Source organism: Myxocyprinus asiaticus, chromosome 46, assembly GCF_019703515.2.
Source record: "Myxocyprinus asiaticus isolate MX2 ecotype Aquarium Trade chromosome 46, UBuf_Myxa_2, whole genome shotgun sequence".
NCBI classification, from domain to species: domain Eukaryota; kingdom Metazoa; phylum Chordata; class Actinopteri; order Cypriniformes; family Catostomidae; genus Myxocyprinus; species Myxocyprinus asiaticus.
The window spans coordinates 22,547,539-22,682,934 of record NC_059389.1 but is presented as its reverse complement, the minus strand read 5'-3'; the positions used below and the strand labels follow the sequence as shown (position 1 = coordinate 22,682,934).

Genomic DNA, 135,396 nt, shown 5'->3' with positions numbered 1-135,396 from the left:
CAGCAGACTGAGTACAGTTGAAACACTTTTTTCTTTTTCCATACTGCACAAATAATGACCAGAAAAATATGGAATTTATCACATGCCTTTATCTGTCTACAACAAAATAAATATAAAAAACTCTGGGTTGTTGCAGTCTATATGGATTTCATATAATATCTTCAAAATTTTGAAGATCCAAAAAGCATATAAAAGCAGTGTAAAAATAATCCATAAGACTCCCTTTCACTTTCACTTTCTTCTTCTTTTGTTTTTGACAATTCACATTCTTTGTGCATATCGCCACCTACTGGGTAGGCAGGAGAGTTTATAGTAAAAAAGGACTTAAATAATGATCTGTTCTGAATCGTTTCAGAAGACATGTATTAAACCACTGAAGTTTTAATGATTACTTTTATGCTGCCTTTATATGCTTTCTGGAGCTTCAAAAATTTGGTACCCATTCACTTGCATTGTAAGGACCTACAGAGCTTAAATATTCTTCTAAAAATCTTCATTTGTGTTCTGCTGAAGATAGAAAATCATAATCATCTGGGATGGCATGAAGGTGAGTAAATGATAAAAGAATATTCATTTTTGGGTGAACTACACCCTAAGTGAAGTATATCTATCTATCTATCTATCTATCTGTCTATCTGTCTGTCTGTCTGTCTGTCTGTCTGTATCTGTCTGTCTGGGGCGGTTCTACCAGGGTGGCATGGGGTGGCAACTGCCACTCTAAGAAAAAGCATTGCCACCCCAGCATTTGGTATTGCAGTGTGTAAAATATAAATGTAAATATATTATAGTTGATGTTGGTATTATGTACAGGGTTATTCATGTCGAACTGCCTCAACTCTAACTGAATGCATAAATGACTACAGCAGACCAAACATGTGATTGATTACAACAGTGGCCTTGCTACTGCAGTGCATGCACAGTGTTTGGGTACTCGCAGGTTGCGGATTTTGAGCTTATTTCCTCAACCACAACTACAGTATGATGACAACACAGACAGATACTTGGAAAAATAAGGTAAAAGGTGAATTTTTCAGTGGTTTCCAAGTCACTGAATGATTATTAGATAGATATATGAGTCAGTGATGGGTGGAGACGGGTGGGACATATCCTCAGCACTTTTTGAAATAGCTTTCGTCAAATGCGTGTCTAATACAGATGAAACATCTCCAGTTCCACTAATTCATCTGTGTGTGTTTTGAGTGGCGATCTGGTGCTGGAATGTGTTATTTTGAATGTTATGTGTTCGCGTCACAGCTATTAATATTAGTGGCGTTGAACTTGAGAGGCAGCAGGCAGCAATGTTCTTTCATGCACACAGACGCTTGCTCTACTCCTCTCATTCCGCTTTTCCTCAGCTTGTGCTACTTTCCAGTGGAATTGCAAAGCAAAATTATCCCGACTCATGATATACATCCACTGACGTACAGATGCAATTGCAGTAGGTTTATTCAAATAAAAAGCTATATTAGGGTGAATTAGAACCCGGAACCTCTAAAAACTAGAGGCAAAAAAAGTTACCACTAGACCAACCAGTCATGTTCTGAATTAGTGTGGTGATCTACAGTATGTATTTATTTCATGACTAACAAAATCCCAAAACCGATTGTGGCAGATCTATAGAGAAGTTACTATATTATGTGAAATATTTATTTGAGTGCTTGAATTGGTCATCAAGAATGACTATTTATCAAAACATAAATAAATACTGTGCAGAGCATATTTAATATTCATGAGTTTCACCACTTCACACTGTAATATATTCTGTATGGTTTATTTTCAATTCAGGCCTAACTTTGTGTTAATGTTTGCTTTCAAATGGCTTATTGCAGCTGTTACAATGTTGATAAGCCTACGGGACTTTGTTTATTTAGATATTTTTTATCTAAAACAAAAGGATTTGTGGAAGTTAAAGCAGGCCTTCTAATGCACCGTAAAAAAAAAAACATTCACACCCACAGACCAAAATTATGCAATGTGCCTGGCACTTAATAAAATGTCCTCCCTCAAAGGAAACAAAAGTCAACTGTGGAAAATCGAGTCACTTTATCAGCTCAACCAAAATTCCATTTTCATTTTCCTCGGGTAATGTAATTGTGATTAAAACCTGTGAGTTGTTTTCTGTCCTCTACCTGAGCATCAAGTGTTCCCTCCAGCTGTGAACAGTTTGATGTATAAATCGATTACAGTAAAGGATTAAAAGGATTAAACAGCAGTCTTGGCCTCAGTCGTGGCAACAGCTGGAAAACTGGATGGACAGAAAGGGTTGTGTCTCCAGTAGGTTGGATGGAAATGCTAAAGAGTACTTGTATAGCCTCAGGGCTGTGTGCAGAAAGAGTGTCCTTTACTGGGAGGGACAGAGGATGGGAAAAGATAACCCATACTGACATTAAAACAAAGCACACAGATTTTCTGCATCATTTACCATCAGGTAGGGCATAAAATACAGATGAACTTGTGTTTCCGAGAGCTTCCAAAAGTAAAAATCCCATACAGTTTCTCCATAGGGTAACTGATTATTAACAATAACTTATAAAACCTTTAAGGACAGAGCTCCATGGTTGTTAATCGATGGTGTGTGTTTCTGTTAAAGCCATCAGTCTGCATTATTTCAGCTTACTTTAATATAGTTTTTAATCATATAATTCCTGTGAATAATTACACTACTCAAGAACCTGAAGGGAAAAATCCACCAATAAGAGAATCAAAAAAAGCGCATAAAGCACACCAAAAGAGCTCTGCAGCAATAGCCCACACCCATGAAGCATTGCAAATGATGTAATCAAGTTGGTCTCTTTAATAAAACTAAAATATATTGATTCTATACTTAGAATCAACAAATTTAAAACATTAGATTTATATTTTCCATCTTTATTAATTAGATTACATAATTTGCAATGCTTCATTCTTGCATTTAAGATGTTAGTTAAGTACACAGTCTTGTACCTTGGCTTTGACTTTTTGTCCAGTCGTCAAATAATTTTTTGCTTTAAATCAAAGTCTGCAATGTTGTGATTCACCTCAGAGTTGGTTGGTTTGGTTCATGGCTGATGAAGGATTTTATGAATTCCCTGTGGAAAAAATGAATGGGAAAAATACTTCCAGAACCAAGATGGCCGAAAAAGTGGGCGAGCACTGTTGCGTTCTATAGGAAGGAATTGAATTGGTACTGGATTGGGCTAGCTCTCAAAGGCATTTCCATCAATCCTTCAATGAGTCATTTATTTGGTAATGAACAATACTTTGTGGTATAGTGAAAAAAGATGTACCGTTAACACAAAACAAAAATATTTTACCATTTTACCAAAAATATATATACCATTTTACTTGAAACAGGATATCTGAGAAGGAAACTAAGAAAAAAAAAACTTGGTATTTAGGGTATCTATTGGGAACTGATTGGATCATGAATAGTGAGTGTTTCGTATCCAAGTTCACAGTCATTTGTCGCCGACACTCATTGGTTGAAATTTAAATGGCCCTGCTGACGTCAGCTGAAAAGGAAAGTTGTTTTAGAGGCAAAGCAAGTTATAACATTATTTTGTTGCAAGACTGAAGGCAAATTTGTTTCTTTGGAACGATGTGTACTGATAAATCATTCACAAAAAGACCACAAACAAAAATGTTCATAAATAATATTGCATCTTATGATGAATATATATATATATATATATATATATATATATATATATATATATATATATATATATATATATATATATATATATATTTATTTATTTTTGTCCTAAATTTCTAAGCATGTAATTATGTTTCTGTTCACTCCATCTCCCTCAGAAAAGTCTTATTTTATTCCACTATATGGCAGCAAGTACTAGAATTTTTTTTTTTTTTCCTCTATCACCTTCCATCACAAAATGCTGATCTGAAATGTAGGTGGCACTCTAAGACATTTTAGCCCTCATAGATGTGCTCGTCCATAGACATTCAGTCTAATTTTCAGTTCATGCACCACCCCCATTTTTTCATCGAATATCTCAGCCTCTAAGTGGACTAGAAGCTCAATCTGAGTGTCATTAGAAAGCTGAGATCCCATTTTCAATGATGTACAAAATTTTATCATCAATAGTCAATAGCATATATTTCCGTTGATTTGTTTTGCATGTTTTCCTGCTGGATGCATATTTTGTTCTGGACATCTAAGATATAACATTGGATTATTCACACAAGAAAACTCACAGACAAGTAAAAAATTTGATACATGATTTGTCTATTTAAGTGCTATTTGAAAGACTTTTATAGTCATACTAATATTTCTACCACTGATTTGCGATGTGAATGTTTTCAGGCAGTATTGTGATATTTTATGTATAATAAATGCAGAAGTGATGGCTATCTATGAAAAGTTCAGATTCTAGCTTTCAAACGGTACCCCATTTGCCTGATTTATGTATTCAGAGACTTAAACATTAAAGAGCAAACTGTTTTCATGACATAGCGCACAGAGTTGAAGAGGTAAATTTAGAATTAACAGTTGTAAATAAACATTGTTTTATAAACAGCTTTTTCGAACACTCCCCCAATCTGCCATTGGTCAAACAACCAATAGACCTGCCCCAAACTCATGACACTGGTCGAGCCAATGTTGCTGTGTCAGCTGGTTGGGTCACTCAAACCAAACAAAGCAATTTTTATAGCACCAGAGACACAACAGTGTTTACAGTTTTCGCAGAAATTAACCTACAAGTGCCTTACTTGTAGTTGTTGCTGCATAATAAACTGGAACAGGAGAAAGCGTTTTAACAGCGACAAAGTTAAACACTTCAGTCCTACAGACAAGGGGGGCCCATCCATAATAATTTCGTCCCAGGTCCTATGAATTCAAGTGACATCCTCAAAACAAACACAATAAAAGCATAAAAACAAAAACAAATTCTGAAAATCTGAAGTCATTTTTGACTTGTTTTCAAAGACAAAATAATGAACAAGGATTCAATCTGCAACATCAGTGCTGCTGTCCAGGGCTATTTAATCATGTATACTCTCCAAACCTGGCTTTCCTTCTCAAGAACCTATTTGCTCTATACAGCACAGATATTACCAGACAGATGTGGGCACAATGGCTACCTATGAACTCACCATCGCTCATGGCCAGTTTCTCCACGCCACAAACTGAGCGTCTTTGTTCCAAATGCCGTTCCGCACTAGGTGACATGGTTTTGCTATTCATCGCTCGCTGTTTATTCATTTTTTCTCCCTTTTCTGTAAATTACAGGAACCCACACTGGCACAACGGCAACAATTATCACAATTATGTATTGATTGGATGGGTGCCTCCTCCTCTAGGGGCCTGCGACATAATTGTTAGACTTCAGACAAGAGTAATTGCAATACGCTCACAGCTGGACGATTATTCTTCGTCCCCCACAATTCTTTATTCTTTCCTTCATTCGTTCTTTCCCTCATTCTTTTCTTCATTGAATGTTACTTTTCATCTCAATGGGGGTCATTAGATGCACAAACTGAGAGCAGCAACAAATAAATATTCTATTAAATGCAATCAAGTATATTACTTAATAACCATAACAATGAATATTTTAATCAAATGCTGTGACAATAATGCATGAAGGTGATTTAGGTGTAGGGTAGTGCGTCAAGTCTGTAATCCCTTAGGGCGACATATAGTTTGTGGTGGGTTTATTTTGTTTACTATGAAAGTTACAAGTGATAGTTTACCTAAAATGTAAATCTCTGTCATTATTTGGCATTTACTCACTCTCATGTCATTCCAAATCCACATTACTTTCTTTCTTATGAGGAGCACAAAAGTAGAATTTTAGCAGAATGTGGACAGTAATTTTTAATGCCAAGTGCCAAAAAGGAAAATACCATAAAAGCATACAATCAAAGTAGTCAATATGATTTATGTGCTATATAGTCTTCTGGAGCCACACAATAACCTTGTGTGAAGAACAGACTGAAATTTAAATCATTAATTGCTTAAAAAAAATAAAAATAATAATAATCCTGAAAATTTTTGAAACAATCTCAGATCTTCGGTGTGGTCTCAGACTTTTGGACCCCACTGTATGTACAGGAGCATGACTAAAATACTCTTCTATTTCATTTGCTTTGTGTCTGACACTTTTTGAACGCTCCCTTGTTTTCCCGTCAAATCACGAAAGCCATATCTGTACTTTGTGTTTTGCTGATCTCTTTCACTGCGTATTGTGTAGATGTAATTACCCGTTGGTATAATTGCGCTTCAATGTGTCAAAATACAGCTGCCAAGCAAAATGTCTAATCACGTAGAGTGCACCTCCATCACTTATTGCACATGTAATTTGTCAGAGGTTGTTTGAGCTTTGACTGTGATTGTGTCGTGACGGTCTGCAGAAGGACATTGTGATCCATATGGTGCTGTTCCTATTTACACCTGATACAGTGATACACAGAGATACACTGTTTTAAAAGTAGTGTTGAATAGTTCACCTCAATGAAATTAACAAATCTGTCACCCTTTAATGGTATAGTGTCTTCAAAAAGTGAAAATCGCACCTACTGAGGACATTTTAAAAAAGTGTTATATATAAAAGTGATTGGTGATCAAGTTTAATCAGCAAATCTTTATAGAAACAACACAGTCTTCTTGGAATCATTACAACGGAGTAATGTGTATTGTGTAATTACTTCCCTGAAACTTTCTATTTTGATTTGAATTAGTAGATTCTATTTTGAGATTGAATTATCACCCATTTTGTGTACAGCCAAAGTGAAAGATTACATTTAAGGGGAATGAGAGAGAAAGCGAGAGAGAGAGAGAGAGAGAGAGAGAGAAATATGATAGGTGTAGGTGAGAAACAGATTAAAATTTAAGTCACTTTTACATCTGAAAGTGAAAGTGGAGGTTTATAGTAAAAAAAAAAAAAAAAAAAAAGACAACTTCTCACCCACACCTAACATATTGCTTCTGAAGGCATAGATTTAACCACTGGAGTCATGTTTCCTTTATGTGTCATGTCATGTTAACCACTATGTTTCCTTTATGTGGTTTTTGGAGCTGCAAAGTTCTGGTCACCATTCACTTGCATTGTATGGACCAACAGAGCTGAAATATTCTTCTAAAAATCTTTGTTTGTTTTCTGCAGTAAAAAGTCATTTACATCTGGTATGGCATGAGGGTATATAAATCCTATAAAATCTATAATACTATAAATCACTATTAAAGGTTGTGTATAAACACATCATAACAGTAGTCCATATGTTAAGTGCACTATATTCCAAGCTTTCTGGGGCTATACAACAGCTATGTGTTGTATGGACAACTTTTATGGTATTTTAATAAAAAAAAATTCTCTTTGGACCTTGACAGCAGTGGTCAATATGAACTGCTTTTCTATGTAAAAGAGCAGCGTTAGGATTCTGGAAGAAAAGATTGTGTTAAGATTCTGTGGGGGAAAAAACACAATGAGGGACAACTTGAGGGCAGTACAAAATTTTGTGTATTTTCTTTTTGCTAGCCAGCTGACACAGTCATGTCATTTTACAGACACATCAGTGATGAGAAGAAATTCAAATTATATTCGACTTTTTCTTTGCAGACAGCACAAAAAAAAAAAAAAGAAAAGGTGACTAAAACAAGCAAATTGCTAGCAATGCAGACAGTGGTAGTCTTGTACTGTGTGAACTTAAAACAAACACACAAAAAGACGTATGTTTTAAAACCAAAAATTATTTTTAATCATTTAAGGCCTTTATTCAGAAAATTATTGCATTCAGAGACTTTATTATTTTAAAGGGCCAAAGAGGACAACATGATCAACCCCCCATCCAATATTCAAGACATGGTTACGGCATTGATTTGTTATACAATATAACAATACAGCTGTTTATTCCCTTACAAAAATATTCTGTGGTGGTAGGTAAATAACTCAAATCATGCAAGTTGTTGAGGAGATTACCTTTTAAGCAGTTGGACTCGGGTGGACGATTTGTGGACAATAAGGTGGTCAAAAAAATAATGTAGAATCCACTGATAAATTTAGTTTAGTAATTGATTCATTCCTCAAAAAAAAAAAAAATAAATAAATAAAATAAACTAGATTAGTTTAATTTAAAAAATCATAAGTAATTCATATTAATGGACCAAGTCAGACCGTAGCCTACTGGGGGGAAAAAAAACACCATCACAGTGATTAAGTAAAATTAACCTGTGGCTTGTCTAGACCCATTCAGCATCGGGACCTCATTTTGCTCTAGGCTGTAGTCCAGTACATTTATGTTGTCACTTAAACCCATAAGACGTATCATATGTGTCACAACAGCTCTCATCTGAGGGTGTATTTTGGTTCAACAGCACTGCCTCCCACTCCCGTTAGTCCAGAACCTTCTCCGAAAGGCAGCGTGTTATTGAATTTACCTTTCGTAATGGCACCATGTGTAGCCCCTGCCGCAGGCTAAAATGGAACTGGATGTGATAATTACGAACGCTCTAACCTCACAGACGCAGCTCCTAATTAAACTCTGACATTTTCTTGCCACTAAACAGACACACACAAACCGGTGTCCTCACTCTTATCTCCTTCCACATGTTCCTTGTACTCAAAATCGGTTCTAATGATAACGAGAAAACAAAACAACAAAAATGGTTATATCAGTAATATCTCTCTTAAATCTTTCATGAGGCGTATAAATGTTGAACATTATTCACTCAGACAAATGTATGGTTCTTTGTCTTAAGAACCACAGGAATTGGTTTAACTGTTGAATTTCACCCTCAGGTGATGAATTGACAGGGACATTAAACATTAATTACCAAAATTAAACATTTTCACTCTAAAAACAATTTAGCTTACCTTTGTTATTCCAACTAAAGATTGAGGGATTGTGAAATAGGAAAACCACCAAGTCGTTTAGATTTTCGGAATGTAAGTGGTGCAGAAATCGTGTCATGATGCTACAGGGTGTTTTTAGCATGTTGCATGTTTAGCATGTGTAGCGCAAAGAGCATTGTGTTTAGCATGTTGCATTTAGTGCATAGCATTGCTATGTTGTTGTAACAGTGTTCTAGGTTGTTGCAAGGACATAGCCCTGTGGTTTATGGAGTGTTCTTGGTTGTCAATAGGTTGTTTTAGCATGTTACATGTTTAGTATGTTTAGCCCACAGAGCTTTGCGTTTAGCGTTTTGCATTTAGTGCATAGCATTGCAATGTTGCTGTTAGAGATTTCTGGGATGTTGTTAGAGAATTGCTAGGTGGTTGCTATGGTGTTCTGGGTAGTTGCTAAGGGGTTACTTAGTGCTCTAATTCAAAAGAGCACACCCCTAAGTTTTTATGATATTTTTGTCCCTAGATTTGGCTCAGGATGCAAACATATTGATAGCGCTACAGTATTTACACTTTTTGAGATAATCAACCTACGAAAAACGTATAGTTGTATCTACATATTAATTCGTAATAGAAGAAGTCATTTGAACAAAAAATGACACATCTTACCTTGAAGACAATTCATTTAAGGCTATACATTTGAATGAAATGTTGTTTTTTGCATAGTTAAGGACTCTATCCTATTGTCTATTCATGGATTTGAAGTGTAGTTCTGAAAAGGACACAAGGTCTTCTTGGTTATATGCTCTGCCCTTTGTAGCATTCGTACAGTTTTGAGTGACTAAAAAATTGTGAGAAATTACAAGGTAAGACAAATCAATTCCACAGCAGAGGGCAGAATGGTGTTTGCATGGTGATAAAAGACTTTCTGTCATGGAATGTGTGAGACCAAACAACACAAATAAGATGTTATGTCTGAAATTGCTTATCGGAGCAGATACGAGTAAATTGACTGAAACATGGCGTGACCGGAAAGCTGACGCTGTAATAAGGCCGGATCGATGGCATTTTGGTAAAAATGGCAGGCTGGGGCTGTGACGTGGAAGTAATGCATGTCGTTGCGCTCATTGAAGACGTCCACTTCCTCTTGATAATGGCTGCAGCTGTGACATGGGTCCTCGCCAGCTCCCTAAACTCACACAAGTGTCTCAGGGGCTCATCAAGTCTCCCAGGCAAGCCATTACTGCCGAGTTAGGCTGAAGAGGACCTAATGAGACCAGTGGATGTGTGGACAGGTAATCCGTATACTACAGTCTGGGTGTATCAATAATGTGATGTCTCATGTTTGCTCATTTCAGTCAAACTCAATTCCACCATTAGATGTAAAAATAGTGAATATACAGGCAAGGGGACATTTGCCAGACTGTTTCGATTTCCACATTCGTCAACAATTTCAGTTGGGTAAACATAAATTGGACTGACATTCATTGCCCCAATCCATTTGTATATCCATGGAGAATTGTAGATGATGGGTGTATAAGGAAACACATGTGACTGGCACAATCTTTGTCTCATCTCTGACCAATGGAGTCAAGGGTCACACAGACATCATCGCCTTTGGGCATTTGCAGCCTTTATCACATCAGGGAGTCAACGGAGCCAAATGTATTTATGGGATCTGAGACCCAGTCTTACTGTGTTCCTACTGCCTGACCTGACCCTTGAACAAATGAACCTCCCCCTATGTATATTAAAAGTACACCCTTACCGAACTGATTCACTTGTGAGAATTGTTACTAACAGTGTTAGAATTTTCATAAGTAAAAATCTACCAGCAATGATGAATTCATAGTTAGAGTTATGTTGTTATAATTTTCATAATTAAGAATCTAACTGACATTGATGTATTCACTGTTGGTATTACCGCCATTTAAAATCCAACCAATAGTGATTAATTCATTGTTTGAATTACTTGCATTTTAAGAATTTCCATCATTAAAAATCCAACTGACAGCAATGTATTCATTGTTGGAGTTTTTTTTTTTTTATATTTAGAATTTTTGTCATTAAAGGTCTAAGTGACAGCATTGAATTCATTGTTAGAATTAATTACGTTGTTAGAATTTTCATCATTAAAAATCTATTGACAGTAATGCGTTGTTAGAATTTTCTGTCATGGTTATCAGCAGAAGCATGACCCAAACACAGAGTGAAAAAAACAAAATGTTTTATTTATCCAAAAAAATAAACACAGGCAAAAACTCGATCTACACAGAAGGGGAAAAAATGAGGTTCAGGATGGTAAACACAAGGATGGGCTGGGTTGGATAAAGAAGGAAAATACAGGACCGACAGATGGGAACAAGACCAAAGAGCAAGACGAACTCACTAGACCAAAGAATAAGACGACAGCACACACGAGGAGACTAAAATAGGGAGAGAAATCAAACAGGTTAATAGCAAGGCAGGTGGGGCAAATTAACTAATAATGGGCAAACAAGGAGGTGGGTTATGACGGAGGACTGAGAGACATGAGGCAAAATTGAAACAAAACAAAACCACGTGCTTTCACGAGAAACAAACACCCGAATGGCACGAGCAAACATTGCTAAGACAATAAGGCAATATGCGTCCATGCCAACCGATGATAGAATGTATGGCAACGCCAACAAAGCAATGCCATGCATTCTCTCACTAGACAAAGCCTGAGTGTACATCACGAGGCAAACACCATGTGATGCACACAACAGGCGACAACACAAGACAAGACACCTGTGCGAGAGTTCGGCCACAAATAAACCCAACAGCTCAGACCGAAGTGACCAAACCTCAGCACAACATGAAGACAGATCGCGACTCGGGTGCGCAGCACAAAGCGAGCGCAATGCGAAGCACGTCTGCGGTCACGAGAGACAGACACATACGACTGACGTGAGTGCATGTTGCCAAGATGACATACACGCCAATAAAAGACAAGACAAGGAGCATGAGTGTCTGGACCCCGACACCAAAAACCAAACAGAACCAGACAGGGAAGTCAGGATCCAGACACCATGCTCCAGACATGAAACACAAGACCGACCGAACCATAGTGTCACGACCCTGTCACACAAAACCCAGCCTGACAGAGTGACAGGATCGTGACATAACAAACACAGAAAATGAAACACAAGACAGACAGAACAAGGATGTCATGATCTTGTCAAACAAAAACCCAGACTGACAGAGTGACAGGATTGTGATATTACCCCCTCAAAGGGAAACTTCCTGGCATCCCAAAACAAAGGAAACATCAAACAGACACAACAAACAGAACAGGAACTAACACAGAACAGAAAAAACTAAAGAAAGGAAGAGAAGGGAGGTAAACCAGGGAGGAAGATTAAGGAAAGGGGAACGGCCTCCATAGCCGTGAGTGATGACAGGGGCAGGGGAACAGCCTCCGTGGCCGTGAATGCTGGCAGCGACTGGGCAACAGCCTCCATGGCTGTGAGCGCTGGCAGCGACTGGGGAATAGCCTCCGAGCCCGAGGACACTGGCAGCGACTGAGGAATGGCCTCCGTGGCCGTGAGTGCTGACAGCGACTGGAGAGCAGGGGCCCTTCTCCTCCTCCTCCTCCTCTTCCGGTAGGTCAGAAGCACTGCTGCGGGAAGGGCCGCCACCTCCTGGCAGTCAGCTGTGGGCTCCTCCACCTCCTGGCAGTCAGCAGCGGGCTACTCCACCTCCTGGCGGTCAGAAGTGGGCTCGATTATCAAAAGAGATTATAATTTACCTTGTTTTATACACCTGTTTCTGCAGGCATTTGTTAAACAAGCTTTAATATCATGTAATGTGGAAACAAACTCATTTATCGATATTACTTAATAAAGTGAATGTTTATCATTTACTTTGTATATCTCCCTGAGTGTCGACATGTTTGTGCGACATCATGCACCTGCATCTCGGCAAAATCAGAGTTGAGAATTTCTTCACGAGCTTACAAGTTGTAATTCTGATTAAAGATGCATTCCATTGCACTTTTCCTAGTAGGAAGTTGGAAAATCCGACTTTCTGAGTTGAATGGAATGCAGCACTACTTTTTAAAACTTGATCTGACACTGAATGCTCAAGCAGCCTAATTTACACTTAAACTCCTGATGTTGCTATAACAATGCAAAAAGCACTCACCAATTTGCTTGAAGTGAAAATCAGCCCTCTTTTCCCGTTTAATAAATTAAACAATCGCACGGTCATGCAGAACATCTCGTGTTAGTAAATCCATAAGGATCTCTTTCTCAACGGCAATACCAACAGTGATGACAGCCATCGCGTCAGCAAGATCTCGCGCTCTTCGCTTTCAAATTACATCACTTAAAGTGTGATTGCGTCACTCAAGGCCAGCTAGAAGGCCTCGACCGGGACATAGCCTAAAAGATCACACCCACCAAGAAAAAATAAATCAATCTGATTGGCTGATGAATCTGACAATCTGACTTTAGATGCCTATTCACTTGCACTGTTGAGGGATTCTGTGGAAATTCTGAAGGCCTGACGGGGTGGAGCTCAGACTCATGCACTGCTTCGGGCATGCGATTTGTGAAACAGTTGTCACACTTTGCTTGTAAGCATCAAGGAATAAATTCTGACTGGATGAACTTTTAGTTTTTCTCTATTTGTTTGTAGATTAAGAGTGGAAAGTGTTTAAAAATACATAGGATAAAGGTGACTGAGAAAGAAAGGATGAAAAATGTTTATTTATTTGGCATGTTAGGCCAGCAGAGAAGGCTTTGCTGGCCCTGAGAAATCGCCACTGGTGAAATTACATATGTACATGAGGATTTCTCCTGAAGTCCACTATCACCTCCACTGTTCTGAACATGTTCAGCTCAAGATTGTTGTAACCACACCAGACAGCCAGCTGATCAACTTCCCATCTGTATGCAGACTCGTCACCGTTGCGAATGAGGCCGATGACCGTGGTGTCGTCTGCAAACTTCAGGAGCTTGACAGTGGGGTCTATTGCAGTGCAGTCATTCATGAACAGGGAGAAGAGCAGTGGAGAGAGAACACATCCCTGAGGAACACCAGTGCTAATAGTGATGGTCCCGGATGTGAGTTTCCCCAGTCTCGCTAGCTGCAACCTATCTGTCAGAAAGCTGGTGATCCATCAACAGATTGGGGTGGGCACGGAGAGCTGGGTCAGTTTGGTTGAGAGAAGATCAGGCATGATGGTATTGAAGGTTGAACTGAAGTCCACAAATAGGATCCTTGCATAAGTCCCAGGTCTGTTGAGGTGTTGCAGGATATAATGCAGTCCCATATTGACAGCATTATCCACAGACCTTGCTCGGTAAGCAAACTGAAGTGGGTCCAGAAAGGGTCCAGTGGTGTCCTTCAGGTAGGCCAAAACCAGTCTCTCAAACGACTTCATGACCACAGACATGAGAGTGACAGGTCTGTAGTCATTAAGTCCTGTGATTTTGGGTTTTTTGGGATCGGAATGATGGTGGAGTATTTGAAGCAGCAGGGAACTTCACACTGTCCCAGTGAGCTATTGAAGATCTGTGTGAAGATGGGGGCCAGTTGGTAGCACAGACTTTCAGACAGGCAGGCGAAACACTGTCTGGGCCTGAAACTTTCCTAGTCTTTTGTTTTCGAAAGACCTGGCATATATCCTCCTCACAGATCATAAGTGCAGATTGAGTAGCAGGAGTAATCTCACTCATGATATCCCATTGGACAGGAGCTGCGATGACAGAGAGAGGTAGAATGGTTTGTGCTAGTTCAGAGGTACTAGGCGCATACATGCGGGACAGAGTATCAGCCTTAGTGTTCTTGGACCCAGGACGGTAGGTAACTGCAAAGTTGAACCTGGCAAAGAACAAGGACCACCGAGCTTGATGTGGGGACAGGTGTTTTGCTGTTTGGAGGTACTCAAGATTGCGGTGATCAGTTAATACCGTGAATGGATGTTGAGCCCCCTCAAGCCAATGGCGCCACTCCTCAAAAGCTGCTTTCATAGCCAGTAATTAATGATTCCCACATTGTACATTTGTTCAGCAGTATTAAGCTTTCAAGGAAAGAAAGCACAAGGATGCATCTTGGACGATTCCCATATCATTGAGGCAGGACCGCACCAACACCGGTATCCAAAGAGTCTACCTCCACGATGAACGGAGAGTTAGGATCAGGGTAACGAAGGACTGGATCCTGGACAAAGCACTGCTTGAGGTTCTGGAAGGCCAAAGAAGCTTCAGAAGTCCAAGTCAACATCCTTGTCTTGCCTTTGAGAAGAGATGTGAGGGGAGCAGCAATGGTGCTAAAGTTACGGATGAAGCGTCAATAGAAGTTGGAAAATCACAGAAATTGTTGTAACTCCTTGACAGTAGTGGGGTGAGACCAATCCATGACTGCCTTTACCTTAGCAGTGTCCATATCAGCTCCTTCAGGGCTCAGGATATATGCCAGAAAGGAAGTTGTGGAAAAATTAAACTCACATTTTTCAGATTTGACGAAGAGATTGTTATCCAGTAGACGTTGCAGGACTTGACGAACATGGTGCTTATGGATCTCGCTACAGGAACCAATGGGAGTGGATAGGGGAATTTAATAGTTATGGCATTTAAGCCTCTGTAATCAATGCATGGGTGTAGGCCCCCATCCTTATTTTTGATGAAGAAGAAGCCCACAGCAGCAGGTGAGGAAGAAGGCTGAATGAAACCCAGGTGTAGCGCCTCCTCCACATACTCCTCCATTGCTTTCGTCTCTGTACAGGAAAGTGGGTAGATACGACTCCTGGGTGGTTGTGTGTCTGGGAGGAGGTCAACAGCACAGTCCCCTGGACGGTGTGGAGGTAGAGTTGTTGCCTGGGATTTATTAAAAACACTAGCAAAGTCATGGTAACAAAGAGGCACAGAGGATAGCATTTGAGATTCAGCGGTGGTGACCATATTAACAGTCAAAGGTACCAGGTTAACTGATTTTATGTTAGATGCAGAGCATGTGAGTCCCCATTTTATAATCTCACCATCAGTCCAAGAGATACTGGGGTTGTGCTTGACCAGCCATGAATAACCAAGAACCACCGGGGTGTTGGGTGCTTGTGTGATCAGAAAGTGGAGATTTTCATGGTGAAGTACTCCCACATGTAAAGTGAGTTCTTGTGTGACTTGTTGTATGGGTCCAGAGTACAATGGGCTCCCATCTAGAGCTGTAACAGAAAGAGAGGGCACACAGGGGGCTGTCCAGAGGGACAACTTATCCACAAGGACAGCATCAATAAACTTTCCAGCTGCTTCAGAGTCAATGAGAGCCACAACAGTGATATTACAAGCATCTGAGCTAAGAGTCACAGGCACAACCATATAGCAGTTTTCAATAGGATGAACAGGAAAATCACTCATTGAATCACATTGGGGCGCTCCATGTGGCCGAGTAGGGCAGGAAGGCAGAAAGTTGCCATTCTCTCCACAGTACTGGCAAAGCCGGCTGGTAATGTATCGTTGATGTTCTTCTCTCGTCAGTCTAGCATAACCAAGTTGCATAGGTTCAGAAAGAGTATTGGATACATGAGGAACTGGAGAGCGAGGGCACCTCAAATTATCCAACTTAATGGAAAGGGAGATGAACTGTTCTAATGAGAGGTTCTCATCACGACTAGCCATCTCTACTTGTAGTTGGTGACTCAGTTCTTTGTGGTAAATAGTCTTTAACGGTGCATCAGTCCATCCAGTTTGTGCTGCCAAAGTGCGAAAAGTGAGTGCATAGTCTGCTGCCGTAGACTTTCCCTGAACAATATGAATAATGAGGTCTTCCACATCTTTGCCGTCAACTGGATGCTGAAAAACACTCGTAAAGTGGGAGATAAACAGTTCAACTGAGTTACGAATCTCCTCATTATGATTCCAAATGGCAGTGGCCCACTCTAAAGCTCTGCTAGGTAATAATGAGGTATTAAATGCTACTTTAGCCTCCTCAGTGGGATAAATGTGAGGTAACTGCGCCATGTAGATCTTTGTGATAGGGAACAGGTGTGGAGTGAGAGTCAATATTCGGGTGAGGAGGACCTCTGATGGTGGAGAGCAGAACTGGATGCAGATGTGACATATTTGATGTCACAGTATCTGTGAGCTCATCCAGGTCTGTGGCTGCAGCTTCAAAAACACTCCAATCAGTGCATTCAAAGCAGGCTCCATCTCTTTACAGTCCTTACCTTAGTTTCTGCTTGTAGGTTGGGAGAAGATAAACCAGACAGTGATCAGAGAGTATTAAAGCTGCACGTGGGACAGAGCGATTTGCATCCTTTACAGTTAAGTAGCAGTGATTCAGCATATTTCTGTCTCTGGTGGGGCATGTGATGTTTGTATTTTGGCAGTTCATGGGTGAGGTTAGCTTCATTAAAATCTCCCAGAATAATAATAAGTGAGTTCAGGTGTTGTTGCTCCGTGTCTGTGATGCGATCAGCCAGCTGTTGCAACTCTGCGTTCATGCACGCTTGTGAGGGATATAAACACTCACCAGAATGAACGAGGAAAACTCCTGCAGTGAGTAGAAAGGCTTACAGTTGATGGAGAGCGCTTCTAAATTAGGACAGCACAACTTCTTCAATGCTGTTACATCTGTACACCAACATTCGTTGATATAAAAGCATGTTCCACCGCCTCTCGTTTTCCCAGAAGGTTCCGCAACACGATCCGCTCTGAACAGCTGGAAGTTGATCAGCAGTTCATTCCTGGTGACACTGATCGGGAAAGAGTGACAAAAAACATGGCAAACAAACAAAAGTAACAAAAACGCTAGAGAGCTCCACACCGAAGCAACCATCTGCGAAACATAATTTACTTACATTGTTAGTATTGTCTTCATTAAAAATCTAACCGACCGCGATTCATTCATTTTTAGAATTTTTTACATTGTCAGAATTTTCATCTTAACAAATCTAACTGACAGCAATGATCTCATTGTTAGAATTACTTATGTGTAAGAATTCCTTTTATTAAAAATCATACAGACAGTAATGTATTTATTGTTGGAAATAATTATGTTGTTACTATTTTCATCAATAAAAATCTTACAGACAGCAATGAATTCATTGTTGGAATTACTAATGTGTTTAAATTTCCTTTATTAAAACTCATACAGACAGCGGTGTATTTATTGTTGAAATTACTTATGTTGTTAGAATTTTCATCATTAAAAATATAACCAACAGCGATGAATTTATTGTTAAAATTACTTACGGTCTTAGAATATTCGCCATTCAAAATTTAACCGACTGCGATGAACTTATTGTTACAATTACTTACGTTGTTAATAATTTCATCTTTAAAAATCTTATCAACAGCAATTAAGTCATTGTTGGAATAACTTGCATTTTTAGAATTTTCACCTTTCAAAATCTAACCGACAGCTATGAATTCACTGTTAGAATTACGTACGTTGTTAAAATTTTCATCTTTAAAAATCTAACCAACAGCGATGAACTCATTGTTAAAATTACTTACGGTCTTAGAATTTTCGCTATTCAAAATGTAACCAACAGCGATGAACTCATTGTTAGAATTAATTACGTGTTAATATTTCAGTCATTAAAATTCTAACCGACAGTGATTAACTCATTGTTAGAATTATTTACTTTGTTAGAATTTTCATTTTTAAAAATCTTACGAAGAGCAATGAAGTTTCAATTACTTGCATTTCTAGAATTTTCACCATTCAAAATCTAACCAACAGCGATGACATCATTGTTAAAATTACTTACGTTGTTAGAATTTTCATAATTAAAAATCTTACAGACAGCGATAAATTCATTGTTTTGTTTTTCTTGTTTTGTTTGTTTTCTCCCCAATTTGGAATGCCCAGTTCCCAATGCACTCTATGTCCTTGTGGTGGCATAGTGACTCACCTCAATCCAGGTGGCGGAGGATGAATCCCAGTTGCCTCCGTAAATCACATCTTATCATGTGGCTTGTTAAGCACATTATTGCGGAGACATAGCGCATGTGGAGGCTTCATGCTATTCTCTGCAGCATCCACGCACAACTCACCACGCGCCCCAGCGAGAGCGAACCACATTATAGCGACCACAAGGAGGTTACCCCATGTGACTCTACCCTCCCTAGCAACTGGGTCAATTTGGTTGCTTAGGAGACCTGGCTGGAGTCACTCAGCACGCCCTGAATTTGAACTTGCGACTCCAGGGGTGGTAGTCAACGTCTTTTACTCGCTGAGCTACCCAGGCCCCTGTGATGAATTCATTGTTAAGATTTACTTAGTGTTTAGAATTTTCATTGTTAAACATTCTAACCGATTGCGAGGAATTCATTTTTAGAATTTATGTTGTTCGAATTTTCATCATTAAAATTCTAACCAACAGCGATGAACTCATTGTTAGAATTACTTACATTGTTGGAATTTTCATCATTAAAAATCTACTGACAGCGATGAATTCATTGTTAAGATTATTTTGTTAGAATTTCCTTTATTACAAATCTTACAGACAGTGATGTATTTATTGTTGGAATTACTTATGTTGTTAGAATTTTCAGCATTAAAAATCTTACTGACAGTGATGAATTCATTGATAGAATTACTTATGTTGTTAGAATTTTAATAATTAAAATTCTAACCAACAGCTATGAACTCATTGTTAGAATTACTTACGTTGTTAGAATTTTCATCATTAAAAATCTAACTGACCGCGATGAATTTATTTTTAGAATTTCTTAAGTTGTTAGAATTTTAGCTATACAAAAACTAAGCAACAGTCATGCTGTCATTGTAATATTTGCATGCTAAATTGGGAGTGGTCTTATTGCATTTATGTTCTGCACTGCTAGCACCATAACTAGTCAGAAGCAAAGAATGTAAAGAGAAGGGACTAGCTACCTCCTGCTAGGGGCTGTTATCAATCATCACCTCATGTTTAGAGCAAACACCAAACACCCCCGCTCCCACTGACTCAATCAAGAGAGAAGGAAATAAAGAGAGACACTTCACCCCTCAATTACTTCAAAATGTGTCCCTAAAGGTTCCCCATATGTTTTCACACAATTGATGCACTTTGCTAATATCTGATCATGCAGATGTTTATGACGCAACATGCTTGGCCATATTGGGATCTAGGGGGCAAAGCAAAGACAGAGCAAGTGGTGTAGGCAATGCGACAGGCAATGGTGTGTTAAAGGGCCCATTGCCTGTCGCAGGTGTCTTCTATTTTATGTCTGCCAAAATGCCACGCACATCATGCCATCTTGTTTAGAAATTGCACCCTTCACAGCAAACAGGCTTCTTTCTAGTGGGAATGGATACACTGTCAGCGCTGGTTTGCATGGATGACATGTAAAGCTGGCAGTTTTATAGATTGTCCTGTCAAATAGAGATAAAAAATGTGGCATTATCATTTGAATCATCTCTGTTTTAATGCAATTGCTCTTGATGTAAATGGTAGCTATTTCATTGTGACATTGATGAGGCAATAATGAGCAAATAGATAGTGCAATGGGTGCCATTGTGTGTGTATTGATTTGGGAAACACAGTTTATCACTGCAGACACGCACAAACACGCAAATGCACATGGTCAGAAGGGAAAAACAATAGAATGTTGTGTCACGTAAAATAAAAGGAATATTTAGAAGCTATTAGCTTTTAGTGTTCATCTATAAAAATAGTTATTAATATTTATATGTTTAACTTTTTGTGAAATGAACTTTTCAACACTGATATAGTCCTAGTTATACATTTTATCGCATATTTGATGTTGATTTTCATTTTTGGGTGAACTATCCCTTTAAGGAAAAAAGCTGAGACAAAGTACTTAATTGAAACAATGCAGAATTCCATTATGTCTCCTGAGACATGAAAGAGCAACCAGTGTGAACCAAAATGTTGCTCTGTGTTGTATAAGCATTACCATCATCTGTCTGATTGTGTGTGTAAGTGCAGAGCAACCGGTTAATGTCACTGTGGGCATGGGACCAAACCGTGTCACTTGCTTTCCAGGGCAGAGCAGAGCCACAGCCTGACAAGCACCAGAGAGAGGGCAGCCACAGCTTATGACTTTCACTCAGTCCCTGAACCCGAACAGCTTAAGGAAAGCTTGGGTACTGGTGATGTCACTGTCATAATGAAGCACAATATTAGGAAGGTTTTGGTGGGTGTCATACCTGGCACAGTCAGATCCAAAAGTCTGGAACCACACTGAAAATATGTTATTCAAAATCCTTCTTAATATTGGAAATAAACAGAAAGTTTTAGGATTTTAGGACAAAAAAAAAAAAGAGTATAACATAAAATGAACAAGAAATATTTAAGATTCTGCACTATTTCATTGGGGCCGGTTGCACCAGCTATATGTAAGTTACAGCTTAGCCTAGTTGTGGCGTAAATTGGCTCTAAGTCACAATTTACGCAATTCTAAATATGTGAGCGTTGCACCATTAATCTTAGTTAGAACGTAACCCTACTTATAAACAAAATATTTACGGAAGCCTCTGACCAGGTATAATGGTTGGAATAAAAAGCGGACTCATTTAAAGACATCAGTGAGCTCATGTTTTGGTTGACAGGCTTCAGTCCTTTCGACATATATAATAATGTTGCCATTTACACTCGTTTACATTTACAGGAGAAAACATTATGTAAAAAACGTACTTCTTCAGCATGATTCAACCAATCTAATGGTGCACTTTCCTGTGTTTCCGGTGTCAAGTTTCAACATACAAAATAGATATTAAAATGAATAAATGTCTATTTTTCCAGCCTGTTCTATTAGTACTTGTTTATTTATTGTCCCTTATTCATTTTAGATAGTTATTGAATATTGTTATTTACAAAAGTTGTTTTATCACGTATCGTATTTTAATGGGGATATAATTTATTACAACTGAGAGTTACGTGAGCAAACAAGGTTTGAACATAAACCTTAACCAGATCAAATTCATAGCTTTTTAACAGTTCTGTGTACAAATTTGAAGGCTGTTTATTGGATCAATACAGGTAACCGTCATATTATGCGACTACGCATTACTTTACGGAGAGCTTACTACTAGCTTAAAAAACAAAAACAATGAATTTATCGCTGTCTGTAAGTCTAGCCTTAAAAACAGGTGGTGTTACTAAGCCCTTAGTGTGAACTTTAAGTTTAAAAGGTCAGATTTCCTTGCTTCCTTTGATGCACACAAAATGCTCTTTAGAACATTACCCAATCATGCTAACATAAAGTTTTGCATAAACACGGAGTCCATACACAGTTTCCCTGACAATCCACTGGGTGGCGCTATGATGATTGCTTCTGAACTTCTTCTTCTTCTTCTACTTTTATTTTAATGGCGGACTGGTATCATGAGCACATGCCGCCACCTACTGTTCAGTTTAATGCATCGTATTCCATGCCTTTCTCTTAATCCCTTAAAATAAAAAAATAAAAAACAAAATAAAATAAAATAATTTAAACTCGTTTACCTCAAGTCTAGATCCATCAGGACCCAGGTGTCAGCTGGCGCTGCGTGTTCAGCTCCTCCAGCTTCCACACTGAGTCCCTCTGGATCCAGACTGACACATTACAACACAAATCTGTTCTTTGATATATTTAAATTCTATCACTCAAACCTGTACTGTACACGTATTGTATTAAAACCCTGTATCCTAATCTATCTCTATTAACCTCTATGCCTTATAGATACTCCAACTCCCTATCTTTATGTCCATTATTGTTTAAATATTGCATTAATTCCCTTCTCTCCTGTATATACCTTCTACAATCAAATATGACATAATTTCCTTGGATTCCTATTGAAGCCAATGAAGAGTTCAATCCTGTACGACCAAGCCTTAATCTAGTTATTATAACCTCTTACTTCCTGTTTCTGCCACATATATTTTTTGATTCTGAACTGTTTTCTGGTTCCTGTGTCAACTGGAAGTGATGTAAAAACTATCAAAACAAGCAATCAAGATGGAGAACAGCAAACATTTTAAGTGTTAGTTGGCATAAAAGAGAGTCCAGGCTTAACTTATGCAATTGTTGACTGTCAGAACAACTTAAAGTAGTTAATAATGTCAATTTACTTCAGGCCATAACATGTTTTCTACCTACACCTTAACCTCCTGAGACCCGAGTGTGACTGCTGTGTGCATTTTCCATTTCCCTTTTTTATTTTTAACTAGTAGCACCTAATAAAGAAGAAGAAGAAAAAAAAAACATTTCTAGAGCATATCGTTTTCCTAAAAAATTATGTCCACATATGTGGACAGTGAAAAAAAAAAAAAAAAAAAAAAAAAAAAAAATATATATATATATATATATTATCAAATTGTTTATTATGATTTCAGGAGTGTTGGTTTTTCATGTTTTGGAGACGTAACCAGGGGCCGGTTGCACCAGATACACGTACATTAAAACTTAGCCTAGTTGTGGCGTAAATGGGCACTAAGTCACAATTTACGCACTAATAAATATTTGAGTGTTGCATCATTAAACTTAGGTAGGACGTAACCCTACGTATAAACTAAATATTTACAGAAGACTCTGACCAGGAATAACGGTTGGGGAAAAAAAGCAGAATGACATTTAATGACATCAGTGAGCTCATGTTTTGGTTGACAGGCTTCAGTCCTTTCAACATATATGATGGTGTTGGCATTTACACTTGTTTACAATTACGAGAGAGAGAAAAAAAATTACTTTTAAGCAGCTCTTCAGTATGAAACCGATCTAACGGTGCAGTTTTCAAGGTGCGTCGCCCGGTGTCAAGTTTCAACACATTCAAAATATATATATAGGACATTCAAATGAATAAATGCCTATTTTCCAGCCTGTTGTATTAGTATTTATTTATCACCCCTTATTTATATTAGATACAGTTCCTATATATTGTTATTTACAAAGGGCAAATATATACTGTAAAAAATGTCTGTCATTTTAACAGTAAAAGACTGTAAAAATGCTACAGAAATAAAACGTTAATTGATTGACGAGTATTAACTGTAAAATATACAGTAAAAAATGTAATATATTTTAAAAGAAAATACAGTAGTTTTACAATAAAATGTTGTAAAAATGTAATTTTTAGATGTAAAAAGTATGATTTTCCTGTTTAATGGTAAAAAAAAATTACATTATATTTAACAAGAGAGTACAATAAATTATTGTTAAATTTACAGTAAAAAACAGTAATCGGGTGTTCCCATAATTCCCTGCGTGACCCATCATATTTCATTATATTATATGGGAATAGTTATGTTTCTTCTTATTTTTAATATCAGTTACATACATTGGGGTGTTCTGTTTTATATTTGATGTAGTTTAGTTCATGTTTACTGCATGATTTAAATTTCACATGTGTTACCCTGATGGTGTTTAGTGTTTGTGTGTGACACTGAGCACTGTCTCTACATGTTTATTGGTCATTGGTCTTGGAAGAGCCTCTCTTGGAGAACTTCAGGTCATCATGTGCTCTTTTGTAGTTACTATGGTGATTAACAAAAACTTTATAAAGTAAAAAGTAGATTTTTACAGTTTCAGAAGGCTAATATTAAGTTTACAAGTTTAAAGTTGTTTACATTTTTACTGTATTTTTACATAATTATTCTGGTAACCACCGCTGCCAGTTTTTTTTTTTTTTTTTTTTTAAACAGCAGGATTTTTTATTTTTTTTACAGTGTACTATTTATTAAATCTACTTTTATTACGTATCATATTTTAATGGGGATATAATTTATTACAGCTGACAGTTACATGAGCAGGCAAGGTTTGAACATCAACCGTAGCGAGATAAACTGAAATACATGGCTTTTTAACACTTCTGTGTACAAATCTGAAGGCTGCTTATTGGATAAATACGGGTAAACATCATAATATGCGACTACGCATTACTTTACGGAGAGCTTACGACCTACTAGTTAAGTCTTGCCTTAAGAACAGGTGGTGCAACTGAATTAAGCACTGACTTAGTTACAAACTAACTAGTAGTTACTATGCCCTTAGTGTGAACTTTACATCCTAACTTACATGAGAACATACTGGTGCAACCCTACCCAGATGCGTTGTTAGGCTCAAGCCCCGAACGTTTCTGGTCCAGCCTCAAATGTTTTTGTTCAGAATTGCAGGTGTTTGAGTGGAACTTAAGTGGAAGTTAAGTAAGTGTTGGTTATCGCAGTGGTTTCCTGCCAATTTAATGATATTCATCTGCCGTATGGCGCTTTATACGCGCATCGCGTCAATGAAAAAACATTTTCACTAGCATAGTCCCAACTCAGTGAAGTGGTCTACTCATGGGTATAGTAAGAAAATTATTTTAGTCTCCTTCCTAATCTCATAGAAAGGTGTTAATTAAATGTTATTTTTATTTTAAAAAGCACCTTAAAGTTTAAAAAAAAAAAAAAATGGTCAAATTCAAAATGTTACAGATGCCTAGATGGAAAATAACTAAAATACTTAAGATATCTTAGAGTATCATTTAAATAACATGGTTTAAATCAAAATACCATGGTACTGTCACAGCAAGCTACTTTTTTTTTATAGGTTATTGTGAGAAACTTCAGCTTGTGAGGTCATGTAAAAACTTTAAGTCTAGAGATGCATTGTATCCCATACTTGCATTCAAGCTACACAAGAAAATGTAGAAATGCTGCTCCCAAACTCACTAAAATCACATGTTTTGGTGCTGGTCTGGGAGAGCATACCCCCCAGACAGCCCTACAAAATAAGGGAACACTATTTTACTTCATAGGTGAATCATAGAAGGCCAGTAGACAAAAAACGCTCCTCCTATGGGGAAAACAAAATCTAAAATTTTGTTGTTTTTAGTCCATATCCATTAACTTTAAGGTCTCTATATCCTAGTGTACTTCTTAACGTTGACAACAAGTGTATTCAGAAGATATAAGCTTTTAAAATCTGGAGACTCTCTCTTCTGGTTTAAAAGACTCAGGAACATCCATGGCATCACATAGAGGTTGAGAATCCTTGTCCAATCAAATGCTTTCTAAAATGAGAATGCCCCCTCCCCCTACAACTGATCAACGCTTCTGGGTGTGTTCTAACTGTAGCTAAACATGCTTTTGCAGGGTACTTCAAAGGGAGCACAATCCCTGCTGTTGTTACATACAGAATTCTGACTGACCGTTATCACGTTTCAGCCATCTGAAGCTCTCACGGTGGAGGGTAATTGTCTTCAGAGAAAATAGGGCATAGGGATCATTTCTTTTGAATGGGAAGAGATGCCAATGCGGGAGCTAGACACGAGGAAAGTTGCTGGAGTTTATTTATATTATTTTGGGCAGCTCGAGGTTTGAGCAGAGGTTTGTACAGTTCGAGTAAGTGTTCTGGTTATGGATTAATGTTGTAAGTTAGATCATCCTTCAGTTCTCAAGTGTTTGGAAAAGCTGGCTGGTATTGAGATCACTTCTCAAGTTTTCCCGGCAAGCGTCTCTGACATGAGCAGCACTATGGAAAGGGGTATATGAGTGTGTGTATGTGTGTGTGGCTGTAAATGAAAGCCTATTGGCTATTTTTAAAAATAGGACGAGTTGTTTTACATGTCCCGCCGCCACTTCCTGTTTCAGTAGGAAAAAAGTCAAGACACCAAATGGAACTGCGTTCGTCAAGGCACTTCACAGGGACTTTAAACTTTGATGGATGAGGCACTGTCAAAAGACGCTCATCGCAATTTTGTAAAGTATTGGCACTATGAAGCCACGCATTTTTTATTTGGAAATTTTTACAAATTAAATATGGTAAATATCACATTATCCACTAAAAGAGGAGACCGGAAAACAAAAACAGACATTATGAACTGCAGAACACTCCCATATTCAGAAAAAAGGTGGTTAATTTGTTTTATCGGAGTGACTATTTGCATTAGTTGTAAATAGCACCTGCCACACAGCACGGCTATTTGCACTTTAATAGTCTGGAGGAAACACAGAAATGTAGGACAAACTCCACCTCTAAGTGTTGCTGCAATAGCATTGTGTTTATAGACAGTGCCGATGTGCTTTTTTAATGCAGACGACCTGGGTTCGATTCCTCCTTTTGTCCCACTTTACCCATCTTGTTTCCTGTCTTCACTTTTATATTTCCTTTAATACTACTTCTAATAATTAATAAAAATGAATACAAAGGTTGTTTTTCTTGCAGTGATTTGGTCAAGGTGAAGGTCGAGAGTTGAGAGAAAGGTTTTATCTGGATAAAATTAACCATGGTTTTACTATAGTAATATTGTAGTTACCATATTTTTTTTGGCAGAAGCCACAGATTTAATGGAATTAACCATGATGTTACTACAGTAATATGATGTGAATGTAGTAACTATGTTTAATTTTGTGGGTACTATGATTTTACTACAAAATACCATGGTGATACTATGGTTACTGTAGTAAAACAATGGTACATTTTTGTAAGGGAAGGTTAGGGTTAGGTTTAGGGGTAGGGGCACACTGCAGTGATACTGTATTTTAGTATTTAATAAGGGGGGTAAATAGTATCTAACACTATTTCAAAGAAGAAGCTTTTTGTTGCTATTTACACTTACATTTAGTCATTTACAGACACCTTTGTTCAAGTGATTGCACTTAGCAAATAGCCTCTGCCTTTTTAAAAATAATATGTTAAAATGCAAAATAGAAGCATTTTCTCTAGGGACTTTTTAGACACTGTCTACATTATTATGATAATTTCCACTAGGATTTGTGAATTCAGTTGTCTACTGTACATATTGAAGTATTGGTAGTGAAAGAGTTTTACGACCAAAATGTACATGAACAAATTGCAAATTTAACATTTTAGTGTAAAGCTATGGCAAAAAAATAGAAATAAAAAATAAATAATAATAATAATAATAATAATATACACACATACAAATCTATGTTTCTAATTACTGTATTAATGCATTTTATGTAAATCAAATTGCTTGCACGGTTTATTACTTTTGCAGTATTTGTGTTGTGTTCAAATTACTGCATGCAATCACGGTATCTATAAATAACTGCAGGTTGTTTCTGCGAGGTATGAAAAGGCTACTGTCGAAGAAACAATTTCCGTGTAAAATAATTAAAAATGGCATTTCTTCAGGCAGCAAATTAGTCAACATACTCCACAAAAAGTCATCTTGCCTGGAGACATTCAGCACAGTTGTGTAAAGCGATTACTATTGCAGCATTCAATGGAATGGATTCCATCTGACAGGATAATTTCTGTAAAAATTATTTGAATAAATATTGAAAGGCAGATTGTTTTTGTAAGAAAATACACACAAATAAACAAATACAAAAACATTAAGCTGATGTTACATCATTAGAATCATTAAAGGGATTGTTAACCCCAAAATGAAATGATCTCATCATTTACTCACCGTCATGCCATCTCAAATGTGTATGACTGTCTTTCTTCTGCAGAACACAAATGACAATTTTTAGAAGAATATTTCAGCTCACAATGCAAGTGAATGGTGACCAGAACTTTGAAGGTCTGAAAAGCTCATGAAAGTAATCAATAAGTCTTCAGAGTTTAAATCCATATTTTCAGAAATGATATAAGTGTGGGTGAGATATAACAGATCAATATTTAAGTTCTTTTTTAACTATAAATCTCCACTTTCACTTTTACTTCCACGTTCTTCTTCTGTTTTTGGCGATTCACATTTTTCGTGCATATCGCCACCCACTGGGCAGAGAGGAGAATTTATAGTAAAAAAGGACTTAAATATTAATCTGTTTCTCACCTACACCTATCAGATTTAACCACTGGAGTCATGTGGACTACTTTTGCGCTGCCTTTATGTGCTTTTTGGACCTTCAAAGTTATGGTTACCATTCACTTGCACTGGATGGACCTGCAGAGCTAAAATATTCTTCTAAAAATCTTTGTTTGTTTTCAGCAGACGATATAAAGTCATACACATCTGGGATGGCATGAGGGTGAGTAAATGATGTACTGGCAGAGTTTTTATAGTCAAAACAAGTGAATAAATCTACCAGTGCTGAAGAAGTAATCCAAAGTATTTAGAATACGTTACTGACCTTTAGTAATCTAATGGAATATGTTACAAATTACATTTTACAGCATGTATTCTGTAATCTGTAGTGGAATTTCAAAAGTAACCCTCCCAACCCTGACTATATATATAGAGAGAGAGAGAGAGAGAGAGAGAGAGAGAGAGAGAGAGAGAGAGAGAGAGTGTGTACGCATCGTTTTTCTTAAATTAAGAAAATATAAATTAAACGTTCTTAAACGTTGCAGCCACATTTTAACATGAATACGCTCACGCGCACGCACCCACCCACGCATACATGCACTCAAGAACGCGCGCGTGTTCTCATACTCAGATCGGTTAGTTAGTAGGAGTCTCGTCTGTTCTCTATGATCGATGAAAGTATGAACAACACATAGATTATTAACAGCCCATGCTGCGCAGAGCGTCTCCTTTGAAGGGTAAGAGATTTCGTCAGAGTTTAGTACTGTTTTTTATTGTAATTTTGTCGGATGAGAATGTGTTTTGGCGGTCAGTGCTGTACTGTCGCGTCTGCGCGTGAAAACAACTCGCAGTTCTCAGTGTTGAATATTGTAATGAAGTAAAGCCAGACAAATGCATGCTTTAAATTCCACTACTTTGCATGAAACAGCTGGAACAACTGTCTTGCTTTTTATGTAGCCAGATATCTTACAACTTAAAGTTACCAGTAAAGAAACTTCATGTTAATCACGTTGTAAGGCGTGTGTTTACACTAAAATCCACAAGTCAATATTAGTTTCTTGGGTTTGATTGCAATACATCCTTATTTTAACATCAGTTTTAATGTGTTCTTGTGTGTTCATGCTATATTGATGTTATTATACTTTAGAGACTTTCTGCAGTAGTCTTTGATAGACTTTGACATTGACAATATTATTGCATATTATGTTTTTATGCATTAGTCATTGATGTTTTAGTGTTTTATTCACCTTTGCATGATGGATTTACAATAACTAGTCTAGTCTGGGTCAAGTTCAGCCTTCTAATCGAACAGTTTAAACATGATGTCCACAATATTTAAGGAATATTAGTATTTAATCTAACCAATGTGGCCTAATATCAGCACGGTTAAATGCTTTTGTTCAAAAACACTGAGCCAGCCTCAAGATTTTACCTTTTAAATGCGATAAACTACTGAATGTTCTCATGAGACAGGGTTCCGTCTTGAAACCTTGAACTTTCGGAAGGACAGGATGCATTATGGTCACCAGCCTACTTCCTTACCTTGTTTCAGAGTGGGGTGTGACCTATGCGCTTTCCACTTCAGATGATGTCACTTCATCGTGTGTGTGTGTGTGTGTGTGTGTGTGTGTGTGTGTGTGTGTGTGTGTGTGTGTAATATCAAACTCTTTCTCAAATACTCATATTTAATGAGAGCTGTTGCTAGAAGTCAGTAAATAAGATTTTCTTCTACAGTATTGTTTTAAAGTACATGTATCTGGGGAATTGGGCCAATGGAGAGCATGTGTTTCTGTTTGAAACCCTTCAGTGAGAACTAATGAACCATAATCACACCAACATTCGTGTCCCCAGAAAGAGGCCATGGTGCATATCAGAGACACTTTTTGGGCTTACATCACACTTCTGTTGTTTCGATGCTGGTTTAATTGAAGTGTAATGGCTGCCAACTGACATTTGAACACTGATGTTTGCAACACTGCTGATTTGTATTATGTATGTATGTATACTCTGTTAGATCAACTAGGAAGGCACGAACATGTTGTAGCGTGTCACCTAATAATAGCTTCACAGTTTCAAGTGCGCTTTTTGTTGCTTCTAAAGCAGTGTGGTTAGGGTGTGATGTGAGTCACTCTCTCTCTCTCTCTCTCTCTCTCTCTCTCTATATATATATATATACACTGGCAGCCAAAAGTTTGGAACAATGTACAGATTTTTGCTCTTATGGAAAGAAATGGTACTTTTATTCACCAAAGTGGCATTCAACTGATCACAATGTATAGTCAGGACATTAATAATGTGAAAAATTACTATTACAATTTGAAAAAAGATATCTGTTGTCCAATGTCTTTTTTTTTTTTTTTTGGTGCCCACTCTAACCTTTTCTTTTTGTTTTTTTGTTTCAAAAGTGGCTTTATCTTTGCAATTCTTCCCATAAGGCCTGCACCCCTGAATCTTCTCTTTACTGTTGTACATGAAACTGGTGTTGAGCGGGTAGAATTCAATGAAGCCGTCAGCTGAGGAAATGTGAGGCGTCTATTTCTCAAACTAGAGACTCTGATGTACTTATCCTCTTGTTTAGTTGTACATCTGGCCTTCCACATCTTTCTGTCCTTGTTAGAGCCAGTTGTCCTTTGTCTTTGAAGACTGTAGTGTACACCTTTGTATGAAATCTTCAGTTTTTTGGCAATTTTAAACATTGTATAGCCTTCATTCCTCAAAACAATGATTGACTGACGAGTTTCTAGAGAAAGCCATTTCTGAGCTAATATTGACCTTAGGACATGCCACTATATTGCATACTGGGGCAACTCAAGAAACAAACACAAAGACAATGTTAAGCTTCATTTAACGAACCAAATATCTTTCAGCTGTGTTTGATATAATGACAAGTGATTTTCTAGTACCAAATGAGCAATTTATCATGATTACTCAAGGATAAGGTGTTGGAGTGATGGCTGCTGGAAATGGGGCCTGTCTAGATTTGATCAACAATTACTTTTTTTCAAATAGTGATGGTGCTGTTTTTTACATCAGTAATGTCCTGACTATGCTTTGTGATCAGTTGAATGCCACTTTGGTAAATTTAAGTACCAATGTCCTTCCAAACTTTTGGCCGCCTGTGTGTGTGTGTGTGTGTGTGTGTGTGTGTGTGTGTGTGTGTGTGTGTGTATATATATACACACACACACACACACACACACACTACCGGTCAAAAGTTTTGAAACACTTGACTGAAATGTTTCTCATGATCTTAAAAATCTTTTGATCTGAAGGCGTATGCTTAAATGTTTGAAATTAGTTTTGTAGACAAAAATATAATTGTGCCACCATATTAATTTATTTCATTACAAAACTAATATTTATTATAAAAAAAAGTTTTGAAATTGATGACTTGGACCAAATAATAATTAAAAGCAGCCATTAAGTGCCCAACATAGATGGGAACTCCTTCAATACTGTTTAAAAAGCATCCCAGGGTGATACCTCAAGAAATTGGTTGAGAAAATGTCAAGAGTACATGTCTGCAAATTCTAGGCAAAGGGTGACTACTTTGAAGATGCTAAAATATAACAGTTTTGATTTATTTTGGATTTTGTTTAGTCACAACATAATTCCCATAGTCCCATTTATGTTATTCCACAGTTTTGATGACTTTACTATTATTCTAAAATGTGAAGAAAAAAAAAAAAAGTAAGAATGAGTAAGTGTTTCAAAACTTTTGACCGGTAGTGTATATCTTTCTTTTATAATGATTGTTTATAATGATTGAGGCATCTGTCATTGCCTAACCGGCTCAAATGTGACCACTTTGTCATTTTGAAGTTGCTAAGATATTTGTAGCTGTCAGAGTTGAAACGTTTTTGTCACATCTGAGCAAGTTTGATTGAAAACAAAACAAAAAAATTTGACATTTTTCTTGGCTGTACAACCAGCCAATTGGTTTTGTAGATGTTTGGTGATCTCCCTTTTTTGTTTCTTTTTTTTTTTTTAAATCAAAGTGGAGATGATGATAAGACTGTGGAAAGGTTGTGACATTAAGATTCCGAACATTCCAGTATCCTTTAAATTCTTGAAAAATACCTCACACCTTTCCTTTAGTATCCAGAGAAGGCCGCTTGAGTTTGGGGACATTGGGTTCATAGGAAATGGGTAGAGTTAGTTTAATAGTTGAATTAGGCTTTTTTTTTTTTTACTTGTGCAAGAAACAATGGGCAGGTTTTGCTTTGTTTTTAGTGCCCAGCTGATATACAGGCTACTTCAATCCATTTGACTGACGATTAATTGTCAAACAGTTAGTTGTGATTATGAAAATATATTGTCTGTTTTAGGGCTCTCATGATTATGAAGATTATTACAATTAAATGTCTGTTTTATGGCTTTCACGTTTATGATGGTTATTTGTCATACAAATTGGCATGCTTTTATCATGGGTGTATGTGTGCTTCATAAACCTTAAGAAGTCATTTATTCATATTGAACTTTTACATGATTTCCTTTAAGGCTTTAAAAACTTTTGAATGACGTTAAAAATAATATTTTAAATATCAAAATATTTTATGCAGCTCCTCCGTGTCAATGCGTGTCATTAACACTACCTGTATGATCCCACAACGACAAATAACATTTGCCATTACACAGTCATTAAATTAAAGTGAAACCGGAGTGCTTTGCATTCACCAAAATCCTTGTTAATGTTTTAGTGGGAGTTTGGCGCAAACATCTGCACACTTGCTTTGCGTTATGAATTGCAGTCTGAAAATTTTTTGAATGCAACTATGCACAAAATCGAGCTTGCGTATGTTTGCACTTCTGTGCATATGCTCAGCTGTGTTTATTGACCTTGCCAGATGCTGCCATTCTGGTTATGGCTCCTGCCAGTAAAAACAGCTGAACTGACCGCAGATAAGTGTTTAAGGCCTCTTTTTGTCAGCACCTTTTCATTACCCTGCCGCTGCTGAACTGTGATACATTTTATTCACAGAGGAAGTGCTCCTGCTGTTCAAATAACGTCCTTTTGTGAGAAGCACACCTGTACTCTTCTGGCTGAAGATCACAGGACATTTACAGAAGATTTTAACTGTGGATTTAGATTTGCAGTTTGTTTTAAAAAGGCAGATGCACATTTTTAAGTCTATTCTTTACTAAATCTGCAATTATTTCATGGAGTATTTGATGCCATGCCGTGACGTCAAAAGCAGGTAAAAACTGTACCCAAAAAGTTACAATTGCAAATATTTAGTAAACTAAAGAGACATGAAATACTTAGAAATAGTTTTACATTTGGTCTCCAAGTCTAGGTGCTGTGATTGTTACAATTTAATTCAATTTAAAATATTTTCAATTGGGAATGTCAATCGATTTTTAAAATTGTATTAATTACATAAGATACTGATTTAATTAATCAAATTAATTGCAATTATTCACATTTATCAATATTTGTTGTTGATATTGATGTTGTATATTGTTGAATAAAGATTATTCAATATATAATAACCAAAATAATTATAATTATTCACATAGTTCACATAATTCAAAGACATTAAGTGATTGTGGCAGATGAGTAAAGCATTGATTAGTCACAAAAAGTGGCTTTAGAAGTCAGTATATTGTTGCCTTTATTTCCATATCCATAACAGCCCATGCATTAACTCTGAATTTTTGGGACGCTGTGTCAAGTTAATTGCAGTTTGAAACTTTGAAAAACACATCTCAAGACCCCTGTATTCGGAGTTGTGCTTCATCCAGCTGTTTTTACAATTGAAAAGCGTCCTAATAGGGGTTGCACAGACTAGTCGACTATAACTAGAGATGGGTATCTGTGATGAGGACCAGGCGACGGCGTGTCTGGGGAACTGGCTGAAGAGTAGGGCTGCACCTAACGATTTTTTTTTTATCCGATTAGTCGATTAATCTAATGACTAATTTGCATGATTATTCTAAAGATTCTTTCCGCATTTATCCCTCTCCTCGGCTGATTAGCCCAATTGGGGGCCGGGCATGTGCAGTCACGGCCCGGCCCCGCTCTCCTCCTCCTCACAGTGCCATTAAGATTTTAACGGTATTACTACTCTTACCGATAGTGCTTATCTATCTGGTACTTTAACGGTATTCTTATTGGTTCTTTCTTTTATTTTTTCGTAAATTTAAAAAAAAAAACGAATTAACAGAATTAACATTGCTTGAAATGATATTTTCTGAAATGTAAAATAAACCATTATTTACAGCAAAAGAAAATACAGTGGTATAGAGCAACATGGGTGGGGCATGCAGGAAGGCTGCAAAAGGACTAACAGTTCTTAGCAGTTCTTCTGGAGAAAGATCAACATATTTGCCTTCTCTGGAAGAATTCGGGACCTCTCCTGGCTTATTGTGTTCCCTGCAGTCGAAAATACTCTCTCGCTATAAGGTTCATTAACATTAGATAATGCATTGTTTATCATGAACTAACAATGAACAATATTTTACAGCATTTATCAATCTTAGTTAATGTTAATTACTAAAAAAAAAAAAAAAAAAAAAAACAGTTGTTCATTGTTAGTTCAAAGTGCATGAACTAACGTTAACATATACAACTTTTTATTTTAATGTATGAAAATGTATTAATATACTGTATGTTGGAATTAACATTAACCAAGATTATATAAAAGTGGTGTTTATTGTTAGTTCATGTTAACTGATGTAGTTAACTATCATTAACAAATGGAACCTTTTTGTAAAGTGTTACCCAATTTTCATTTTTGGGTAAATCATCTCTTTGAGAGTACAAATCAATTCTCACCATTAAAAACGGCTGTTTAATATTGACAGAATGCATTGAAAATATTAACAGATGTTGCTAAATCAGTTATGTTGTATATTCAAAACAGATATGCATATTAAAGATAGACAATGTTTTAATTGTGTAATTTATTAATGTTATATTATTAATATTATTATAATGCATATTGTTATATACTGATTAAAATTGACTGCTTCACATGGCAGAGAAAATACCTTGGATATTAGATGGAGATGTAGAAAGATGAAAGATGTAACGGCTACATAAGTCTATTTTAAGCGTTTGTCTTCACTTCACAGATGGTATTATTACACAAAGCGTTTTTGCTATTTTTGCTATTTTATGCCTTTCTTGCTGTTTTATGAGGGAGGGCCACGATGTGACGAGACAATTAGATTTCTCCAACATTGCGTGCTTGCGATGAAGACAGCTTTGTTGACTATAAACGGGAGCAATAGTTTTATCGCATCGCTCGCTTATAAAAACGTGGTACAACACCATTTGCATGTCCAATTAACAGGTTTATACCCTTTTATATATGTAAAATCTAAATTTCAGTAGATACGCTCTTCCCCACTGCTCGCACTCAAAAGCTGCTGAACATTGCACCACAAGTGAAGGCGAGAGGGTGACGCGAAAGGGGGAATTTCCTGCATTTTGAAAGTGAAACGTGGGAATTATTAAAATTGTGCGCTATTTAGCTAACATTCGTTATTGAGATTTGAATCAGGCTACTTGTCCGTTCGGGCAAGTAAAATTCTCTTTTACTTGCCTGTTCAAAATTTCCACTTGTCCCGGACAAGCATTAATGTCGAGCCCTGGTAATTGAATTTATGAACGCATCCATAGCTAAACAATCAGCTGGCTAATGGTTACTTTTGATCATGAATCCATGTTTGCATAATTTAGTTAACTCCGTGTGTGGGCTCTAGGCTACTAGCATACATACCTAACGTAGATTGGGCAATGAGAGATGAACTACGAGCTAGGCAGTCGAATTTCTCTGCCTGTACATGATGCACTTTCGATAGATGTTTAGACAGATTGCTTGTGTTTCTGCCCTTACAAGCAAAAGTCTTGTTGCACTTGTGGCGACTCTTCTTATTGATACTATTATCTTTCATAATTTAGCCCCGGGGCCCGTTTAATACCGGGTTTCGGTACCCATCCCTAACTATAACTATGTAGTCGACACTGTAAGCCTGAAGAGGACTAGTCGCTTTCCTCATGATTTATAAAACGCGTCTGTAGTAAATACAACGAGGGTCAGATTTTTGAAAGGTAGGATGGCAAGTGAAGACTCATTCATATTGAGGAAATGAGGAAAAGCTCTACCTGATTTGTTAGGATTAGGTTTAGAGATGCACCGATCCGATACCTGGATCGGTATCGGCTCCGATACTGAAGCTTTTAGATGGATCGGGTATCGGTCCGACGAGCCCGATCCAAATCCGATATTGTGTGTTAGTCATGTTCCTTACTGTCAAGCTCCAAAAATGACATTAAAGAACCATTAAAACACCATTAAAGCAGTTCATATGAGTCGTGCATTTTATTCAAAGCCAATTGAAGACGTGCGATAGCTCTGTGAATCACAAAAGGCTGTGTTTAATAAGTAAATATATAGTATGCGCAGCGCCAGCGTGTTAGTGAATGGTGCCGCTCTGATGACACACACACACACTCGCGGCTATTTTTAGCCTTCACACATTGCGCAACATTTGAGCGCTACTCACGAACAACATTTCAGATGTACATGCTCAGTAGTTCGGTTCACTTATAATATGCATTTAGAATGGCACTGGAAGAGCATTTTACCAGAATTTGAATAAGAAGCGAATTAAACTACTGTGAACTTGCCCACAAACACACATACAAGAATTCCTGGAGAGTTTAGAATGTCAAAATAAAAGCATGAGGGTTTAAAAAGTGCGTGATTTAAATATATTACTGTCGTATTTAAAATAAATATTAAAAGTCAATAATAATAATATTAATAACAATTTATTATTATTATTATTATTATTGTCATCATTAGTATTTGTTTACAATTTATAACAATATTTAAGTTGAATGGGTTCCAAAAAATAACTGTGTGAATGAAAAGTGGACTGATGTCTTACAACTAAATTGAACAAAAAAGAGATCTGAATCCTTTAAAGTCCAGATGCAAGTTGAAACAATTTTGGGGAAAAAAAAGAGAGAGAGAAAAAAGGCAAAAATAAAACACTGGTTTCTTTTCTACTGAAGACTTGAAGACTGGAATTACTGTTAATTTTGCTGCTACATTATCCAGTATACTAGTTAAAAATAAAGTGTTTCTTAATAAGCTATACATTTATATTGAAATAATGTGTAGTTAGAGGTTTGTGTTTCTTTACATATTAAAGAGTACACCCAATTAGTTCCACACAATAATGTAAAGATATTCTAAACCTATTATGTAAAAAAACAACACTAGTATCAGATCCGGATTGGTATTGGCTGATACTGAGATTTCCGGTATCGGAATCAGATCGGAGGAGAAAAAGTGGTATCGGTGCATCCCTAGTTAGGTTTAGGGGTTGGTTTATAGTGACATCACGACTAGTCGAATTCGACTTGTCTAATGGAATCGACTAGTCAACTATTAAACATAAGTTGTCGTGCCATCCTTAGTCCTAAGTGAAAAGCTTTTTTCAATCCTTTACTGATCCTTTACTGATTTTGTGCTGCCTTCTCTTAGTAAGTGTGGTTTGTTGTGAGTACAGCTGGAGTTACGCTTAATGCCCCCCTGCTGACTGAAACGTGCAAAAACATGAAGGTGCTAGACTAGTTCAAGCTTAAATTGCTCCAGGAAAATTCTTTCTTTCTTTTTTTTTTTTTTTTTTTACAGAATTTGCAATTTACGTATGATTTGTGGGCATGATTAATTGTGTTAATTAGAAGTCGACTGATAGTAGATTTTGCAGAGACCGATAACTTGGGTGGTGGAAAATCCAATAGTTTTTAAAATAATTCATAGAATGTTACAGCATTTTCTTAGTTGGCACAGACATAGAGGCCAGAGTCTAAAATGAATAAAATCCCAGATTTAGTTTTTTATTATTATTATTATTATTATTATTATTTACAAAAAACCCAATAATAATCAGAAAAAAAGAAGATTGTGTGCATAACATGGGACTATTAACACTAAACAAACCTGAAACACACCAGGGACTCTGATTTTTAAAAGAATGACATAGACTTGGCTCTGTTATAATGCTCTATATTTAATATTTACCAAACTGAGCCTATACATATTTTAAAGCCTATACATTCAGGGTTGGGAGGGTTACTTTTGAAATGTATTCTACTACAGATTACAGAATACATGCTGTAAAATATAATTTGTAACATATTCCGTTAGATTACTCAAGATCAGTAACGTATTCTAAATACTTTGGATTACTTCTTCAGCACTGGTAGATTTTTTCACTTGTTTTGACTATAAAATCTCTGCCAGTACAGTAAGACAAAATACACATGTTAAAAATACATTCTCTGAAAAACATAAATATCTTACGCAGTGTTGTTTCTAAAACAAGATAAATCAAATTGATCCAGGGTATCCGCGGGTCCTTAAAGTCTTAAAAAGTCTTAAATTTACTTTTTAAAATTTAAGGCCATAAAAGGTCTTAAATAAATTACAAGAAGTCTTAAATTTCATTTGCTGAGGTCTTAAATTATGGGGCGTGAATAGAGGAGACGCTTAAAACAGCAGAATCTGCGCAAGTCAAAATCAAATCTCTCTCTCTCTCTCTCTCTCTCTCTCTCTCTCTCTCTCTCTCTCTCATGGATCCGTCATTTAGCAGCTGACGCTTGAGTTTAGTGTGAGCACGTGCAGGGAAGCACATTTTTACTGAACTTACGATGTTACACATGTATAAACCTTAATAAACCTGTTAATCCGAAATGCAAATGCCGTTATTTTGCGTCTCTAACTGTCGCTCCTGCTTATAATCGACAAAGTGATCAACGTTACAATTTTCAAGCATGCGAGGTTGGAGCGGTCTTTTGATGCCTTTCAAATCATTGCACTTCCTTATTTCACACTATACCTTTGACAATAATTGTAAAGCTAACAGAACTACTCAGCTGCAGATTTACACCTGTTATATCTCTCATCTCCATCTCTCTAGATCTAGGGCTGCCAATGCAATTGACACTGTTCTCACGCTCTCACGCCACACGTCCCTTTTCTCACGCAGTGATAACATCGCGGAGCAAAGAGGACACTGACAGTGCACGGACAGACAAGACAGAGCAGCCTGCATGATGCTGCGAGTTATTCAGACCAATCAGGGGGAAAACAACAGCAAAGCGTCTTTCCCTCTTCTTCTCTTTCATAATTTAATCTGTTAACATTTTCAATACATCTTGTCAACTTTAAACGGCCAATTTCAAGGTAACTGATGAGTTTTTATTTGAGATATTTCACTCAAAAATGAAAATTGTCATCACTTACCTTCATGCTGTTGCAAACCTGCATGACTTTATTTCAGTGGATGTCAAAAGGAGTTATTAGGGAGTTTCAGTCACCATTCACTTTCATTGAATGAAAAACAAGATGCAGTGACAGTGAATTGAGACTGAGACTAAACGTTTTTCTTAACATCTCCTTTTTTGTTCCATGGCAGAGAAAAATTCATACAGACTCAGGGGTGAGCAGTGATGACAGTGAAAAATTTCATTTTTAAATGAGCTGCCCTTTAACTACCTGTTAAAGTATTTGATAAAGGTATCTACCAAGAAAAAAATATAAATGTTATTCAGCACATGCTAGACCTTATTCACAGCAGCAGTATCTTTGATTTTTAATGGGAATGACAAAAAGGCTGTGCAGGATAGACGTACAGTCTCTTTGATGAGATGTACTGCAGTTTAAAGTGTTTTTGGATCGTTCCATGTACAAAACATTGAAAAAATATCTTTTCAAGGACACTCAGTAGACAAAAAACTCCAGACAGCATGAGTTGTGGAAAATCAGATGGGATATTGGAGCTTTTTACAGATTTACACTGTGCATGCCATTGAAGAAATGGCAAGTCTATCCCTCACAGCCTCATTTCCATTCCCATTAAAAATCAAACATGGCGCTACTGTGAATAAGGTCTATAGACCAATCCTCTTGTTTACAAAAATGTCAGCGCATGCGCAGTAAGTGGTGGCAGAAAGCCCGCTGATTGTTGTTAGATTTGACCGATTAGAGGGTTAAACGAAAGTATGACAAAAAAACATCATAAATACAAACATATTCTTAATGATACAATTACTATAATGATGAGTTAATAACAAACATGTAATCATTTTCGCTATTAATTTATGCTGCAAAGTTGTGAGTTGAAATGATCTCCTCAGTCCAGTCAGCTCTGATGATGATCTTGAAGCCACAGCAGTCAACGAGAGCCCTCAGAATAATTTTTCAACAACGTAATCCAATAAAAGTTTATTTTTTGCGAGTGGTTTTTGCCACCACTTTCATGTTTGACATAAACTGTGACATTGCCAAAGCATTGGTCTAATGCGTCATGTCTTGCTAGAAAGCAAGTGACTAAAGAGAAGGGTCACAATATAGGCTGCATTCTTTAGGCTACATGCATTCTTAATGATTTCATTTAGAGTTTTAATGTTGTATTAACTTATTAACACACAAATGCACAATAATATATATATATATATATATATATATATATATATATATATATATATATATATATATATATATAAATATAAAAACATGTCCAGATACATTCAAGTAGCCTCAATGGTTTTTTATTTACCAGCTAATGAATTAATGTTTTTGTTTTTATTGCGAAAGTGGTCTTAAATTTTTCTTTTATTTGACCTTAAAAAGTCTTACATTTCATTCCTTTGAACCTGCAGATACCCTGTGATCTTGTTTTAAGGATTTTTAGATATTTTTACAGGAAAACAATACAACAGTTATTATCAAAAATAAAATTTTTGCCCTAATCAAAGGTCTTACTAGAAAAAATTAATTATGATCTAACGTGAATTTTCTTCATAAAAAAAATATGATCGTGCCTGGTAACGTGCATGTAAAATGGCTAGAAATAGCATTTTAGCTTAGTGTAAAGCTGACAATTTATACAAGGTTTATTTCTATTTCATCTGCTCCAAATTTACTTCAAACTTCTCTGTCTGCTCGTATGAATGTAACACATCATAAGAAAGTGTTTCACCGCTGTTCAAATGCACTTTGGATCACATCATTTATATGTATAAATGTTCTCCATCTGAAAGGACTAAATATTAAATGAATCAAATGACAATAAAATGCAAAGTAAGCTACATTTTAAGTGTCATAGCAAAGGGTCTTAGTGTGATATTTCAGTTTTTTCTTTTTAATAAATTTGCAAAAAAGTTTTCAAAAATCTGGTTTTTGTTTTTCATTATTGGGTATGGAGTGTAGCTTGATGTAAAGAAATAAAATAATTTAAAGCATTTTAGCATAAGGCTGCAACATAACAAAATGTGAAAGAAAATGAAGGGGTCTGAACACTTTCTAAAAGGACTGTATATTATTATTGTTATTCACAATTTGAAGTTGGAGACACGATTTAAGTGCTGATGAGGGACGTTTCTATGGTCGCATTTTTCTTTACATTTTCTATGCCCTCACTTCAATTTAAAAAAAATGTAATATTCAGAGGATCACAGAGGAATAAAAAAAGACTATCGGCAACTAACAGATTTGATTTGCCGATAGCTGATAGTTCCAAAGAGCAACTATCGGCACCGATTAATCGTAAAACCGATATATATCGGTCTACCTCTAGTGTTAATCTTTTTTTTAACACATTATATTTTTATATAATTAATTGCAATTAATTAATGTGTTAAAACATTTATTATTTGTTTAGAGATTTTTTCACAATTCATAAAGCAGCTTTAACATTCCAAAACGGCATTTACAAAGAATGGTGTCTTACAAACCTCCCAGTGAGCAAGCTAAAGGCAACAGAGTCTATGCCAAATAATTGGCTGATATTTTGAGATTATGGGCAGTGGCCAATGACTTACTGAATTGGCCATTTTGACTTGTGTCAGTTCCATAATCTACTGACAGACTTGTCAATGCATAACAAACGCTTTCTAATTTTCTAACTAGTTTTCAATATGTTTTTGGGTGAATTTTGAGTAAATATTGTGTAAAAAAAAGAAAAGAAATCCGCTTTTTTATCTTATTTGTGACATATGCATTGCAATGGCCATCGGCAACTCTGCTCACAAGAAACATTTATCTGTTTAAAGCAATTTCTGTGTAAAAACATTTAATTAACCAATAAAACTAATTAACCAATGTAAAATTAATGTACATTTTTGGAATGTAACAATGTGAAGCATAATGAAATAGTTCACTTAAATCATGAATAACTCTCAGACAGTTGCACTGAGAATTGTGCCACAGGTCTTGTGTAAAACCTCAAAGAAAAATTACAGAATACCAACGCAATTATATTTGAAGGCATGTGGTTATTTGTACAGATCTGCGGGTGACCTCAGTGTATTTCGCTTCGTGAGAACCTTTAAGCACAGCTCTGCAAAGACTTTCTTTGGTGGACCTTCACTTTGACCGGGAGGAAACATGGTCACAATACATTATCATGATAAACCCATTTGATGAGCCTTGACAAAGCTGTTTTTTAACCAGGCTGAAAAACAGTGCAGATAGATTTCATAGCATTAGCCTTTTATTGCTATTGTCCACATGTAGATTAACAAGGATGGAAGTTTAAGGCATTGCTCAGTAACAAGCTGACTTGTAGTGGCCCACATTTTATTCCCGTTATTTCCATCAAGCCATTAACTCCCCAGACTCCCGGATGAGACTGCAGTAAATAAATTATGCTAATATTGCTTGCAAACTTTGACCTGTTTTCACTGGTCACCTTATAGCAGACTAACTATTTCTCAAAGAAGTATTTTCTCAAGGCAGTGAACGAATTGCACTTGATTTTCGAACAAGATTTTACAAGCTTTAAAACAGATGTGACCTGGTATGACATCTTTAGCTTCTCAAGAGGATGATGGTTGCATGCAGAAAGCATCAGGATAATGTCAATTCTTTATTACCACAAAAATTTTATTTAATAAAAAGTCTGAAAGGGAAATTTGAAAGGGAATCTTGGGTTGCCATTTATAGGATCCAATGTTCTAAGAAGAACAGGTGGTAAAACAGTGAAAAGTGACCATGTTTCTCAGGAGAGCAGTTGTCCGGTGAACTGAAGGCTCTTTTGTATGTTCTAAATTGCACCTGTCAACAGTGAATGTAAACCAACATACCTCGACAGTTTAACACATGGTGGCCAGTATCAACTGCAACAGTCTTGCTTTGTCTACTTCTGATACTACCCCACACGTTATGGCCACAAATAAATTAACAGAGCTTGTAATGCACAGTTCATTAAAATCCTCAAACAAGCTTCTTTTGTCTTTCCCAGTTGAATAGAGCAAGTTTTGAATACTCTTTCCAAATCACCCCTAGTGGGGTTTGAGCCTAGAGCTTTTCAAAATGTTTCCTTTCAGTTTCCAGCCCAAATCTTTGACTGCAATGGCCAACATGAAGAGTCAAAATTTTACCTGTGGAATAATTTGTTCTTGCATGGTTTGGTGCACCTTCAAAGCTTATGTGTTCCTGTGTGAATCTGACCAGAGGACCATGCATTGGGTCCTCTGCATGGAAGTACCAAGGCTTACGTGTTTTCCTGCACAGCATAGCCTTAACAGTTAAATAGTTTTATGGGTTTACTCCTGTGACTTAATTATTGGTGGTCTTGCATGTGGATTTTTTTCTAGGGCTTTTCCCAAGCCAAGGATATTTGTCTAAAAAAAAATGGTGCCAGAAGAATTAGCTGACATTACAACACATGGCTGTGTTTCCTCGAGATGATTGCAGTGTTTACCATTAATTACCTAGACTGTTTAATTTGTCCTGCCACAGTTTCTTAATGATCGGAAAATATTTTTACACTTCCCGTATTAATATGAAATATCTCTAACATTGTGTTTTGCGCCATTGCTTCGGCAAATGATCTGTCACTCCCAGTCAGTCAGCCCCAGTCAGTCAGTATAAGGACCATCCATCGATGCATATATGCTGTGTGCACAGCTATTAAAGAAAAATTGATGCAGTGTAATATTAGGGTTTACATATGATACATTCCTGATATTCAATAGGCTATTTTGAACAATCATCTAATATAAAGCATCGCCATCAAAACTGCATTATGTCCCGCATAATTGTCCAGCAACTTTTAACGACCAACTGAACTTGATTATCATCTAAAATTAATTTTAGTGTCATAATGCAATTGACATTTTCTGAAAAAGCTCAGCAAATACGATCCAAGGTAAAGAAGGTTACATTTAAAATATTTAAAATATTCTAAAGCTCGTTTTCTGAAAGTGAACTCTGCATTGGAAAAATAGTCCTGATAGTTCATAGTCTTTTCTGAGAATGTCATTCAGCCGACTTTTTTCGTCTACAATACAGGGTAAGGCTAATTTAAGTTTGTGTAAAGAAAAGGCAGTTAGATAGGCCTAACAATATAATTTTTTTCGTTTGGTAATTATTGCTTTTTTTTTTATTTAATGCTTTATTCGTTTGGTCATTTATTTTATTTAATACAGGGGATTTTGCCGGCATGTTTTTCAAAAGAAAGCAAAACAATAATTTTATAGAATTGGGCTATGGTAGTGTTCCAAAAAAGCACACTGATGCTTTTCTCCAAGTATTGTGTATTTATTTTTTAATTTAAAACCTCTTTGTGCACAGAAATATGTTTTATGTATTGTGGGCTAATTCCATGACTGCCATCTATTATTTTGAATGGTGTGGAAAAGCAACTTTAATAAATAAACGGATGACTATCGCAGTTAAATTAATCACAAAGAGTGGCTATTAATTTGTTCTCTGTGCACTTGTTGATATTGATGGGTGCATGATACGAGATATTTGTGTTGGCACTCCTGGAAATGTCATGACGCAGATGTGTTTGTAGCATTGGATCTGTGCAGATATGCCATTAAGACCAATCCATAACAGTGCGAGTAATGCTTCACGTACAATAAATTGGCTTTTACGTCCTTTTTTTTTTTTTTCAGTAAAGGATGTATGCCTTGTCGTCATGATTAACACAGGCTAACAATTGGGGTAAATTCTGTCATGTGACACTACATTAATTTTCTCGACAAAAAGTGTTTCCAAACCAGTTTTTCACGACATTTGAAGTATCGACATAGAGGTTATGTGCTAGAGGTAAACTGAAAAATATTATGTCGTCAGTTGTGAAATTTTAGCGATTAATTTGCGTTTCCATCAGCTATATTGGTAAACTTTTTGATGCGCTACACCTTTTGTCGCAAAAAAAAAAAACCTTGGATGGAAACATAGCTATTGATAATTAATGTTAATCTAACATTAGCTAACGACATTAGCTGTCAGTCTCCTCGCTTATGTCGACTGACAGTGTTGCCAAATTAGTGACTTTGTCGCAAGATTTAGTGACTTTTCAGACCCCTTTAGCGACTTTTTTTCCAAAAAGCACCTAGCGACAAATGTAGCGATTTTTTTGGACTCTTTCCGTAGAAGAGAGTCGCCAGTATTGCCCCGCGAGCATGAGGTCTTGCTTTCCCGCCGCAGGCACACCTCTCTCTGCGTCTACACTGTTCAGTGAGTGGCAGAGAGGAGCAGCACATTCAGTTGACCGCATGGCAGCTGACATAGACATGAATGAGCTGCGCATGTGTAAACAGTGTTGCTAAGGACTAATCTGTATTGTTTTCTCCTCCTTTGTTTTAATTTTAACAATTTAATTTGACTGTTTAATTTGATTTTTATTCTTCTCATGCACTTATTACTGTCTTATCACTCACTATCACAGGGGTTTAGTTCATTTCTGTTTCTGAACTCTCTGTATTCAGATCATTTATTTAGACAAGTCTGTACATTTGTACTTTATTCAAACACATAATAATAAACTTTAAACTTTATTAAACTTATATACACACAATACAAATAAAAATATAAATACAAATACACAGTCTTGGACATTACACACACATTAAAAAAATAGCTAACATGTCACTCTCTAAAATATACTCCCAAAAGTATAGAAAAGAATGGGGGTTAATCCATGTTTTCAAGGGGTGGCTGAAGCCCTATGTGGGCAATGACACAAGGGCTTACTGTCTTTACAGTCCCTGACTGAAAACAGAACATATTTCTTGTGGTTTGTTACCGTCTTGATTAAATTACTACTAGAGCACAAAATTGTTTACAAGAGCACAAAGGTCTTCATAGATCTAGCCTCTTAATTTTGCTCTCAAAGTGCACCAGATTGATGCATTTAACTTTAAAATGTACATAGCCTCACAAAATCCTGTGGAAAACACTGGATTGTGCAGTCTGACATCATAGGCTGAATGTCTAAAGCAATCATCAAGCAGAACGGAAGTGGATGAATGTTGTAATATTGATGGAATGTAGATCCTACAGATTATTTTCACATGTTTTATCTGAAGAGATGGGAGATTGAGTTGACAGAGTTTTTGTAATACTTATTGTTCTGCGACCTATAAGAAAATTGTTTTGTTAATTTTGCTCAGTCACACTTTTTGTGTTCTTTTTTCAGATTTTGAGATGAAGAAAGACATTGATACACTTATAGCTGAAGAACGGGCTGAGATCATTGCAAAATATGAGAAGGCAAGTCACATAAATTGTCCTGCACTTCAAGCACCATCTATCTTTCTACAGCTAGCAACCTAAATTTTGGACTTTGAGCAGTTCAATCAATGCTCAGACAAGGGCAAACTGGATCATGAAAAGATTGATAACCCATGACTCTTTGCTACAGTGGACAGCTGTGCACATTAACTTATAAATTATAAAAATAATTTATTACACTGCTTTCTGGAATACTTTATTCTGATTGGTCAATCATGGAATTCTGGCATTGAATATTTTGGTATAATGACCGCTACACTGTATAATTGACCATTGTCCCAGGCAACTGATTTCCTACCTTGCTCTGTTAGATTTGTGTCATTCGCACCATTCCTTGGTTGCTTTCTTCTCACTTAGTAATTTTAAATCAATATTTCATATAAATTTATATGGTAAGTAGCTAAGTAATAAGTGATATCCACTTAACACTGTGGTCTTGATCACCCTTGTGAAGTTCTAACCAGGGTTAGGAGGATTACTTTTCAAATGTATTCCACTACAGATTACAAAATACTTGCTTTAAAATGTAATTTGTATCATGTTCCATTAGATTACTCAAGGTCAGTAACTTAATCTAAATACTTTGGATTACTTCTTCAGTACTGGCAGAATTTTTTACTTGTTCGACTATAAACAAGTTAATAACAAGTGAAAAAAAATATCTGCCAGTACAGTAAGACAGAATACACTCATATAAAAAAAATATCTGAAAAACCTTATGCAGTTTTGCTTATAAAACACTAGCTGTGTTCGAAATGCAAGGAACACACTGAACAAGGAAATCAGAGTGGCTAAAAGAAGATACTTTGAGAAGCTGAAAAACAGGTTTTCAGCTAACGAACCTGCATCAGTGTGGAGTGGCATGAAACAACTTACAAATTACAGGACTCCTACCCCCAAACCTGTGGTGGACCAACAGCTGGCTGACGACCTGAATGTGCTCTACTGCAGATTTGAAAGGCCCAGTCTCACACCCCACACCCACTATGGCCTTCACGTCACACAAACACCAACGCCTCCTGCAACCCCCCTCCTCCCCCCTCCTGCTACTCAACCTGCACTTAAGATCTGTGAAGATGATGTGAGCCGCGTCTTTCTGAAACAAATGACGAGGAAAGCTTCAGGCCAAGATGGCGTCTCACCAGCGTGTCTCGATCCTGTGCTAACCAGCTGGGCCTCATCTTCACACAGATCTTCAATAGATCACTGGAGCAGTGTGAATTCCCATGCTGCTTCAAATGTTCAATCATTATTCCTGTCCCAAAGAAACCAAAAATCACAGGACTTAATGACTACAGACCTGTCGCCCTGACGTCTGTGGTCATGAAATCATTTGAGAGTCTGGTGTTGGCCCACCTGAAGAACATCACTGATCCCTTTCTAGATCCCCTTCAATTTGCTTATTGAGCAAACAGGTCCATGGATGATGCAGTCAACATGGGATTGCATCATATCCTCCAACATCTGGACAGACCAGGGTCATATGCAAGGATCCTTTTTGTGGACTTCAGTTTGGCTTTCAACACCATCATCTCAGCTATTCTCCAGAATAAATTACACCAACTCTCTGTTCCCATGTCTATCTGTCAGTGGATTACCAGCTTTCTGATGGACAGGCAGTAGCTTGTGAGTCAGTGGAAACTCACTTCCAGCACCTGTACAATCAGTACTGGTGCCCACCAGGGATGTGTGCTCTCCCCACCACTCTTCTCTCTGTACACAAATGACTGCACCGCCAAGGACCCCTCTGTCAAGCTCCCGAAGTTTGCAGACGACACCACTGTCATCGGCCTCATCCGAGATGATGATGAAGCTGCATACAGAAGGGAGGTTGAACAGCTGGCTGTCTGGTGCAGTCAAAACAACCTTGAGCTGAACAGGCTCAAAATGGTGGAGATGATAGGAGGAACACCCCAACACTGACCCCCCCCTCACCATTCTAAACAGCACTGTGGCAGCAGTGGAGTCATTCAGGTTCCTGGGCACTACCATCTCACAGGACCTGAAGTCGGAGACCCACATTGACTTCATTGCGAAAAAGGCCCAGCAGAGGTTGTATTTCCTTCGCCAGCTGAGGAAGTTCAACCTGCCACAGGCGCTGCTGATACAGTTCTACTCGGCGGTCGTTGAGTCTGTCCTCTGCACTTCAATAACTGTCTGGTTTGGTTTAGCTACGAAATCAGACATCAGAAGACTACAAAGGACCATTCAGACTGCTGAGAGAATTATTAGTTGCCCCCTGACCCCCCCCCCCCTTCAAGAAACAAAACACTTCCAGAGTGATGAAAAAGGCTGGAAAAATCACTCTGGACCCCACTCACCCTGCCCATTACCTTTTTGAACTGTTGCCTTCTGGCCGACGCTTCAGAGCTCTGAGCACAAGAACCGTCAGGCACAGGAACAGTTTTTTCCCTCAGGCTATCCATCTCATGAACAGTTAAATTGCCACATTGAGCAATAACTATGTGCAACACACAGTTTAGTCTTTTTATATTTATCCAACACATCCAACCTCTTCTGCCATTTCATTCCTCTGAAAAATAAATAAATAAATAAAACATTTGCACTGTACATAACAGATTTGTATTTGCACTGTACATAACAGATAACAGATTTGTATTAGATTGCACTACGTATGTGTGTATGTATGTGTGTCTGTACGTATGTGTATAACAATTTTTTTATTTTTTATTATTATCTATGTCTTGCTGCTGTTTTTGTATTGTTGCACACTGGAAGCTCCTGTCACCAAGACAAATTCCTTGTATGTGTAAGCATACTTGGCAATGAAGCTGATTCTGATTCACTCTGTTACTTTTTCCCATATAATGGATGTCTGTCAGTGCACTTTATCAACTTTAGCATCTTTTTTTTTTTTTTTTTGGATTTTTCCCCTTTTTCTCCCAATTTGGAATGCCCAATTCCCAATGTGCTTTTAAGTCCTCGTGGTCGCATAGTGATTCGCCTCAGTCCGGGTGGCGGAGGATGAATCCCAGTTGCCTCCGCGCCTGAGATCGTCAACCCGCGCATCTTATCACGTGGCTTGTTGAGCGCGTTGCCACGGAGACATAGCGCATGTGGAGGCTTCACGCCATCCACCGCGGCAACCACGCTCAACTCACCACGCGCCCCACCGAGAACGAACCACATTATAGCGACCACGAGGAGGTTACCCCATGTGACTCTACCCTCCTTAGCAACTGGGACAATTTGGTTGCTTAGGAGACCTGGCTGGAGTCACTCAGCACGCCCTGGGATTCGAACTAGTGAACTCCAGGGGTGGTAGCCAGCATATTTTACCACTGAGCTACCCAGGCCCCCTATTTTAGCATCTTGACACTCTCCCATCCAAACTGGGCAGCATTCCTGAGCACCGAGAGAGATGACGTGCACATAGCGCCCTCATGCAACTGTAATACAGCACCAAAGTTATTAATAACATACATTTGATTATTAGACAAATACATACATGTGATAGCTGAATATTTGAATTATTTTCATTGTGTGCAGTCACCTCAGTGAGTTAGTGAAGAAAGAAATCACTTGGCATTAATGGCAAAATAAAAAAATAAATATATAAAATATATTTTAATCTGTATAAATTAATCAAATTGTTCAATTTGTCTGTATGAATTTAGATTTTTTTTAATCAAGTATTGATATGTCGAAAAGTAAAACAATACAGCCAGTGTGAAATAAAACATTGCAGGAATAAAGGAAGCTGTAAACTGGTGTCTCTCGTGCTCCCTCTCTCTCTCTGCACGTCAGTCCTCCCCACGTTGGATTATGGGCAAGATAGCGTCATTGAACGTATATTGGCTGTACACTTGAAATCAGAGTGCACTGTGGGTAAGAATGAGCAAACAAATGTAGGGAACGAGATGTAGGGAATTAATTTGGACACCACTACAAAATGGCCGACACCCAAAATAGTGCACTATATAGTGGATAGGGGCGATTTCGGACACAACTAATGTTAAAGGTGCACTCAGTAACTTTTGTCTGTGTCATCTTGGACTTGCACTGACACCTAGTGGCTTGGATGCAGCATCATTTAAAATCAATATTTTTCAGTTTCAGATGCCATTGTTGAAATTTAGTATTCACAGTCAGCCATTATTAATTTAATCAATTAACTGCGTCAAGTGTCATATAGCAGGACGGTTACTGAGATTTTATAAAAAGTCAATGGAAGAAATTAATGGGGAAAATACTTCCGGAACCCTGACGGCTGAAAGATGGGCGGTCACTGTTGCGCTCTATAATAGACCAGTGTACAACTACGTCTCATTTAAACTATCCTATGTGTCGGATGTTCTCGAGCTCATGTTTCTCTCTCTTCTCAACAGTTCCCTGTAATGTTTAATTGTCTTGTCTAATAATATCAAGGCAAATATTAATAAAACTAATGTAATATACCATCTGCAAATATGTGGATACCTAGTTTAAAAAGATGTAATTTACAAACCTCACCAAACTTGCACTCATATATATACAGGTGCATCTCAATAAATTAGAATGTCGTGGAAAAGTTCATTTATTTCAGTAATTCAACTCAAATTGTGAAACTCGTGTATTAAATAAATTCAGTGCACACAGACTGAAGTAGTTTAAGTCTTTGGTTCTTTAAATTGTGATGATTTTGGCTCACATTTAACAAAAACCCACCAATTCACCATCTCAAAAAATTTGAATACATCATAAGACCAATAAAAAAAACATTTTTAGTGAATTGTTGGCCTTCTGGAAAGTGTTCATTTACTGTATATGTATTCATAGATTCTCTATGGGGTTCAGGTCTGGTGAGTTTGCTGGCCAGTCAAGCACACCAACACCATGGTCATTTAACCAACTTTTGGTGCTTTTGGCAGTGTGGGCAGGTGCCAAATCCTGCTGGAAAATGAAATCAGCATCTTTAAAAAGCTGGTCAGCAGAAGGAAGCATGAAGTGCTCCAAAATTTCTTGTTAAACAGGTGCAGTGACTTTGGTTTTCAAAAAACACAATGGACCAACACCAGCAGATGACATTGCACCCCAAATCATCACAGACTGTGGAAACTTAACACTGGACTTCAAGCAACTTGGGCTATGAGCTTCTCCACCCTTCCTCCAGACTCTAGGACCTTGGTTTCCAAATGAAATACAAAACTTGCTCTCATCTGAAAAGAGGACTTTGGACCACTGGGCAACAGTCCAGTTCTTCTTCTCCTTAGCCCAGGTAAGACACCTCTGACATTGTCTGTGGTTCAGGAGTGGCTTAACAAGAGGAATACGACAACTGTAGCCAAATTCCTTGACACGTCTGTGTGTGGTGGCTCTTGATGCCTTGACACCAGCCTCAGTCCATTCCTTGTGAAGTTCACCCAAATTCTTAAATTGATTTTGCTTGACAATCTTCATAAGGCTGCGGTTCTCTCGGTTGGTTGTGCATCTTTTTCTTCCACACTTTTTCCTTCCACTCAACTTTCTGTTAACATGCTTGGATACAGCACTCTGTGAACAGCCAGCTTCTTTGGCAATGAATGTTTGTGGCTTACCCTCCTTGTGAAGGGTGTCAATTATTGTCTTCTGGACAACTGTCAGATCAGCAGTCTTCCCCATGATTGTGTAGCCTAGTGAACCAAACTGAGAGACCATTTTGAAGGCTCAGGAAACCTTTGCAGGTGTTTTGAGTTGATTAGCTGATTGGCATGTCACCATATTCTAATTTTTTGAGATAGTGAATTGGTGGGTTTTTGTTAAATGTGAGCCAAAATCATCACAATTAAAAGAACCAAAGACTTAAACTACTTCAGTCTGTGTGCATTGAATTTATTTAATACACGAGTTTCACAATTTGAGTTGAATTACTGAAATAAATTAACTTTTCCACGACATTCTAATTTATTGAGATGCACCTGTGTGTGTATATATATATATATATATATATATATATATATATATATATATATATATATATATATAAAACCTCTTAACCACGTTTTATATTAGCCTTAAAAACCCTGTCCCTCTGCCTCACAGATGTTGCATGATGGTCAGTCCATGACACCCCATGAAGGCGATCAGGGCAGAGTAAAATGAAAGCTGTCAAGTGATTGTTGCTCGCTGGATCAGCACTAGCGCGTGAGAGCAACTTCAAAGTAAAAGTGCTTCACATGCGCTATAAGTATCTGTCATATTCACTGTGCATTGTATGTACAATTAGTTTGTTTCAGTATTTTGTGAGAAAATATGATTGCTAATGCGCACATGCCATCTGTGGTTGCTGGACTACTGTGTGCATTGTTGGGTTTTCCTTTTTAATACGTTAACAGTTTCTTTGTACAAATTAATTACTAGAGTTGGATGACTGAAACCTACCGTTTAAAACACACATTAAACATCTTATTATGTAATATGTTTTTTCTTAATATTTTTACAAAGTTAAAGTTATGTCTGAAATTTTGAGAAAATACATCGATCAGCCACAACATTAAAACCACCTGCCTGATATTGTGTAGGTCCCCCTTGTGTTGCCAAATCAGTGCCAACCCGCATCTCAGAATAGCGTTCTGAGATGCTATTCTCATCACAATTGTACAGAGCGGTTATCTGAGTTACTGTAGACTTTCAGTTCAAACCAGTCTGGCCATTCTCTGTTGACCTCTCTCATCAACAAGGCATTTCGTCCACAGAACTGGCGCTCACTAGATGTTTTTGGCACCATTCGGAGTAAATTCTAGAGACTGTTGTGCATGAAAATCCCAGGAGATCAGCAGTTACAGAAATACTTAAACCAGCCCATCTGGCATCAACAATCATGCCACTGTCCAAATCACTGAGATAATTTTTTTCCCCCCATTCTGATGCTTGATGTGAACATTAACTGAAGCTCCTGACCCGTACATGCATGATTTTATGCACTGAACTGCTGCCACACGTTTGGCTGATTAGATAATCGCATGGATGATTGTTGGTGCCAGACGGGCTGTTTTGAGTATTTCTGTAACTGCTGATCTCCTGGGATTTTCATGCACAACAGTCTCTAAAATTTACTCCGAATGGTGCCAAAAACAAAAAACAGCCAGTGAGCAGCAGTTCTGTGAACGGATATGCCTTGTTGATGAGAGAGGTCAATAGAGAATCGTCAGACTGGTTCGAACTGACAAAGTCTACGGTAACTCAGATAACCGCTCTGTACAATTGTGGTGAGAAAAACAGTGCCGGGTTGGCGTTGTTTTGGCGGCATGAGGGGGACCTACACAATATTAGGCATGTGGTTTTAATGTTGTGGCTGATCGGTGTATAGTACCAAAAAGTTAATTCCTTTTATTAGCAATTTTATGTATAATTTATTTACTATATTAAATTGCGTGTTTTATATGAATTATATCGGCCTATCGGCAACCCTGCTCCCTGGATATTGGCATCGGCCTTTAAAAAACCTATATTGGTCGACCACTATTAAACACTTTGTGTATCGTGCACACAACAGGTTAGAACGCTGGTAAAGGGGTTTATATGCAACGCAAAATCTGGGTAAAAAAATCTAAAATCGTACCTATCGTTTTTTGCTGAAACCATAAGAGAACACTCCTTAAAGTGTTTAAATGACCTTACACGTTGGCCATAATCGGTTAAAGAGCATGTGTGTAAATGCGCTCATTGACTGCACTCGTCAAGGAACTTCTTAGTGTTACACCTTTACATTGGTTTATTGAGCGATAGAGAGAAGTTGTTCAGAATAAATGGAAATATCTATCAGTCATTCTTAAAACACCATGGGGGTTTTGGGGGTTTCTTATGTCACCTTCACTTGTCCAACCCTTACTCGCAAAATGAGCTCTTTTTCACTTTATTTGGTGTTTTAATTTAAAGTGATATTTGAGTCCAAATCATCTCTCTGTTTGCCTTTTATTCCAGTTGCTAATTTTTTTTTTGTTTGGGCCGTTTGCAGGGCAGGCAGGAGGGTGTTCACATTAACTCCTGGGAGGATGCAGACTACAGCATCTTCAAGTTCACAGATCGCTTTGGTTTCCTGCAGTAAGTCATGCAGTGCTCTCTCTTGTCCTTTAACCCTCTTTAAAACTACCATAGCTAGGTGATGACTTCTGTTCTCAGTTGAGGAAGTTTGCTTAAGCTCAACGGTGTCGTCAAAGCCCTGAGCTATATACATTTTTATGTTTGTTTTGGACAATAGCTACAGTAGTTAATGATTGCGATTAAAAATTTTGTGAAGATTGTGTTTTAAAGTCCACATACCTGTATCTTTAATGTTAACTGAATTAAAATGAGATATTTTTGTACTTTTTTTTTTTTTAGTAAAGAGGAACTGCCGATACCAACTGCAGTGGAGGAGAAGGTAACATTAGGATATCAGCTTTCCTTGCACATGCTATCGCTTTCAAATATTTTATGATATCCTCAATTAAACCTTTGGTAAAAGGTTTGGTCAACAGTTGAAATCATACACTTAGGTTGAAGTCATTAAAACAAAAAACATTTTAACCACTCCACAGATTTTATATTAGCAAACTATAGTTTTGGCGAGTCATTTAGGACATCTACTTTGCGCATGACACGAGTAATTTTTCCAACAGTTGCTTACAGACAGATTGTTTCACTTTTAATTAACTATATCACAATTCCAGTAGGTCAGAAGTGTACATACACTAAGTTAATTGTGCCTTTAAGCAGCTTGGAAAATTCCAGAAAATTGTCAAGCATTTAGGCAATTAGCCAATTAGCTTCTGATAGGCTAATTGGCTAATTGGAGTCAATTGGTGTACCTGTGGATGTATTTTAAGGCCTACCTTCAAACTCAGTGCCTCTTTGCTTGACATCATGGGAAAATCAAAAGAAATTAGCCAAGACCTCAGAAAAAATATTGTGGACCTCCACAAGTCTGGTTCATCCTTGGGAGCAATTTCCGAATGCCTGAAGGTACCACGTTCACATATAGTTCGCAGGTATAAACACCATGGGACCACGCAACCATCATACCACTCAGGAAGGAGACTCATTCTGTCTCCTAGAGATAAACATAAAAAGTGCAAAAATCAATCCCAGAACACCAGCAAAGAACCTTGTTAAGATGCTGGAAGAAACAGGTAGACAGGTATCTATATCCACAGTTAAATGAGTCCTATATTGACATAACATGAAAGGCATTTCAGCAAGGATGAAGCACTGCTCCAAAACCACCATAAAAAAGCCAGACTTCAGTTTGCAGGTGCACATGGGTATTATGATCTTACTTTTTTGAGAAATTTCCTTTGGTCTAATGAAACAAATATTGAACTGTTTATCATAATGACCATCGTTATGTTAGGAGGAAAAAGGGTGAGGCTTGCAAGCCGAAGAACACCATCCCAACCGTGAAGCATGGGGGTGGCAGCATCATGTTGTGGGTGTGCTTTTCTGCAGGAGGGACTGGTGCACTTTACAAAATAGATGGCATCATGAGGAAGGAAAATTATGTGGATATATTGAAGCAACATCTCTAGACATCAGGCAGGAAGTTAAAGCTCGGTCGCAAATGGGTCTTCCAAATGGACAATGACCTCAAGCATACCTCCAAAGTTGTGGCAAAATAACTTAAGGACATCAAAGTCAAGGTAGTGGAGTGGCCATCACAAAGCCCTGACCTCAATCTGATGGGCAGAACTGAAAAAGTGTGCGAGCAAGTAGGTCTACAAACCCGACTCAGTTACGCCAGTTCTGTATGGAGGAATGGGCCAAAATTCCAGCAACTTATTATGAGAATCTTGTGGAAGGCTTTGCAAAATGTTTGACCCAAGTTAAACAATTTAAAGGCAATGCTACCAAATACTAACAAAGTGTAGGTAAACTTCTGACCCACTGGGAATGTGATGAAAGAAATAAAAGCTGAAATAAATCATTCTCACTACTATTATTCTGACATTTCACTTTCTTAAAATATAAGTAGTGATCCTAACTGACCTAAGACATGGAATGTTTTCTACGCATAAATGTCAGGAATTGTGAAAAACCAGTTTAAATGTATTTGGCTAAGGTGTATGTAAACTTCTGACTTCAACTGTACCAGTGCTTGCAAGGTTGTAAATGAATAGTGTTAAAGTTTTAAGACTATAAGGCTAAAGATTCTTTCTGTTCTTCCCTCAGTACAAGCTCCTGGAGATTGAAAGAGTTGAGAAATGGCTTAAAATGGTGAAGAAGTGGGAAAAGTACCACAACAGCGAAAAGGTAACCTAAACCATACCCGTCAAACATCACAATATTGGAAACCCAAAAATAAATCCCATCATCCATTTGTTTCCTGTTCTTCTGTGCATTGTGCAGATGGTAAAGCGGGTGTACAAGGGGATTCCCGTGCAGCTGCGTGGGCAGGCCTGGGCTCTGCTGCTAGACGTGGATAATGTGAAGCAGGCCAACTTCAGGAAGTATGAGGTAGGAGCTGCGGCGGGATCGTCTGTGTGAGATGTGTTTGGGTTCTAGCAGGTCCTTTGAATAAACAGTAACTGTTTGATGTTTATAGATTCAAAGGCCTATTTGTTTGGGTTTTGGTTTGTCCTGTGTGATTGTTTGGGATTTAATTAGCCAGACATGTTTTGTCTCTGATCTGCCCTTTTAGATGCAACAATGATTTATTTCATAACAAATGTTTTCTCTTATTTGGAAGCAGCAATTAGCATGTTTGATACAGCCTAACAATCCTTTGCAAAAAGTACCATGGTAATACCATGGTTTCGTACACTAGCATGATGATGATACCATGGTTTTCTTTGAAGTACCTTTTAGCACCATTTAAATACCATGGAAACACTTTACAATTAGGTTAACACAATAGGTAACATGGACTAACAATAAACAATACTTTTACAGCATTTATTAATCTTGGTTTACGTTCATTTCTACATATACTAATAAATAATTTTTAACATTAAAAGGTGTGAATGTTAACATCTGTAAATGCTTTATAAATTGACTCACTTTCTTGAACTTTCGTCTTCACTGTACCTCTGTGGAGGAACAACCTTCCCAACTCAATCCGTGAATCAATTGGAGATGTACCTGTGTAAGTATTTTAAGGCTTACCTGCAAACTCAGTGCCTCTTTGCTTGACATCTTGGGAAAATCAAAAGAAATCAGCCAAGACCTCAAAGAAAATTGTGGACCTCCACAAGTCTGGTTCATCCTTGGGAGCAATTTTCAAACACCTGAAGGTGCCATGTTCATCTGTACAAACAATTGTATGCAAGTATAAACACCATGCCATCATACCACTCAGGAAGGAGACGCATTCTGTCTCCTAGAGATTAATGTAGTTTGGTGCAAAAAGTGCAAATCAATCCCAGAACAACATCAAAGGAGCTTGTGAAGATGCTGGAGGAAACCAGTAGAAAAGTATCTATATCCACAGTAAAATGAGTCCTATAACGACATAACATGAAAGGTTGCACAGCAAGTCCAGCAAACTCAGCAAACCAGCCCGTCTGGCATTAACAATCATCCATGCGATTATCTGATCAGCCAATCGTGTGGCAGCAGTGCATAAAACCATGCAGATATGGGTCAGGAGCTTCAGTTAATGTTCACATCAACCATCAGAATGGGGAAAAAATTTGATCTCAGTGATTTTGGACCGTGGCATGATTGTTGGTGCCAGATGGGCTGGTTTGAGTATTTCTGTAACTGCTGATCTCCTGGGATTTTCACACACAACAGTCTCTAGAATTTACTCCGAATGGTGCCAAAAACAAAAAACATCCAGTGAGCAGCAGTTCTGTGGATGGAAATGCCTTGTTGATGAGCGAGGTCAACAGAGAATGGCCAGACTGGTTTGAACTGACAAAGTCTACGGTGACTCAGATAACTGCTCTGTATAATTGTGGTGAGAAGAATATCATCTCAGAATGCTATTCTGAGATGCGGGTTGGTGCTGTTTTGGCGGCACGAGGGGGACCTACTCAGTGTTAGACAGGTGGTTTTAATGTTGTGGCTGATTGGTGTATATTTATGTGCAGGCGTAACATTACTAACTTTATATTTTCTGCTCCATGATGAATGCACATAGCAGAAGTGTCTCTCTTCAAATGAAACCAAGAGTTATCAAGCTTCCTGTATTCAAATTTAGACATTTCAACAGCAGCACTTGTGATAGTTTTTACTGCAGTGAAAATCAATCACCTGCTAATTTGATTTTCAGTATTTCAATCTCATCAAGATATATAAAAACGAAGTGAGTGCCAACTGTAAGATGATGATGATTATGTATTTTAAGCATCCCGACATGTCAACTTCTGGCTCAACTAACTGCGTTAGGTTGGGGCAGGACTACCTGTTTGTCCAACCATTGGAAAATGAGAGAGTGTTTGGGAAACCTGTTTAGAAATTATTATCATTTCTGCAATTCCATTTGGTACCACTAGTGCCACAGAAATTACACACTTCGCTTTTAACTTTTGTTTAGTTTCATTTAGGTTTAAGAAAGCATCTTGTTTACACATTCATTTGAACGGCAGTGTATAGGATATTTGAGGCTCTAAATTGCTCATAACATTACCACATTATTGGCATAACAATTCTTTAACCTTTTTATTTGCTTGTTTTTTTTTGTTTTTCAGAAAATGAAGGAACAAGCCAAAAAGTACTCAACTGAAATTAAGCAGATAGATCTTGATGTCAACAGGACCTTTAGAAACCATATCATGTTCATGGACCGCTTTGGGGTCAAGTAAGATATTGCACAACTGCACACATGAAAGTGTGCTTAGGATTTTGTCTGTTCTTTCTCTTTTATGTTTTTCATATTTAAGTCTAGGTCTTTTTGGCATTGTGGGTTTTTTCTGTGTTACACAGCTTACATGTTCAGGTGGATCTGGAATGAGCTGCTCAGACCTTGTAAGCCCTCAACCAAAATAAGAGTTACTTCCTTTTTGACACTGCGTTTTTGTTCAGCTTCCTGTTTCTGTTCGTGGCCTCTCAGGAAATGACAGAACCAGTGACTTGTTACCATTATGCCCAGAATAAATAGTACTTTGATGTTATCCACAACAACTAAAGTTCTGCCACAGTGTCACACAAAAAAAAAAAAATAGTTTCCTTTTGTGCCAGACAGTCGTTAAGACCCACTTGGGATTAAATATCCTCTTTATGAAAGGACAGCTGTCTAAAACAGTTTTGTTTTAACAGTCAATTTGCAGCCAGTAATCTATCGTGCTATTTTAAAGAAGCGCTGACCAGATGAATATAACCAATCAATAACAATCAATAACCTTCAAATAATGTTTCGTATTCAGAAGTAATGGTTCTCCTCCTTTTTCGATTAAACTGAAAAAAGTCTTCTAAGCTCACCTTTTGTAAAGCAAACCAAAGTGCACGGTGGGGTTTTATGTGGTTTGCATGGATGGCACTCCCACAGTTGATGTAGAAACCACCTACATTACCTCTCTGCTGTGGGTACCCTGTGGATGGAAGATCTGAGCAATAACTTCTACATTTTTATTAGTGCTGCAAGGCCAATATGTAGAGCGCAAGCTTTTTTTAACACATCTGCTGTTTGTTTGCGTTACTCATGAGTGTTTCTCATACACAGTGTTGCTTTCCATTGGTCAGTCACCAGCAGTGTTACTCTGCATTGCTAAATCATTCCAAATCTGCAGACATTATGAAATATTAACATACATCTCCTTTGGAAGTGATGGCTTGTGCATGAATAGGCTCTTTTAGTTACCATGGGCAGGTTTATTTCTACTCTTGGAGCTGAATTGAACCATCAATGATTTTTGTATGATCTCAAAATATAGTTAGATCAATGATAAATAAAAATGCTAAAAAGAAAATAAATCTAAAATCTCATTTAAAATGCACACATCACATTCTTAAACATGTAATCTTTGAATTTATGTTGGTTTGATGCGTTTTTGAAAAACTTCAAATTATTTTCAACAGGAAGTTTAATTACTCTAAAAATGTCAAGTTGTGTAAACATCAAGTAAAAAGTAAAACATTTTCTAACATTTCAAGTTGAATAGTTTTACAAATATCAGACTATTTAAAAAAAAAAAAAAAATACATTTTGACATTCTGTTTTGTTTCGATTTTTTTGTCACATGACAAAACGGCTTCCTGTGTTAGTTATACCACACTGACTTTTTTGGACAAAAGTTGATCAGATATGAATAAGTATTTCTCTACTACTTTTGAAAGAAATAATGTTATTATTTTTTATAATAAAAACATGCAAAACTGTGTAATATATTTTAAGAATTTCAGCCTTGTTATGATACCTTTTTACTTCTCAGGACAGTTACACCACCTTGATGTTTCTGACTTTATGCCCCACAAAAAATATCAAAATGAATTCTATTCAGATATTTAATGAATATATTAGTATAGACACAAAGTTTCCCTTCATTGACTAAGTAATACATCGAAACAAAGGCTTGAAATTGGGTCGTTGACAAAAAAAAAAAAACACCTGAGGTAAAAATAAAAATAGGAAGTCTTTTAAAAATCTAGTTTAAACCCCATCAGAATCAGCTTTATTGCCAGATATGCTTACATGTACAAGAAATTTGTCTTGGTGACAGGAGCTTCCAGTGCACAACAATACAATACAGCAACAAGACAGAGACAATAATAAGGAAAAATACATAAAATAAGTAGAATAAAAATTCAAATTGGATAGAAAATAAAGTATATATAGAATACACAATGACAAAAAAAAAACAAAAAAAAAACTAAAGAGACCTTTCTACTGACTCTGAAAAACACCAAAAGTAAGATCCCCAGGGTCCCTGCTCATCTGCATGAACGTGCTTTAGGCATGCTGCATGGAGGCATGAGGACTGCAGATGTGGCCAGGGCAATAAATTGCAATGTCCGTACTGTAAGACTGCGCTACAGGGAGACAGGAAGGACAGCTGATCATCCTCGCAGTGGCAGACCACGTGTAACAACACCTGCACAGGATCGGTACATCCGAATATCACACCTGCGGGACAGGTACAGGATGGCAACAACAATTGCCCGAGTTACACCAGGAACGCACAATCCCTCCATCAGTGCTCAGACTGTCCGCAATAGGCTGAGAGAGGCTGGACTGAGGGCTTGTAGGCCTGTTGTAAGGCAGGTCCTTACCAGACATCACCGGCAACAGTGTCGCCTATGGGCACAAACCCACCTTCGCTGGACCAGACAGGACTGGCAAAAAGTGCTCTTCATGGATGAGTCAGGGTTTTGTCTCACCAGGGGTGATGGTTGGACTCGCGTTTATCATCGAAGGAATGAGCATTACACTGAGGCCTGTACTCTGGAGCGGGATCGATTTGGAGGTGGAGGGTCCGTCATGGTCTGGGGCGGTGTGTCACAGCATCATCGGACTGAACTTGTTGTCACTGCAGGCAATCTCAACACTGTGCGTTACAGGGAAGACATCCTCCTCCCTCTTGTGGTACCCTTCCTGCAGGCTCATCCTGACATGACCCTCCAGCATGACAATGCCACTAGCCATACTGCTCGTTCTGTGCGTGATTTCCTGCAAGACAGGAATGTCAGTGTTCTGCCATGGCCAGCGAAGAGCCTGAATCTCAATCCCATTGAGCACGTCTGGGACCTGTTTGATCGGAGGGTGAGGGCTATTCCCCCCAGAAATGTCCAGGAACTTACAAGTGCCTTGGTGGAAGAGTGGGGTAACATCTCACAGCAAGAACGGGCAAATCTGGTGCAGTCCATGAGGAGGAGATGCACTGCAGTACTTAATGCAGCTGGTGGCCACACCAGATACTGACTGTTACTTTTCTGTTAGTCACAATATTAACACGTTAAGTTTGCTGAAAATAAAAGCAGTTGAAAGTGACAGGACGTTTCTTTTTTGCTGAGTTATTTATTTATTTATTTATTTATTTTATTTTCAGTTGAAAGTTATTCAAAATAACTAACAAGTTTTTTCTACTTTTGAGGAAAAACTGTACGAGTGTCCACATATGTAGACATCATGTTTATCAGCAGCGGAATATTAAATGAAACTAGAGACGCTACTCTTTACAACCAAAAAGGTTTAAATGAAAAACTTTGGGAGATCTTATCAGAGGCACTTTTGTTGGCGCTGCATCTGTAGAAGCGCTTCAAGGAAATCGACGGCATGGTGTTGTCACGTGACTCAATGTGGCAGAAGTTTAATCCTTTAAAAGACAGTCTAGAGTCTTGTGAACAGTATTCAGTCGGTTTTTATTCATTTAAATTATTCGTTGCGTATAGCGAAGCCAAAATACAACGTCCACGTATGTGGACTCGGGGTCGCACAAGGTTAAAATACTTTCAAAAATGTAATTTCAGAAAACTTTTTAAACATTTTTTTCAAGGTAAACTTTTTTTTTTTGTATGTTACAAATATCATGAATTTTAGAGTTAAGAATATCAAGAAGTTTTCTTGGTTACTCCATCCAAAATGTAATATAAAAAAGGCTGTTTTTTTTTTTGTTTCCACACACAGTCATGAGGGTCTAAAGGGGTCTTTTCAGTTTTATGGTTTTCTTGTCGCATGACAACAAAATGGCTACCTGCATGTTGGTTACAAAGTTTTTCAAATATAAATTATATTTTAAAACAAAATTGTTTCACTGGTTATTTTTTTAAGAAAAAATACCAAAATAATTATTCCAAACTACTGTTTATTTATTCAGGAATTACAGCTTTTAATGAGACTAATTTGATAATATAAAGATATAGAAATATTTTGTTGTTTATTTATTTTAACAGTTTTTGGACGGTTACGTCACCTAGACATATTTTTTCTTTAACCCCCAGAAAAAATATCAAAATTACTTTAAACCTCAGACTCAGAAATATAAAACATGTTCAGATGTTTTATATTTTAATTAAATTCAAGTAATTGTTTTTTGTGCACTGCATTTTTTTATATATTGTATTGAATACGTAGATCTGCAAAGAATTATTAAACTCTCTTTTAGGGACGTCTGGATGACGGCTTTAAAAAAAACCTCTGTTTTTGTCCTCTACAGACAGCAATCCCTGTTCCATGTGCTGGCAGCTTATTCCGTCTACAACACGGTGAGCGACTGACAGACTTTGGATGTTTATGTGTAAATGTTTTGTAACTCAGGACAGCATGTGCTGAATGACACAGTACAGAAGGGAAGAAGTCCCAGTCTGTGTCCAACCCTGTCAACAAGTCCAGCATGCACACATAATTACCTGGCTAACTACAGTAAATGAGGATTTCCCATCAACTTGTATTGTTCTTAAGTTAAGCTAAATATAATTACTGTAGAAGAACCCCAAATCCTAAAATAAAACTTGGCATTTGTAAAAATAAGCAAAGACATGGCTGAATGCCAATTCACACACTATCACCACTAGACAGTATGCAAGATTAGGATTAGTGCATCCCAAATCATAGCATGTTGTAATAGTATAAGAGCGGTGCTATGCCACTTGAAGTGTCCACCTGTGCATGCTTTTTGGCCCAATATTACCATGGAAGCACTCCCTCGTTTAGAATAAGCAAAATTTGTCAACAAAAGGTAAGGGTAAGAACAATTATATTTGCGTACCAACCTGTAGTTTGAATTTTTCTGTGCACATAAGTATGCAACTATTAGTGAATGAAACCCACTATCTGTCTTTTTTTCGTGTAAACTGATTGATTTGCTCGACAAAAATGTGAACGCATGCATTGAATACAGACTGATCCAGAGACAGTGACTCTACAATGCTGACCACTGGCGGTGGGTGACCAGGGTCTTAAGACTTTTAACAGAGGCCGTTTGTCTGATACTAATTAGATTTTATACTCCATTTATTTATAGAGTACTTTCCCAAATTTCTGTTCTCAGCCCTAAATGTTGTTTGAAAAGATATAGAGGATGGACAGCCAGGAAACAATTGGAAACAATGTTTTTATGAGGATAGTTTGGCAGGATGTTTGGCACAGTACACTACTGACTACAACCCCAATTCTGAAAAAGTTGGGACAGTATGACAAATGCTAACAAAAACAAAAAGGAGTGATTTGTAAATTATATTCACTCTTTGCTATATTGAAAGCACTACAACTACACATAATATGAAGTTTTACCTTGTGAATTTCATTGTTTTTTTGTTTTTTTATGTACAGTAATTTCAAATCAGATGATTGCAACACACTCCAAAAAAGTTGGGACTGTTGAGTGTTTACCACTGTGAAACATCACCATTTCTTCTAATAACACTTATTAAGCATTTAGGCACTGAAGACACAAGTTTGTTTAGTTTCAAGACTAAATTTGGAATTTTCCCCCATTCATCCATTATGCAGGTCTTCAGCTGTAGTTGTACGGGGTCTTCGTTGCCGTATTGTGCGCTTCATAATGCACCACACATTCTCAATTGGAGATGGTCAGGACTACAGGAAGGCCAATCTAGCACCCACACTCTCTGCTCACACAGCCATGCACTTGTAATCTGGGCAGTATGTGGTTTGAAGTTGTCCTGCTGGAAATTCTGGGACATCCCTGGAAAAAATGGTGCTGGATCGCAGTATATGGTGCTCCAAAATTTTTGCATATCTGTCTGTATTAATGGTGTTCTCACAGATGTGCGAGTTACTCATGCCATCGGCACTGACACACCCCTGGTCCATACAGACACTGGCTTTTGGACCTGACGCTAATAAGCGCTTGGATGGTCCTTTTCCTCTTTGGCCCAGATAACACGACGGCTGTATTTTTAAAAAACTTTTTGAACTGTGGACTCTTCAGACCAAAAAACACTGTTCCACTGTTCTACCTTCCATCTTAGATGAGACCGAGCCCAGAGAAGTCGGCAGCGTTTCTGGACAGCGTTGATGTATGGCTTCTGCTTTTCATAGTAAAGTCTTAACTTGCATCTGTGGATGCAGCGGCGAATGGTGTTGACAAACAAAGGTTTACTAAAGTAATTCCAAGCCCATGTTCATGATATCCATTACAGATGAATGACGTTTTTTTAAGACAGTGATGTCTGAGGGATGAGAGATCACGTGCATTCAGAAGTTGTTTTCGTCTTGCCCTTTACGCACCGAGATTTGACCAGATTCCTTGAAACTTTTAACTATATTGTGCATTGTAGAGGGTGAAATGGCCAAAATGAGAACGTTGTTCTCAAAGTGCTGGATTATTTGCTGAAGCATCTGTTGGCAAATTGACAAATCTCAAACAGTGTTGGGTGTAATGCATTACTAAGTAATTAATTACTGTAAATTACTTTTTCATTGAAAAAAGTAAAGGTACTCTTAATTTCAGTAATTTAATTACAGTTACTTCTGATGTAATTGCATTAAATACTGTATAGACTCTAGAACAATTATATAAAACTATAGTGAATTTAAAATCGAAATTTAATGTCTAATGTTAAAATGTATGTTTTCTAATTTAACACAGCCCCCTTAAATTCTTTTGCCAGTTCATTAATTATTTATTTGATTTTATATGATTTATTTGAAAGAATTAAAAGAACAGTTTCATGTCTATCCTTGTATTTTTCATCAGGTCAAGGTTGATCAGGGTTTTAGAAAGTAATTAGTAATAAGTAATGCAATTACTTTTCAGAAAGAGTGATTAGTACAGTAATCTAATTACACTGTAGAAGATGTAATTAGTGGTTAGTAATTAATTACTTTTTTAGAGTAACTTACCCAACATTGCTCTTGGAGGACTAGGCTGTTTTTGTAGTCTCCTTATATACTATGACACGATTGCTTATTTAACATCTCCTGTTTCACATCGTCTTGTTATTTTAACTTGTCAGATTGTTATTAGTCTTAAATTGCCCCTGTCTCAACTTTTTTAGAGCGTGTTGCAATCATCTGATTTGAAATTACTGTACATAAACAAATAAAAAAAAAAAAAATGAAATTCACAAGGTAAATCATCATATGTGTAGTTGTAGTGCTTTCAATATCGCAAAGGGTGAATATAATTTACAAATCACTCCTTTTTGTTATTAGCATTTTTCAAACGGTCTAAATTTTTTCGGAATTGGGGTTGTACTTGAACATAAATGAACATAAATGTAATTGTTTGTCATAATGAGGAGAGTGTCAGTTTCAAAGAGATAGGAAATGGTGCCATATTCCTTTTCCTTTACGCTGTGCCCAGTAGAAAGTGGGTCAAATGGGCGAGAGGAGGTTGAGAGGAAGATAAAAAAAGAGCAAGAGTACAAGCTATTTTCTTGCTCTGTTTCATTTCACCTCACTAACCTGTCATCTGATATTAATAACAGTAGTTGTAGGGATTGGTGACTATTGGCAACGTCTTTTTAGCAAGTTAGTCCACTCGGCAGCCATCTTTGGAATGCTCTCGTGCAGGCTGGGCAGCTATTTTTCTATGTAAACAAGCGGCATACAAGTGTGGCTCTTATCTGCAAGAATGGGGAAAGACCGAAATCTACAAAATGGTTGGTCAAGATTACGATCAAAGAACATATTTCAAATCAGCAGAAAAATCTGACAACGATGGTATCAAAAATTGTGCTTCTTACCACAGATTATGCTAAAAAACGAAATTTTCCCAGCTTTTGTAGCTAATGCACATGCGCGTTCTCAAGTTGATTGGGAACAGCCTAAGGTTGTACTTATGTTCAAGTACAACCCCAATTCCGAAAAAATTTAGACCGTTTGAAAAATGATAATAACAAAAAGGAGTGATTTGTAAATTATATTCACCCTTTGCGATATTGAAAGCACTACAACTACACATATGATGTTTTACCTTGTGAATTTCATTTTTTTTGTAAAAATTTGTTTATGTACAGTAATTTCAAATCAGATGATTGCAACACGCTCTAAAAAAGTTGAGACAGGGGCAATTTAAGGGGCGTTCTCAGTTATCATCCATAACATAAGAATAATGTTTGGCTATCGATACAATTTATATATCAGTGTGTCCCCAAATAGTTTCTCATAATTTCAGTTGTTATAATTTACTAGTCAAATATTTATAGTGGTGTATTACTTGAACATTTTTAATCTGTATGATATATTTGTATTTTTTATAACTACAAATGAAGACAAGTCACTTTTGTACAAGTGCATCACTACCAGTGGCGATTGCTTTAAGACTACAGGTGAAGCATGGCTCCCCCTAAAATTTCACAAGAATGTGGTATTTTTTTATTTTATTTACATATCATTTATCACTGTGAATTTAAATATTTGAGGGAATTAGTGTCAAATACAGTGCATCCAGAAAGTATTCACAGCGCTTCACTTTTGCCACATTTTGTTATGTTACAGCCTTATTCCAAAATTGATTAAATTCATTATTTTCCTCAAAATTCTACAAACAGTACCCCATAATGACATGAAAGAAGTTTGTTTGAAATCTTTGCAAATTTATTAAAAATAAAAAATGAAAAAAAAAATCACATGTACATAAGTATTCACAGCCTTTGCTCAATACTTTGTTGAAGCACCTTTCGCACCAATTACAGCCTCAAGTCTTTTTGAGTATGATGCTACAAGCTTGGCACACCTATTTTTGGGCAGTTTCTCCCATTCTTTTTTGCAGGACCTCTCAAGCTCCATCAGGTTGGATGGGGAGCGTCAGTGCACAGCCATTTTCAGATCTCTCCAGAGATGTTCAATCGGGTTCAAGTTTGGGCTCTGGCTGGGCCACTCAAGGACATTCACAGAGTTGTCCCGTAGCCATTCCTTTGTTATCTTGGCTGTGTGCTTAGGGTCGTTGTCCTGTTGGAAGATGAACCTTCGTCCCAGTCTGAGGTACAGAGCACTCTGGAGCAGGTTTTCATCAAGGATGTCTCTGTACATTGCTGCATTCATCTTTCCCTCGATCCTGACTAGTCTCCCAGTTCCTGCCGCTGAAAAACATCCCCACAGCATGATGCTGCCACCACCATGCTTCGCTGTAGGGATGGTATTGGCCAGGTGTTGAGCGGTGCCTGGTTTCCTCCAGACATGACGCTTGCCATTCAGGCCAAAGAGTTCAATCTTTGTTTCTCATGGTCTGAGAGTCCTTCAGGTGCCTTTTGGCAAACTCCAGGCGGGCTGTCATGTGCCTTTTACTGAGGAGTGGCTTCCGTCTGGCCACTCTACCATACAGGCCTGATTGGTGGAGTGCTGCAGAGATGGTTGTTCTTCTGGAAGGTTCTCCTCCCTCCACAGAGAAATGCTGGAGCTCTGTTAGAGTGACCATCGGGTTCTTGGTCACCTCCCTGACTAAGGCCCTTCTCCCCCGATCGCTCAGTTTGGCCAGGCGGCCAGCTCTAGGAAGAGTCCTGGTGGTTCCAAACTTCTTCCATTTACGGATGATGGAGGCCACTGTGCTCATTGGGACCTTCAATGCTGCAGACATTTTTCTGTACCCTTCCCCAGATCTGTGCCTCGATACAATCCTGTCTCGGAGGTCTACAGACAATTCCTTGGACTTCATGGCTTGGTTTGTGCTCTGACATGCACTGTTAACTGTGGGACCTTATATAGACAGGTGTGTGCCTTTCCAAATCATGTCCAATCAACTGAATTTACCACAGGTGGACTCCAATCAAGTTGAAGAAACATCTCAAGGATGATCAGTGGAAACAGGATGCACCTGAGCTCAATTTTGAGTGTCATGGCAAAGGCTGTGAATACTTATGTACATGTGATTTTTTTTTTTTTTTTCGGTTTTTATTTTTAATACATTTGCAAAGATTTCAAACAAACTTCTTTCACGTTGTCATTATGGGGTATTGTTTGTAGAATTTTGAGGAAAATAATGAATTTAATCCATTTTGGAATAAGGCTGTAACATAACAAAATGTGGAAAAAGTGAAGCGCTGTGAATACTTTCTGGATGCACTGTATCACCAAGTAAAGTAATCCCTTTTTTTTTTTTTTTCAACACAAATTCTTTGACGCACGGCCCATAGAGCCCCTTTGCTCTTTAATAGGAGTCTATGGCAGATACGTTACCATATAAATCAAGGTACAAAAGATCGATGTTGATTAGACGATAGGCTCTCATAAAATTTTTTTGGGACATGCTCTGAAGCCGTGCTTCTCTGGGAGTGTATGGGAGCTTCATGAGCACTGTTTCCATTGAATCTGCATCTGATTGCCTGTTGTAGTTTTGTCCTGCCTAAAAGCCGTCTTCTCTATATGATGATTAGTTGAGATCTCAGATGGGCGGGGCTTCGCAACAACTAATAATAGAAATGGTGATGTGCATGATTGACAGCGTATGAATTGTGAAAGCACTGTTGTCGAGCAAAGAGTGTGTTTGTTGGCTCGGAGGTACATGGCAGTTATTTGCAGTCTGATGTAACATATTTATTTCAGCTTTGATAATCAGATATTTTGCCTAATTTGTTGTAAAAAAATAAACCAGAATTACAATCAGGGTTCGTACAAGGTGCTTGAAAAGCATGAAGTACTTGAATTTGGCTTGCAATCCACCATTAATTCTAACCTCCAATAATTTTTGCTGAAATATTAATGACCAACAGATATAGATATAGACATTTCACGTTCACTTCTACCCCATGACCCACCCAATTATAACTTCACAATTACTGGGCGGTATTCTTTATTGATGACCTCAGACTGCTGTGCGTGGTGTTGGAATGGGGCGTGTGTGTTCTGACTGTGGTTGCATGAGCGGTGGGCTATGGCCTGTCTCTGGATGGGATATTGGGGCCCTCACTCTGCGTGGTGGGCCTCTGCGGCGAATTACGCCCGAGCTTTAAATTTCATATCTATTTTCACTTAATGACCTAAATCTGCCAGAAGTAGATGGCCTGCCCACTGATATATATACTATAGAACAGTGGACCTGTCTTATGTTCCCATCCCATGTGCCCTGGATCGCTGCCACGCACTGTAGCCTGGAGCTAGTAGCAAATATAGAATTGTCCAAAATTCCCTTCACACTCCACATCACATACATATACACACCCCCTGTTTACTGCAAAGCCAATATATAGATCGTTTTTTCACCTTATTGCATCTCTATATATATTATTGTTAGTGTGTGTATGTGTGTATGTGTGTGTGTGTGTGTGTGTGTGTGTGTGTGTATATATATATATATATATACAAAAATTAATTTGCTAAAGTTGTACCATATACCGACCTTTTATTTGTTCAACAGGTTTCTAAAAGTAATATATACATACATATATTTATTGATCTTTATTCACTGTTACTCTTACCTCCCCACCCCCCCTTATCTTTTGAAACTATATCTATATATTTGCTGTTCTTTATTTGTACTTATCATTTTGTATTTATCAATCTCTTGTGTTTATCGTCCTTTTCTCTTTACTTATTTATTTTTATGTATTTCTCTTTTTTTTTTCCTCAGTATGTTTGCAATTTTCTTCACTGTAGTACATTTTTGTTTGTCTTTCTGTATGTGTATAAATGCAATAAAACTAAATAGATAAAAAAATAGAATTTGGCTTTTTCAAATTTTTGTCCTGGAAAACCCTTGAAAATAGCAATTTTTACCAAGTGGTGCTTAAAAAGTGCTTAAAGAAAATCGTTAAATACATTGCTTAAATCATTTAACAAAATGTATTTATTTTTGGAAAAACGAATAAATACAATATTTTTATTTATAATTAACAAATAAAGATTTGTTTTAATAACATCTCAAGTAAAATGTGCTTAAAGTCCTTGAAAGTCTTTGAATTTAACTTTGAAGCATCTGTATGAACCCTGTACAATTACTCTTCTGTCTGCATAGTGAGTAATCTGTTTATCAAACAGATGTTCTATGTCTCGGGTTATGTGGTTGTGTTTAGGAAGTGAGCTACTGTCAGGGGATGAGCCAGATTGCCGCAATTTTACTCATGTACATGAATGAGGAAGATGCATTCTGGGCCTTATCACAGCTTCTGACCAATGGGAAACATGCCATGCACGGTGAGTGTTGTTGTGATTTCTTTCTTTTCAAAAATAATGCTATTTTAATGACCTCTGTCTTTTTTGTGGTTTTTCACAGGGTTCTTCATTCCAGGGTTTCCCAAACTCCAGCGTTTTCAGGCTCATCATGACCAAATACTGTCAAAACTCCTCCCCAAACTGAAGAAACACTTGGTGAGATTTCTTTTAACCTCAGTTGTTTGGCTTAACATTGATGTAAGCAAATTCTTTCTCAGTTCTTCAAATATCATCTTCACCGCAGGATAAGGAACAGATGTCCACTGGTTTCTACTCGACTAAATGGTTCCTCCAGTGTTTCATTGACAGGGTGAGAGGTCATTTACATTAGAAACTTTACACCAAGTATGAATAGTAAGTCTCTCACTTACAGAATGGTAAGGCACCATTTGTACGAGTTACATACCAAACACTTTGTGTTAACTTTAAATTTCTTCAAATCCCTAATCCAAAGTAGATATTCTTTTGTCACAGTATTGAATCAATACACTGAACCCAATATTTTAATTGATATTTAGTTGATGATTTTACAATTATAAGTATACATTATATAACACAGGTTCTAAAGTTTATTGCATAGTTTGATTCCAACATCTGTAGATATTCTACCTAGACCACATGCAACTATATGCTGAGTATGCAGGGCAGAGAATGACATCACTCACTCGCAGCAAAGTTTTCTTGTGGGAAAAGGCTGAAAACATTATCCCCTGAAATTTTTATATGGCTGGGTTAAAACTCATAGAGAACGTTATGGCTTGTATTATTCATTCTGGTGCACTTCAGCTGCTGTTTTATTTTTAGGTCTTATAGGTGACTTAAATGTGTTATTTTAACTACACAGACACCCTTTACACTCACCCTGCGTCTATGGGACATCTACATATTAGAGGGAGAGAGAGTCCTCACCGCCATGGCCTATACTGTACTCAAACTGCACAAAAGTAAGTGTGTCAACTACATTCTGATGAATCTTTGGGGTGATGTAGCCTATTGGTTGGAAATCTTGGCTGGTAACTAAAAGGTTGAACCCACAAGGGTTGATCCAGGAGTTTCACCATTGTACCTTACTTAACCTCAGGTTTTTCCAGAGAGACTGTCCCTATATCAAGTGTATTGTCTGTTTCTTTTGGTAAAAGTGTCAGATGAATTACAAATTAACATTTGTCTTTCATATTGGCCAGTGTAACAAACTTATTGATGTTAGTGACTGAATGCACTGTTGAAATCAGTTGTTTTTGTGTGGTCTGGGCTGGATAGCTCAAAAGCACACAACAGAGGAGGTTTTACTGGAGTTCTAGATGAGCTTTCTAGATAAACCGTCAGCCATTAGTCTTTTAATGTCGCTATTTTGAGAATCTTTGCTTGGTTAGTTTTGTCCATTCACATTTAAAGCTCCCTTCTACCCCTATCAGAACACCTTCAGAAGATGTCTCTAGAGGACCTCAGGGAGTTTCTGCAGGAGCGCATTGCTTCCTCCTTCACCGTGAGTGATGATGTTGTCATTGATCAACTGCAGTCATCTATGTCCGAGCTGCGCAGGATGAAACTCGATCTCCCTTCTCCAGGTAAATGTCAAAATATCAGAGTACAATTAAAGAAATGGTTCACCTAAAAAAATATTCCGCCATAATTTACTAACCTTCATGTCATTCCAGACCTGTATGACTTACTTTCTTACGTAGAACACACATGAATATTACAGGCCCTCTTTTCAATACAATGGCAGTGGATAGTGCCTCACTGTAGAGCTTAAATAACCCAAAAGTATCCTACAAGTAGTCTCCTGCATCATATTTTAAGTCTTCTGAAGGATACGATTTTTGGTGAGAGACAACCTGAAATTTAAATAATTTTTCAGCAAACATCTTGAAGTCCATTGCTTTTAGCGCATTTATGAGGGCTGTAAGAAAAGCTCGTTTACAGTGCAGAGTAAAATTTGCATAAAAAAACAACAACAATAATTATTGAGTCCTAAAATAATAATTAAAGTAAGGCACTAACCACAGTAATAGCGCAGTATTCATTAAATTATTTTCCTTTGTGTTCCACGGAAGAAAGTAAGTTAAATGGGTTTGGAACAATTCAAGGGTGAGTACATGATGAAAAACCTTTATTTTAAGGAACCTATGTTAATCCTTTGGTTGTTTCTGATGCTAGACTGTTGTGTGACTTCTGTGTAATACTTACATATTGTCTTGTCTGGGATTAATTTTAAGCCAAGGGAGATGAGATCCCAAAGATACCTCTGGGCCAGGAGCGTCCAATAGTGCTGGCTCCAGTTATCCAAACCAAGTGTGTGTCCATACCACCACCAGCAACGCACAACAATCCAACCTCAACCAAACCACACACCGAGGACATCACCACCCACTACCAGAGCAGCGATAAACTTACCCCTTCCATTAACTGTCCACCCTCCCCTCTACCAAAGCACACCCAATCTTCAAACCCTTCATTGTCACAGGTTACGCCTAAAGACACAGCTACCACATTGAAGATTCAAGACAGTGCCCCTGAACAAGGACCAAATCTTCTTCACCTCCCAGAACCTGCACCAGGGGATAAGCTCTCTTTAAAAAAGGGACATGTCAGTAGACCTCTATCAGCGGTGTCTGATGAGTGGCCTCCACCCTACCAGCCACCCATAACTGATTCTTCCAGTATACACTCCTTTAATCTCCCAGAGTTGCCACCTCCACCTCTTCCCTGCATCGAACAAGCAGTTGAGGTTTTACCACTAGAGGAGGACGTCCTGTTCTATCTTCCTCCTCCACCACCGCCAATTACCGAACCTCTAGATCTAATCTTAGAAGATCCATCTTCATCGCCCTCCTCATATCGAGCCCATCGGCAGCTAAGCAAGTTTCCAGTCAACTTATATGTTCCTCCATCCTCAAATGACCGCCGGCCTTTTAACACCTCCCATTACGACAACATCTGGGAGGCAGAAGGCCAGTCTGTGGAGAGACTGTTGGACATGGCCACCATATTGCCGCAAAACTCAGACTTGGGTGTCCAGAAACCCACCCTTCCCCTTCATTCAGAGGACACCTTGTCTCTTACTGTACCGCCCCCATCCATGTTCTTCTATTCCCCGGACTCTTCGCCCCTACCTCCTCCTCCAACCCAATGCATCGAGGAGCCCAACAGTCACGCAACTCCAGACTGTGTTTTTCCCCAGCCACCAGGCAGCTTCGTAGACAGACCTTTCCTTGTACCTTCAGTCCCATCCAATCGCATGCTTCTAAACCAGACTGTACAAGACATGGATCAATCATGGCCCCCAAGACTTCCGCCCAAAAAATTACAACCCGCAAGCCTTTCTTCTGTACACTCGGATTCAGACTTCTCCCGAATGCATGTTCCAAGTCATTAGTTGCTGTAATGGACAATTATTTCCTTCAAAAGCAAGACTTTTTATTCCATTGTTACAGTGAACTAAAGGTGGGTTTCTTCTTTTTGGCTTTTGTAAAATTCTGTTTGTCATTACTTAAGTTCATTCTGTACATTTGCACATATGAGAATGACCTTTAATATGTAATGGGCTTCCACATAACTCCCGTCAGAATGCGTTATAACATGCTGCTCAAAGTTCAAACAATTTCAGCTTTGGCCCTCTTGCTGCTGACCTTTCGAAGCGACAGCCAGTGATTACCAGACAAATCAGAAGATGTATTGATGCCAGTGCTGAAATCAAAACAAGACTTCCTCTGCAGCAATTTTCATGTGGCTTTCAAGCAGCACTTGATGCTGCTGTTGAGCAGTGTGTTGACGCCCCAGCACTAGTCATGTGGAAGCTCTTTGAGCTTTGTACAACTTGTAGATCTTATGTTGCAATAAGTGTTATGGGGCAATGCACCGCTCAATACCAATGTGAACCACTGCTTTGACCACCAGATTAAATGTGCTGCAGAGAATGTCTAGTTTTGATTTTAGCACTAGTACAGTCAACAATACATATTCTGAATTGTCTGGTAATCATTGGCTGCTGCTTTAAAAGGTCAGTGGCAACGGGGTCAAAGTTGAAATTGTTTGAACTTGAGCTTTACGTTACAACGCTTGACAGAATTGCAACACGGCACCACTGTAGATTCACTCCGCAGAGCTCAATGTATTCGGCAATGCTGATGCAAGTCATGTGGAAGTCGCTTTATACCACAGATCAAAATGGGATGCTTGTATGTTATGTTTGTGTTTTTATGAGTGTCTCAGGCAGATTTTTGCATTGGAAACCCCTTTTCCGAAATGAAGCATCTAGTTGTAGCAGTTATTATCAGTGTCACACTTTGAGAAGATGAGTAACCAGTACTAATCTTAGATTGAATTGCAACTTGAGGGAAAGCAGCTTGATTTGACCTCATGTCCATGTTTTTAATCAGTCAGCATGCCACCATCATCTCATTTTTTGAGTGGATTGGTTTTTCATCTTGGAGGAATTTTAAGTGTTTTGATTCTTTTGAAACTTGGTTACATTTGGAAAATACACCGAAGCATGTACATCATATATGTAAAAAAACAAATCGTATCAACATATTTTGGAAATGCAAATAAGAAATCGCCAAACACCAAACTGTCAAGACAAGTAAATATAGCTGTAAAAGGCCATAGTATTGCTCAACAGGGAATTTTAGAGGAAATTCCCTCCTCAGCTTGAAGTCCTGTAATATAATGCCTGGTAGCGACACCTTGTGTTTGATGATGATAGACATCTTGGTCAAAGTATATACAGGGAAATTGTAAAGCCACCCAAGTGAAGATTTAACAATCAATGTACATTTTTATAGGATTATTTTATTGTTTAAAGAACATTATTGTTTTGCACTTTGTCATTGGGGTTAAGAGCTTATATTTAATTGCTTTTTATATTTAGCTTCTCAGGTCAAATGGTTTCATTGTTTTATCTTCATGGGGGAGACAGGTTGAAAGTTTTGAATGTTCTTGGTTGTGATGCTCATTTGAGATTGGTTTTATTAAGTGCCTAAAGAAAATGTGTTTGTTTTTGTGCAACAATGAGACAGTGCAAGGTAAAGTGGAGTTTTGATTTTAATATTTGCATTATTGCTGTGATACTTTCATTTTCACATTCAATGGTAAATATGTTAAAATATCATTGCAGGATCAGGTACTTCTTCAGAAATGAAAATGCATTCAGTTGCAAAAAGGCACATTAGGAACACATGCCTTTTAAGCGCAAAACCACATGACGAATTCACCTCATTGGTAATAGCATTTAACAAGGACTTAAAGTGATATATTTGATTAACCATAATTCAATTGTTTAACCTCCCAAAGAAGTATCATTGTATTTGCACAGATGAACAATAAGTTACATAGAAGTACTGCATAGTAAGGTAAAGCTCCAAACCAATATTATGCAAAATGCTTACAGTACCGTAGAACAGCTAGTTCTTAATATACAGACAGGATTGATAGGATACATACTTTCAAAGTATATATCTTCAGAAAGTGCTATTGCTGTCAGATTGAATTCCACTTCACAGTGGCTGCTCTGAGAACATTGGCTTTGTACATATTGCAAGAAGGACACATGTTCTGTATATCATGTAAAGAACATAGGCCATGGCGTCATATCCAGTCAGGAGTTACAGTCGGAGTTGCATAAAGAGAGTGATCTGAGAGGCCGTACTCTTCCGCAGCTTGGCATCGTCTTCTGAACCTAAAGCCACTCCTGGTAATCGTGTTGAGCCATTTTCTCCAAGGATGCATGGCAAGCTGAGGAACACCTTGGAACCGATTCCACCCCATCCCTGAATCAAGAAAACACAGAGGGTCACAATTTTAACCATCCAAAATGTTTATACCTGCATATTACCCTAGGATAGAAGCATTTTAAAACTGAAAATGTTACTTCAGCTTTAAGAGTAAGTTGCACATATATGCTCTAGATATCTATATTTAAGTTACAGTAGAGTAGATATTCTACAGGGCAAGTAACGTACCTCAGCCAGTGTAGTGACAGAGTGTATTTTCTTTTGGTCTGTAATGATACTGTGAGTGATGTCAGCAATTGACAACCCAACTGACCATGACCTCTGACCTCTACCCTTCAGCATCTCTAATGCCCTGTGAACATATCGCAAACAACAAAGCTCACACTTCATTACACAATCACAATATTTGTCCTTTAATTAAAGTACATGCACTGACCTAAAAGATTTGTAGGTAACAAATAACTGCACCTCATTCAAATATGTCATCAACACAAAGTACTTGAAAAATAGCTGGTCTGTGATTATTGTAATCCATACCTGTCCATTAAGGCTTTGGTGGAGTTGGACACTGGGGTTAAAGCTTGTAGCTGGTCCGTTCCTGGCCCCAGATTACCCCACAACGCCACTAATACACCATGAGAGAGATCAGTCATATCATTTAAAATCATAACTTTTTCTCCAAATGCACAAGACATAAAGCAACAATTGTATGGGTGACCTTTTGGTTACAGAATGCAATTAACAACTATAAATATCGACTTCTGGCCAACAGGATGTAATAAAACGTGAAGCTAAGTGGCCATTACTTTTCAATAGTGATAAGAAGTCCACAAACCTGAAACTACTTTGGGTCCAAGCAGATACAGAAAATGACAAGTCTATTTACACTAAGTGCAAATAGCCCATCTTGTTGACAGGCTATTCACACTAACTCCAGCCACCTTTGCTGAGACCAAGCTGAAAACAGCCATGACAAATTTCTTAGGGGTCAACTGCTGGTCAAATTTGAATTTTTCACGATGGGGCAGAGACGTTGAACAGGTTAACGTGTTAGACGTTTAGTGGGTTAGGAGAACAAAGTGATTGTTTTCACTCCAATGGTCTTGTAGAAACATACAATTGTATGACAAATTGCGACCCCACGTGTTGATGTAGTAGCTCAATGTGTTAAGTAATGCTGGTGATACAGGTTCGAATCCCACCTTGTCATACTATTTCCCATGTCTCCACTCTTAATATTTCCTATAATTCTACTTATGATAACAAATAAAGTGATTCCTCGCAGTGATTTGGTCACAGTGAAGATCAGGGAGCTGAGATAAGGATTTGATATGGATAAAAGTAACCATGGTTTTACAGTAGGTATTTAAACAGGAGTGCAAATAGCCTCTGCCATAAATAATTGTTAGCAATTTAATTATTGATAAAAGCATGTCCAAAGGGGCCAAACCTAACAATAACCCTACCCCTATACCTAACCCTAACCACAAAAATTAAAACTGAACAGTTTGTCAAATTATTAAATATACAGCAACTTATCACTAGATGGCAACAATGAGGAGAAACGTGATGAAAATGATAAAAAAAAACTATGCTAAGCTAATATGCTAACGGAATAGCTTGTGAACTAACTGGAGAAACGGAACAGAAATTTTTCATTTAACCTTTTATATCCCCAATTTAATAATATGATATGTGACAAACAATTTAAAAGTTATTCTTTGTCATGTTTATATAGAATCATCCAGCAATTGCATAGGAGTTTAAAAGTGCTTTCAGCCAACAGAATCGCTTTGTGATCCAAAGGGGGCTTTACTGGGAGTGGGCGTGTCCTTGTCCTCATGTGAGACACAGACAGATACACTTGCATGTTTTAGATGCAATGTCATGATAAAAAGAACTGCATTCGGTCTGAATGGTGCCTTAAAATTACACGTATCAAGACCAGCATTGTTTTGTTTTTTTGTTCCTTTCGTTGTGCTGCATTTAGCTTTTTTTCCGCAAGAACAGGTTCAGTCCGCAGAATCCTGTCAGGTAATCCACTCACCCTTGTTCTCTGAGAGTTCTCCTATTACCCATGCCTGTTTGCCTACGTTATTGGCCACCAGTGAAATATTGATGATGTGAGACAGCCTCTCTGAGTCCAGATTACAGCCCACACCGATCACTTGAGTGGGCAGCAGATGGCTCTGTCTCCAGGCAACATGTGTCATAATGTCCACTGTGAATGGAAAGGTCAGCGGTCACACACATGGTCTGCCAACAAAAAATGCAAGACATTGCTGACTGATAAATGCTTTGGTTATCTCCTTAGAACTAGATTGGTAACCTCATTGCATCTCGTGACCAAACACCATGACGTCATGTTGAAAGCACCAATGACGCTTGGTTTTATTGACCTAGACGCCATATTTGATTTCAGCGATGTGATAATGACTGTGAATAACTTAAATTTCCCTCTGTTGACCACACAAATTGATTTGAATGGCATTAGAAGACTTGGAATGTAGTGCATGAGTAGCATTGACTACTTTTACTGTGGTTTTATGTTTATTTTTTGTTTTTTTCTTGTCCTTTTTGGAATAATTTTGGCTACACAAGACTTTGGTCTAGATTCAAATGATCACTAAGCATTTATATCATGGCAAGTTAAGTAATACTAATCAATCTGCAAGCCATAAGTAACCTCAATTAACACCACTCAGCTGTTTTTGGGACAACAAATGGACAAAATGAAAGTTAGGGTTGATTTACTAACCCGGTTGAGAGGCGATGAGCAGCACAGCTTTTGGACTCAGCTGGGCGAGATGAGGGATGATCCCTCGGTACATGTCCACATTAGTCTGCACTACACTCACATACGACTGCTCATCACTCCAGGCGTTTGCTGTGATGACCACCACCTTAGACGCCGCAGAGGCTGACAGGTCTAGAAAAACAAAAGGAAAACCACAAGCTTGTAAGAGATTTTTGTGCGAGAAAGTAACTTTCCTGGCAAAGATGACTATGAACTACAGGCATGTGAAGGCATTGCGGTAATGTCCATTATCTGATGTTAATAAATGTACTGGATTTGTTCAAATCCCTAACCCCCAGTATAAATAATGGCTATAGTGTTGAGTAGATTACTTCTGAAATGTAATCAGGTACAGATTACAAATTACACTTCTGAAATTGTAATCAGTAATGTAATATTTTAGATTACACTTTGTAGATAATCTAATCTGATTACTTTTTTACAAGTTTTAATGAAAATGTAATTTTAGGTGTATTAAGTAACAAGCAAACAAGAAATCAAACAATTAGCTATCTGTCATTACCTGAGTAAATATAATCGATATGTAATCCTGTAATTCATAAAAACGAAATGTAATCTTAACTCCCACATTTAAAAATGCAATATCATCTAATTGCAAGTCCTTGCTTTTTGAAATCTGATTACATAATACAAATTACATGTAGTCCATTACTACCCAAAACTGGTAACAGTGCCCATCCACTTTTTCTAGCCATCTGGGTTTCAGAAGAGATTTTCCCATTCATCTTTTTCACTAGCGATTTCATAAAATCCTTCAGAAAAGCGTTAGAAGTCATGAACCTAACCAACCAGCTCTGAGGTTGTTCAAACTTTAATTGGAAGCAAAAATTTATTTGAAAATCAGACAAAAAGGCAAAGGTACTTAACGTCTTTCATGAGGGGATGAACTACAATCCCGAGAAGCACTACTGATTTAAATCCCGATAAGAACTATTGATTTAAAGTTTTTGATAATAAATATACAAACAATGTATTGCAATTTTATTGCAAAATATTTAGATATTTACAAATATATACACTGGTGGCCAAAAGTTTGGAATAATGTTCAGATTTTGCTGTTTCAGAAGGAAATTTTATTTTTATTTTTTTACCAAAATATTTAAAGCATCTTTATTTTAACTGCTCTGGCAGCTTGGACTTTGTAAATGTCAGTTTAGTTTGTCCCTTTGTGATGAGGTATGAGTGCCGCCTTAAACCAGAGGTTCCTATCTTGTGGCTGCTGAAAGGGACAACTTTTATCTAGACATTTATCACATCGCGCAAAGGGTAATTTTTTTTCCACAGATACACTTCTGAACATGTGACGTGTGAAAATGACTCCCATGCAGCAGACTTGCTTGATGTGGGCTTCTTAGCACTAAACTGACCATTTTCCAGTCCAAGTTGTACATCCTTCAACAACAGCTTATACACACTTTGCTCCGTCATCCTTAGTTTGCTCCGTCACTCACCAACCACCTGCCTGCTCTAAGGACTGTATTATGCATGTGCTGTGCGCACGGACGAGTGCAAATGTAACGTATGAAGCAGAAAGCACTCGTTCGTGCATGCAGCACGTGCATAATACAGTCCTCAGAGCAGGCTATTGTCGGACTGCCCACTCCCGTCCAAAGTACACCAATGTTACCGACTGTATCTTTAATTCTGAAATTGAATCCCGCACCGCAAGAAATCTGAACGGTTCCAGTGGGAATGCAGACATCTACTTCAAAGACAAAGGACAACTGGCTCTAACAAGGACAGAAAGAGATGCTGAAGGCCAGATTTACAACTAAACAAGAGGATAAGTACATCAGAGTCTCTAGTTTGAGAAATAGACGCCTCACATGCCCTCAGCTGACAGCTTCATTGAATTCTACCCGCTCAACACCAGTTTCATGTACAACAGTAAAGAGAAGACTCAGGGGTGCAGGCCTTATGGGAAGAATTGCAAAGAAACACAGACATTGGACAACAGATAATTGGAAAAGAGTGTTATGGATCTTAACCCCATTGAGCTTTTGTGGGATCAGCTAGACTGTAAGGTGCGTGAGAAGTGCCTGACAAGACAGCCACATCTATGGCAAGTGCTACAGGAAGTGTGGGGTGAAATGTCACCAGAGTATTTGGACAAACTGACAGCTAGAATGCCAAGGATCTGCAAAGCTGTCATTGCTGCATGTGGAGGATTTTTTGATGAGAACTCTTTTAAGTAGTTTAAGAAGTTCTGAAAAAAAAAATCAAATTGTAATAGAAATTTTTCACGTTATTAATGTCCTGACTATACATTGTGATCAGTTGAATGACACTTTGGTGAATAAAAGTTCCAATTTCTTTCCATAAGAGCAAATTATGTACATTATTCCAAACTTTTGGCCACCAGTGTAAGTAGTTTGAGAGTGTAGGGAGACCAACTCAGTTGCGTCATTCAAAGAGCATCATGGAAGTGGGCTGTCGCTACAGAGCTCTTCTGCAGCACTTTGTTAGCCGCGATTCTCCGATTGGTGTATTGTTTCCCTTCAGGATTCACGGGTAGTGTAGTTTTTCACCAGAAATTCAGCTACTAAACACAATTAAAAAAATTAAAATAAAGCTTGTACCATCAAATAATAACCTCTGAGCTCACGGTAGGTCTGTCTTTAAAGGTTTTTACAGTAAGCCATTGTTAAAAAATGATTCACCTACGGAGAAATTGAATGGATGAATTGGATTTTTACTCAGAGAACCAGACTGTTGCGCTCTATAGGGTCTTAGGAAACACTACAAATTATGAAAATTATGAAATTATGAATACACATCTTTTTATGGATACTGATCATTTATAATAAAAAAAGCACCTTTGGAAACCTCAACCTTTGGCAAATTGAAAATCTCCATATCCATTGTGCAGCCTTTGGTTGAACTCTCTGGGATGTCAATAAAAACCAGTTTGTCAACACAGCCCTATGAGAGGAAAGTATGACAATGTGTCATTAAAGCATGGTTAAGTACTCACAAGCTATTTGTTATTCTGCAAACAAATCAATGATAAAGTAGTTACTTTCGCCATAATACTCAACACGGCAGCAATTCCCAAATCTCCCCCTCCAATCACAGAGACTTTAACCACTTGATCAGGCCGATTTACACCTATAGAGCAATTTGCAAATATATAGTGATTTTGAATTCACAAAAGGGGTAATGAACTTGAATTTAATAAGGAAAGTCACAACAGGCATGTCAAACCTTCATTCACTTTGAGATTAGATACATATGCCAGTAGATCATTGGGGTTCTCGCCATGTCCAGATGATTTAGTAGACAGTGGAGGTTCCTTTTCAAATTTATCGATCATCTCCGCTAGAAGACTGCTGACTGTTGACTTGGGCTGTAGCAGAGACGTTACAACATTTGCAGTGTGCAAGACTTTTAGTTCCTGAAGTATTTTTTCCATTCATTTTTTCCATAGGGATTTCATAAAATCCTTCATAAAAGCGTTCTAAGCCATGAACCAAACCAAACAGCTCTAAAGTAAATCACAACATTACAAACTTTTATTTGAAGCAAAAAATAAATATTCAAAAAGCGGACATAAAGACAAAGGTAGATGACTGTGTACTTAACGTCTTTCATGAGGGGATGAACTACAATCCCAAGAAGCATTGTGAATTATGTAATCAAATTAAAAAACTATTGATTTAAAGTTATTGATTATAAGTATAGAAAAAATCTATTGTAATTGTATTGCAAATGATTCAGATATATACAAATACATGAGTAGTTTGAGTGTAGGGAGACCGAGTCCATAGCGTCATTCACAGAGCATCATAGGACTGGGCAGTCGCTTCAGAGTATTTATCGGTCGGCTGATATTATTGGCCAACATTAGCCTTTCACAGATATATCGTATTGGCGTATATGTTTTGCGATATGCGCAGATATGAAAACTTTTTTTTCAGAACATATAATGCAGAAAACAATGCTTGGGGTGATTTAGAGTTAGTGTCATAACATAGTTTGTCCAGCAGAGCGTGCTCCGACTCCATTGTTTACAGAGCTGAGCTGACGGTGGTTCTGCAGACAGTGCGGAGTTAAGCGGTGTCTTCTCGGTAAGTTGCTAACTAGTTTATGAAATACATACTGGAAAGTTATTAAACAATGACCCCATCATTTTCCCTTTTCAAAATAACTAATATAACGTTAACCCTATCCATGACAACCATGTCACTCATGTTTATCACATCTGTTTGCTATGTTAGCCAGCTATAGTTTGTCAGTGCAGTCAGTAACGTGGCAGATTGAAAGGTAAACAGAGCAACTTTTTGCAGCTCAGCAGACAACAGTGCGGTGGTGGATTGTGTCTGCTGAGTGTTGATTTCACTCTATGCTGTTACCTAGTTGGTGAGACACAATGCTGGAAAGTAAATAAAGTCCATATTTTACTCTTTGTGGCAACAAGCTTATAGCTAACTAGCTAATCACGTAGCTACTTTCATACATTGTCAGCTGAGTGGAAGCTAATTTGTAAACATGTATTCACCAAACTGTTTTGTTCAGGATTCACAGTTTGGTACCCGCTTCAACTGAACAATTCCAGTCGTTACATTTATAAAATGTAATATTTAGAAGTCTGGTTTTCCACCGTTGATAGTTTCCCCTGAACTTGTAAAGCAGAATACAGTGTAACACCGCTGCTGCCGTTTATCTCTTGACTCGGCAGATGTAAATGCTTCTTGTTTTACAACCTGCCCCAATTTACTGGCAGTATTAAAATAGTCAGCATTTGACTGATACTAAACAGTACTGATGTTTATTTAGCTATTTATTGTATTTTTATTTATTCTTTATTTAAATGGTCAGCAACTGACTGATACTGAACATACAGTACTGATGTTTATTTAGCTATTTATTGTATTTTTATTTATTTATTATCAAAATCAGTGCACAATCCACATAGAAAAGGTCTGTTTTCATTCCAGCTCAAAAATTAACTGTCTCTTTAAGAGTTTATAAGTTATCCTTAAAAATCAATTTGCCTATAGGGAAAATGAATGGGAGTTTTACTTCGGGCACCAGACTGTTGTGCTCTATTATAAAACAGTTCAGGTACTGGATGCTGATTGGTCAAAGTTCGGATACTGTTTTACTTATTACTTTAAAAACACATGCATCAAAATGAAACAAATCCATTAGTTGAATCTAAACAATTTTGAATATGAATAACATCATTCCTGAGTGATATAAAGTTCTCTTACATGATCCCAGTTGTGCAGGCTCGGCAGGTGTATTCTACCCTTAGAGTCGACATGTTTACCCTCCCGTATGACCATGCTGGAAGTGGGTCGCAGGAAACAGATAGGCGGTGTGAAGGGAAAGGAATCCAAGAGCCACAGAAGAATGGGCAGGTTATATGAGCGCTCTGTGAATACATTATCATCCATTTAAACACACTATAGCTGAAAACATAAAGAGAGGCCTGTTCAGCTACTTTATGATTTGCATATTCCTTCATTTTCAGTCTCACCTTGGTATCTGACTGGGATGTTTCCAACCAGTTTGAGCAAATCTTTCTGTGAACTGTCACTAAAAGCTGTAAAAGGTGTATGAGTAATGAAATTAATTAACTGATCACAAATAACATGTACAGTGACAGACAGATAGGATTCAAAATACAATATTAGGATAATATATTTTCATTTTGTCTCACAAACGACTCACTGTATGTTTCAGCTTTTATTATTATATCAGGATGAGTGCGAGACACCTTCTGCAGCTCTTCAATGGCAACATCACGAAATTTATACTAGTAAAGAAATCAAGAAACATGTTAAAATAAATGAATGAACACATATATAAAGGTTGTGTAGTATACATACGATTTCTGACACAATGACTGGATTCTTCAAACAGGTTCAACCAGTGGCATCACCATTATTATCAAACTCATTATTATTCATTCATTATTTAAGAGTTACTTGCGCATGTGATTAAACGTCAGATAACAACCTTAGAGAGGACCCTCTTGATCGATTCCGCATTCAAGTCCATGCTATGTGTTTAATAAAAGTCTGTCAGCGGTAAGGAACTTGAATCTCAACCAGACAATAATGTGAAACTTCCGCAAATACATTCCAGCTGATGTCTTCTCTCAGGTACGGCAAGCCGAGAGGAATTTTCCCAAAGTTGACCACATAGAGATATGGGCGGGGATTGTCTGCACAATTATTATTATTTTTTATTTTTTTTTAATTAGTCAGATACAATGAAAGTAAATAATATTGTCAATTCGATGTCTATTAAAATTTATTTAATTATTGTTCAGTGTAGACCGCTGCTGAAGTAGCACATGGGCACTTCAGGTAGGGGACGCCACGCGAAGGATAGTTCCAAACAAAAGTAAGAAATTATTTATTTATTTTTCCACAAAGGGCCCTTTCACAAGACTTTTAGTGAAGGCTACATTCACAGTGTAATGCCATGCTCCCTTCAGACTATCCACATCAAGAGCTCTGTCTTTCGTAGTGAGTAGGACACGTGTTACTTTCCACAGCGCTGATAGGATTGACCAATTACATTCGTTTACGATTAAACAATTAGGTATTTACAAAAAATAATAATTTATATAGATAGCCGGGGTGAATTTAAATTCGGAATTGACATATTTATAGATTTAAAAGAATATACATTTAGTTTAAAAATGTCTACAGAAAGCATAACAATTTGTCTGAAATTTGAATGAGATTTCGGCCTTTTGAGCCGCTATGCGCCATCTAGAGGAAGGTAACAGGAAATTATTATATATTTTCTTATTTGGAGCTTAAAGAACTGCATTTCATTGCCTGCGATTACTGCAGCATTCGATGCTGTTGTGCATTTAGTACATTCACTTTGACTTTAATATTAAGAGCGAGGAACATTTGTCGTCTTAACAATGACTTAAACTAAGTCGTTTTCCGAGAAGCCCCGCCTCCTGAGGCAGGATTAGCTATTAGCAACTAACCAGCAGTGTGTGAATGGACAGTTGAGATGTTATTCATACAGCGGCTCCAATCCTACCAACTGTGATTAGATCATGGGCGGGTCTTGATGGATCGAAGATGTACGGTATAACTTTGGACATTCCTTTAGAAGTAAAGCAACTGTCCACAAACTTTTTGTAGCACACAAAATGTAGCACAAAAGCCTTACTTATCAACCATAGGCCTCAGAGCACATTAACTATGTTATTTTAAAGGAATATTCCAGGTTCAATACAAGTAAAGCTCAATCGACAGAATTTGTGGCATAATCTTGGTTACCACAAAAATAATTTCAACTCGTTCCTCTATTTCTTTTAAAAAAGGCGAAAATGGAGGTTACAGTGAGACACATACAATGGAAGTGAATGGAGCCAAATATTTGAGGGTTTAAAAGGCGGAAATGTGAAGCTTATTATTTAATTAAAGCGCTTACAATCTGTTAAAGCTCACGTATTATTTGAGCTGTAAAGTTGTCTAAATTGTCATTTAAAAAAAAAAAAAAAAAAAATTAAGAGATTGTTGACATTACATCATCATGTTAATGGAGTAGTAAAATTGGCTATAACTTTACACAGAAAAGGTTAGTAAGCGATTTCACCACCCTAAAATCATGTTTACACTTCTATGTCTTGAAGCTATACTTCTGAAACAATATTTCAATGTTTACGGATTGGCCCCATTCACTTCCATTGTAAATGCCTCACTGTAACCCAGATTTGTGCTTTTTTTTTTTTTTTGAGGGGCGAGTCAGATTTTTGTGGTAATCAACATACTACAAATGCTGTCGCTTGAGCTCAACTTGTATGAAGACTAGTGAAGACTAATAGTGTATTTATAAGTTAAAGTATTGTGATGGCAGCAGGTATTGATTTTCTTCAAAAGCCACAATTGTACTACTATTATACATCCACAACAAGCCATTACCAGGATAACATCCCAAACAAATAGCATTACTATGCAACGGTGGTACTTTTTTGTAAGTGGACTAATAGTTGTCTACCTAGATGAAGCAAGATACAAATTTCAAGTTTACGATGTCATTTACCTTACAAGAACAATTTGTGCAATGTCACTGGTTTACTGAACAAAACAAATATTTGAATTCCATTCGAGCTAAAAGCAACTAAATTTTGCTTTCAAAATGCTACATCAAATGACAATAAAGACATAAGGAAATAAATGACAGGACAACAATATTTGTCAAATCGCTTTAACAAAAAGAAAGAAAATATATCAGAAGAAATGGCAGTTTGTCTTCTCACCAGTTAAATAGTACAAATAATAAAATAAGTCTCCCTATTTCTGAAACAATGTCTAAGCAGTTGGTTCTTGAGACGTAAGGCATCCACATTAATAGACTGCCATTATTTCTACTGATACAAAAATTGGCGTTGTGATTCTCAGATATTATTTTCATAAACATTTTTCTCAGCTACGACAGATGGGCTCTTGATAGTGCAAACCTGCTCCCATGGCTTGGGCATTCAAATAAATAAGTGTAACAAATGTCAGCGGCACAAGGTAGGTAAGACATTTCCTTTCCACTCCAACCCCATCCACTACAATGAGACTAGATCAAAGTCAATTCAATTCAATTCAATTAAATCTTTTTCCGCTTTGCTTTCATTGCTAGTTTTCTTTTCATCTCCTCCTCCTCCATGAGCATGTCTTCTTCATCCTCTTTGATACCCAGGCGTAAACTGAGGCAAAGAAAGAACAAAAGATGCAATTAGGTATGGAATGGTCACGGGTCTTTTGCGCAAAAGGAGAGAGAAGCAATCAAAACACAATCATGTCAGTTTTCTCTTCTTGACATTCTTCCGTTGCATCTCCTCAAGTTCTCGTCTTTCCTCCTCCTGGTCTTCAAGCACTGCCATTCGCAGGCTAGTCAGACAATTAGGGGCAAAAGGCAAAACAGAAGAAACAGACAGAAAAAAGGCAGACAGTGTGATGATTTGGTGAAAGGAATGATGAACCAAATCCGTTTGTCAGCACTTTTATTTTTACTGCAGTAGTTTGAAGCTAAATGTGCTGGCTTACCTCCTAGCTTCTTCTTTTTGCTGTTCTTTCCAACTGCTCTCCATAAATTTCAGTGCATAGTCGCTTTCATCTTTATATCTGTAGAATGAAGGGCACTTTTACCACCATGTACAGGAACACAATACAACCCTTTGTGTAGTTCATCACATTAAGTTTCCAAATAAATTTCATCTTCATTTTAAACATTTATTGTTTTATCATTTTAAAACCTACTTTTTGTAAAACGTTGTACAAGTGTGCTTGTGCAGTCTTTAAAATGGACTGATATTTTGTTATTGACCACAATTACATTCATATGTTAAGTGTGACTTAAGTGTCTAAATGTGTTTTGGGGCCACTGTATAACCTTATACCGGACATGAACTCACTTGGACCGGTCATAGCCAAAGATTTCCCTGATATGTTTTGAAATTTCATCTTGATCATCTTCTTCATCGTCGATGAAGTCATCCATTTCCGAATCATACTCTTCCTCCTCCTCATACTTTCGTTTATAGCTGGATGTTATTGGGGGGAGTGCTGGACCTTCAAAAATAGCAGGAAAAGAGGGGTTGCAATTTCAATAACATGAGAAAACAGACATGTCGCCAAACAAGTGAATGCAACAATCTATTATAAGGAAGAATCTGAAAAATGTACACATCACATTCTTATTCTTTACTATCAACTAAGAGTAAAATTAAGACTAGGGGATCATTCATGAAAAACAAGCATTGTTTGTACATTCATTTAAAAAAAAATTGTTTTTTAATTGTTGCATTCAAATGGTGTTATTCGTTTTGCTCATGTTTCACGAATAACGGCAAAAGAGTAATAAGAACCAGGATTGCCTTTTTTGCAGATGATTCGCCAAATCAGCTGTTGAAAAACCAATCAACTAGCTTGCCCAACTCTCATAAATGGATTTGGTACTATTAAAGGATTGTTCTGACATGCTTTAAATTACCACACCAAAATTTTAACTCATCCCTCCCTTTGTAAAAACAAAGCTGACTAAAAAGAACTGGCTCGTAAGAGTAATTTGTTCAGGTTCCAGACTACACTGAAAGCCTTTGATGTTTTGCGCTGTACTCTAAAGAACCGGCTCATAAGTTGTTCATTCGGGAATGTAAACAGTACATGGAGTAAATAGTTACACCATGACCCTTTCTGGTATGCTTGCAAAAAAAAAAAAAACTTTCTCGACTGTGCGCAAGCGCGGATAAACAAATTATACCCTAGCCTTTAAATGGTTAAGAGAGGTGTTGAAAGACTGAATTATAACTTAAGTACAGTAGTGTAAATATGATTCGTATTTGAGGGACGAGTCAAAATAATTTTCTGTGGTAATCAATATTAGCAAACTAGTAGACACTTGGCCACTCAAATGTTCTTCTTATCTTACCAGGAGGTCTAACCAAAATTCTATGGCCTGTGGGACTAATCACTGTTCTAGGGCCTTGAGGTGCTGTGGGCCTTGGGGCCATTCCAGGTCTTGATGCAAAGTTCTTTGATAAAATGGTTTCTGAAACAACAGTGCACTGAGGTCTTCCAGGGCCTGAACCTATGCTGTTTACTGGCCTCCCAGAAACACCACCTCCCATCTTGCTTGGTGCATTTATAGACGCCCTGGAGCCTCCAGGAAGTTGCTGAGCCTGCAAACTACCAGCTGGTCTTGGTTGCCTTGAAGGATCACCAGAAGAGTGTCGTAAAAGTGCATTGCTACCAGGCCGAGGTGGAGCACCACTTCCAGATCGTGCCACATTTCCTGGTTTTCCTGGTTTCTGAGGATGGCCTCCCCTAACAGAGTTATTCTGGCCAGGTCTAACCTGCCCAGAGCTTTTGTGTGGCCCTTGACCTGATGATCTAGCCATATCAGCAGCAGCTCCAGGACGACTTCCAGAAATACTTGACTTCCCTTGTGGTATTGAGGTATTCCCCTTCTTTAGGGTAAGGTCACTTGATGTTGTAAGCCTTTGGCCCTGTGAGGGTCTGGGTGGTGCTTTTTTAGCCTGAAACAAAGCACTGTTTTTAATGGCACATTTACCATTTAAGGCACCTGATGAGCCCGAGCGGTCTCTGTCTCCATGCAGTTTGACAGAACCATGAGTTCTTTCACTGGGTGTTTGGGGCTTTGGTTTTTTGTTGGTATTGCTAGAGGAATGCTTATCTAATGATGTCTTTGGCAACTTTTCATTTCTGTTGTCTCGGTCGACATTTTTCTTTTGGGAGTTTGAGCTGGATTGTGATCTGCTGTCTTTCGGTCCTGAATTCTTGTCTGGTTTCGCGTCCCGCCCTCTATCCTGTTTCTTAACTTTGCGCTCAATTTCGAGTTCTCGAATCTCCTCTGCTGTTCTAAGCCTATCCTCAGTCGTCTTCTTCACTGGTTTCAGTTCAACAGGTTCAAACTGCTTTTTTTGTGCAAGTTTCAAGAGGTCCGCAAAGTTCATTGGAGGTGGGGCGGGTCTAGCTGGGGCACTGGGTTTTTTCTGTTTGCTGTCGACTTTGATTGGGGCATCAGGTCTAGAAGGAGCCTTAACCGGCCTGCTTTGTTCATCAGATTCAGAATCTGAACCCTCATAGTCATAATTGTCCTCATCATCCTCATCATATGTAACAGCTGTCTGCTGCTCCTCGCCTCTATCTGCCTTCGACTGCCTCTTTTTGGGCTGATCTACGATAGGGATGCCATTGTAACCTCTGAAATTGTCCTTGGTTCGAGAAGCCATTGCCCTTGCCTTCCTATCCGATTTAAGCTCAACTCTTTTGGCCAGTAGCTCTTCTTTTGCCTTCTTATTCTGTAGTTCTAAGACAAAAGAGAAGAAATACATCATGAGCACACTAAAAAGTCAACATGAAACTGCATTCATAACCTATTTTACTTCCATAAGGTGACAATATTTACAAGTAGGGTTGTGTGGTATACCAGTACTAACGAAACATCACGATACAAAAAAAATGTAAACGGTACGATATCATCATATTGTTCATTTCGGTACCATATTAAAGTAAGCTGCCATTAGCAAAATGTAATGTGAATGTTTTGAGATGAAATCAAAGAATATTTGAAAATAATAATAAAAAAGTCTTGATATGACAAATGTGATCATTAAACAGCAGAAGGATGCAATTTAATTAAATAATATAGTCACATGCGCACCACAGAATGAATGAGAGGTGCTGTCCTGCTCCATCTTCACCCACACACAAGCAGGTGCGCACACAAATGCAACACACACTACTAATGCTTGATTTTCATGCAGTGTGTCCAATAGTATCCATCTGCAGAGCAGTGTGTTTAGTGTATAACCAGCTGTGAACTCTTAAATGACCGTTTTCACCATTGCAGCTTGGAGATTTCAGCTCGCAAGTCACAGGAAGCCTGAAATAACGAACCCTTCAAAAACAGGAAGAACTTCAAAAAGGTCTTTCAAAATAAAATCCCACTAAAATAAGAGCTTGATTCAACCGGATGCATGAAATTGAAGACATTACGACAGAAAAATATTAGTACTGTTTAAAAGTGTAATATTCAAAGTAGTCACAATAATACTCATAATAATATCATATTAAATGTTTATATGTAACAGGGTAAAATAGAAAGGAGGCGGTGAGAACCGTATGAACCATCAAAGTAATATTTAATTAAACAAAAACACACACCTACAGGGCAGCTGCCTGTAGCTCTCTCTTTCCTGAACTGCTGCCTCTGGCAGCCTTTATCCCTCTTGTCGGCTTGATTAGCCCGATTAGGGCCCAGACCCACCCTCCTCCTTGCCACATTATATTATTAGTATTATTATCTGTAAGCAATATAACAAACGCAAGTGTACTGAATATCAGCATGTTGTGATTCAGCCATGGTAGCCTTTTGCCTCAGGTAATCAGATTGTTTTCATTTAATGTTTTCATTAATACTGTAAAGCTCAGTTGTGCATCTTTAGTTTTTTTACCAAAAATACCACACACACACACACACACACACACAATATTGTGTAGGTCCCCCTCGTGCTGCCAAAACAGCACCAACCCGCATCTCAGAATAGCATTCTGAGATTATATTCTTCTCACCACAATTGTAAAGAGCAGTTATCTGAGTTACCATAGACTTTGTCAGTTTGAACCAGTCTGGCTATTCTCCGTTGACTTCTCTCAACAACAAGGCATTTCCATCCACAGAACTGCCGCTCACTGTATGTTTTTTTGATTTTGGCACCATTCTGAGTAAATTTTAGAGACTGTTGTGTGTGAAAATCCCAGTAGATCAGCAGTTACAGAAATACTCAAACCAGCCCATCTGGCACCAACAGTCATCCATGCCAATTGTGTGGCAGCAGTGTAGTGCATAAAATCACGCCGGTACGGGTCAGGAGCTTCAGTTAATGTTCACATCAACCATCAGAATGGGGAAAAAATTTGATCTCAGTGATTTGGACCATGGCATGATTGTTGGTGCCAGACGGGCTGGTTTGAGTATTTCTGTAACTGCTGATCTCCTGGGATTTTCACACACAGTCTCTAGAATTTACTCAGAATGGCCAAAAACAAAAAACATCCGGTGAGCAGCAGTTATGTGGATGGAAATGCCTTGTTGATGAGAGAGGTCAACAGAGAATTGCCAGACTGGTTCGAACTGACAAAGTCTATGGTAACTCAGATAACTACTCTGTACAATTGTGGTGAGAAGAATAACATCTCAGAATGCTATTCTGAGATGCGGGTTGGTGCTGTTTGGTGGCACGAGGGGGACCTACAAAATATTAGGCAGGTGGTTTAAATGTTGTGGCTGATCGGTGTATATAGTTGAAAATTATTATATTTTCTTTTGATTAAAGCTGTGCAGTACGTATTTGATTAAACACAATTTTATCATAACTTTTAATTAAAACTTTTAACATGGAATCCATAAAAATTAAAAAAAGAAAGCATAATTTGTATCTTTAACACTTTATGCAGTTCTTTTAGCAAAGTAATTTTCTGTGTAATTTCATCAAAAATCTGAGTTTTTTTATTTGTTGCCCAAGTATCTAGTTAGTATTGATAGCGAGGTACCAGGACTGGTATCGTACCAAAGCCAAAATGTTGGTATCGGAGCAACCCTATTTACAAGTAAAACAAAAATGGGAATTGAGATATACATGTTCAGTGGGGGGCTTTGTGGGGGCAATGCAATCTCTTGCAGAGCACCCTGTTCTTCTATTCTAATCTTTTCTATTTGCAAAAGGAATGTTTGGGAGTCTAAAATATATTTCCTATTGACACACTAAAGCTGAAGATATAAATAACCATCTTAAGAAGTTTTTGTGAAATGTCTTAAGTGCCTAAAACTTTTGCACAGTAATGTATATACACTGCATGCACAATTATTAGGCATACAGGATTAATTTTATTGTTGAACAAACACAATGCTCTCAGTCAATCCAAAATGTCATTGAACCTCAAACCTGCATGTTTAACAAAGAAAAAGTGAGTTTTGTCTTTCTCAGGGGAAATATATAAGTGTGCACAATTATTAGGCAACTAAATTACAAAAATAATTTCTCCCAGTTCAATTGTTTATTCTCAGTTTATAGAGTACGTGCAACAAATAAGTAACACAAAATGACAATTAACATTTTTGGCCTTTCAAAAATATTCAGTGACCAATATAGCCACCCTTCTTTTCATTAACTGCCAAGAGCCTTCCATCCATGGAGTCTGTCAGTTTCTTGATCTGTTCACGGTCAACTTTTGCTGAAGCAGCAACCACAGCCTCCCAAATGCTGTTCAAAGAGGTGTATTGTCTTCCCTCACTGTAAATCTCATGTTTGAGAAGGGCCCACAAATTCTCAGTAGGATTTAAGTCAGGTGAGGAAGGGTGCCAAGTCATTATTTGGGCATCTTTAAAGCCCTTGCTGGCTAGCCAAGCAGTGGAGTACTTGGATGCATGTGATGGAGCATTGTCCTGCATAAAGATCACGGCCTTCTTGAATGCTGAGGACTTCTTCCTGTACCACTGCTTGAAGAAAGTACTTTCCACAAACTGGCAGTAGGTTTGAGAGTTGAGTTTCAATCCATCTTCAAATTGAAAAGGTCGCTTGACGCTTCAACTTATGAATCTTATTCAGTGGTGGTCTTGTTTCAGCCTTCTTGACCTTGGCCATGTCTCTGAGCACTTGACACCTTGTACTTCTGGACACTCCAGGTAGGTTGCAGTTCTGGAATATGGTAGCATTGGAGGATAATGGGTTCCTGGTAGCTTCATGTTTAATTCTTCTCAAGTCTTTTACAGTTAATTTGCGACCTTTTCTTCTTCATGCATTTTTTTGCGCCCCAGTTGACTATTTGCATCAAAACGTTTGATTGTCCGGTGGTCACGCCTCAATAGTTTAGCTATTTCAAGAGTGTTGCATCTGTCTGAAAGGCATTTTACAATATTTGACTTTTCAGTGTCAGTTAAATCTCTTTTTTTGGCCCATTTTACCTGAGGTAATGAAGCTGCCTAATAATTATGCACACCTTGATATAAGGTGTTAGTCACTTTCACCACACCCTCCCTCATTACACAAATACATATCACCTGAAAATGATTGAATCCAATAAGCATTCAAGTTTATATGGTTTGGAGTTGGAAACTGTGCATGGAAATAATAAGATCAGAATACTCACTAGCCTAATAATTGCATATGCAGTATATTATATTATATATATGTATGCATGTATGTATGTATATATGTATGTGTATATATATATATACACACACACACACACACACACACACACACACACACACTTCGAATTGACTGGATTGTGAAAGAGGGTGATCCATACCAGAGTGAAGCCAGACCTGAGAGTTTGTTGTGGATTGTGGAGAACTACTCCTCTCCTAAAAAACCTCACAGACACATTTTTTTGACCAAGATGGAGGCTGAAGGTCACGTTCACACTCTAAAGCATTTAGACGTACCCCAAAGGTAACGCTTTGTTTTCAAAGCAATCGTTTTATGCTATTATTGCACTATACTTTACTACTTAAACATTCACCAGCATTAAATTACTGCATTAACTATTGGCAAGATTTTACAAAGGCAGCATAAAAAAAAAAAAACCTCTTCAATAGCTATTGCTAAATATTATTTTCCCGGTTCGCACAGCCAGTGTGATTTCAGCCGAAAAGGAAAAGTCATTACAAGTGGGTCAAGTGATCACATTTTAATTAGTGCGGTCAGTCTAATAAAATATTTAATTGCGATTAATCACATGACTTTTTCTAAGTTAATTGTAATTAATCAGATTTTGAAAGTGCTTAAATTTGACTGTAATTTTTTTACTCTTAAAATGCATTTCATTTTTTTCTTTAAAAAAAACAACAAAATTTAACAATGTTTTATTAACATTTTCCAAGCAAAGTATTCTACAGTATAAAGACAAATGCACTAAAATTGCGGCAATTCAAGTAACATTAAACATTTCCCAAATTCCAAGTGGGAGGTTGACTAAATGAAAGAATTAGTCCCCATAGGATAAGTATTCATTGCAATGGGTATTAAATCTCTTAAATTCTCATCCTCCACAATATTAATCATGGCTATCCCCATTTGCTACAGCAATCATGAAACTGCATTTACATGATGCGCACCGCTTTGAACTCACATGAGAAGCACTTCCAGAGAATGTCTTGTTCTGCTCTGAGCACTGGCACTGCCCACATAATGATACCAGAACCCCTCTATGAAGAAGGGGGGGGGGTCATCAAGGTTAGCAAAACATAACGTAACACAGCGGTACACTGGCAAGACCAGAGGCCATTCTTTCTGAATGGATGTTAATGGAGGAGATGCTTCAGTATGCCGATTAAACTGCTTTGGTGAGGAAACTACTCATCAAGTAATTAATTGACTGCCTGTCTGCTAATCTTCAACTTGTTTTACTCTAAACAATCATTTTGGAGTGAACTACGTGTGGAGTTTATTACGATATAATTGCTGTTTTATTAGAGAAGGCACATATAATTTTGCGACAGGTAGGTGTCAGTTTTGGGCTCTTCCTATTCATTTGAATGTCATCCGCAAATGGTGATGGTAAATGCGTTAATCATGTTAGAGCTAAAATTAACACATTAATTTTAATCGCATACACTGACACATGAATTGTGCAAAAGATTAAGACAATGAAACACTGGGGGCCTGGGTATCTCAGCGAGTATTGACGCTGACTACCACCCCTGGAGTCGTGAGTTTGAATCCAGTGCGTGGTGAGTGACTCCAGCTCTCCTAAGCAACCAAATTGGCCCGGTTGCTAGGGAGGGTAGAGTCACATGGGGTAACCTCCTCGTGGTCACGATTAGGGGTTCTCGCTCTCGTTGTGCGTGGATCGTGGAGAGTAGCATGAGCCTCCACATGCTGCGAGTCTCCGCGGTGTCATGCACAATGAGCCACGTGATAAGATGCGGAGGCAACTGAGACATGTCCTCCGCCACCCGGATTGAGGTGAGTAACCACGCCACCATGAGGACCTACTAAGTAGTTGGAATTGGGCATTCCAAATTGGGAGAAAAAAAAAAAAAAAAAAATATATATATATTTTTTTTTTTTTTAAGACAACAAAACATTGTTTTATCTAGAATAATGTGCAATAACGAATCGTTCACAATAAAACTAAAAATGTGTTTTAATAAAGTAAACAAAGTTTTTTTATTTATTTTTACTTTATGTTGACTTTAAGGTAGAAACAATGAATCAATACATTTCAAAAAAAGTTTTCAAACATATTTTTTTACATGAAAATGTTCGAGTCAAGGATATCAACAAGTCAGGGTTACTCCTTTGAATCTGAACAACATGTGTCATTTAGTAAAAAATTAAATTTACCTTTTTTCTTTTGCTCTATGGCCTGCTTTTTCAAGTAGGCCTGCACAGCAGATGAATTAACCCCTTTCACTCGGACATCTTTCTTCGGAGGACCAGTTTTCAAGCTATACCGTTTCTATATAAGAAAAACAAATGATTAAGTTAAAACAAGGCAAGTTATGTATATCACATTGATTTCAATAAACTTTGTAAGTAACCTAACTGATAACACAAGACAGACTTAGCCTAATTATATCTGAAGATGTGAGAATACTATTTTAATATCAAAACATGTCAAATTGACATGTTACAACACTAGAACATTTGAATCATTACATGCAATTTGACCAATTTAAGGCCTTCATTGCCTATTACGACTTTATTTTGCAGGCTACATGAGGTTATATTATTTTTGCACGCATATTTTCTTCTTTACTCACCGGTACGTTGCTGAGCCCTTGATTTTGGGAGGCGATGGACAGCACATTGTCGAAATCCATGATCACTCACGCTGTCCAAAGCTCACTTTTATAGCTAACAGCAATAGCTACCACTTTCCAATCAAACCCACTTATCCCAAACAGCCTTTATGCCCTTAAAACCAGCCAAATCAACTCGAATGAATCAGTTGTTTAAATCAAACTAGAACTGTCAGAGTTCGAAGCAGGAAAAACCCTCGATTAGATCAACTGCCTTCAGCTTCGGTTCTTTGGATCAGCTGTTGTACATTTAAACCATTAAACAACTTAGGGATTTGCCCGATAAATGAAATAATTCAGTTCCGTTTTTGATCAATGACACCAGATGAGTTACCTCAAAGTGTCATTAAACGATATTAAACAAACAAAAAAGCTGTTAAAACACAACGCTAATGTCAAAATCCTCATGAGAAATGTGTGCGTCCTAGATCTAATAACCAAACCCACGTCATCCGGTTCACGTTTACGCGTCACTTCCGGTGAGTTGTGGCATGTTTTTCTTTACTATTTTATACTTTTTTTTTCTTCTTCTTTTTTTTTGTATGAATACAAATATTAAACATTATATTGGAAGATGTGTATACAACTTCTTATAAGACACACAAAAAAGAAGAAAATTATTAAAAGTACAGGTAATAAAATACACAACTATACTAAAGGTACAAAAGGTACATATATTATTCCAATAAATGCACTTTATAAAGCTCAGAAATATGTAAATACTTTTTTTTTTTTTTTTAATGTATTATTTAGAGAGTCTATACTATTGTCAACGTTTATGAGTTTGAAATTTGTTCAGAATTATAGCAAGATTAATTAAATAAAAATATTTGTAATCTTCTTTTGGACAATCGGTGAGGCCAAAAAGTAAAATTTTACACACACACACACACACACACACACACACACACACACACACACACACACACACACACACACACACACACACAACATGTCTTAAACTGAATGTTTTCATTAATTAATTTCTGTTCATTACACCACAATGAAACTGAAATAATGCAAGGCCAAAATAAATGTAAAGTAGTTTTATGGTAGTCATTGCAAAAAACAGAGGTTTCTAATGTATATTTTTTTATTCGTCAAAACTTACTTAAGCCCAGAAATATTAGACAGACAGCAAATTACAAATGACAAAATTACAAGAATAAAATATATAAAATATATTTTATATAGTAAAATAAATAATGACGTTTGTTAAACAAACTCATAAGTTAACTGGGGGAAAATATTAAAAAGGTAAAAATTAAAAAATACACACAAATAAAAATTCTTATTATTATTATTATTATTTAATCATGACTATTTAATATAGACCAAACTTGCAATATACACATTAAGCTACATTGTAATTATTTTTAATTTTTTTTATTGTGGAGGCGCAATATTTTCCTTCTCGCCAAATGGTGGCGATACAGATCCAGTAAACAGTTCGGCGATGTGTTCGTTTATTCATAAAAATATTTTTTTCATAAAACTCCTGGATTTTTACCAAAATTATATTATGTATCGAAATTCCATCTCGACATATAAGGATAACAAAGTACATCATAAACACGATAAAAAGATAATAAGATAAATGTGCTTCGTGTAAATCTGGCAGGTAAATCCCTCCCACAGTCCACATTAGCAAAGGCTCGCTGTAACGTCAACACTGTCCCGCGTTCTGATAGGACGGGCCGTGTAGCTACGTCACAATCTGTTTCCAACCATTGGCTCCACCCACGTCACCGCTGATTTCTCTCCTCCTCCGATGATGGACTGTACCAAACACAAGACAAAAACAAATCTCACATACAAAGACACGTAAATACTGCCGTGTGCTCATCTAACTACGGCTCATCAGGTAATTTTTCCGCTGACAAAGAAAAATCAGAGGACGAGATGGTTTCTCCTGTCACTGTGGTAAGACTTTTGCCTTTCAGTTAAATGTTTACATCAAAACATCCAAATGAATGTAATCGAAATGACCACTTTATACACTCGATATGTGATATTAGCTAAACTGTGATATGCATTGCGTACGGGTTCTTAAGTTTATGAAGTGATCATCTCGATTACATATTTATGTGTCGTATCAATCAACTAACCATTTATTCTTATTTTGTGTATGATAAATATATGTTAAATGTTGCCTATACACGATCTATACCATGTTTTGCTGTTAAAAGCAGCAATTTAGACAGCTGAATTCACAATTTATGTTAAATGTATCCATTTTGAGCATGCATAGTTCGGTCTGTTATCTTGGGAATAACAATGAGCACGTGACCATTGACAGCATGTTCATGTTTACTTTACCTTTACTAACCATGTGCTCTATGATCATGAATTGTGCTGTTTTTTTAATACAGGGATTTCATTGATTTATAATTCTTATCAGCTCTGTACATGTGGGCAATCCAGTGTGCGATGTTAGTATTCTTAGTATTTCTCCATTTTTCTCTGCTTTCATCTGCTTTCAAAGGGCTTTTATGCAGTGGAAACACTCGTGACAAACCTTTATTCCTCTTTCATGCAGCCTCATGCATTATGGCGTTAAGAGTTCATGCAGCTTCTCGACATCACTTTTCATTTTGCTGACATGATCTGGTTGTGCTGTTTCAGCAAAACTGCCCAAAATGTCCTCAGATTTTCATAATGGTGAATTGTAACACATTAGCAATGGTGAGGACTGATACGGCATCTCATACACAATTACTGTAGCACATACCTCTCTTATGAATGTTTAATTTGGTTTTAAATACATAATGTCCAACCTGTCACAAGTGGAAGTTGTCTCAAATGCTTGTTTTCTCTAGCAATATGCTTTTGGATGATTTACAAGTTGTTTATTGGTGATTCGTTTTTTTTAAATTTTTTTTATTTTTTATATTGTTTGATTATTTTTATATAATTGTGTACTCTCTTACACTTTTATATCTAATCGTACAACACTTTGGTTAAACTTTTGTTGTTTTTTTAATGTGCTTTATAAATAAAGTTGACTTGACTTGGATGTTAGTTTCAAATTCCTAGTTCTGATTTTTATTTTTATTACCATAGTTTTGGTTTTTCTGTATAATTACTATGGTTTACTATTAATTTTCTGGTTAATATGTGTTTACCATAGTAAAATTGTGGTACATTTGGTGGTTACTATGTATGGTTTTACTACAACCAAATAGTTAAACTGTCGCTACTTTCATAAAACCATAATTAACTTTCGTAAGGGATAGTGAAAGTTATTGCGAGTGAACCCAAAATAATTCTGAGGGAAAGAAAACCTTTTTCTCCCTGTCCTCTAAGAGATTCAGTAGTTTTGTGATTCATAATTGTTTTACTGTTTAAATTGTGCTTAAAAGCCATTAAATAGCCTATAATAGCAGGTAAGGTTCCCAATGTGACAACTTAACCCAAAAAGTGTATCTGTATCTTTTTTCTTGGGAAATAACAGTGAAAATGCTCAATAGTTCAGTTTGTAGCCAAGGATTTAAATGGTTAGTTCACCCAAAAATGAAAATCCTCTCATGATTTACTTACCTTTAAGCCATCCCAGATGTGGATGACTTTCCTTCTTCAGCAGAACCGAAATTAAGATTTTTATAAGCACATTTCAGCACAGTTTGTCCATATAATGCAAGATAATGGGTGCCATTAGACTACTGTCTATTTGACGGTCCAAAAGGCATATTTAGGCAGCATAAAAGTAATCCACACAACTTCAGTCGATCAGTTAATGTCTTCAGAAGCAACTTTATTAAAATCACTTCCTACCAGCAGTCGACCCATCACGGAGCTGTTGTGTGACGTAAGCACAATGGCACGTTCACGTGAGAAGTTGGAAGTGTTTACTTTGTATACAACAGAGGTCATTTCAAACATCAATACAGGGCTGGGCGGAAGCAACAATTTAAAGTTAAAAACGTTATAATAATCGATTTGTTTCTTACACCAACCTATCGGTTTGCTTCTGAAGACATTAATTGATTGACTGGAGTCATGTGGATTACTTTTATGCTGCCTAAATATACCTTTTGGACCATCAAATAGACAGCAGTCTAATGGCACCCATTATCTTGCATTGTATGGACAGACAGAAACCAACCAGAACATCCTAGTAACCACATGGCTAGGGATGTGCGAGACTAGTCGACTAAATGGTTCTGATGCTGCTAGTTGACACTGGAATTACTAGTCGGTTAATATTTCCCCCCATTAAACTGATCATCGTTTTTACACATTATGCTTGGCTTTATATTTTTACAGAGGCTGCACGTAAATTACTGTCATATTAGTGTTACATATTTTAAATAGAATTCATAATACAAATATTATTTAAAAAAGAGGATATCTGGAGCAGATACAAAGTTTCATTTCACCTCAGGCTGCACATGCTTCTTCTCTCTCTCACTCGTGGTGCACACAGGAAAATGTCCTCTGGCTAGACAAGCAAACTCAGCAAAGTAGTTATGAAATCACTTCAGTGGTGGTGCAGGAATCGGATTTCCAAACGTTTGAAAATCCCTATGGATGTTTTCACATTTGAGTCTTCTTTAAATCTGTGCATGCTTGTAGGTTATTTTTCCGCTAGGATAGCCGCCTCAGCTGAGTCAAGTCCCGTCTTTCACCGGACCATGTCGACGTGTTAATTTTGCTCATCAAAAAATGTATGTTTTCGAGTAAGTAGCCTAGAAAATGACTGTTTATTTTCAACGAGGTGCCAACTGCTTAACGGGTTAAACTATCTTTTATTCTGTGTGCACATCATATTTAGAATACATTAGGTTTATTGTAGGCTACATCACAGGCCTATTTTTTTCTATCCTATGGCTACTTTTTTATTTTTATTTTTTTACATCGTAACTGTTATTGGTTAACGTTCTTTAGCTTTACTACGTTTCATAAATGTTTTTAACGTTCTTTAACGTTAGCTGTCATATTAGATCAATGGTTAATGCACGACTGCATGTCGTGAAATACGCGTAACTTTTCAGCAAATTTTTTCTCTCTCTCGTAGATTTGGCTTAGCCTGTCTGTTAATTATTTTCAACAATGTCCTGACTGTTTGTTTTTTTGTTGTTGTTGTTGTTTTTTGTTTTCTCCCCTGTTCTCCCCAATTTTGGCATGCCCAATTCCCAGTGCGATCTAGGTCCTCGTGGTGGCGTAGTAACTCGCCTCAATCTGGGTGGTGGATAACGAATCTCAGTTGCCTCTGCATCTGAGACCGTCAATCCATGCATCTTATCATGTGGCTTGTTAAGCGCATTACCACAGAGACCTAGCATGTGTGGAGGCTTCACACAACTCACCACGCACCCCACTGAGAGCAAGAACCACATTATAGTGACTACGAGGAGGTTAACCCAACGTGACTCTACCTACCCTAGCAACTGTGCCAATTGGTTGCTTAGGAAGCCTGACTGGAGTCACTCAGCACGCCCTGGATTCGAAGTTACGACTCCAGGTGTGGTAGTCAGCGTCTTTACTTGCTGAGCTACCCAGGCCCCCATGTGTCCTGACTGTTTTTATATGTTAAGTAACTTTTACATGGTGAATTCCATTTAGAACAGGCTGGGTTGCTCTATTGGTCCTGCACTATTCATTCAATTGTTTTCAATAAATATGCCTGTTAAATATTCGCTAATGTTGATTCAGTGAATGTGTGTCATGTTCTATATTTAATGTACAATGAAATGCAAGGCATGCACATCACAGACAAATGCCCCATTTCAGTGGAATGTAGCTTCGGATTTGGAATAGATTAAGTATTTTAAATGGGGTTGCATAAACAATTATTATTATTATTTTTTTTTACTGTTTTCTGAAGGTTAGTTTCTAATTAGACTAGTCGACTTCAAAATTTCTGTTTAAACGTCAGTGAAATTAGTCATTCAGCACACCCCTAGCTCTGGCTACTACCCACAACACCCTAACATCGTGGTTATGATGTTTGCACAGGCAAGCACCACTCATTTTCTTAAAATATTAAAAAATCTAGTTCTAAATATAGTAGTTACACAGAAATTTGTTTAGAAGAATTAAGAAATTTGACTCCTCTTTGACAAATTTCTTACATGATTACACATTTTGTACAACATGGGGTCAAACTTGGGTATTTTTAGTACATTAGGGTGTAAGTCAGTAATGCAGGTTTTTCTTGTTTTGGTGGTCCTCATCTCTTGATGACTGACTCTCTCAATCCCTTTCTTGGGTTTCTTGGGTTTGGTAAGTTTTAGAGGTCTAGCAGCTTTCATAGTTTTTTATTTATGTGTGATACACTACATGGCCAAATATGTGGACACCCCAACACCACACCCATATGTGCTTGTTAAGCATTTAATTTTAAAACCATTGGTATTAATATCGAGTTGGTCCTCCCTAACAGCTTCTGTGAAGATTTTCCACCAAATGTTGGAACACGGCTGTGGATTTGCTCCCATTCAGGCACAAGAGTGAGGTCGGTCTAAGGGTGTGTTCACACTTGTAGTTCGGTTCTCTTGGTCCTCTTGGTCCGGACCAAAAAAGAAAATTATACATTTAGTCCTGGTTCGCTTGGCATTAACACTGGCATTTTTAACACCGAACCTAAAGATACGAACAAAAGGCATCAGGAAAAAGTCACAACCTGATTGGACAGCTTTTATGACGTATATTTTGTGACGGAACTTGCCGAACATCCAAAACAATGCTGGGCAAATGCGCTCGTTAGATTTATTTATGTATATATGGTGGTATTTTTACCAGCTGAGAACAAACGAAGAGCTAATAAAATGTGTAAAGGAGTCAAAACAGTGCCAGGATTGCCTCCGTTGCACACACAAACGAAGATATGCTGCAAGGACAGCTGACGGCGGTTCCGACGCCTGCACCGAACTGTAATGGGCAACATAGCTCCTATGTTGAGAAGAACCAGGTATGCTTGAGGTCAGTATTAGGCAAATTACTTGCTGTTTTTGGTCTGTTTAGACATCTTTGGTCCATGTTGCGGTCATATATCAATCGAACCGCACCAGAGTTCGTTTGGAAGCGGACCGAGACCCACTATTCAGATGTCTCGGTCCGCTTGTTTGGTTGATTCGGATGGCAGCGTTCACACTTGTTCAAATGAACCGCACTTACAGAACAATCCCACCAGAGTTCGTTTTAATCGAACCAAACCTGCCAAGTGTGAACACACCCTCAGTTGTTGGGTGATGGGGTCTGACTTGCAATCTGCATTCCAATTAATCTCAAAGGTGTTCAATAAGGGCCAGACCTATTAATTAGAATGGGGTGTCCTCATACATTTTACTATATAGTGTATCTCACACTCATCTCACTAAAAACATGGATCACATTTCAACTACTTAGACACTTAAGAGTTTTATAAGTGTTTCTATCACTTCTGTTGTTAAATACAAGAGAAGCTTTGTGTCTGTCTTTCTGACTGAAATGACGGCGTGTTCCTTCCTGAAAATAAAACTTAAATCCCTCTTTTGATCAACAGGTCAAGAGCGAGGGTCCAAAGCTTGTGCCATTCTTCAAAGCAACTTGCGTCTACTTTGTTCTGTGGCTGCCAACCTCGAGCCCATCCTGGTTCAGTGCCCTCATCAAATGCCTGCCCATCTTCTGTCTCTGGGTTTTTCTGCTAGCGCATGGCATCAGCTTTTTAGGTGCCCATTCCAGTGCCAGGAAAATCCTGGCAGGACTTATTTTTTCAGCTTTGGGTGATGCATTTCTCATCTGGCAAGAGCAAGGCTACTTTTGTCATGGTGAGTTTATTCATTTGTGTTGCTCTGATTTGATTTGATTAGAATAGAAGTAAGAACATAATTTATTGATTAACAAGTTATTTGCTAGGTAGATTGAAAGGCAAACTATGGAACTTAAATAATACATTTTAACATCCTTTAGTCTGACTTTAATTGCACTTGCAAATGCTGATTTTAGAAGTTCCTACACATTATTTGAAAGCTGTCTGTGTGATTTCTCAGTTAAAGGAATAATTCACCCAAAATTAACCAAATATTCACCCTCTCTCTTTTCCATATAACAAAAGCAACAATTGCGCCAGATTTGATGGCAAAATTGGGGAAGGGAAGATTTTCAGTGAAAACCAACTTAAATTTCGGTCCATTCCTCGCACAAAGCTATCATATGACTTCAGAGGACTTTGAATAAAGCACACAAGTCGAATGCACTATTTTTATTATGCTTTTATGTACATTTTGTGACAAGGAGGAGGGCATTGCCGGGCTGTGAGGGTGCACACCTGCCGCTGATTGGGCTACTTAGCGCAAGGCGTGCACCCTCACGGCCCAGCCACGCCCTACTCCTTGTCACATTTCTTATCCTTATTGGAGTTTCACACCCACTGGTAACTATACGCTTTTGTTGGATGAAAAATGAGCGGCCTGGACATTTAGCTAAATATTTCCATTTGTGTTCCATGGAAGAACAAAACGAACATGGGTTTGAAACAGTATGAAAGTGAGTAAATGATGACACCATTTTCATTTTCGGGTGAACTGTTCCTTTAAGTTTTATTTCTCCAGGTTTGTGGCCCAACCCTGAGCTCTCATGGCTGATTCAAAAGCTCTTGTTCTGAAAAAGTAGTGTAGAGGTTAAAAAGGCTTTTCAGGTCAGGGTTGATGGTTGGGACAAACCATTCTGCCTGAAGATCCCCATAGGTACCAGGGAGTTGCTCAAGCTAAAAGTTTTCCACAACCTGTTAGAATAAACATCAGTGTTATGGTACCAAGACTGGTATATCCAGTACAAAGTTATTAATACCTGAGATGAGTTGTCTGTTGATGTTTTTCATTTCAAATTCTCATGACCATTGTGTATTTGCTCTTATCAGGGCTGCTAATGTTCGGCATCACCCACATTCTCTACTCTTCAGCTTTTGGGATGAAGCCCCTCAACTTGAGAGCAGGTTTGGTCATTTCTGTCATTTCAGGCCTCAGCTACACACTTCTCTACCCCTACCTCTCCGGTCCCTTCACCTACTTGGTGGCCGTTTACATTGCTCTCATCGGCTTCATGGGTTGGAGGGCCATTGCTGGTGTCCAGCTGACCAATGACCTCTGGACCTGGACGAAACTGTCGGCCTGTCTCGGAGCCGTCCTCTTCATGGTGTCTGACCTCACAATTGCCGTCAACAAGTTCTGCTTCCCTGTGCCCCACTCCCGAGCCATCATAATGGCCACTTACTACGCGGCACAGATGTTGATTGCGCTGTCAGCTGTGGAATACCAAGATGCCGATGTGTCTCTGAAAAGAGCCTGAGGAATCGCACCTTAACCAACCTACCCCCATTAACTTACCATCGACAGCAGCTGCAAAGGTTCATATCCCACTTTCTGAAACCCCTGGTCCATCTGCAGTTCTCCCTGTCTGAGATATTTTGGGTATAGTTGAGGATCCACCAATTTAAAATGGTGTAAAATTACACTGATTGGGGAATTCTTGCTGGATTCACACAAAAGGTTGGATAGTCCTGGTCTTCAATATTTTGAGAACGTCAGGTTTATTCCATTATTCCTCAGTGTTAGAATATAGCTATCATTTCCAAGTTTCCTCTAGCAGTATACTACATGGTCAAAAGTATACAGACACCACAGCCATTTTTGCATGATGAACATTTAATTTCAGAACCATTGCTTGTAATAGGGAATTGGTTCTCTTGCTCCTATAACCGCTACCGCTCTTCTAGGAAGGGTTTTTACTTGATGTTGGATCATGGCTGTGTGGATTTGCTCCCATTCAGACACAAGAGCATCCGGGAGGTCAAGCAGTGATGTTGGACGATTGGATCTGGCTTGCAATCAGCATTCCAATTCATTTCAAAGGTGTTCAGTTAGGTTTAGGTCTGGTCTTTGCGTAGGGCAGTCAAGTTCTTCTGCACCACATTCTGTAAACTATTTTACTGTTCCTTTGACAGCTCTTTGGTATGGCCCATTCTACTGAAAACGTTTGTCTCAGGTTCAATTTTATGCACCTGTTAGTAATGGGTGTAGCTGAAATAGTCAAACCCGTTAATTAGAAGGGCATGTCAAGATCATTTTGGCAATATAGTGTCATGATCATTTTTGGTATTGAGAAAGGAAAGAAAGATAAGTGTTAAAAGTGAAAAAAGATAAGTTTGTTGTAACATTATTACAATGCTTTGAAATCGGGATTCTGGTTTCAAGAGCCGAAATGGAGCCAAAGTATTTAGTTTTGCCAACTGTGGTCATGTCTAGAAGAGAACTGTTGGGCTGGGAAAAGTCTCTCAAGAGTCGCAAGCGACATTAGTACACTGGGATTATTGTGTTTATTTGGAAAGAAATCCTACAACAGAAATCCTTCACCTAACCCTAACATTTACCCTACCCCTAGCCCTTACCTTTGTTACAGCATATGCAAATCTTGCATATACATTTCCATAATTAAGTCCTCTTCTAGACATGACCCCCAACCTTTCCCAAAGAAGCGACTTTTCCATTTCAACCAAGACTAACTGTCTAACACTGTCTCCATGGTGCTCATCTTGTCCACTTCAGATAGTCATGTGAACAGAGACAAAGTCTTAAGGGACTAAACTCTTATCTTTCACTTATCAGAAAACTTTGGGCCCTGCAGAATGTACCAGCAAACAATGTAAGGTGGTTCAGATTCTTCTCAGGGGGCTGGTTTCCCCGTCTCACCTTAGGTTTACCAGACATAATCAGACAGCAGCATGACAACCATTTCATATTAAAGCTGATATTTTAGCGTACTTCGTGCTGCTGTACTGAAAATCAACGCACAGGTCTTCGTAGTAGTATTGTGTGGTATAATGTACCATGATGTTTACCCTGTGTCGTTGACACATTTCATTGAGTTCATACACAAACCTCTATGCCTACATACACTCTCATGTGCTGGAATCGTTGTCTTGCTTAAAATATCCATCTTTCCCAATTGACTGCATGCAGTGGTGGTGCTGTCTCTAGAGTAGATAAGGCCCGTATGTTTTGTTAAGATGTGAAACGTGACCAAAACTGATATGAAAACATGTCAAAACGCTCGTAAAAGGAAGAGAGGTCACTTTCTCTGAGGCAATTCGACAACAGTGTCTGTTATATTTTACTTAGGTTTCTGCTGAGTCAACAGCAATTCTCAATACCTCTACAAGGAAACGGCAAATAATTACTAGTTGTACTGTTTATTTTGTCTGTACAGTTCCAGGTGTTGTTTTTAAACAGGGTGTGATGTAAGATAATTTATATGTACCATGCTTTCAACCACTTTCATTTGTCTATTGTCCATGTGTCTTACTCAAGGGAAGGTCCCATGATGGACAATTTAACATCTGCTGCGTTAAACCTGATCTTTGGACTAACTGGTATTTTGTCCACAAGAGAGAAAAGCCAGCACAGTGTAATTTTGTTTCTCACTCTGTTATCATCTCATTCACATCTTTTCCTTCACCAGAAAACGTGTGAATATTTCACAGCATTTTCTGTGAAAATTTCACATCTTGTGAATATTTCACAGTACAGCATTCTTCTCTCTCATTTGGTACTGTGCTTTACAAGCCGAATCATATATTCAGGGGGAATCTCACGAAAATATGTCTGGGTTATATTTCACACCAAAATCAATAGCAAAACCTAAGAAAGTACATTTTACATAAAGAAAATAAAGCCAATTTAAAGGACCATTTAGATTACATTATTTTCATATTTCCCACCACCAAATTCTCATTACCGTAATGTGTCTGGATGTTTTACTTTTGAGTTTTTAATTCTCATTCTCATATGATGAATCAATCTTTTTTTTTTTTTTTGGCATAAGTTAAAGGCAGTACATCAAATACTGCTACGCTGTATAAAAACGTACTTCTAGATTAAATAATAGGGTATATCCTTATTTTTTCACTTTACGGTAATGAGAATTATGTGGCAAATGTGCTTAATTTATGTGAAAATAATATCACAATGCAAAAAAGGGTACTAAAATAATATATTTATGCAAATGTGTAAGTTATGCAATAATTGTATAATTTCTCATTTTCTCTTTTGATTTTGTTAAACAACTTTTTTGACAGGCTTTGTAAGATACATCCATATTACACATATACTGTATTTACTATCAGTTGATTCAAACTGATCACTGTAATTTTCCATAAATTTCAATAAGGGATCATCACCTGAACTTTCACTGATACTAAATGAGGGAAAAATCAGCCACGATGGAAAGTACTGCCGGGTCTGATATGTACTCAGCTTCTGTGCCCTCAGGTGTGAGTGTAAATGAGTTTCAAATGCAAACACAGCCAGATGTTTGAGAGTGGGCTTTCACTGAAGTGACACGCCGCCCTCCACCTGGCCGTGACATGCAGGAAAGCAGCGTTCACAGGTGGGCGGTTAACACGCCGCACAAGTGTTTCTTTTTGATGAACATTAGTCAGGGTAGACAACATATTTAATTTGACGAGGATGAAAATAAGGCTATGAAGAATAGAAGTACTGTCCGTTCAATGGGTCTCATGAAATATGGAACAAAGTAGAATTAATTTCTATGTAAATTGATTGTAAAACCATTCTTTGTAATATCGCATTAAGGACGGATTATGGTCCTGCAAGCTTCCGGGCGAAACGGCCTCTCTAGACCCCCCCTTGTCACAATTTGGAAATATAATATTCAATTAATGACAAATTCCATTGCAAATATGAGAAATAGTCACAATTGCGAGCCAGTTACAAGAATGGCTTTGTACATAATTTTTTGCAAAAGAGACCAAAATTACCACGGCTTGGATTGTTCAGTCGACAAAAGATTAAAGTATGCTTTTACAAAATTTTGCAAAAAACTTATGTAAACACTGGTTGAGAATATTTTTGACATGACCTTAAGACATTACATCAGCAAAACCTACTAAATGGACAGTAAATATGGGGTCTACCCTAATTAAAGTCTGTTGTATGCACCAAACCGTTGAGCACATAATTGTCACTGTCGCTATCATCAAACAAACACTCAGCTCATCCACTGAGGCAAGGAGAAACAGGACAGCTATTTTAACACATTTGCCTAATGCCAAGTTTCAGAGGTTCCTTATTCAGGGGTCACTGTCAGCAAAATATTTCAGCCTATTCAAAAGAACATTATTTATTTGTCATCAAAACAGTATGTATTTTCAAAGCCATTGTGTCATGCTACACATCAGTAATGTGTTTTGAGCTAAATGTAAAAGAATTTACAGTTGCTTCTTGCAGTGTCTTATTTTTTTATTGCTTTAGAAGTTTATTGTGTAAATGAATCTCAAGAAATTATATCCAGGTCACATTTCACTTCGAAATCAATCGAAAAAAGAGAAGAAATAATATGTTGTTTAAAGAAAATGCAGCCTACTTTTAGGACCATTACCACTTTTTGCAGATTACCTTTTTTTTTATTTATTTTTTTAAATAATTTTCATTGTTCTCAATGGTAATTCTCATTACTGTAATACAGTACTTTTTTCCCGTATTACAGTAAAAATGATTGTAATCAGTGTTGGGTAAGTTACTCAAAAAAGTGATTCACTACAAATTAACTTTTCTAAACTTGTAATCAAACTACTGATTACTTTGGTTGAAAAGTGATCACATTACTAATTTAATTTTAAGTGTAATACAGTACTTGTTCCCATATTACATTAAAAATTATTGTAATCAGTGTTGGGTAAGTTATTAAAAAAAGTGATATTTAAAATTGTAATCAAATTACTTTACTGATTACTTTGGTGTAAAAGCAATCGCATTACTAATTACTTTAATTTTAAGTGTAATACAGTAGTTTTTTACTGCATTACAGTAAAAATTATTGTAATCAGTGTTAGTTATTACAAAAAGTGATTCACTACAAATTACTTAATACTTTTATAAAATTGTAATCAAATTACTTTACTGAATACTTTGGTGGAAAAGTAATCACTTTACTAATTACTTTAATTGTAAGTTATTTTCTAAAACTACAGAAAAATGTTAGTTTTTCATTGAGCTGTCAGAATTAATGCATTAACACATGCGATTAATTTAAAATGTTTAATGCTTTTAATTTTTCTTAATTGCGATTAATGCATTCACTGGTGTGAAGGGCGGAACCTTTGTAATGTGTCCACCCGGAGTCATTACACTGACGCACACGCCACAGCGCCACAGCCCTTCTACCAAGGAGAGTCTAAAAGCTTAGCATACGTGGCGGTCCCGTAGACATTCTATGGGCGGAACTGTCTTAACGTGCTAAAATAGACTGTTATGCTCTCTCCTATGATAGAGCCGCAGAGGTTGTTATCTCAGTAAATAAAAGAATCTCTGACAGCACTTCCCTGTCAGTGATAAAATTATAGAGAAAGGAGCTCTTGGCCCTATTTAATGTACAAAACAAGCCAAGATGGGACTTGTGATAGAAATCAAATATTTGTCAGCCTATGTAAGGCGCATGGTGAGTTCAAAGAGGCACTCAACACTGGTGTTGATGCGAATCATGAACGCAGCTTCACAATTGCTGTAACAAAGTGGATAGCCACAGTTTACTAGCAGATTAATATTGTGGAGGATGAGAGTTTAAGAGATTTAATGCCCATTGCAATGAATATGCAACCTATGTAGTAGACTAGTTCTTTCAATTAGTCAAACTCCAGTTTAAACTTTGGGAAGTGTTTGATGTGACTTGAATTGGTGCTATTTTAGTGATTTCTATCTTTATATTGTGGAAGGCTTTGTTTGGAAAATGTTAATAAAGCATTATATTGCTACATATTGTTTTGTTTTCTTCCTAAAATGGAAAAAAAAAAAAACATTTTGACAAGAAAAGATGTCAAATTTTAGCACTTTCAAAATATAAGATTAATTGCAATTAATAAAAAAAAAAAAAATTATGGCATTAATCGTGATTAAAAAAAAATATCGAATGACAGCACTAGTTTTCCGCTTAATGAGTTCAAAGTAACGTTTCCTCCTTGTTAATTGTCAGATGCCAACAGACATTCATATGAACACTATTCATATTTTAAATGTATTATAAATAAAAAACTTAGAAATACTGTGTAACCCAATCAATGTACTTAAAAGTAATGACCTTTGTTTAAAGCCAGTAATTGTAATCTGATAATGATAATTAAAAATGTAAATGTTTTTAACTAAAAAGTAATTATATTACAGTAACTAATTACTTTGTTCAGATTACACCCAAAACTGATTGTAATAAAAAAAGAAATTATGGAAATGAGCATAAAGGTTGTACAAAATATGATGTATAAATTCTCAACAATTAAAATAATACAGTATACAATTGTTTTGAATAACAATAATGAGAATAAGGTTTTTTGCATTACAGTAATGAGAATTTGGGTTGAAAATGAGTCATTCAGAAAAAGAGTTGTCATTCAAATAATGTCACAATGCAAAAAATATTAATGGACCTAAAACAGTCTCAATTTTCTTTAAGCTAAATATAATTCCTTATTGCTTTCTTTTGTTTTTTGGGATAAAACATGACCTGGACTTGTATGCTTGACAGGTTTTGTGAGATTCACCTGATCGTGTGATGGTTTCCATGAAAATATGAGCTGGAAGTGATGTATGCATCTCATGATTCACATTTCAAGTGCAACTGCAGACTATTTTTATGAACTGAGTTTAACTAAGAATTGTTATACCTATGGCAAATGTTATAGCATTCTTCGGCACAACCGTGACAGCAGTTTAGGCAGAAAAAATGATGCTCCTATTCTACGCTTAGCATTTATTTTCTTCTTTGTTTACAACATGCTGTAACCTCCCAGATGGTTGGAATTCGACACAGTCAAACACAACCTCCCTGGTTTCATCCTTTTTTGTGTAAATGCGAACTCCAAAGAGGAGAACAGGTGCCTTCTGTGTCCATCACTGACATACTGTCTTTTGAGAAGTTTTCCATCTGGCTTTGCTTGAGCTCGCGACCTTATTCAAATGTCAGTGAGCGTGATCGTTTTACCCCCTCTGTCAGCACTTAGGCAGTTGATGCTTTTGTGTTGAGTCGAGGGGTATGAAACAGAATGCTGGGAGTTCAGTGGGGTCAGTATTGATGATAGTGTTTAGGTATAGCTGTCCCAGGAATAACCCACTTGGTTTAAAGCACACTGTTAAGGGATGTAGATATGTGTACTTGTCTATTTTATCTCTATATTATTTTTCTCATACTCTCTCTTTGAGCTTTGGCCCGAAACCTACTCTACTACGCAAGTTAATTAATTTCTAGAAACCTTGATTTTATGCATCGTTCGGGTCTAAACTGGCTGCAAATCCTAACGCAGTGCTTGTACACGTTGCATTCTCAGCATTGCCGCAAAGAGCACTATAGTGGGCATTTGAGATAGAGTCTTCTTCTATGGACAGTTTTCGCTAACTTTAACTAAAGCAAGTTAGTTAAATTTAGTTAAACTATGAACAAGTTTATAGCAAGTTCTGCTTATTGGCACAGACATTTAAAGGTAACTCTATCATCCCCTTGAGTAAGGTTTGTTACTGTCAAAGCAACACAAAGCCTCAGGTGTACAACCAGACTGCTCGTATTGGCCAATTCGTATTTTCATCTGCATACATGCGTAGAGTATGTTTCTGGCCTAACAGTGGTGTGCAATATATTTTAGTAGGCTATGGATAAAGTTCTCAGAAATGAAGAATTTGAATACAACTTCTGTCCTCTTGAATCACCTTTTGAAAGCACCTTGAAATTTAGAGGGGTAAAAAGTAAATTCTCACCCTTTTCTGTGCATTTTGACCTCTTGTTTCACTGAGACAAAAGTTCTGTTCCAAAACCTAATGAGCTGCCTCGATTTCTGTCTACCTGGCAGCGAAATTCTAAGGGGCGGTTCATAGTAAACACGTCCTTGTGCTAAAAAGGCTAGAAGCAGTGCAACAAATATATCAGAAAAGTGTTTTGAGACCTGACACGGTGTCTAAAAAACGTGGTGCTGCTGCACGAGATGCTGAAAAAAATGGCAAAATGAGGCATAGCGGTCAAAGATGTCCATCAAGCAGATGGTTACATAGAAAAACAATGGAAAAACAATGCAGGTGGACTGTAAACTGTCCCTAAGGCGCTATCACACATACCTTTGCACGGTGAAATACAGTCATCTCAATGGGAATCCGCACAAACCTGAATTTCGCGTGATGGACTTCCTGTGGCGAAGAATTTCCCCTCCCGTATTTTGCATGGAGTTCAAGTTTCGTGAACTTTGCTGTGAACTTTCACCACGTTGACCAATAAGAAGATGCTTGGTTTGGCTGTGACCTCTGAGTGGGCGGTGCTTCGTACACAGCTGATTTCACACGCACGAAGCATCCGCCCACTTCATCTTCGCCCACGGAATTTGGACGTGCAAAGGTATGTGTCTAAACATCATAAATGACTGATTTGGAATGCTCTACATTGGCATGCAACTCACAAATTACACAAATAACAACTTGCATGAAGCACACCGGAGATTCAACTCACAACTATAAAGTTTGATATTAGCATGTTGCTAAGCTAACTGCGTTATACTCTAATATTGAGTTGCCAACTGTCCTGTATTAGGGAGACATCTTGTATTTTGGCCAAAATGAAGATGTCCCATATGGCAACCCTACATTAGGGTATCACGCCATTAGCTTAGCAAATGCTAACATCAAACTCTATAGTTGTGAGTTGAATGTCATTTTTTGTGTATTTTAGCGGTGATACAGAGGTAAACGCAAAGACACATCCTCCCTCCCCTGGGTCGTACAGCGCAACGTTCCAAGTTGAAGGTATTGTTTCCCGTATTGAAGTGGGAAGAACACCCCCCCGGTCGGACAGAATTTGACCAAAACAAGGTGTCTTAAGGCAGTCTTTACGTTAGGAGCCTGTTTATGATGGCTTAAAATGTTGACTAGTTAGGCAGCTCACCAGGTTTTGGAATGGAACTATGAAACATGACCTTTAAAATGTAACATTTTAGTGTTTGGACATGACATTTTTAATTATATAAAGACAAATTTGGTGAAATTGTTTTGATGCTGGTCACAAATCTTTCATTTCCGTTCTGTTTTGTTTTTGTTTTCAAATACATCTTTTTGTAAATGATGTCTGCTGCAAACATTATGCACAATTACAACTTTATAAGCTTGATTCATATTATTCTGTATCACCTCTGCCCTTAAGAGAAAATCGAAGGCTAGCTGCTGTTATTAACTAACACTGAATATGATTATAGGCCTATAATCTGGGTCGGCTCCATCTTATACAATGATCAGCCACAACATTAAATCCACATGCCTAACGTTGTGTAGGTCCCCCTCATGCTGCCAAAACAGTGGCAAGCTGCATCTCAGAATATCATTCTGGTGCTAATAGATCCTATTCTTCTCACCACAATTGTACAGAGCGGTTATCGGAGTTATTGTAGACTTTGTCAGTTCGAACCAGTCTGACCATTCTCTGTTGACCTCTCTCATCAACAAGGTGTTTCCATCCACAGAAATGCTGCTCACTGTATGTTTTTTGTTTTTGATACCATTCTGAGTAAACTCTAGAGACTGTTGTGCGTGAAAATCCCAGGAGATCAACAGTTACAGAAATACTCAAACCAGCCCATCTGGCACCAACAATCATCCATGCGATTATCTAATCAGCCAATCGTGTGGCAACAGTGCATAAAACCATGCAAATACGGGTCAGGAGCTTCAGTTAATGTTCACATCAACCATCAGAATGGGGAAAAACATTTGATCTCAGTGATCTGGACCGTGGCAAGACTGTTGGTGCCAGATGGGCTGGTTTGAGTATTTCTGTAACTGCTGATCTACTGGGATTTTCACACACAACAGTTTCTAGAATTTACTCAGAATGGTGCCAAAAGCAAAAAAACATCCAGTGAGGGGCAGTTCTGTGGACAGAAATGCCTTGTTGATGAGAGAGGTCAACAGAGAATGGCCAGACTGGTTCATAAGTCTAGATAACTCAGATAACCGCTCTGTACAATTGTGGTGAGAAGAATATCATCTCTGAATGCTATTCTGAGATGCTGGTTGGTGCTATTTTGGCAGCACAAGGGGGACCTACACAATATTAGGCAGGTTGTTTTAATGTTGTGGCTGATCGGTATATGAAAATCTTATGAAATACAGATGTATTAACACAATATTTACAGTAAAAGGCTGTAATAATTTCCAGTGCTAAAATCATATATTGCAAGTATATTCATATACATGTTGTATTGCATTTTTTAAATCACTATAGTAACAGGAAATTACAAAGCCGCGAAGGTGGACTAATACTCAAATACTGACATCTGTGCTATAGACATCTATGAAATCAAATAAATGTAGGATTTATTATCTGAGGCAGTGACAATACTTTGTTAGTGAAAGTTGTGCAGTTGTGATTTCAATCTTTAAAAAAAGAAAAAAAAATGGTCTGAAGTCTGTGAACAATATTACTAAATAAGGGAAGCTCTTATTTTGGAGTACCTCTCTCTCTCTCTCTCTCTCACTCTTTCTCTTTATATATATTTTATACAGTTGACCCTTAACATTGTGAAGTTACTATTATGTTGTGAATGAATGCTGTTGTTTTTTGCTGAGTAGATATGAGATCTATTCAGTATTTTGCCTTATTGTTACAGTATAAATGTCCAGTTGTTTGATTCCTTTCATTATTGTTGTTAAAGGATGGTAGTGCTCCTTTATTGTAGTGATACTGCGATGAATGTGATTCAATCCAAGTCAGAAATAAATGCAACTGCAATGCAATTGAAAAATGGTTGCAAATTTTTTTTTGACATTTATTGTGTTTGTCTCATTATTGATTGTGACATTAAATTGTTGAAGCTGAGTGAAGGTAATGAATCGTTAAAGAGTCAATTTAGTTTCATTTTTGTTTGTTTTCTCTCATTACTATTAGTTTTAGTTTAGTTTTTTCAGTTTCTATTTTCAGTTTCCATTGTATCCTAACTAAAAACCTTTATACAGATTTATACCGCAGTTAGTTCCTGTCCTCAAATCTGAGTGGACAAGTGGCGTTCAAAGAGTGCTGGGATGCTTCACTATTTGTATCACTCTGCTTCCCCGTGTCCGTGGTTCTCCAAATATTGGTTGGGATTTTGATTCATTCACTGATTTATTCCAAGACCATTTCTAGAAATTGCATATTTACACCAGAAGGTTGCAACAAATTTGTGTTGTTTTATGTTATGAGTCATTCAATCATTGATTGCTAAAAACCCACCGAAACAATTGAAGTAAACGAGAACAAATCGTTCACTTAAAAGAGTCGCTCAAAAACACTTATTTGTTTATGAACGAAACACCACTAGTTCAAAACCCAGAATATGATTCAGTGCAGAGAGCGAGCTGTTGTTGTGATGAAAATGTATGTTAGTTTAGTTTCAGTTTTTCCAATTAAAATACTGTTCCAAACCCATATGATTTTTTTGTTTTTATGGAACACTCTTCTTACACAAAACCTTAGATTTCTTTAATGGTAATTTTATGATGCTTTTTCGTCCTTTTTGGAGCTTGACAGACCCAGTTCAGGGCTTCAGACAAAAATTATATATATATATATATATATATATAAAAAGACTATGTAGCAATTCTATCTTAAACTAAAACATTTAGGAGACAAACTGTTTTTAGTTGCCAAATATCAGAATTGCTCGTTTTAGAGGGGTCAGAAGAAAGATAGAAAGTTGAAGAAAAGAAAGCACAGATTAATCGGCCAATAGTTTAAAAAGAATATATACACACACTGTATATATAAAATATATATAGATTATATCATTTCCTTAATTTAAACAGTGAAAAGCCAATCAAATGTACTTTTACAGTAAACTATTGTTAAAATTACGGTGTAAAACAATAATCAGGCATTTCCAGAAGTTCCTGCGTGATCCTTTCACATTTATTTATATATTTTTTGTAATAGTTATGTTTCGTATTATTTTTTTTCTAAATATTTTTTACTGTGAATTTTGGAAACCACAGCTGACAATGTTTTGCTGTAAATTGAACAGGAGATATATATATATATACACACACACACACACACACTACAGGTCAAAAGTTTTGAAACACTTACTCATTCTTTATTATAATTTTTTTTTTTTTTTTTTTTCACATTTTAGAATAATAGTAAAGTCATCAAAACTATGGAATAACATAAATGGAACTATGGGAATTATGTTGTGACTAACAAAATCCAAAATAAATCAAAACTGTGTAATATTTTAGCATCTTCAAAGTAATCACCCTTTGCCTAGAATTTGCAGACATGTACTCTTGACATTTTCTCAACCAATTTCTTGAGGTATCACCCTGGGATGCTTTTTAAACAGTATTGAAGGAGTTCCCATCTATTCTTGGCACTTACTGGCTGCTTTTCTTTATTATTTGGTCCAAGTCATCAATTTCAAAAACTTTTTTTTTTAAATAAATTTAAGTTTTATAATGAAATAAATTAATATGGTGGCATAATTATATTTTTGTCTACAAAACTAATTTCAAACATTTAAGCATACTCCTTCAGATCAAAAGATTTTTAAGATCATGAGAAACATTTCAGTCAAGTGTTTCAAAACTTTTGACCGGTAAGTGTGTGTGTGTGTGTGTGTGTGTGTGTGTGTGTATATATATATATATATATATATATATATATATATATATATATATATATATATATATATACACAGGGGCAGACTGGCCATAGGAGGCACCGGTTGTTTTCCCAGTGGGCCGCTGGGTAATTTTGGCCGGCCTGCTGCTGCAAGTACCGTCCTGTTCTACAGGCCATATAGGCGGCTGCCCTAGGCTCCAACATGCCCGCGTGGACCTCATAACAAAGCGAAAATGTAATAAACTCACAAGACAAGCCAATACAATGGCTTTTATTTTGAAATCACTTACACATCAGAGCACATATCCATATGTACACATCAGCTCAGTACCTCGTGTGGGCCTCATATTTTGACATACAATTCACAATAATGGTGACAACAAAAAACAACATATTAAGTATAAGATGAGCTCTAAATAATTGCAACAGTGAGAAATAACTTCAAGTTACAACAAATAAAATAACAGCAGCATATATAAAATCTGCAAACACTAAAGCTATGAGGAGTACATAGTCATTTGCATAATTTATTCAAACCGTAAAGCATTACTGGGAGCTGAAGTGCAGCTTGCTGAATAAGGCTCACGCCTGATAAAAATACAGAAAATAAGTCATGAAAAATATTACATTGTGGCTATTTGAGTCTTTGAGGCTTACTTTGTTTAAAGGATAGCAGAAACAGCTTGTCAAAGTATAGGGCTTTTCACTTTTTCTCAGGAACAATCTGGGGAAAGAATTAAAACACTGCAGATATAAAGATGCAACAAACTCACATAGAGGGAAAATATGAGCAATTAATCTGAAAAATATCTGCAAAGCTCTACACTTTAAGAGGTATGATTATTTATTCATTTTTTACATATATTTATATTTGTTTGTTTATATATATGTGCATATTATGGCCAAATTTGTTTTTACTGATATTTTAAAATAAACACATAGTTATGTGAGTAATTGACATGAAATTTTAAGCATTGTCATCAGTGTCCTGCTGTGTGACACTTTCTTCATCTAACTATTTTAAACAACATTTTATGATCTTGTATAGCTATAAATACATATATAATATATTGTTATTATACTTGTTGTTTCCACAACCTCATAATTAAGACAATAGTTTATTTGCACTTCTAGAAAAAAGTTGAAAAGTGATTAAGATCTTTAAAAACTTTGAAGAATTACTGAATTATCACAGCACCTAAAATACACACTTTCCCTTGTATGTTCATGTACATTTTAAACTAACATCTGTATGTTGGAAAAAAGTTTTCGGACATGTTATTTGTCTGATTATTATTATTAATAATATTATTATATACAATTAATAAAATTGACTGAAATCCCAGAAGCAGTTTTTTCATTCGTGCTAAATAAAATCCAAATAAAAACCAGAAAAAAGTAAGAGTTGGTACATAAGGCTTTTATTTTAATTTTAAACAAGTCTGAAATACACCAGGGACTCTTATTTTGAAATGTCTGCTGCACTCCTAGTTGTGAATACACTTTTGGCCTGTGAATTCATTGTAATGATTCACAGAGAAAGTGACTCTGATTCAAACTGCTAACCTGAGCTCCTGAGTTCAAACCCATTTCATGAATCTTTTTAGCTGATTCATTAAAAAGATCTGGTTCAGAAGAGTCATTTGTCTGCAAAATCAGACATCAAGGCTCACGCTATGTTTGTCGTTGCGTGCAGGGAATTAATCTCGCAACAGAAAGGGTAAAAATGGCCAAAACACAAGTGGCCAAAGCACGCTTTAAAAATAATTTAGCCTAATACCTCACAAGTCGATATCTGACAAAACTGCATATAAACACACACAAATTGTTCCTGACTAGATATTAAATTGTTGCAATTGTTTATTTTTTGTCGCAATCTGGAGCCCTTCAGTCCCCATCCATTTACATTGTATGGGAAAGAGCAGCTTGGACATTCTACTAAATTTCTCCTTTTGTACGCCACAAAAGAAAGAAAATAATACAGGTTTGGAAACTACATATAAGAATTTTCCTTTTTGCCTGACCTATTCCTTTAATTGTTAGTTAGATGAGTGACTTTTGGAGAAACACAGAGGCATGGATCATGGGGTCGGTAATGAAAAGCCAGGTAGATCACTTTTCAACCAGCATTCAAGGGTGAAAGTGACCAGACAAAGCAGTCAACCAGATACTGAATTACACACACTTTTACTGTTGTGAAACCCACACTGAGGAATTAGTTATATAGCAAGCCGAGTATTCTTCTATCCATCAAGTAATTTATAATATCTTTCTAAGGCCTTACATAGTGTATTCTGAGTCTGTCTCTCAAGTCATTGATGGACACTTAAACTAGGATGAAACAATCTCTTTGTTTTAAGGTACGACTGGACTATTTGGATTTCCTGTGTGGAAACACTGCTCTAAAGACAAAAGTCACATTTGGGAAGACTAGCCTAGGTTGACTGCAAGTGAGCTGCATTCTGAGAAGACATCATGAGCTGTGCCGGACTGTTGGGTGATGAATTTCAAGTGCACTACTGACAAAAAGCTAAAGCCGCCTAGTGGCCATAAGGAGTATTGCCATTTAAAATGAGCAGCTCAAACATGTGCCATAATATTTGTCTTGTTAACTTGACCAATAATTACAGTCTTGTTTTCACCTTGTTCTGTTAATTCTCAAAACACACTCTTGTACATAGACCAATAACCTTGTTGATTTATTTCAAAATTGCTTCACGTCATGTAAATGCAGGTCTGAAATTGTTTGACTTAACTTACAAGTACCTTAGTGCCTCATGTTTCTACAACGTTTTCAGTTCCTTCTCCACCAACTGACTGTAATACAAACTGGAAAAGTAGATGATTATCTCGCCTTTTCTAATACATGCGTTTTCTTGTCACAATAATGGTTATGTCATGTGAACAAACTCTTTATTGACATTAATGATCTGTGAGGCTGTTTAACTTTCCTTAAAAAAAAAAAAAAACCCTGAAGCAAGCGTTAAACTAGGGAAATAATACCAGGTTATGCAGGTCACATTTGCTGGTGTGACTGATTTTAATAAATGTTACCTTGATGTTCAGGGCTGGTCAACCCATTAGGCAACATAGGCGAGTGCCTAGGGCGGCATCGCTTCGGGGGCGCCGATGTGCCGAGCCAATGCGTCGTGTGTTCCGATGACGTGTTGTGGCGCCCCCCACGGAACAAATAGAACGTGTACTAAAGGCCTTACTACCATCCTACTCTTACTGTTTCTGTTATACCTGTGTTTGGCGAAAACAGTGAGAGTAGTATGGATAGTATGCCATTGTGAACACGGCCATAGACTAGCACGGGGCTCATGAATCTGAGCTATGCCCAATGCGTGAATTAATCAGTCTTTTGAGTCGGTTCTTCTCAATGAATTTGTCTTTGTCTTTAGAAGATAGAGAACAAAAACAACACTGAATGAAGTGGATATTTACTTACAATTCATTGAAACATACGGAGCCCCTAAAGGGCCAAGGTGGTGGGGAAAAAATGTGTGGTGTGAGGAAAAATATGCAAATGTTTAGCACTCTCTCACAAAACTTTGCGTTCCACTGACAAACTTTGCGTGCACTCTCAAAACTTTTGTGTTCCCCCAAGAAACAATGCATTCTTTCGCAAATTATTTGCATTCTCTTGCAAAACTTGTGCTCTCTACTTCTGCTCTGCAGTCTATTGCATTTATGAGAGCTAAGTCGAGATGACAGGGGCCGGTGTATCTTGTAAACATGTAAAGAGTGAGATGATACAGTGACTCCTTTCTGTATTGCATCATTTCATAATACATAAATCTGATACATAGCATATGCAAAAAAATAAAAAAAATAAAAAATTGCACATGTGGAGGCTTCACGCCATCCACCGCGGCATCCACGCTCAACTCACCACGTGCCCCACCGAGAACGAACCACATTATTGCGACCACGAGGAGGTTACCCCATGTGACTCTACCCTCCCTAGCAACTGGGCCAATTTGGTTGCTTAGGAGACCTGGCTGGAGTCACTCAGCACGCACTGGGATTCGAACTAGCGAACTAGTGAATTCCAGGGGTAAAACGACAGTTTTTATATATGTAGCATGTTTTCCCAAACTACAGCCCTAATGGAATTTGAATATCATTTTATATGTATGTTTATGTGGCCATTTATCATGTGCAATCATGATGGCTAAACTAAAGGGTTGTTCCACACACAAATACGAATGATTTAAAAGCGGGTTTACGAATTGCAGTTATTTTAAAGCCCAAAACCTTCAGTCACCACACATAATAAAGCATTTATTGCTTTATTAATGGAGAGGGAAACACCAACACACTCTCACAGCGATATCGTCTGGATTAGAACGACTTTTCTAAATTTGGCTAATTCGCATGATATCGTGCGATATAGCAATTGTTTAAATTCCTACGACTTTCACTACAGCCAATGACGTCACTGGACATCATTTCCATCTAATACACGACAATTACTTGCTTCTGTCACATGCAACAGCTTCCTATCATGTATACACACTCTACTGATTGGTTAAGTTTAGATGAGGGGTTTGGGTTAGGGCATAATATTGATAAGTACGTCCTTAACGCCTCGTGCACGGAACTCACGCTTACTTCCGCATTACACATCCGGGTATTTGCATGTGATGAAGTCGTACGAGTTTATGCAAACAAAATCGTGCGAGATCATATGAAATAGCCAACTCAGAAATGATGTATGACTTTTCATGAGATCGGGTTGGAAACACCATCACAACAACAACAAAAACAATAATAATATGCGATTCAGTTGTGCGCCACATCATTCCATTTCAATTAGACCACTCGCATTTATTGTAATTGTAACTGTGATGTCTTTATTTTCACACATTCATAAATTGAAGATATGTTTTGTGCATTGCCTAAGTATTGTCTTTTGGGCTTCACTCATTCATTGCACGGGCTTTATCTTCTTGTTGAACTCAAAAGCTGGAATAATCCTGGAATACTCATAGGAGAGCTAGCAGAAGACTGTCATTATGACACACATTTTGCGAGAGAATGCAAAATAATTTGCAAGATCGGAAAAGTTTTGGGAGAGAACGACATTTTTTTGCGAAAGCACGTAAAAATTCTCGGGAACGCAATTTTTTGCGAAAGAATGCAAAAGCATTGGCTTATTTTTTTAATCTAGGGTGCCAAATGGGGTAGGACTGACACAGTTGATGTTGCCTCCAGTTCTCAAAGACACATCTTAATCTTAAACATTTGTAAAAGATTTACTGAAACCTGTTCAGTAAAACAAAACAATCTCAATCAATAGGCCTCTGTATTTTCTCAGAGGGTCAATGAGGGATATTGATCCCATTTTCCCTCTTACTTTTGTTTTAAAATGATAAATTATTATTATTATTATTATTATTATTATTATTATTATTATTATCATTAACACACAAGACTAAGAAAGAAAGCAATATAAGAAAATTTACTATAAGAAAATATATGTCATTCTATGTACATTAAGATAAATAAGAGTATAAAAAACTATTTTAAGGGTGTACAAGGGTGAACTGATATGGTACTGGTACAGTTTCCCTTCCTCCATCTTGTTATTGCTCATTATATTTTTACTCTTCACCTACCCCACCCTGATCCATGCCTTCTCAATGGTCAGGTGTCTCTACTATAAAGTGAGTCACCTTCACGCAGGGTTAGGTAAATCCAATTTAAAATCAACTACACAACATCATTGGCGACTAAAAATACAACTCACTTTTGGCACCACCTTGCAGACATTTCATCTGGAAACTGAAGCTAACACATGCCCATACGTTCAACAACACTTCTAACTTCGGCCACTGGGGGCAGTCATTTGAGTTTTGGTAAACAGACCGATTTCATCAGCAGAACTATGGACCCGCTTAATTATGTGTTTTAGCATGCCTTGCCAATTTAAACATTTAGATTTCTGTGGTGTATTGAATGTTATTGTTGTGAATTCTGCTGATTTTAATATGTCACTAAAATAAAATTATCTAGCTGGCTAACATAGAGGAGGTTTTGTTGGATTTGCGATCCGCCGCAATAATGTGTTATATAGAATGTTATGATGAGTGCCCATTGCTGCTGTTAAGCTTATCCATATATTACTTACAAAATCCCAGGACCTACAGTGGCAGATGTAGCGATAAATATTTCAAATTAAATATGTAAAATATTTATTGAAGAGTGGAGCTTGAGGTAATGATGAGGACAGTTAGATGTTGCATATGAACTTAATTGTTCACTTCGTTGAGCAATTTCTGTGTTAACATAGCAAAGTTACTAAACTACACACTGTAGTGCTTCCAACCAGCACATATTTAGCATGCTAACAATCACTTTCACTAGTTAGCACATAAAAACTAATTTCAAGCATGTAAAACCCCAGGCCATAAGCCATAATCTGTCTTTGATATCTGTCTTTGATCTCGAAGGTGTCTGATCCACTACGAGAATTGAGTATTGTCCGACTTGACAGCTCTTATTTCACTCCTCCCCTGACTGCAGCCGTTTACTCTCGTCTACTTTTAACAAGAGGCATTTGGCATCTCAAACGAGACTATGGTTCCCTTTCGATTCAGTTCACTTGACATTGCAGTAAACGCTTTTGGGGAATTCCTTCTCGACGACTTAGTTGAAGCCCTTGTATAATAACGGCAATCCTGAGATCAGCAGTGGTGTTTGAGCCCCGCCCCTTTAGTTGCGCAGTTGGCCTATATAACCGGGTGTGTGAACACCTTTTCTTCAGAATTGTATTCCTTCAAGACCAACATCATCTTGTCTTGACTACGACAATCATCTCATCTTGAACAGCCCTCTCTTCGCCGTCGACGGACACCCTCCAGCAGACGGGAATTCCCTGCAGACGCGGACAGGACGACTCATCACCTGTACCACTCAGCGCATGCAGTGAGAAGACTCACCCTTCCCCTGCATTGTTCCAGGCGAAGATTCTCTCCGCCTCGCCATCAAAGACGCTTCTTGTTAAACGGGTTCTTCACTTCAGATGCTCGCCGTTGAACAACGCAGTGCTTCAGTGAGACACCCCCGCTTCCTGCAGGGTTCTAGCAGGAGATTTTGTATCCTTTTCGTATTTACGTATTAATATGTTGATATATCACATAAAGAGCCACTTGCGTGCAATGCATCTTTTTAAAGATGTCGTTCCACAAGTGTTCCACATGCGAGCGGCACATCCCGCCATCAGATGAACATGAGAGCTGCGTTCGCTGCCCACGCTGAAGCGGCTCTCATGGAGACAGACTGCCCTCACTGTGAGGGCATGAGTCTCCGGACGCTCTGCTCAAGGATCGCCCTCATTCTGAGGGATGATCCTGCCTTCCACGCCCTCCCACCCGCCTCCTCTGCGTTAGATCCCAAGGGTTCACACAGAGAGGCATGGCGGGGCAATTAGGTTGAGTTAGATGAAGTCGAGGAAGATCCCACACCGGCGCAAGCCCCGCGATCCTTTCGATCTTCCGATGTAGTGCCCTATTGGTGTGAAAGCGCATTCAACTAGAGGCATAGCCTCTTCATTTGCATGGACAAATGGTGTGTCCTTGCAGGATATACTGTATGCTTTGCAGCAGGTTGGTCATCACAAACACGACATGGCATCCATCTCATTCAAGTCCTCTTTGTCTAGAGCGCTTATTGTTCCAACACTCAGCAGTTGAGCACAGGCCCTTTTATTATGGGTGGGCTAAATGATATATGTACGTATATTTTGGTACAGCCACCTGTATAAAGGCTGTTGTTGAAATGACCCCCCTTAGAAGTCACAAGCACTTCCTATAAGGAATACATTTCCTTTTCCAACCTTAGGTTGTGAAGGGGTTAAATTTAGATTGTGTGTATTTATATGGTTTATATAGATTCCCAGTCTGAGATTAATTCCATCTGGTTTTCACCATGTGGGGTTATTCATTAATTCATACACTTGAGGATATGTCTTTAATAAGTCACCGTCCTGTAGGCCTGTGACTTCCTATTCTTTTTCAGGTGTTTATACCTTAGGGGGTATGACTTCACGTAGTGCGGCATGATGGGACCCCAAAAGCGTTTACCACAATGTCGAGTTAACTGAATCGATAGGTAATGTCTCCGGTTACACATGTAATCTTAGTTCCCTGAGATGAAGGGAACGAGACATTGTGAAATCTAGCCGCACTACTACTTCAGAGTTTCAAGGTTCGAGCGATATGTTCTTGTCCCTCAGTCAGAAAATTCTGAAGAAATGGTGTTCGCGCATTCACTTATATAGGCCAACTACGCGCCTAAAGGGGAGGGGCTCAAACACCATTGCCAATCTCAGGATTGGCTTTATTGTACAAGGGCTTCAACTAAGTTGTTGAAGAAGGAATTACCCAAAAGCATTTACCACAATGTCTCATTCCCTTCATCTCAGGGAATCGAGGTTACATGTGTAACCAGAGATATTTTCACACTCAACCATTTAAATAAAGCCATATGTGAACACACATCGCTGAATATTACCTTTTATTCAATTAAGTTCTAATAATAATGGCATTTATTGTCATCAGTGTTTCATACTGTGATCCTGCATGTCGAATACGACTGATATTGATTACATCTTGGATAAGTTTCCTACATTAAAGTTTTGCACCTAAAGCAACCAATACCTACACTGATGCACAAGCGCGGATATGTTCTACGTGTCTTACATTTTATTTAATAAAATTATTCATAAGAATATTTCCAGTACATTTTGGTTGTCATTAAAGAAACGTACAGTTCGCCCCAGGCTCGTTCATGTCCTCGGTACACACATGCTCACAGGATCAGCAGTTCGCTAATCAGACTCCTCGGTAATCCTCGGCAAACTTCGACAGTTCTTAGATCGTTTTGATTTGGTTCTTTTTGAATCAAACGAAAAGTTGACCAATTCTGTCAGTAGGTTCTTTGGTTCATTAACCGGTCTAGTAACTCGTAAGAGCCGCCTGCCTGTATGAGTAACATCATCGAGTATAAATGCCTAGGCTACTTAAGTCTCAAGACCTTCATTTGCAAATATTTGTAAATAATTCAAAAATAAAAAATTTTAACAGCTAATAACATAGCTACAGCTATTTCCATCTCAACACATAGCAAGTCCCGGTATTCCTCTATAAACTTTGACAGTCATTCGGATCTTTTTGAGTCAGACAATTCGACGTGCTGCATAGCCAGAACTAAAGTTCGATTCAGTTCGATGTTGTGAACCGGCTCATCTGGTTACTTGCTGAGAATCGGCTCAAAAGAACGATTTGTTCAGTCAAAGAGCTATTTTTTGTGTGTGTTGTAACTTGTATTGATGAGATAATAAAATCTGCTTCATACTTTACCGGCAGTGTGACGGTGCAGTATTTTCATGTCTCCGTGTAAACCTCCATTCATATGTACCAGCATAACTTCTAATGTTGCCTTTATTTATTCATTTCCAAAGGCAATATTTCATAAGCCATGCTGTAAAGAAAGAGAGAATGTTTTCTGTCAAGAAAGGAGGCAGATCAATCTGTGTATCTTCCGTTCATTCCATATCCGTTTTGTGATCAAAAACGGAAAACAAAAAAAAACAGCTTGTCTTTTTATTCAGCAATTATTTACCTCGGTTAATTATTCACTAATACAGGGTTTTTCCCTTTTAAAAAAATGCATTATGCATTTGGAAAATTAAGTTTTAGAAAAATGACCTTAATACTGATTTTGTAAATTCAATTATCCAAATATAATAATTCCTTACATTTATATAGCACTTTACATTGTATAGGGGGAATCTCCTCAACCAGTGTGCAGCATCCACCTGGATGATGCAACAGCAGCCATAGTGCACCAGAACACTCACCAGCTATTGATTGAGAGGAGAGCAGAGTGATGTAGCCAATTCAGGGATGGGGATTATTAGGAGGCCATGATATATAAGGGCCAATGGGGGGGGGGAATTTGGCCAGGACACCAGGGTACACTCCTACTCTTTACAAGAACTACCATTAGATTTTTAATGACCACAGAGAGTCAGGACCTCAGTTTAACATCTCATCTGAAAGACAGTGTTTATTTTTTTTTTTTTTTTTTTACAGTATAGTGTCACTATACTGGGGAATTAGGACCTGCAAACCACAGGCTGAGCACCCCCTGCTGGCCTCCCTAATACCACTTCCAGCAGCAACCTTAGTTTTACCCAGGAGGTGTCCCATCCAGATATTGGCCAGGCTCGACCCTGCTTAGCTTTAGTGGGCAACCAGGCAAGAGCTGCAGGGTGATATGGCTGCTGACATGAAATATTAACGGTTCGCGTAAAGGCTAACAATGATTTACACTTTTAACCTACTTTATGTTCTGCTGTTCCTGTGAAGATCATAGATCAGATAGCAAGCACATTTGCGCCGATTCCGGCAGAAGTGCGACACTGTCTGCTCAATGCTGACATCGGTTAAAAGATCATTGGCCAGAGCTGTGCCGACTGTACACACCACTTCTGGCTGACAGATGGCTTTTCCCATGTGGGCCAATCTCAGCTGAAAGCAGTTCTACGATGCAGATCCATACTCTGTGTAGTTGTGTATATCTACTTGTGGCCCGAGTCTGATATGTCACAAGTGGCCCACTGCTAAAATTATGGAACACAGCCGACTGACGGTTTTGGCAGTTAAAACTTGCAGAGCCCAGCTATCTCTGACCCTCCGATCCTGCTTGGTGTGGATGCAGGTATAGACTGCAGGTATAACCTTAGTTGCAAAAAGTTAAGTCATGGTACTTAATGTTCAGTTTCCAGTCTTGTTTTTACTGTCAAGTGGAAAAACATTCCTTAAATTACAATATATTAATTTTAGTTAGCTATGTAACTTTGTACAATGACTACTGAACTGTATAGCTAACTGACTTTCCACAAGCAGGGTTATATTAGCTAGCTCGTTCGTTGCTGTCTTGTTTATTAACGTTAGCTGAAATGATCTTGAATTAGCTAGCATTCTGTCATTAATCAATTCAGAATTATATTAATTAAACTTCATGGGAAAGTTGAATCTTGTGTGGATTATTTTGTGTAGGCTCCAATGATGTTGGATGTCGAGGTAGACAAGTGTATACTATTGCTGCCAGAAGTTAATGTCTTTTATTTTTTTACTTACGTTCATTTGATGCAGTCCAAAAGAATCCCTTGACATCGAGGGCAACAAATACAGAAATAGAGTCCATAATGAAATGGTGGCTACAGCTGGCTTCAGACTGCAAAGGAGGAAGAGACTCAAAAAAGGAGTAATAACCTGCCCTTACCATGCACTCACACACTTACATTAATAAAACCAGTTAATTTATTAAATTAACTGTAATTGATAAAATCAGTAATTGATCAAATCAGTCAGTGCAGTTCAACATCCCTTTTTTGCATGTACAACAGGAAAATATATCCACCCCATTCCCAGTTCATTTCTGTTCTACACGTTAAAAGAACTAAATCATCTAATTTAAAGGGATAGTTCACCCAAAAATGAAAATTAATTAATTCAATCTTTTACTCACCCTCATGACGTCCCAAATGTGTATGACTTTCTTTCTTCAGAAGAACACAAACAAAGATGTTTAGAAGAATATTTCAGCTCTGTTGGTCCATACAATGCAAGTGAATGGTGGTCAGATCTGGATGGTCCAAAAATGACATAAAGGAAACATAAAAGTTATCCATAACACATGAAGCCTGCCCAGTGTTCCCTAGATATTGTTGCCTCTCGCCTCCTTATTCAGGTTCTGGATGCTGTCAGTTTAAGTCTGCTGTCAATAGTGAACTGCAGTTTAGTAAATGGTACCATGCCATCCTGTTTTAAACATGCTGTGGTGCAACCTCTTCTTAAAAAGCCCAATCTTGATCCAACAGTATTAAATACTTATCGGCCAATTTCAGAATTGCCCTTTATATAAAAATCCTAGAGAAGGTTGTTTATCATCAGCTCTCTACTTTTTTTTTTTAATGGAAATGGTATTTTTGATCAATTTCAATCTGGTTTTAGAGCACAACACAGCACAGAGTCTGCCCACCACAAAGTGTCTAATGATCTGTTGCTGGCTGTTGATTCAGGCTATTGTGCAATTCTAGTCCTCCTTGATCTTAGTGCCACGTTTGACACCATAGAACATGGAATACTGCTGGAGCGTTTAAGATGGTGGGCAGGGATTCAAGGGACTGCCCTTGAACGGTGTTCCTCCTGTCTTAAAGAGAGATCTCTCTCTGTCGAATTGGGAAATGTTTCCTCCTCCTCTGCACCCATCAGGGGCGGACTTCTGCATATCACGACGCCGTTTTGTGGTGCTTCCCCATTTCACAGCCGGCCCACTGGGAAAAGTCCCGGTTCTCCCAGTGGCCAGTCTGCCACTAGCACCCATTACCTGTGGGGTTCCTCAAGGCTCTATTCTGGGCCCAGTTTTATTTTATTTATATATGCTTCCTTTGGCCCATATTTGTCAAAAACACAACATATCCTACCACTGTTATGCTGATGATACTCAGCTTCATCTCCCTCTAAAGCCAGGGGATAATTCTGCTTTACATTCACTTTTTCACTGTTGTTATGATATTAAAAAGTGGATGGCAAGTAACTTTCTCCAGCTTAAGGAGTCAAAAACTGAACTGGTAGTGTTTGGCCCCCCTGACTCAACTAAACATATAATTAATCATCTAGGCCCCCTTACCTCTAATTTACACAATCAAGCGAGAAATCTTGACATGACTTTTGATTCCGATTTAAAGTTTGATAAACATATAAATTCTGTGGTAAGAAGTGGCTTCTTCCAACTAAGGGCCATTGCGAAATTGAAACCTTTTCTGTCTTTTTATGATCTGGAGGTTGTTATACATGCTTATATTTCTTCCAGACTGGATTACTGTAACTCATTGTATTATGGTATTTCTCAAGCCTGATTGTCACTTCTGCAGTTAGTTCAAAATGCTGCTTCTAGGCTTCTGACTGGAACTAGGAAGCATGCTAATACATCACCTGTGTTGGCTTCTCTCCACTGGCTCCCAGTTCAATTCAGAATTCAGTATAACATTTTATGATTTGATTTAAGGGTCTTAATGGCATGGCACCTCCTTACATTGCAGAACTCCTTCAGCAATATACTACTTCTAGACCTCTAAGGTCATCACAGAGTCTTCTTTTAATCATTCCTAGGTCTTGTTTAAAATAGAAAGGAAATTGTACCTTCTCTGTTGCAACTCCTCACATTTGGAATAGTTTGCCTCTCCATATCAGATCCTGTACTACAGTTGAAGTTTCTTGTGATTTCTATTCAAGTATACAATGGAATTCAATGTCATTTCATCAGGTTTGCAGTGCAACTTACAGACATGACAATAAACAACACACTGTGAGCGATGCAAACATTAAAGATGTAACATTATACATTGATGTAGAAATACTTTTGGCTACAATTTACTTCCGTTTACTTTTATATATATTTTTTTGTAATAAACTTTTTTTTTAATTAATTCTTACAATAATAAAGAAAAGCAAAAACATACAGTATATACATACAATCAACATTTAAACAACCACAACCACCCCTCCCCCTCCCAATCCCCAACCCCGCACCAACCCCCAACAAACATCCCCATGGTCACACATGAGTATATATATACACACACACACACACACACACACACACACACACACAAAAGCAAGCAAACAAACAAACAGATACTTTCTATATATTTCTATATATTTCCCAACAAACAAATCTAAGTTACCCCTTCTTCCAAATGACACCTCCTCAAAAGCCGCCACCCTCACCATCTCCATGCACCACTCCCGAAATGGGGGCGCTCCGGCTGACCTCCAACCCCTCAAAATAATCTGCTTGGCGATCATCACACTGGTCAGAGCCCAGTTCTCTGTGTGACTATTCCCCACAGCGATGACCGCCCAATTGCCCAAAACACAGAGTCTGGAGCAAAACGTAATCCGAGTGCCCAACACTTCAACCAGAATACCTGGATCTCAACACACAACCAAAAAACATGGGCCGTGTCTCCATCCTCCGAATGGCATCGCCAGCAGGTGGGTGTGACTTTAAGAACAAGCCTATACAATCTAGAGGGGGTCCAATAAAATCTATGTAAAATCTTGAATTGCATAAGCATGCCCTTGTATCTCTAGATGCAGACTTGACATTTTTAGAATACAGTTGATATTTTTAAATCTCATTTGAAGACTCATCTCTTCTCTCTTGCTTTTGACTGTGTCTAGTGTGTGTAACTACATTTATTTGTGTTGCTTTATTATTTATGTTCTCTGAATGTGCATGATTTATTTCTGTTTCCTTTATGTAAAGCACTGTGGCCAACATGTGTTGTTTTTAAATGTGCTCTAGAAATAAATGTGATTGATTGATTGACTGATTGATAAGACTCCAGCGATATAATAAGTGTGGGTGAGAAACAGATCAATATTAATTTTTTTTTTTTAAATATATTTTTACTATAAATCTACACTTTATCTTTCACTTTTACATCTGAAAGTCACATGTGAAGCCTGTTTAGTTTCACCTTCACATCTGAAAATTAAAGTGGAGATTTAGAGTAAAAAATGACTTAAATATTTTGATCAGTTTCTCACCCACACCTATTATATAGCTTCTGAAGATATGGATTTAAACATTAGAGTCTTATGGATTACTTCTGTTTCCTTTATGTTATTTTTGGAGCAACAGAGGTCTGATCACCATTCACTATCATTGTATGGACCTACAGAGCTGAAATATTCTTCTAAAAATATTTGTTTATGTTCAGCAGAAGAAAGAAAATAATACACATCTGGGATGTCATGAGGGTGAGTAAATGATGTGAACTATCCCTTTAAACTCTTTTGCACTTCTCTGTATTGACAACTGATGAACTTTAACACAAATAAATATCATTCATTCCAACTGTTCTGCACTTCTCTGTATTGACAACTCGTGAACTTTAACAAAAATGAAAATCATTCATTCCAACTGTTCTGCACTTCTCTGTATTGAC

The 135,396-nt window shown here is 37.6% G+C and overlaps 4 protein-coding genes across 5 annotated transcripts; 2 read left to right on the top strand and 2 right to left on the bottom strand.

The window, feature by feature from the left end:
• The first annotated feature begins 29,055 nt into the window (after window positions 1–29,055).
• LOC127435637 (USP6 N-terminal-like protein) lies at window positions 29,056–76,806 on the top strand. Its single transcript, XM_051689247.1, has 14 exons — window positions 29,056–29,191; window positions 46,914–46,987; window positions 54,945–55,030; window positions 55,310–55,349; window positions 57,134–57,214; window positions 57,311–57,418; window positions 59,596–59,705; window positions 63,997–64,045; window positions 71,756–71,876; window positions 71,956–72,050; window positions 72,139–72,204; window positions 72,739–72,838; window positions 73,310–73,462; window positions 74,114–76,806. Exons 1-14 carry the CDS (start codon window positions 29,164–29,166, stop codon window positions 75,271–75,273), a joined length of 2,271 nt encoding a protein of 756 aa, XP_051545207.1. The 5' UTR covers window positions 29,056–29,163; the 3' UTR covers window positions 75,274–76,806.
• A 121-nt stretch (window positions 76,807–76,927) lies between these two features.
• On the bottom strand, window positions 76,928–86,909 carry LOC127435641 (ubiquitin-conjugating enzyme E2 variant 3-like). The gene is made up of 12 exons (XM_051689253.1): window positions 86,412–86,909; window positions 86,124–86,208; window positions 85,930–85,995; window positions 85,661–85,824; window positions 83,652–83,793; window positions 83,467–83,555; window positions 83,264–83,369; window positions 80,388–80,558; window positions 79,677–79,850; window positions 78,167–78,254; window positions 77,858–77,981; window positions 76,928–77,665 (listed from the first exon to the last, which is right to left on the bottom strand). Exons 1-12 carry the CDS (start codon window positions 86,451–86,453, stop codon window positions 77,501–77,503), a joined length of 1,416 nt encoding a protein of 471 aa, XP_051545213.1. The 5' UTR covers window positions 86,454–86,909; the 3' UTR covers window positions 76,928–77,500.
• A 1,553-nt stretch (window positions 86,910–88,462) lies between these two features.
• Window positions 88,463–99,202, bottom strand: LOC127435639 (protein SPT2 homolog). Of its 2 annotated transcripts, XM_051689249.1 has the most exons (6): window positions 98,712–99,202; window positions 98,293–98,407; window positions 90,849–92,249; window positions 89,833–89,989; window positions 89,465–89,542; window positions 88,465–89,124 (listed from the first exon to the last, which is right to left on the bottom strand). In XM_051689249.1, exons 1-6 carry the CDS (start codon window positions 98,769–98,771, stop codon window positions 89,025–89,027), a joined length of 1,911 nt encoding a protein of 636 aa, XP_051545209.1. In that variant the 5' UTR covers window positions 98,772–99,202; the 3' UTR covers window positions 88,465–89,024. The 2 variants fall into 2 exon arrangements, with proteins under 2 accessions (XP_051545210.1, XP_051545209.1); XM_051689250.1 differs by lacking the exons at window positions 98,293–98,407; window positions 98,712–99,202 and adding an exon at window positions 92,604–93,070 and having other exon boundaries at window positions 88,463–89,124.
• Window positions 99,203–100,306: 1,104 nt separating this feature from the next.
• On the top strand, window positions 100,307–110,416 carry LOC127436128 (lysoplasmalogenase-like protein TMEM86A). The gene is made up of 3 exons (XM_051690074.1): window positions 100,307–100,673; window positions 106,237–106,501; window positions 107,593–110,416. Exons 1-3 carry the CDS (start codon window positions 100,653–100,655, stop codon window positions 108,018–108,020), a joined length of 714 nt encoding a protein of 237 aa, XP_051546034.1. The 5' UTR covers window positions 100,307–100,652; the 3' UTR covers window positions 108,021–110,416.
• The last annotated feature ends 24,980 nt before the right edge of the window (window positions 110,417–135,396 follow it).

Coding starts and splice junctions, on each gene's coding strand:
- LOC127435637 (XM_051689247.1), top strand. CDS start 29,164: ATGCTGCGCAGAGCGTCTCCTTTGAAGG. Junction 29,192..46,913: donor CAGAGCGTCTCCTTTGAAGG/GTAAGAGATTTC, acceptor TTCTTTTTTCAG/ATTTTGAGATGAAGAAAGAC. Junction 46,988..54,944: donor TCATTGCAAAATATGAGAAG/GCAAGTCACATA, acceptor GGCCGTTTGCAG/GGCAGGCAGGAGGGTGTTCA.
- LOC127435641 (XM_051689253.1), bottom strand. CDS start 86,453: ATGGACTTGAATGCGGAATCGATCAAGAGGGTCCTCTCTAAG. Junction 80,559..83,263: donor AAAGGTTGAGGTTTCCAAAG/GTGCTTTTTTTA, acceptor TTGTTTTTCTAG/ACCTGTCAGCCTCTGCGGCG. Junction 78,255..79,676: donor AGAACTCTCAGAGAACAAGG/GTGAGTGGATTA, acceptor ATGGTGTATTAG/TGGCGTTGTGGGGTAATCTG.
- LOC127435639 (XM_051689249.1), bottom strand. CDS start 98,771: ATGGATTTCGACAATGTGCTGTCCATCGCCTCCCAAAATCAAGGGCTC. Junction 92,250..98,292: donor CATAGAGCAAAAGAAAAAAG/GTAAATTTAATT, acceptor CTTTTGTCTTAG/AACTACAGAATAAGAAGGCA. Junction 89,543..89,832: donor TTTGGCTATGACCGGTCCAA/GTGAGTTCATGT, acceptor TTCATTCTACAG/ATATAAAGATGAAAGCGACT.
- LOC127436128 (XM_051690074.1), top strand. CDS start 100,653: ATGGTTTCTCCTGTCACTGTG. Junction 100,674..106,236: donor TGGTTTCTCCTGTCACTGTG/GTAAGACTTTTG, acceptor TTTGATCAACAG/GTCAAGAGCGAGGGTCCAAA. Junction 106,502..107,592: donor GCAAGGCTACTTTTGTCATG/GTGAGTTTATTC, acceptor TGCTCTTATCAG/GGCTGCTAATGTTCGGCATC.